This window comes from Pongo pygmaeus, chromosome 12 (genome assembly GCF_028885625.2).
Source record: "Pongo pygmaeus isolate AG05252 chromosome 12, NHGRI_mPonPyg2-v2.0_pri, whole genome shotgun sequence".
Classification (NCBI taxonomy): Eukaryota; Metazoa; Chordata; class Mammalia; order Primates; family Hominidae; genus Pongo; species Pongo pygmaeus.
In genome coordinates, this window is record NC_072385.2 from 133,999,028 (window position 1) to 134,143,206 (window position 144,179).

The 144,179-nt window shown below is 41.7% G+C and overlaps 3 protein-coding genes across 28 annotated transcripts; 2 read left to right on the forward strand and 1 right to left on the reverse strand.

Annotated features, from left to right (window-relative positions):
• Nucleotides 1-21,050: 21,050 nt before the first annotated feature.
• On the forward strand, nt 21,051-32,103 carry ALKAL2 (ALK and LTK ligand 2). Of its 5 annotated transcripts, XM_054474241.2 has the most exons (7): nt 21,662-21,705; nt 21,826-22,135; nt 23,375-23,428; nt 23,515-23,595; nt 26,557-26,621; nt 30,195-30,251; nt 30,919-32,103. In XM_054474241.2, exons 2-6 carry the CDS (start codon nt 21,883-21,885, stop codon nt 30,219-30,221), a joined length of 480 nt encoding a protein of 159 aa, XP_054330216.1. In that variant the 5' UTR covers nt 21,662-21,705; nt 21,826-21,882; the 3' UTR covers nt 30,222-30,251; nt 30,919-32,103. The 5 variants fall into 5 exon arrangements, with proteins under 5 accessions (XP_054330217.1, XP_054330219.1, XP_054330221.1 ...); XM_054474242.2 differs by lacking the exon at nt 21,662-21,705 and adding an exon at nt 21,051-21,165 and having other exon boundaries at nt 29,566-32,103; XM_054474244.2 differs by lacking the exon at nt 21,662-21,705 and adding an exon at nt 21,051-21,165 and having other exon boundaries at nt 29,569-32,103.
• Nucleotides 31,436-44,801, reverse strand: ACP1 (acid phosphatase 1). Of its 5 annotated transcripts, none has more exons than XM_054474236.2 (6): nt 44,671-44,801; nt 37,777-37,850; nt 37,417-37,530; nt 34,517-34,578; nt 32,639-32,744; nt 31,436-32,497 (listed from the first exon to the last, which is right to left on the reverse strand). In XM_054474236.2, exons 1-6 carry the CDS (start codon nt 44,711-44,713, stop codon nt 32,420-32,422), a joined length of 477 nt encoding a protein of 158 aa, XP_054330211.1. In that variant the 5' UTR covers nt 44,714-44,801; the 3' UTR covers nt 31,436-32,419. The 5 variants fall into 5 exon arrangements, with proteins under 5 accessions (XP_054330211.1, XP_054330208.1, XP_054330206.1 ...); XM_054474233.2 differs by lacking the exon at nt 37,417-37,530 and adding an exon at nt 37,572-37,685; XM_054474231.2 differs by lacking the exon at nt 44,671-44,801 and adding an exon at nt 42,184-42,751 and having other exon boundaries at nt 37,777-40,154.
• SH3YL1 (SH3 and SYLF domain containing 1) lies at nt 44,798-90,393 on the forward strand. Of its 18 annotated transcripts, none has more exons than XM_063649015.1 (12): nt 44,853-44,975; nt 46,249-46,408; nt 46,833-46,988; nt 56,437-56,547; nt 59,692-59,805; nt 61,912-61,976; nt 74,199-74,311; nt 75,242-75,370; nt 77,292-77,460; nt 78,424-78,502; nt 83,584-83,640; nt 89,527-90,393. In XM_063649015.1, coding segments are annotated over exons 3-12 (1,029 nt in total). In that variant the 5' UTR covers nt 44,853-44,975; nt 46,249-46,408; nt 46,833-46,987; the 3' UTR covers nt 89,718-90,393. The 18 variants fall into 18 exon arrangements, with proteins under 18 accessions (XP_054330200.1, XP_063505086.1, XP_063505085.1 ...); XM_054474222.2 differs by having other exon boundaries at nt 44,858-45,546; nt 46,869-46,988; XM_063649016.1 differs by lacking the exon at nt 46,249-46,408 and having other exon boundaries at nt 44,850-44,868.
• The last annotated feature ends 53,786 nt before the right edge of the window (nt 90,394-144,179 follow it).

The following is a 144,179-nucleotide window of genomic DNA, read 5'->3' on the forward strand; positions in this document are numbered from 1 at the left end:
TTTGGGTGTGTAGAACTTTGATACAAATGTAAATAACTTTTAAAATCTCTTTTGAGAAGTATACTTTCTTTTGTGGTTATAATACATCTAGGTCATTAACAGCCATGAGACTTCTATTACAATACATAAATGTAAGCAGAGAGGCCGAACAAACGCGTCCAGTCACAGAGTCCTGGGAACTCGAGAAAGCAAGTCACTCTGGAGGGCGGGGGTCATGATTATTTAATTTAAAATATGTAGATGTTAAGTAGAGTCATCTAACTCCCTGTTCAGGTGGAGGTTTTAAATCGCAGGCTTGCGGCTCTAATGTTTGATCTGATGTGGACGGTGTTGACAGGTAACAGCAGATCAATTCTTAAGACTAACATTGACTATTTCTAATCCACTTTAAGGAAAACTTGCCATTCTCTCATCACTTTTACAGGAGTGGGTAGTATTTCTGATGAGAACAAAATGCTTTCTGGTTGGATATCTGAAATGAAATTGGGAAGTAAGCAGTGCCTCAGCCCCAAGCCTCTGACATCATCACCTTTCCAAGGGAATCAATTCATTGTGTAAAACCCACAGAATTACACCACCTCCATTATTAGTGAGAGTAATTAATGCCCTTTTCATTTTATTATTTTGATATTTTTACGAAACTGTTTAAGGAGACGTGTTAGCCTCTAGAGGAGGAAAATCGTGTACATCAGAGGCGTGTTCTTGAATTAAACGGTCAATCTCATTCAACATGGATTTCCAATCAAATTCTGAGTCACAGCCTGACAAGGAGAAATACTGATCTCTGGATAAGTTAGAATGTGCAGAAGAAATGCTTGGGCAAAATAGATGAGTTTTGTTCTGTTAAACTAGATATAAAAGATTCAGGACTTAGTGCTCATGGTTGGGGTCGGGGACACGGCAAGACAGGAGCGGAAGAGAGAGACAGAGAAGACGCAGGGGAACTGCATCTGCCTCTGCTGCTCAGGATGCGTCGAGACCAGTGCAGGGACCATGGGCGGGAGAGTCCTGATGTACTCAATGTAAATACAAACTGTGTTTCTTTTATAGTGAAAACGTATTCTTCATGTTACTGGTGTTATTTACCAACATACAAAAGTAAATACTATATCATGCTGTGTTCTCTTAGGCATATCTCTGTGAAGGCCAGCCACCAACACAGCACAATAAGTAACTGTACACACTGGAAAAAATACTCAGGAGGGGAAGACATGTTACGTTAAGCAGAGCAATAGCTGACTGTAAAATCCCCAGATCGAAGTCTCATGGTCAGCAGAAAAAGTAGAACTTAATGCTAATTAAAGCTTCATTTAACAGAAAGGACAAGTTAACAAGTGATCACCATAGCAACAGAAGGGGCTAAGGGTGTCTGCGTCCCCACGCTGCACACCTGTGCATCACTTTATCTTCACAATCCATTGCACAGACCCTTACCTGACAGCACGTTGCCCTCTCTCAAACGGGTGGGATCATAGTGGAACAAAGCATTTTATAGATTATATTAAGAAATAAACTCAGAAAATACTATGTTCTTAGAAGACAGTTCGATGGACTGCCGATTTCAAACTCATGCGCTTCACGTCCCATTGATGGTGGGCACCGTGGGGTGAATTTACTCCTGTTTGGCAGCCTTGGCTTCTCAGCTGCTCAAGCTCCGGAGCCCCATTCACAGCTTGCAGGGCTCACCTGTGAGTACTCTGGACTTCACCTTTCCTTCTGCAGCTTTTCTGGAAGGCCAGAAACACCACCTGGGCCCCTCCTCCATCTTTACCCAGCTGGTCCCCCAAAAGCATCATTATCCACTCAGCTGTCCCAGCCTCCTTCTTTTATAAAATAAGCCTTTTTACCATCTTGTTTGCATAGTTACCTTTAAAAGCCAGCATAAAAAACAAAAGCCTTGATTCTGCTGCTTAGTAAAAGGTGCCATCTTAAGTAATTTAACTTCTCTGAGAGCATAAGAATAAATCAGTAAATTTTTTTTAGGCAGTGAAACGCTTTTTTTTTCCCTAGGTATAATATTAGGCAGAAACCCAATTTAAAAAGAAAAGCAGAGTTGTTGTAGATTCAGCGAGGGTTGGCGACCTGGTTCCAATGAGCCATCTCCCTGTTCCGACAGGGGCTTCCTGGAGCTCCTGCAACCCCAGGCATTAGTTCCAGTGCAGTTCTAGGATCAGATCAATTCACTCGACAACAAGAGAAACAAATGGAGATTCCTACACAAAGACTTTCAAGCACAAAGAAATCCTGCTGCCTATAAAGCAGAGCTGCCTCAGCTCTTGATGAACGACAGAAAATGTAAGAGTAGTTGTCATTTTCATAAGCAGTAACCTAGATTCATATTCATAGAAAAGATAAGAGTAAGTTGTCATTTTCACAGGCAGTAACCCAGATTCATACTTGCAGCAGCAGCGCTAAGTCACATTAATTGATTGAGTAGTCGGTGGGTTCACTGATGGGTTAAATTCGTGTATATTAGGGTTGAGTTCGGTAATATGTACCAGAAAACCAACTTGCAGTGGCTTGACCAAATCAATAATTATCTTTTGCATAAAACCAGCAGCCCACAGTTAGGCAAGGCAGACTGAAACAGCAGCTCCACAATTCATTCAAGTCCCAACGTTTTTCTGCTTCATACACCCTGGGTTTAGCTTTTTTCTTAATAGTTTTAAAGTGGCTCTTCCTTGTGTGATAAGAGATCATATGTGCAGCTGCCCAAAGACCACCCTCACAATTAGGCTTCGGTGAGTAAGGAGGCAAGGGCTACCTGCAGGCAGGTGTGCCGAACACCTGTGTGACCACAGTCAGGCCCACATCCCGTGTGACCACAGTCAGCCCCACATCCCCTGGGGCCACTCCTGTGGGCTAAACAGGTCCCCAAACCTTGCTGCCTGTTCTCACTGCTCCCTGGAGAGCCACCCCAGCAGACTGTCTCTACACTGGAGATCACCCCTCCTGGCCATTCCCTCCCTCACCCCTTCTGGTCTAGAAGTGGGTGGGGCCCCTGGGTGTTAAAACAGCTCTGTTTCCCTATAGCCTGAACCTCCACTCTGTAGATGATGACATCACTAGCCCCTCCCCTGAGTATTCTGGCAACAAAGGAGCCAGCAGACAAACCGCTTCTCTTCCACAGACCACCTACTGCCAGACCTCTTCGCCTCACAAAACTCTCACCCACCTACTGCTTTTAGCTCAAATTCCAGGAATTCAGATGAAGTGAAGTGCTCTCATGGGGACCAGGCGTGGGTGTGCCAGTCCACTGCCCTGCAAGTCTCAAGGGAAGCCAACTGCCCGTCAGCAAGTCACACCTGCCTTGGTGGAGGCATTGATTGGAAGGGCCACAGGCTACATGTCCAGTCCTGAGTGGGAGAATCGGTGTAGGGATGTTCTGGGGATGCTGGCTGTGGCTAGATCAGGTCCAGCTACAGAAGAATAATGAAGACTTCACCTGAGGGCTGGAAAAACAAAACCTCAAGTGTGAGGCAGCCAACCTATTACCTCGAGGGACTGTCCCGCAGCACAGCGGGGCCATGGGAACAGCAGCAGACACCCTGGCCTCCTCACTACCTGCGTGTGTATTAGACACCCCGGCCTCCTCACTACCTGCGTGTGTATTAACACCCCGGCCTCCTCACTACCTGTGTATTAGACACCCCGGCCTTCTCACTACCTGTGTGTGTATTAGACGCATGTGCTTTATACATGTCTGCTTTAAGCCACCTTTGAATTTCCTGTTACCCGTCACCAAAATCATTGCTAAATCTTTCCATTTCAACTTTCAGATCAACTATGGCCTGAGTATGATACACTTATCCATGGTTTAAACAGAATATATTGTTTTCAACTTTGAAAATTAAAATATGGAAATCCAGATGCAGAAATGTGAGAAGAGTGGAAGGTCAGGTGACCTTGCCTGTCATGAATATGAAGGTCAAGGTTTGTGAATTGTGAAATGTCCAAGAGAACCTCACTGAAGCAAAGAATGGAGAAAGAACGCATTTGGCCCTGGGAGGGTGCAGGGGTGAATGGTGCAGGAGCTAAATCTTTATCATACCCAGAAATCAACAGCCACTATTTGAAATCATCTAAATTCACGCTGCTAACCTTCAGTGTACACACGAGTCACCTGGGGATCTTATTAAAAGCTAGTTTCTGATTCACTAAATCTGTGTGCAGTGGAAGTCGAGGGCAGAGAAGCTCCCAAGGGTGTCAAGCTGGCCCTGAACCAGACTTTGAGGGTTAAGGTCCCAAATGGCATCGCCAGCACCAGGGACAGACACTAAAATTGTAGAAATCGTGTCAAGAAATGAACAGCCTCTAAGTCACATGTTGAATGTGAAAGAAATCAGGGTGTGTACGTGTGTGTGTGTGTGCACGTGTGTGCCTCTGTTTGTCTCTGTGCATGTATGTTTCCATGTGTGCACATGTGTGTATGTGTCTGTGCATGTGTGTTTCTGTGTGTGTGCCTGTGTGTGTATTGGCTTAGATCTGTTCGAGACTTTTTATTTGATGAGATCGATATATGTCACCACTTTTGGAAAGGACAACGTATATAGAAAGACAATGATTACTTATGTAATGTGAACGGAGTCTCTCTTCGACCCTCAAATATTTTGTAGAAAGTAATGTTGATGGTGAGGATTATAATAATGCATGTTTCCTGAATAACAAAAAGGATTTACAGTACACTTTTTTCTTTTTCTCCAAAGCACTAGGTCAAGTTTAGCTAAAGTCTGCTTGGAATTAATGAGGCTTGGAAATGTAAAATCTCAGAGCAGTAAACATCTCTTTGTTCTAATGTTCTTATGTAGCCATGAAAACTTAAATATTAATACTAAAATAACTACTGTAAAATAAAGTAAAAATGTAAGAAAATAATCAAAATAATTCTGAAACACCCACAAATGCTTTTGAAACTCCATTTCTAGACAGTGACATAAAGAAAAAATTTAGATGTACCCAAGAAATAATGAATAGTGATTTTCCTTACGAAGTGCTGATTTGCTTTAAAAATAAATAGACAACAGGTTCTTTAAATAACAAACATCCTAGCACATTTGAGGTTCAATTCAACTTAAATTTCACCTACATTTCTCAGGGACACACATAAGTAATTATGAGCATGTCTTCAGGGTCAACTCTGGAGAAATGCTTTGTAAAGAGTCCAGCCAGTCGCTCAGGAGGGATTTCTCAGGGGCGCCAAACAGTGGGAAGCATCAGGATGATGAATCCCGTCTTTCATTTTACGTCCAAATGCTCTTGCCTCATGTGGCATAGACACTGGTATTGTATATAACAGTTTCTCAGAGCTGACTGCATTTTAAAAGAAGGAGGAAATTATAATTACTAAACCCTTGCATATGGGACTATTTTTCATAAATCTGTTAATCATAAGGGTTCAAATAAAAGCCAAAAATGTAATGAGCTCTTTCCCTTCTTGTACATACAAGTTATACTAATATAGGAAATAAGCTGGGCCCAATGAAAGCTACAACTTTAGAGTTTTATAAATTTGTTTCCACTTTTGTCTATGACTCTGTGATTTCAATCTGCTGACAATAAGAACGGAACTTCTTCCTGTGTTTTTATGCACATGAAACTCACCATTAGAAACATTCATTAAGGTTTGAATAAGGACAAATCACAAGCATTAAGAAGAGCTGTCAACCATTTTAAACAGCCATCAATTAATTTTGGCAAAAACAGTCCCTTATTTTTAATACTTCAACTAGAAATGCCTTTAACATGACACCCTTCAGTGCCAGGTGTCATTTCAGTCTGGACCTTCACTGGATTGGCCACATCTGCGTTAATGTCATGGTTATTGGTGGCATTGAGTAAGGGCCCTACCTAAAGAAATCAGTATCAAAGGTGCTGAATAGTGCAAGCCACATTTACTTCCTGCTATACAAATACTATTTTATAATATAAATGCAATATAAGATCAATTACTAAAATGTGCCAAGCAGTTAAAATATATCTTAATCTTAGTAAAGTTATAGCAATTTAAAGATACAGGCTTTACAATAACATGTCCCTTTTAAAGGTGGAATCTCTTCTCCAACTTAAATGTTCCCACTCTGGGGAAAGCAATAATCACTCACTGCCATCTGTCAACACCACACTCATGCCAGATATTGTTCAAATCTCAATGTAATGGTGCTAGAGCTGACCATTATTATTCGTAGTATGAAAATTTTCTAATATCTATTTTTTAATGTGAAATAATGATTACATATAAAATAAAAGCAATATCCAGGCTCACCTTGGAGATAGTGCAGGCTCAGTTCCAGGTCATCCCAATAAAGAGATATAGCAATAACATAAGTCACCCAAATACTTCGGTTTCCCAATGCATACAAAAGTGATAGTTACACTATAATGTGGTCTATTAAGTACACAATAGTATTATGTCTAAAAAAAGTATAAACATTAATTTTAAAATGTATTGCTAAAAATGCTAACAATGCCTTCAGTGAGTCATAATCTTTTTGCTGGTGGAGGTCTCCTCCATGTAGATGGCTGATGAATGATCTGGGTGGTTGGGGTGGCAGTGGCAATTTCTGAAAATAAGACAAGAATAAAGTCTGTTGCATAGATCGACTCTTTTTTTTTTTATAGACGATTTCTCGGTAGCATGTGATGCTGGTTGATATAATTTTACCCAGAGTAGAACTTATTTCAAAATTGGAGTCCATCCTCTCAAAACCCTGCCACTGCTTTATCAAATAAGGTTATAAAATACTCTAAATCCTTGGTGATCATTTCAACAATGTTCACAGCATCTTCACCAGAAGCAGATTCTACCCCAAGAAACCAGTTTCTTTGCACATCCATAAGAAGCAACTGATCACCTGTTAAAGTTCTATCATGAGATTGAAACAATTCAGTTCCATCTTCAGGCTCCATTTGTAATTCTAGTTCTCTTGCTATTTTCATAACATCTGGTTACTTCTTCCATTGAAGTCTTGAGCCCCTCAAAATCACCCATGAAAGTTAGAACCAACTTCTTCCAAAGCTCTGTTCATGTTGATATTGTGACCTCCTCACATGAATCATAAATGTTCTGAATGGCATCTAGAATGGTGAATTATTTCCAGAAGGTTTTCAATTTACTTTGCCCAGCTCCATCAGGGGAATCACTATCTACCATCACTAGGCCATGGTAGACATGGCCTAGTAAAATGTATTTCTTAAATAATAAGACTTGTAAGTCAAAATTGCTCCTTGATCCATGGACTGCAGAGTGGATGTTGTCTTAGTAGGCATGAAAACAACATCCGTCTTCTTGTACATCCCCATCAGAGCTCATGAGGGACCAGGTGCATTGTCAATGAGCATTAATATTTTGAAAGGAATCTTTCTGTCTCAGCAGTAGATCTCAACAGTAGGCTGAAAATACTCACTAAACCATGCTGTAAGCAGAAGAGCTGTCATCAGGTTTGTCGTTTTATTTATAGAGCACAGGCAGAGCAGACTTAGCATCATTCTTACAGGCCCTGAGATTTTGGGAATGGTAAATCATCACAGGCTTCAACTTAAAGTCACCAACTCTATTAACCCCTAACGAGAGAGGCAATCTTTCCTTTAAGCTTTGAAGCCAGGCATTGACTTCTCCTCCCTAGCTATGAAAGTCCTAGATGGCATCTTCTTCCAATAGAAGATTGTTTTGTCCACATGAAAAATCTGTTGTTTAGCATCACTACCTTCATCAGTGATCTCAGCTGGATCCTCTGGAGAATTTGCTGCAGCTTCTCCATCAGCACTTGCTCCTTCACCTTGCACTTCTATGTTATAGAGATGGCTTCTTTCCTTAAACCTCATGAATAAACCTCTGCTAGTTCCACACTTTCCTTATGCAGCTTCCTCACCTCTCTCAGCCTTCATAGAAATGAAAAGAATTAGAGGCCTTGCTCTGGATGAGGCTTTGGCTGAAGGGAGTGTTGTGGCTGGTTTGATCTTCTGTCCAGGCCACTCAACTTTCCCCATAGCAGTAATCCGGCTGTTTTGCTTTCTTGCTGTTCATGTGTTCACTGGAATAGCACTCTCAATCTCTTTCAGGAACTTTTCCTTGCACTCACAACTTAGCTAACTGGTGCAAGAAGCCCAGCTCTGAACCTATCATGGCTTTTGACCTGCCTTCCTCACTAAGCTTAATCATTTCTAGCTTATGATTTAAAGTGACAGACATGAGACTCTTCCTTCCACCGAAATATTTAGAGGTCATTGCAGGGTTATCAATTGGCCTAATCTTAGGCTGGGTGTGGTAGCTCATGCCTGTAACCCCAGCACTTTGGGAGGCATAGGCGGGTGGATTGCTTGACGTCAGGAGTTCAAAACCAGCCTGGCCAACATAGTGAAACCCTGTCTCTACTAAAAATACAAAAATTAGTTGGGCGGGGTGGTACATGCCTGTAATCCCAGCTACTCGGGAGGCTGATGTAGGAGAATCACTTGAACCTGGGAGTTGGAGGTTGCAGTGAACCAAGATTGTGCCACTGCACTCCATCCTGGATGACAGAGCAAGACTCAGTCAAAAAAAAAAAAAAAAAAAGAAAAAGAAAAGAAAAATGACCTAATCTTAATATTGCTGTGTCTGTGGGAATCAGGAGGCCTGAAGAGAGGGGAGAGAGACAAGGAAATGGTTATTCATTGGAGCAATCAGAACACACACAACATTTATCAGTTAAATTCGCAATCTTATATGGACATAGTTCATGGTGCCCCAAAACAGTTACAATAGTAACATCAAAGATCACTGATCATAGATCACTATAAAACACATAATAAAAATGAAAACGTTTCAAATATTGCAAGAATTCCCAAAATGTGACACAGAGACGTGAAGTGAGCACATGCTGTGGATAAATGGTGCTGATGGACTCACTGGATGCAGGGTGGCCACAAGTCCTTGATTTGTTAAAAGGACACTGTCTGTGAAACACAATAAGGCAACATGCAGGAAACGGCGAGCACCTGTCGTATGTCAGCACGGCAAGGAAGGTTAACGCCTAACGAGGGCATGTCATGTCCCACTCAGGAGCCCAGCATCAATGTGCAGACAGCAGGAACCAGGCGATCCTCAGGCCACTGCACATCTTCTGAAAGGCTTTGAAAAGGATCCAAGGGCATAATAGGTGCCATATTATTGTGGTAATTCGTTCACAGATGGGGAAAAAATGTAGATATAAAATGAATATTTTCTGAGCATCTAAGAGGATATGGGTGGTGACAACGCACACGGTGATGGAAGTTTTATTTATTTATTTATTTATGTCTTTTATGATGTTGACTTTTTTTATTACACTTTAAGTTCTGGGGTACATGTGCACAACGTGCAGGTTTGTTACATAGGTGTACATGTGCCATGTTGGTTTCCTGCACCCATCAACTCATCATTTACATTAGGTATTTCTCCTAATGTTATCCCTCCCCCAGCCTCCCACCACCCCTGACAGGCCCCAGTGTGTGATGTTCCCCTCCCTGTGTCCGTGTGTTCTCATTGTTCAACTCCCACTTATGAGTGAGAACATGCAGTGAGTGAGAACATGAGGTGTGTGGTTTTCTGTCCTTGTGATAGTTTGCTGAGAATGATGGTTTCCAGCTTCATCCATGTTCCTACAAAGGACATGAACTCATCCTTTTTTACGGCTGCATAGTATTCCATGGTGTATATGTGCCACATTTTCTTTATGCAGTCTATTATTGATGGACATTTGGGTTGGTTTCAAGTCTTTGCTATTGTGAATAGTGTCACAATAAACATACATGTGCATGTGTCTTTATAGTAGCATGATTTATAATCCTTTGGGTATATACCCAGTAATGGGATTGCTGGGTCAAATGGTATTTCTAGTTCCAGATCCTTGAGGAATTGCCACACTGTCTTCCATAATGGTTGAATAATTTACACTCCCACCAACAGTGTAAAAGCATTCCTATTTTTTCACATCCTCTCCAGCATCTGTTGCCTCCTGACTTTTTAATGATCACCATTCTAACTGGCATGAGATGGTATTTCATTGTGGTTTTGATTTGCATTTTTCTAATGACCAGTGATGATGAGCATTTTTTCATATGCCTGTTGGCTGCATAAATGTCTTCTTTTGAGAAGTGTCTGTTCATATCGTTTGCCCACTTTTTGATGGGGTTGTTTTTTTCTTGTAAATTTGTTTAAGTTCTTTGTAGATTCTGGATATTAGCCCTTTGTCAGATGAATAGATTGCAAAAATTTTCTCCCATTCTGTAGGTTGCCTGTTCACTCTGCTGATAGTTTCTTTTGCTGTGCAAAAGCTCTTTAGTTTAATTAGATCCCATTTGTCTATTTTGGCTTTTGTTGCCATTGCTTTTGGTGTTTTAGTCATGAAGTCTTTGCCCATGCCTACGAACAGAATGGTATTGCCTAGGTTTTATTCTAAGGTTTTTATGGTTTTAGGTCTTATATTTAAGTCTTTAATCCATCTTGAGTTAACTTTTGTATAAGGTGTAAGGAAGGGGTCCAGTTTCAGCTTTCTACATATGGCTAGCTAGTTTCCCCAGCACCATTTATTAAATAGGGAATCCTTTTCCCTATTTAATAAATCCTTTTCCCATTGCTTGTTTTTGTCAGGTTTGTCAAAGATCAGATGGCTGTAGATGTGTGGTGTTATTTCTGAGGCCTCTGTTCTGTTCCATTGGTCTATATATCTGTTTTGGTACCAGTACCAAACTGTTGGTACCAGTACCATACTGTTTTGGTTACTGTAGCCTTGTAGTATAGTTTGAAGTCAGGTAACATGATGCCTCCAGCTTTGTTCATTTTGCTTAGGATTGTCTTGCCTATGCGGGCTCCTTTTTGGTTCCATATGAAATTTAAATTAGTTTTTTCCAATTCTTTGAAGAAAGTCAATGGTAGCTTGATGGGGATAGCACTGAATCTACAAATTACTTTGGGCAGTATGGCTATTTTCATGATATTGATTCTTTCTAACATAACATGAGCATGGAATGTTCTTCCATTTGTTTGTGTCCTTTTTTTTTTTTGGTTGTTGAGCAATGGTTTGTAGTTCTCCTTGAAGAGGTCCTTCACATCCCTTGTAAGTTGGATTCCTAGGTATTTTAATCTCTTTGTGCCAGTTGTGAATGGGAGTTCACTCATGATTCGGCTCTCTGTTTGTCTGTTATTGGTGTATAGGAATGCTTGTGATTTTTGCACATTGATTTTGTATCCTGAGACTGCTGAAGTTGCTATCAGCTTAAGGAGATTTTGGGCTGAGACTATGGGGTTTTCTAAATATACAATCATGTCAATGATGGAGATTTTAAACCTGCGAGCTGGGGGAGGGACTGCACCACTGAAAGCCAGGCCTGTTGATGGTGTCGGCACAGCAGAAATACTGCCAATGCTCCCTCAAAACTGTAAAGAAAGGTGAATTTCCATTTGAACATATATAGAGAGAAATATATGAAATACATCTGATGTATTGTATTGATTTTTGTCCATTCAGCAGCACAGCCTGGGAGTCACTACTGATGGGGGCCCCAGATTCTGTGAAAGCAGAGATGACAACTAAATGGGACTGAAATTCCTGAGTCAGAACGAGGGTGGCATATGCATTGTGACACTCTGAATGAAGTTGTAATCGCTACTTCACCATGACAGGTTCTAAGACAACAAAAACACAAAATGTTACCACATAAACACAGTCCCCGAAACATAGGATTCTTAAAGGAAAACTAGGAGTGTATTTGGTCAAAGTCAACTGAATTATGAACAGTATGAAAAAAACAACATAGCCAGCTGCTTAGTTTATACAGAACGTTTATATTTACTAATTTATTCAATACTTTAAAAAGACCTACACAATATAAAGAAAGGGAGAGCAGCCCCACTTTGCTCATGACGAGATAAAACCCCAGAGCCTCAGGGACTGGCTGTGGTCACAGTGAGTGTCGGAGTAGGAATCAAAATCAGCTGCCTTGGCTGGTCTCCTCTGACGCAAAGCCTTTCCTTAACTCTTACACACGACTGGTGGGAGTGCAAACTGGTACAGCCACTATAAAGCTAAAACTGAGAACAGAGCCTCCATATGATCCAACAATCCTCCTACTGAATATTTATCAAAGGGGAGGAAAATCGCGATATGGAAGGGATGTCTGCACCCCGCGATTATTGCAGCACTATTCACAATAGCCACGATGCAGATTCAATCCAAGTTGACAGCAACAGCTGGCGAATACAGAGGAAATGTGGCTAAATACACACTGGAATACTACTCAGCCTTAAAAAGAAGAAAATCCTGTCATGTGCAACAACATGGATGAACCTGAAGGACATCGTGCTAAGTGAAATAAGCCAGACACAAAAAGAAAAACACCACATGGTCTCACTTACATGTGGAAGCTAAAGAAGAGCTCACAGACGTGCCGAATACAACAGTGGTTACGGGAGTGGAGTGCTGGCAGAGGGAGCTTGGTTAACACGAACAAACCTACCATTACAAAGGAAGAAGTTCTGGTCTTCTCATAGGGTGAGTAATTCACTGTATATTTTCAAGTAGCAGAAGAGAGGATTTTGAATGCTGTCAACACAAAGAAACGATAACTGAGATGATGGATATGCTTATTAGACTGATTTGATTATTATACATGGTACTCGTGCACCAATATATCACACTGTACCCCATAAATACAATTATTACATGTCAATTTAAAAAATTCATGGAAACAAAAAGTAGAATGGCTTTTGCCAGAGTTTTGGGGAAGAGAGAAATGATGAGCTAGTGTTTAACGGGTCCAGAGATTCTGGTCAGGATGAAAAGTTCTGGAATTGAACAGTGGTGATGATGGTTGTACAAAATTGTGAATTTACCTAATGCCACAGGGCTGTACTCTTAAAATGGTTAAAATGGTGAGTTTTATGTTACATATGTTTTATCACAATTAAAAACAAAAGAGTACCTGCATTCATTTTGAGACAAAACAAAAGTCTCCTCTTTCACTTTGAAGGTGTCAGCTACCGGCACATAAGGACAAAGAGAAAACCTCAGGGTCATGTTTAAACACATCTGATTTATACTGAGGACAAATTAAAGAAAGTAATTTATATAATGAAGAGTAAACTTATGGAACTCATTGCCAAAAGAGGAGGTACAGACATAAAAATATTCAAAGACATCTACGAGAAATTGTTCATTTATTGACAGCAGCCTAAGAGAACGTGGAGCACGATAAGGTTTGGAGTCACCCTGAGGTTCACATCACAGCACACAAAGAGCTTTTTGCCCCACTGCCACTGTGCCCTAGTGCGTTTCTGAGGACAGGAATAGGGAGCTGGATGGACCTGCAGTTCCTCCCCATGGCACAAACGCTGCACCTTGCACACACCTGGGTCCCTGCTGTGTCCAGCCCCAACCTGGGCACAGTGAGGAAAGCACACCTGGTTATCAGGACAGAGTCACCCCTAAGATGCCCAGTGCCTAACTGTGCACAGTGAGGAGAGTACATCTGGTTGTAAACACAAGGTCACCCCGAGATGCCTTTTACATGGTGAGGGCAGCACACCTGGTTGTCAGCACAAGGTCACCTCTGAAATGCCCAGTGCTTGTACATTGTGAGGGTATCACACCTGGTTGTCAGCACTGCATCACCTCTGAGATGCCCTCCCGTTCACATGTGTAGCAACAAAAAAAAGTCTGGCTTAACAACTGTCATTCTCAGCTCCCAGTCAAAGCAGAATAGGATGTTGTGCTCATATTTAAAGCTTTGTTTTGTATTGTATCTGTTTTTAGAAATTGTCTATTTCTTTGTCCATGTAGGCTAAAGTTACATCTTCAATAAGCCAAGTAATAGGAACTTACTTTGCTCACCGCAGTATGTGTGCCTGCTCCTAGAACTATGCTCAGGATGTGGCCGGCACGTGGTCAGTTTTTGCTGAATGGAGGAAAGAATTAAATTTTGGAGCCTACACATGGTCCCAAGCTCAAGGCTATGTTTTCAATGGAACTTTTAAATGCTCTTACAGAAATGTTCATACTGGGAATGCCAGTGTCAGGATGAAACAGGTGATTTCTAAAAAAGATGATTTTCTTAGGAAGCCAAGACTTTCTCTACTCTCCATCCTCATCTCCATGCCCCAGTTCTGAGCCTCCTCCTTTTTTTGCCTGCATCACTACAAATGTGGCTGCGTCCATGCTGAGGTTTCAGTTCAAATACCTTGATACCTTGTCCTCAGAAATGATTCTACAACCACCTTATCAGATCTAGGTCCCCTTCACCCTCACCATCTCATCTCTGTCTCAGCATTTGTCTCTCTTCCTTCTTCCCTCTTTCTTCCATGCTCTTTTTATAACTTCCTACTATTTCATATAGTTATCTGTTTGCCGGTGTTTACCTTCTGCAGCAAGAGAACCATGCAGGAGGGACTGTCACACCTGCAGCACCTGGTGCAGTGCTGGACATGGGGGACACTTCGAATCTCTCTACTTAGTGACAGCATCTCACGGAAGGAGGGAGGGTCAGAAAGCCCCCAGCTCGCCTGTCTGCCCATGGGGGAGGGTGGGTGGAGGGAGGCAGGACTGGTCTGTCTGCCCACAGCCCCAAACCCTTTTGGTCCATCATCCATAGCTACCTCCATAAAACACAGATCTGATCACGTTGGTCCCTGCTCAAGGCTTGTCAATCATTTACCACGGCCTGCAGGATGAACTTCAGAGTACTGAGAGTGGCACTGAGAACAGCCTCTTGTCCCTTTGTCTCTCCTACACTCTGTTCCAGAAGGGCCCCTCACACATTCCAAGCACCCTGTGACCCGGCACCTTGGCTTCTTTACATGTGCCTTCCCAGCCCCCTTCATCCATAAACCAGCCTCAAGGGAGTGGCCCCACACCCTACACTCCGTCTGGTCTCCAGGAGCACACGACACACGGAACACACTACACCAAACAATGCAGGTTTCCTGTGGACAGAATTTCTCCCCTCTGTCCCTGAGCACCTGAGGACTCAAGCAATGGCCATGGGATGTGTGAGCAAATCAAAGCTGCTCAGCACAAATTCTCCCTTCCTTCCTGGAGGTGCAGATTGTTTCTGTTTGATGTCCATTTCCAAGCATGTCCAACCCATGGCCCATGGGCCACATGCAGCCCAGGACAGCTTTGAATGCGCCCAACAAGAATTTGTAAACTTTCTTAAAACATGATATTTCTTTGGTGATTTTTTTTTTAAGCTTATCAGCTATTGTTAGTGTTAGTGTATTTTACATGTGGCCCAAGACAATTCTTCTTCTTCCAGTGTGGCCCAGGGAAGCCAAAAGGTTGGGCACCCCTGCCTCCGGTTTCTCCCGGGACCAGCAACTGGCCTGCCTTACACTGGTGCTGCCTATCTGCTGTGGTATCAGCGTCTGTGTCTCCCCAAAGTGCTTGTGCTGAAACCTAATCCCAAGAGTGATGGTGTCAGGAGGTGGGGCCTTTGGGAGGTAATGGGGTCCTGAGGATGGAGCCTCATGAATGTGATTAGTGTCCTTAGAAAAGGGACCCCAGAGAGTCCGCTTGCACCTTCCACCATGTGAGGACTCAGTGAGAAAGTGCCATCTATGAGGAAGGCGGGCCTCGTGTGAGGACTCAGTAAGAAAGTGCTATCTGTGAGGAAGGGGGACCCCACGTGAGGACTCAGTGAGAAAGCGCCATCTATGAGGAAGGCGGGCCCCACGTGAGGACTCACTGAGAAAGCGCCATCCATGACGAAGGGGGGCCCCATGTGAGGTGAGGACTCAGTGAGAAAGGCTATCTGTGAGGAAGGAGGGTCCCACGTGAGGACTCAGTGAGAAAGGCCATCTGTGAGGAAGGCGGGCCCCACTTGAGGACTCAGTGAGAAAGCGCCATCTATGAGGAAGGGGGGCCTCATGTGAGGACTCAGTGAGAAAGCATCATCTATGAGGAAGAGGGGCCCCACGTGAGGACTCAGTGAGAAAGCATCATCTGTGAGGGAGGCGAGCCCCATGTGAGGACTCAGTGAGAAAGCACCATCTATGAGGAAGGCGGGCCCCAGGTGAGGACTCAGTGAGAAAGCGCCATCTGTGAGGAAGGCAGCCCGTGTGAGGACTCAAGAGAGAAAGCGCCATCTATGAGGAAGGAGGGCTTCACCAAACACCCAGTCTGCCTTGATATTGGACTGCCAGCCTCCAGAACTGTGAGGAATATGTTCCTGTTGTTTATAAGCTATCTGTGTATGATATATTGTTCTAGGAGCACACATGGACTAAGACAGTGTCTCAAGCACTCTTTGCCTAATGGACTACATTATAATAGTGGCAAAAATATCAGAGACTGCAGTCTTGAAATGTCCCCATGGTTTTAAGGAAGGGTCAGGTGAGCAAAATATAGACTGTTCTTATGAATTCATAGCCCTAGCATATCCTAGCCAACGACACTTATATACCATCCTAACAGCACAGGCACTGTGCCTCAGGCAGCAGCAGGGGCCCTCACCCACAGGTCTGAATCCTACTCCACTGGACTGAGCCCTCGCCCACTGTTCTGAGTGCTGGTCACATGGAAACTTACTAATTCAGGATATTTCAGTCCACTTCTAACTATAGATTTTCCATGCAGCTGTGAACAAGTCACCAAATTCTGGTGCCCAAGACATTCTCTAGGATTGGATAATGCTCTCTTTCATGCCATATTGTAAGGGATAAAATACAGGAAAAAAGAGGCCATTATGACAGCAGACACTCTGAAAGGCAGTAATAGCAATAATTGGTCAGTTAAAAGAAATTTAAACTATATTAAAAAGTTAACATACTTTATCTTATTTAATGTTTATAAAACCTCTGAGGTTGTACTTACTCCTGTCATTTCAGACATGAAGAAACTGGGCTCAAAGAAGTTGTCTTGCCCAGGTTCACACAGATGTGAGCAGGAATCAGAACCTGAGCCCATTTCTGTGGCTTTGAAGCCCACATCCTTTGCACTCTGCTATGCTGCATTCTTGAAAGAAAGTGGAGTTCAGGTGAGGTGACTCTCCATCTGTTCCTCCCACCGTCTTCCTACAGCCCAGTCTTCCCAGCAGATCCAAGAGGTTCTGGGGCCTCCTCCTCGGGAGTTTGCATATGCAGTTCCCTCTATCCAGGAGGCATCCCCATCATCATGGTTAGCTTATCCTAGAAACAAACAAAAACCCACTTTGGTAGGTGGTGCCTTTATGACGCTTTGGATTTCTCTGTGATGAACCCAGATCATTGTGTGTGTCACTTCTGATCAGGATATTTGATTTCCTGCAGAAAACAGATGGAATGCAGATATATTGGTGTTGTTACTCAGCATCTATGACTATATTTTGTTGAAATATTGTCATGGATAATATTTTTTTTGATATGTTGATGATTGGTGTGTTCTTTCAAATTTATTCCTACTACTTCCATCAAAAGATGTCAGACTGGTGCCTCCAAATGGCAAGTAAGCATCACAGTGGTTTTAGAATTTATAACTAAAATCCAGTTTGAAGGAACAACGTAAAGTCCATACTTCCTTTAAGCCTTTCCCCATGAAAAGTCCTCTTTATCTTGGCCTTGGAACAATAAATTTTTTTAAAAAGTAAATCAGCCATGCTATCTTATCCCAACCCTTTAAATAAAACTTTCACCTAATTTCTCTCCTGAACATGCATAGCCGTGTGCATCTGCAGATGCAAAAGCGGTGTTGAAGAATGGGAAGCGGGTGGATGACCATGTTTTTGGAATCATATTCTTCCTCCCTAGAAGGGGAGAAGTGTTACATAGAATGCTGTATTTCATTGATCTAGAATAAGCTGCAGATATCATGCATACATTATCACTTATAAAAGTCTATATTTATTACATTTATACTAGGAAAATTAATCCTGTTAGAAAGCTTGTCTTCCTAAATGCTTTAAACACTGTCTAGTACATGCCTAGCATACTAATAGCATTTTCATAGCTTAAAAAAACAGAATTGGTAAATATTAAACAGTAAGCAATTTTTGTTTATAGTACATGATGTTATCCTTTATGAAAGGTGATTTTTTCTACAATACAAACTTCATTAGATTGTTAAATGATTGACATAATGATTGAAAAATATAACAATTCATTTTAAAGCATGTGGTTAATACACAGGTATTTTAGAAGTCTTTGAAGGCAGCTAATATTCATCTAAAATTAAATATGTATCCTCTGGATGAAGAAAAAAATGATTGCAGTCAAAACATCAGAACTTTAACCTGTTTATGAATTGAAAAAAACAACTCACCCATCTCAGGACCTATATATAGTACTGTTAGGGTAGAGTAAATACAGGTTTTTTTCCTCTGCTCGGTTTTCTTCCTATGATCCAACACAGTTTTCTCAAAAAGATAACCAAACTAAAGCAAATCTAAAAAAAATTTTTTCCAGTAATTCTATAATATAGTTTGTTGCTAATTTTATCTCTTTTCTTTTTGGCTTCCTGCTTGAAAAGCACGGGTTTGAAGGGGTCCACTTACAGATTTTTTTTCAAACATGGGTCGAAAACACAGCAGCTGGAGGATGCGAAACGCACGCAGAGGGAGGGCAACTTTCCGTATGTGCGTGTTCCACAGGCCCCACTGTGAGACGTGAATGTGCCTGGATTTCGGTATCTGCTGGAACCAGTCCCACGCTATACCCAGGGATGACTGCACACCTATTTCTGATGACTGGAGAACTCCAAGGGGTTCGTCTTGACAATACCATTAACTTAAAAATTCAATAAAGATTAACAAATCTGTGGTACACTCTAAGTTTGTTAGTCTGTAAAAATTGTTTCTATAATATAAAATGAGCAGCACCTAGATAATTTTAGCACAGAACTTTGTAAAAATAAATGAACACATAAATTGTCTGACTCTTAATTGTAAGATCTCATTAATCCAAAGGCCAACCAAGCATCAGCTCTGTTGCTGTTGATTATCCACCAAACCTCTACTAAGCTGGGCAGAAGTCTTGGCCTACACTTGGATGGTAGAAAGGACTCATTCAAGGAATCCATTTGTCCCATTAACTGCAAAAGAAAAGAGATAATATTGATTACTAGCAAGGCTTCCTCAGTAGGTAGAATTTGTGTGTGTGTTGGGGGGAAATAGATCCTACTGGTATTTTATAGAAGAAATTTAGCTTTTGATTTTATAAAATACTATTCTAATAGAGTCTATGTAAATTTAAAATAATACGTGAAATGTGTTTTCTTCTTTTTACCAAAGATTTTTTTGAAAAACTGTCTTACACCAAGCTATCTTACAACAGTAAAATCTTCTCATGGTTCTATTTTTCTGGGAACTGCGGTGTCCACCAGCTGCGAGGTGGGCCCGGCAAGCAGGACCGAGAGCAGGGCCGGGGAGGGCCGGTTCCATCGCCAGGCGTCGCTCTTGCCAGAGGAACTCAAGTGTCTTCTTGGACATGGGAAGGGGAAGGAGAGAAAGGAAAAATGCCTCCTTTTATGTGCCTAAGGTCTGCTTGACAGAAAATTTTACTTTTTCCTGAGTGTATTTTAGCAGAAATGTTCACATTTCAGTCATGTAGCTTGCAAAAAGAAAAAGAAGAAAAGCCTCGCTGTGAAATCAAACCATCTGTTTCTCAAGGGAGCGGAGAGAACGCACATCCCAAGGGCGTGGGGCGGGGTCCGGAACGGGCACATTTCATATCTTCTCTCTCCACGCTGCCTCCCCGCCCAGCTCTGCCGGACACTTTCTCCTCGTGAGGAAACAGTCCCCGTGCAGGGAGAGAGAAAGGACGCGGGGACGGGCGCGGACGGGCGCACACGGGGCCTCTCCGAGAGCTGGGGGATCGGGGCGCGGAGCCTTCCGCCCGCACCGCCCGCGCTCACGTGCGCCTGGGCCAGCACCTTCCCGCTGCGGTCCTGCGACTGCCCCGATCATGGTGCAGGCCTTTAATTCTCGCCCACTCCGCCTCACTGATTGCACTCAGAACACCTTTCCCAAACAGATCGCGGACTTGGAAGACGTCCAGCTCTTGCCCAGAAAGCACCAATCGAATGGGAAAGTGCGCAACTGATTGATAATACATTTTACAAGAATAAAATAAAAGAGGCAAATTGCTGAACTTTCACAGATGTGCCGGGCTTCGGCCAAAGAGCCAAACTTTCTTAAAGACGAGCCCGGGAGGCAAGTGCCCTCCTGCGGGCGTTCCCTGCCGGGGCGCGAGGGACCCGCGGGCCGAGGGTCCAGCGCAGAGGAGCGCGCAGGTGGCGCGGTCCTTGCCGGGGAGGGACCTTCGCTCGTCCTCTCGCAGGGGGTCTGGGGACGGGGTGCAGGTCCTGCCCCTCCTCGGGTGGTCAGCTGTGCGCACCTCGGGGGCCCTGGAGAGTCCTCACCCGCCCAGCTCGCCCAGCTCCTGCCTCCTGGCCGCCCCGCCTCGGGGACCCGGGCTTGGGGACCCGAACCTGGGGACTGGGCTCGGGCGGGGCAGACCCCTCGAGGTCCCGAGAGCGGATCCCTCCAAAACGGATGGACTCTAATTGACTTATTAAATGTCGAAGCAATCAGGCAGCTCCCTTTTTAATAGCCCAAGATCTACATTTAGACAAAAACAGAACCGAGTTCCTGGTAAAGGCGTTTCTTCTCATCCTGTCACAAGTGACAGGAACGGAGGGAAACAGACTGGGGGAGGGGCGGGGGGAGGAGAACGAGGGGAAGAGGAGGAGACGGGGAGTGGGGGAAGGTGGGGCAGGAGAGGAGGAGACGGGAGATGGGGACGGTGGGGAGGGAAGGGGCGCGGAAGACGGGGCGCGGGCGAGGGGGAGACGCGGTGGAGATGCGGGTGGGGGGACCGGGCGGGGGCGGGGGCGGAGTGGGAGGGGGACGGGAGACGGGGGGAGGCGAGAGCGAGGTGAGGCGGGGGGACTGACGAAGATCCGCATGGGGGTACGAACACTTCAGCGGCTTCTAATTAAAGCCCCGCTCGGAGCCCTCGGGGACCCGCCTGACGTCGGCGGGCGCGGGGATAAGAAGCGCCCCGAGGTCTGAGGCGGGAGTCGGAGCCGGCGCACCCCAGATCGGCCGCGGGTCCAGCGCTCGGAGCGGCCGAGTCCCCGCGTCCCCGCGTCCCGTGCGCTCCGCCCGCCGGGCATGGAGTAGTGGCGCAGCTCGGGGCGCGGGGACAGACGTGCGCACAGACGGCGGCGACTCCAGCGGCTCCAGGTAACCGGCCCGACCACGACGCGCAGGTGGCTCCCGGGTGGCGCCGGGCAGGTGCGGGCGGGCGCCACGGCCGGGAGGCGGAGGGGCTTCCAGCACGTGGCGCGGCCGGGGCCAGCGCGAGGGTCCGCACCCGGCCTCCTCCGTGGGCTTCGGGGACACGGCGCTCGCCGGCGACCACCGCACAAAGGCGACGCTGGAAACTTGAGCGCGGCCGCCGGGCCCTGCGCGCGGCGCCGCGTTCTTGGAGAGCGGTGGGCGCGGGAGCGCGGCCCCTCCGAGGTCCGCCCGCGGCCGGGGAGCTGCCTGGCACCCGCGGCTTCCGAATGGGAAAGAAAGTTGCGCCCGCGCCAGGCGCAGCGCGCTTGGGGGACGCGGCCTTTCGGGCGAAAGTTAGGAGGGGCCGGGCTGGCGGGCGGGCGGGTTCCGGGGGCTCCTTTCCGCACCAGCGGCGGTCGCTCCCCGTGGGCGGGACCTCGGGCGTGATCGTCGAGGAGACCGCGGCCCCCTCACCTGCCGGCTTGTTCCTCGGGGTCCGACGAGGTGAGGGGCCGGGTCCAGCGCCAGCGGCTCCTCCCGCCTCCCCTCCCCTCCCCCGCCCCGCGCTCCGTCCCCCTCCCCCGCTGACTTTCTCTCCGGCCCCCCGCGCCCCTTCTCTCGCAGCGAGCCCAGCTCCCGGCGCGTGTCGGAGTCTCCCAGCCCCGCGGCCCCGAGCGCACGATGCGCGGACCCGGGCGCCCCCTCCTCCTGGGGCTGCTGCTGGTGCTGGGGGCGGCGGGGCGCGGCCGGGGGGTCGCGGAGCCCCGGGAGCCGGCGGACGGACAGGCGCTGCTGCGGCTGGTGGTGGAGCTCGTCCAGGAGCTGCGGAAGCACCACTCGGCGGAGCACAAGGGCCTGCAGCTCCTCGGGCGGGACTGCGCCCTGGGCCGCGCGGAGGCGGCGGGGCTGGGGCCTTCGCCGGAGCAGCGAGTGGGTGAGTGGGGCCGAGCGCGCCCGAGGGCCGGGGCTGCTGGGAAATAGAATTGTCTGAGAAACACGTTTCAAAAAGAGACATCAATTCTGGCCACTGAACAGCAGGATTCCTTTTTTTTTTTTTTTTTTTTTTAAGAAAAAGAAAATAGCAGCAATAGGTCCGCGCATGAGGCCTGGCGGAGAAGCGCCCGGTCTCCTTCTGGCGCGCGTGAGCTGCGGCGCGGGTCGGTGGTTTCCACACGAAACTGTCAACCGTCACTTTGGAAATGGAAGCATTTCCAGCAGAGCTTTCCCAACTGAGAAGGAAGCATCCAGGCTCCTTCATGGCCCTGCCCAGAGTGGTGGCCCACGGGGAATTTCCCAGGAAAGCATGAAAGCTTCTAATGCTTTTGTGACACAATCAGGTCAAACATGATAAGGTCAGTTTTATCCCGGCTGCGTCAAGTTAGGAGTGAATGAAGACTCTCACTAGGGGGTCAGATGTGGATGCGAATGCTCCTCTTCAGAGGGCCTGACTTCACACACAGTCGGGGCTCAGCCAGGAGCCCTGAACGGGGGAGTGAAGATGGAGAGGGCTGTAAATATGCAAAAACAAAGCTGAACTCAAGAAGAACGCCCTTGCAGGGTTCTCCCCACCCACTGTGTGCGGAGAACCCTGGTGGTAGAAGTTTGCTTGGCAGAGTCTTTCCCTGGGATTCTTACCCTACAAACCAGGTTCATGCATATTCCCACTAATTTACACCTCACTGAAACGTGGTCTTTTAATCCTTATTCTAAATATTTATCTAGAGAAAGTAATGTTCTATAACCCATTTTTTTTGCTTGAAGGGTCAGGTTTTCTCTAAAAACTTTGAAATGTTGTGGGATTTGATTCCCAAGGTCCTTAAAACCAAAGTGCCTAAAAGTGACTTATTCACTGGAAGTTAAATGTTTAAAAGAAAAAAAAATCAGTTTTCTTACCTCTGTAACTTCGTGGTCTCTGTCTGCATCCCACGGGGTAGACAGCAGACATAATCCTGGAGCTTCAGGCGTAGTTACTGTTATTTCAAGGAAAGTAAGTGTCCCTGATACTGAGTCTTCTTCACTGTCGTGTGTTGCAATCCAGGGCCCCAGTCTTTTTTATTTTGTGCAAAGCAGCTTGGCTAATATGGAGCTCCAATTTTCTTCAACATTCACTTAAGATCACATTTTTAAAAAATCTTCCTTCAGGTAATATAATACTTTCTTTTCCCTGAAACAGAAATTGTTCCTCGAGATCTGAGGATGAAGGACAAGTTTCTAAAACACCTTACAGGTAAGTTTTCTCCTCGTTCCTCACCTCTCCCAGAGCTCCTTTTCACCTGTGAGTCTTCATGATCTGTTTCTTCTTCCGTGTTCCAGGCCCTCTTTATTTTAGTCCAAAGTGCAGCAAACACTTCCATAGACTTTATCACAACACCAGAGACTGCACCATTCCTGCATGTAAGTAACAGCATTGGATTTTTATAAAATGCAAGAGCAGTGCAGGCAGCGGTTCCCCTCTTTCCATTTCCTCATATAGGCCCCTGCCTTCTTAGCTCAAATTTGCCTATTCCTTCCTCACTATGGAGTTAGGGGCCAAGATCGCCAGACCATTGCAGAAGATAACGAACTTCTGCATCAGCTAACGCCAAACTGGAAATTATTTACAGTCACTGGAATAATAGGCTCTTGGGATGGGCTGAACTCTGATTCTCCTCCTGTTAATTCTCCAATGCCTATGTTTGTGTGTACTCTACTATGGCAGTCAAACAGATGTTAAGAATGAGTTGCTAAACTGACTCCAAGAATAAGATTGACCTGGATCATCTCCACTGCTCTTACCAGAGACTTTTTCTTCCCATCAGTAATTATAACCTCATCACCCAAGAATTTCATTGTGATTTCGAAACTGTTTCTCTGGCTGGCTCCATCACTCCTTCAGAAATGCAGAGCTGCCCTTATCAACAGAGCTCTCAGCAGTAGCTTTCTCTCCTGTTTCTTTTCAGTCTTCCTAACCTGCTTCTGGCTATTTATTCATAACAAAACATTTTATTTCTCCAAAAGTAGCTCCTTGTTCTCTTCACTGAAGCCTTATTAGCTACAGTGATAGGGCCCTAACCCATTTTTTTTTTTTAATTCGGACTCCAACTTTCATTTCATTTAAGGCTCACAGGAGAAAAGTCATGCAGAAACACTAGGCATCCTGCTAACTGCTGTCGTCAGGGCTCTCCACCTGGACCAGGCAGCAGACCGGACTTGCTGTCCTGCCTTCCCTCTCCAAAAACAAACAAACAAAAAGCCAATGTACACAAAGTATAAGTGCTTTTCTTTGTTTAGGCAGCAAAATTACTTCAAATAATAATAACCATCATTTATAGAGCTTCTTCTGTGTGCCGGGTGCATGCCAATGAACCTTAGCCCACTGAAGTAGCATCACCAGCACGTTTTGGACAAGGCTAAGGCACATGCACTTTTAGCATTCACACCACCAGCACAAAGATGCATGGAACGCAGCCTTGGCGCCTCTGACCATACCTTTAGCAACACCATCCTCACACCAAGGCCAGCAGCACACACTTCCTGAAGAGTTTTTATATTCTCGGTGCTGGGCCCCACCCTTCCATGTGGACCTGGCACACTAGTACTCTCCTGTTTTCTTCTTTTGGAATGTAATCACCTGTTTGGGAATCATTAATGTGGCTCTTGGGTCCAGAAAATCTTGTCATTTGTATTGTTTTGATGTACATATATTTTATATTACCTATTTCCTTACAGTAATAGGATCATAGATTCCAAATTTGGAAGTGACCTCTGAGTCATTCAGTCTCATCTTTTCATTTATGGATGAGGAATTGCTTTTGTGCTGTCAGATATCAGCAAAACTAAAGCACAGATCTCATGGTTGACTCTGCAGGCCTTTTTCCAAGGCATCATGCTGTGCCTGCATTCAATACCTCCTTTTGCTCACAGCAGCTCGGCTTTGTGATACTAAGCTCCTGATCACAGCTCACCCTGGGCCATGGAGAGGAAGAAGGCTGAGAGATCTGTGCCTTGAGATAGGTGGCCACTTTGTTGCTTTCTGCCTCTTCTTAGCCCACAAAGAACTGCAGAGCTGAAGTTGGACCACTTTTTTACTGCGTTAGGCTGTATAAAAGAAAATCCTTGGGATCCTGGAATATCAGACCTGAAGGAACTTTAGTGCCTTCTCAAAGTGTGGTCCCATGGGGAGCTTGTTGGGAATGCAGAACTAAGTCCCATCTAGACTTATTGAACAAAATCTGCATTTTAATAAGATCCCCAGATGATTGGTCTGCACATGAAGGTTTGCAAGACATTGCTGAAAACACCTGGGTTGAGCAGGATGTGGTCAGCTGGGACCCTGGACATGGCCCAAGTGGAAGTCTTTACAATTCATTGATTAGATCAGCCATTGAAATCACACATTCCACTGCTTCCATATTGTGGAATCTGTTTAGGAAAACTACATTCTAAAAAGCATGGTGCTGCTTATGAAAGAGAAAGCCAGGCGGTCAGATGACCCAGTGCCACTGTTTGGCACCTTTGAAAAACATTTTCTGTTTGAAAAATCCCTAACAATATATGCCATAAATATTTAGGAGGCATATTTTTGGAAGTAGAGCTGGCTCCTTAACTAACATATCGTACACATTTATCATTGTCAATCTACCCATTCAATTCAGATTTTCAGTTGGGTATAAATTCTTCCACTTTTAGGTAGGATTTTGTTATTGAGAAATAAACTAATAATTTACAAACTATTGCAGCTTTCCATAGATCTTCACCCTGAGGACATATTTTCCCTTACGGCCATGCCTGTTACACCTTCTTAATTTCTATAGGCAGCACGGTCAGAATAGAGGAATGGGAGACTGTGTACGATACCAAGGAGTATCAGCCAGCGCTTAGAAACGGGCACATTGCTTCCGCTCGCCATCCACTCCAGGCCTCTGCTCTGCTGCCTGACTTTTGACCCACTTTCTTTAGAATTTACAGGCAGAAGGCTTTGTCCCATGGTCAACTCAAGTTGGGATTCAGCCTGCACCTGAAAGTAGCACAAGGGTATGGAAGGACTGTCACGTAGGAAGCGAAATGAAGTTATTTCTGAGAGAAGCAATGGGCAGCCAGCTCAGCCATGCAGTCTTGGTGTCTGTCCCTCTTCCCCCTTCGCTGCCCCACTTACATGATCCGACTTCTGCCATTGAAGCTTAAGCCCTTGAAGCACCATAAATTATTAAGTCAACAACTTAGAATGCATGCCTGCAGATTAGACTCCGTATTGCTTCCAGGGAATTCAGATATTTAAAGAAATAAATGGTTTTAGTAGCTGATATACTTGCAAAAAAAATGTGACTTATTTGTTTTTTAAGTAACTGACAAGGGTCTGATATATTTTCACCGTAGACTATAAAAGATGCGCCAGGCTTCTTACCCGGCTGGCTGTCAGTCCAGTGTGCATGGAGGATAAGGTAAGCTTGGACAGACGCACACTGGAGCACATACCAAAGATGGGAATCCCGCTTGGGACATGAAAAATTCATAGAAGTTTAGGAACACTCATTCTTTGGCTGAGGTAGCCATATTCTAAGTAGAGATGGCACAACACTCTTATCTCAGTGCTGAAAGCCACCCTACTGGCTTGTCTACAGTGCCCAGGCAGCTGGTGTTAACTGCTCACTGCATGGCACACGGGCACTAAGTGGGTCCTGCTCTGAAACACAGCAAGTCAGCCAGTTTCAGCATGTGACTGAGTGCATAAGTCAGGAACAGACTAAAATTGTCCCTGTTTACTTCGAGGCATTCATTCATTCACTAACACAAGTGAGTAGATGACCAACATTGTCCATGCAAATTCAAATGATCACATCTGGTAAATGTTTGAGTTGTAGTCATAAGCTCATAAAGAACAGCTATCCTCTTTAAATGTTTCTATCAATGTTTTTTTTTTTTCACAGCCTCTAATAGTAAAAATGTAAATGCATACCACGTTTATGAACTAAACTTTGCATCTTGGCCCCTTGAGGGCTGATATGCAACATATAACACCAACCATCAGCGGATGTTTTGAAGGGTAAGGTTTTATTTTCCTGACACAAATGCCACAGAATCCAGTCACTTTAGACAGCAGGATGCAACTGTAATTTCACCAATTTTATACTTACTACGTGTCTTGTATATGTGGGCACTGCCAGATGCTGGCTACACCAGCACAAGAAGGACAGGCTTCCTGTCCATTGATAGCTGTCCGGAGCACATTGGTGAAAAGGGAGTATTTTTCTAGTGGTTAGTTTCTCTCATGAAAAATTGATGAGGGTAGGGTAGTGCTCTTTCCTATATAGATGTGCTCTCTATGGAGAGGCAGTGCTTATGAATATTAAGGTAGCAGCAGAAGGGTTCGGTGCATGACCCCAACAACGGCAGGAGGCATGGCGGGTCCTGCCCGTGCATCCTCCACTCCGTCTTTCCCAGTAGAAGAAACTGCTGCTAATGAGAGGAATGGCACTGGGGGAGGGAGGCCAGTGGCTAAAGGCCAGTTGAGACTGCATTTTGCACAGTTTCGCTGCACTTTTTCTTTGGAGATAGTGAAGGTGTCAATGCCAGTCAAAGCTGGGAAGTGCTGTGTAGTAATGTCTCCCCGCATCCCTGCTCTTTCCAATTCTCTCGAGCAGCTCATCCACTGCCTATGTGTCGCACGGACTTTCTTCTGTTTAAATCAGTGAACAGATGTACATTCCTGTCACCCAAGGTGATATGCCAGGGGAGATGAGAATTTTTATTTTTTTAGGTATTTCTTTATAATTAAACACAGTGTTCCCAGAGATGGGCCAGGGACATCCTTGGAAATTTTCCACTCACAAGTGAGGAGAGCAAATTCCTCACTGTCTCAGCCACTGGAAGAGCTACTCCGTCCACATGCCCATTAGCCGACCTGCCTCCCCTCTGCTGGCTGCTGCTGGAGGCAGGTGCAGTTACACCGAAGGACGTGGTCATGTCAGTGGGACTCAGGCTCCTTTATGGGTCTCTGCGTGGGCACGTCATGCTTTGCAAACGCCACAGTGATGCCCCGCAGAAAAGCTGTGGCAGAATCCCCTTGATAGTCCCCAGCACCCTTCACATCACTCTCCCCATCACTGGACAACCACATCAGAGCCTGACTGACGATGAGATGCAGGTAAAGGTAACAAGGCCCAGGCTCGCAAGTTTCTGTTCCCAAAAGGCCACCTGCTTGACAGCCACAGGTGTCACAGCTGTAACTGGGTTCATTTTGGCCAAGAGATAGGTAAAGTTTAAAATATTGATACCCTGTTAACTATAATTTCATAACTTCTATTTTTTAAAGATAATTTCTTCAAATTCCAAAAGTTTTAAACAGCAACAGCAAATTGTTACTGGTATTAACAAATTGTTAAACAGCAACAGCAAATTGTTACCGTGGCTGGTCACCACAGTGTAGACACAGTCCGGGGTTTCTCTGTGCTTTGCAGACCTCAGTGACACCAGAGGGTAGGGCAGGCGTCCCAGGGTGCCCACACTCCTGTCACGGTGTGGCATCAGGAAGGCCCTGCAGTCCCGGTTCTGCTGGTTAACCTGCCACATGCACTTCTGTCCTGACACACAAGGACGGCAGGGCAAGACTGTAAACCATGACCTTGTCTTTGTAAAGAAAGGCCCAGAGCCTGAGAAAAGCAGGCCTTTAGCAGGAAGGGCTCTGCCCTCCTCACCTCAGAGCAAATCCATTTGCTGCGTTCTGAAGCTCATTAATAGACCTCCTCAGGCCAAACAGAAGAATGTCCCCACCGAGCCTCCCTAACAGTCACAGATATACTTCATTGTCCGGACTTACAGGTCAGTTAATCAGAAGCCTGAGCTCTGGAATATTGTCAAAGAAATGGAGTTTTGAGTAGTGAGTACCTAGTGTACTCTCCCAAATGCAGCCTAATCTTAGTAATCTTGAAGTTTATCATTCTTTTAAAAATAAATACAATACCAATGGTTTAGATATTCCAACAAAGAATGCTAGAAACAAATGTCTAATCTTGATTATTAGCTTTACCAACCCTGTGAACACTGAGGTTGCAGAACTGCCAGGTAAATCCCTGTGGCCTGGACTACTGAGGATTCTGATGGCACATGTAAGACTAAGCACTCTTCTTCAAGCTTTAATAAAGCATCCACATGTATCTGTGATGATTTTCATTGCCTTAGCATCGCAGCCATGTAGTAACTGCAGAAAGAAGGTATTTTTAAAAACACAATAGACTACACTTTTTGGATCACAGAGAAATACAGATGCACTCTGAGACTGCCTATGTTTATAAACATGTTGTGTCCCCTAACTGAAGTGACAGGTCTTCTAGAATTCACAGTAAGAAGTGTGGATAGTCATATCACACGCAATGTATTTGTTTTCAGCAGTGAGCAGACTGTACAGGAGCAGCACACCAGGAGCCATGAGAAGTGCCTTGGAAACCAACAGGGAAACAGAACTATCTTTATACACATCCCCTCATGGACAAGAGATTTATTTTTGCAGACAGACTCTTCCATAAGTCCTTTGAGTTTTATATGTTGTTGACAGTTTGCAGATATATATTCGATAAATCAGTGTACTTGACAGTCATATCTGTCACTCTTATTTTAAAAAAAACACAAAAGGAATGCTCCACATTTGACGTGTAGTGCTATAAAACACAGAGTATTTCATTGTCTTCATTAGGTGAAATCGCAAAAAATATTTCTTTAGAAACGTAAGCAGAATCTTAAAGTATATTTTCATAAAACATAATTTGATATTCTGTATTACTTTCACTGTTAAATTCTCAGAGTATTATTTGGAATGGCATGAAAAATTAAAATTTCGGTCATGTTTTAGAGATAGTGGAGTGTAAATCTGTGGCTAATTCTGTTGGTTCTTTGTATAATAAATGTAAAATAGTATTCCAGCTATTGTGCAATATGTAAATACTGTAAATAAACACAAGTAATAAATGAAGTGTTTGTTATAATGAATAGTCTTCAAAGTGACTCTACCTCTTTAACAGGTTCACTGTTGGGAATTCGTGACTTGATTTACTGAGAGATCATGACACTGGCAAAAGGTCAGAGAATATGAAAGCCATAAACAAATGAAAACTTGAAGCCTAAGAATTTCTCTAAGGGATAATTAGCATTTTTTTTTAAAGTAAAGGCTACTATATATTGGTGACATAATTTCCTAAGATAGTCCCCGATTTGCTGGGAAATCTTCCAAATAAGGTTGTATCCATTATTTACCAAGCGATTTTGTAATCATGAAAATGCTAAACTAGGAGGAACCTTAAGACTTTTAAGCAGTCTCAGAATTTTACATGTAGATGTATTTTAAACAAATCTAATTGGATCCAATTTAAAAAGCTGAATTCGGCAAAGCAATGAGCTTCTCCATTCATCTGAGCCCTTGTCGGCAGATGGTGTCGTCTGGGTGTAGCCTAAGGACAGAATAGTCAAGAGTCCTAGGATTTGTTTGAGGATCTGTATTTATAGAGATAAATATTAAAGAAAAACTATAGGATTTTATTTCCAAACATAAAGGAATAGAAGAGTAAGAAATTTTGACTTTGAGATTAAAAGCAATTACTGAATGAAGAGAACAGGGTGTAACTTTTGAAGTGCTCTTATTTAATCCTGTTTTCTAATTACAGCTCATTACTTGACCTTTTCTTAATTTTTTATGTTTTAAGGATATCATGTTCAAATATCCAATCTATTAATATTTAATCCCCTCAGTTTTCTGTATGTCTAAGTAATTCCAACAAGAGCAAGACTCACTGAGCAAGACTCACTGGAACTTTCTTCCTATGAAGACAGCCTGGCACTTCCACACGGTACAGTGGGGAAACTACTCACTTTCATCTGGCAACAGCTCATCCTCCAGGCACTAGTGAGTCAAGGATCAAATGTGTCTCCTCCCCCTGGCACTGCCTGGGACCCTCATGATACTGAGGTCAGGAGTGCGGATGTCCTGGCCAGGCAGCTGTGCGTCACTGCACAGGAGGGCGCAGCGTAGAGGCAACAGGTCCAGAGGATGGTATTAGGCAAGGACATTTCCAGCTGTAGAACCTCAAACTTCCTTCAGAAACTAGACATGATGATATGGGGCAGCAATGTGCTTATTTTCATCATTTTACTTCCTTATCCTGAAGATAAAATATGCACACCTAACATCACAGATCATGTAAAAAGGACAATACAATGTTTTCAAATGCTTCCTTACTTGTCAATAAGAAAACAGGCAGACACCAGATTTATATCTCTAGTTGTATTTTTATAACTCCCCAGTTTATTTTGAAATATTCATGATTTTGACATTATCTCAAAATACACAGAAATTACCTTATATCTGCCTATACATTTATTAAATGCTGATGAAGAATACTTATTCAATATTTAAGCATGCCAAATAATAACACTTTTCCCAACTTTTAAAATTATTTTTAAAAATAAGCCAATTTATATTTGGACATTTGGGTTACATGTGCATATAAAAGCAGTCATATTCCTCAACTGACCATAGACTAGCATACAAGTGTCCTTCTTTCTGGATGTAATTAAGTTTCAGAGGCAAAGTGGTTCAGATGGGAGCCAATGAGCTGACCTCCTCGTGAAGTAAACTCGACAAAAATCATGAAGTATTGAAGGTGCCAACGACTGATTCCATAAATGTTTCTCTCTTCCCTATCTTTTCAATATACAAGTGTGCACTACGGGTGTATATAAATTAAAACACTTCTAATCTAGACTGTGAGCTCCTACGGAGAGGGCTACTGTCAATCCATAAAAGGCCCTAGGGAAGAGAGAGGTAGCACTGGGGAGCAGAGGGCACCTGCCCTCCGTCAGGCCATCCACACAAATCTACTGAAGAGGTAGACTCGATTATCTAAGTCCCAACAGGCTTAGATGTTGACCTGGGACTTCAAGTGAGGTTTTCCTTCATTGTTTTATGTTGCTTGTTCTGCTATTTTTGTAACTGGGGCAAAGTGAGATGTTCAACTAGTCTAAGAATGCCTAAAATACCCCATAAACTGTCTGAATCAAAGATTTTTATTGATTCTTCTGTCAAACACAACTGATTTCCATCTACAAGTACTTTTTAAGGTAAGAAACAGTAAGTCAACTGAACAAAGAGCTGGGGCTTTGGGCCCTGGAACTTGATTACACACTGACTGAGAAATGCAGGACCTCAGGGTGGGGTCTAGTCAGGCTGGCCGCAGCAGGGCACGAACCTGCCTCAGTGGGCCTTCTCCAAGAACGCTCTGCAGCACCTGACACACTGCTGGTACACCGTCTCAAAGTCAGAGTCATTCCCCTAAATGGACAGGAAAAAGAAGAAAATGGCAAAACCTGCATAACAAAAACATCCTTAACACAATCTCATCTGTTATTTAATATGGCAGGATACAGATGTGTTGGGTCTTCATATTAGCCCTAAAACGTGAACTGTACTTACATAATAGGGATCTTCAATAATAAGTTGTTTTTGTGGATCATAGCTCCCAAGTAGTTCAATTTTAGCTTTGCAGGTTTTAACTTGATTACTTTTTCTATTCAAATCTCTGTAAAATTGAAATACAAACTTAGTTTTCTGATCTATGGTTTCAAGTTAAACAGGGACATCTACTAGGGTCTTATGAAACATCCATATCAAAATCAAGACAGAATGACCTAATTTGAAATGAAACGGAACACTCAGCAGGCCCGTGTGGCCCCTTCTGCAGCTGTATGCCACTGCCCTCTCTCTAGGCAAGAGAGTTTGCGACAGCAGCTTATTCTCACTGATTCTGTTACACAAAATATACAATAATTATATTTTCTCCCACAAAATACATTTTGAGACAAGTTTCAGAGAGAAAACAAAGGTGATAGAAAGGAACCCAAAACACCATCTGAACCAGTCCCAAAACAGAGGGCTACCAATTCCATCCTCAGGTGTCTTGACACAGCACTTCCCACAGCATGACCCACTCCTTAATTACTCTTCCATCTTATTCCTCAAGCCTCTGCCCAAGCTGAAAACTCAGCTTCACTCTAGACTTCCACCCTTAGCTTTCACATTGCTACAAAAGAAAAAGGCAAACTTAACTAAGCGCCTCCATTTATTTAACACATTTCGACTGAGCACCTGTGACAGATGAGTTGATGAGTCATGTATGTGCTTTATGTGGGAACGGAACAGCCAAGAGCTCCCATGAACGAAGTTTTACAGCTCAGGATTAGGTGCAGGAACGAGAACTGCAGGCAGGCCTACGTCTAATGCACAATCTGGCCTAGTGACAGGGCAGCAGAATACCTCTATCAAGAAATGAATTTAAGCTGACCCACGAGGGGCAAATAGGAGCTGAATGACCCAAGAAGCAAGGAGGAGCTTCCAGGCAGAGGAACAGCCCGTGCGAACGTGAGGCTGCAGGAACTCCACTTGCCTCACACACAGAAACACGGTGCTCAGTGCCAGTCAAAGCAAATGGGGTCTCCTAAAAAGGTGTTTTTACGATGCCTATGGGCTATGGTGTCAGCAAAAACAATGAGAACAGAATAAGGACTGAAAAATAAAAATTAAAAAATGCATGCATTTTAATGAAGGTCCTAATTAAAAAATAATTGAAACTGGTGCATCCCTATCTGTTCATTTGTACAAAAGTAATTAAAAGCACAAATAGTTTATCTTCATCAAAAACATGAGATATTTATGAATAAGTAGTGATGCAAGTCAGAATCCTGGAGTGACATTAAATTATGATTTGTTCCTGATGACGCCCTGAACAGGGGACTGGGGCAGGTCAGGAGGGTGGTGACTGAGGCAGGGGTGCATACAGCAGGGCCCTTCCTCACTGAGCCTAGGCTTAAATCCCACGACATCCACCACACGCTAGCTGTGTGAACTCGGGGACATAACCTAACATTACCGTTTCTCACTTCCTTCTTTCACAAGATGGGATAATAATAGGAACCTATGGTTGCAGAGCTTTGGCCTGAGAATCAATAAAACACTGCCCTGCCCAGGAATCATTACAGCAAAAATATCAAAATCGTTCTCATGCAGAACAATGTGCCTGATACAAAACTATCACAGCCAAGCTAGTTTTCCAATTAAATCATGCTATTAATAACCACACTTTCCCTTTTCTAAGGTGTATTTCCTTGTAAATACCTAAGAGACAATTCTAGATTACTAAGTTTTTTGCTGTTCTAAATAAAATAATTCTACATATGGTGACCATCACTGACTATTAAAACCTTTAAAATAGAAAAAGTAAATCTGGACAACAAATTACTTGGCCCATTGCTGAACTGAGAGTTGAACAGAAATATTCTTCAAAAACAGGATTACCTCAGATTGCTTTCATCCATACATAGTATATAATCAAATGTGGCAAAATCTTCTCTGGTAATCTAAAATTGAATAAGAAGTCAAAATACAGTGTTTATACCATTCAAGCCTAGAGGATGCAAAGCAATACTAAAAGAAAAAAAAACCGCTATATTTGAGCCTGTTACTCACTAATAAACAATTAAATAATTTTTAGGGTACTTTTAAGTTAAAATAGAGTTAACCTATTTCTCAAAATTGTACTGCAAAGAAATTTTGTATTATAAAGTTCCATACAATAATCATAAAATAGTATAATGTGTAGACACAATGTTTATACATCGGCTTTGATTCCTTAGTAACAGTGTATAATACAGTCAACATACTAAAATGTCACATATTTAATCCCCTTCATTATTCTACTCTATTTTTCATTCCACAAGCACTGAACATCCTGGGCCCCAGTGACAAACACCAAGCTAAGCGGACAGAGCCGCGTCCCATGGAGCTGCCCTTCCACACGGGGGCAGGCAACACACAGGAGGCACAGATGCCCTGGAGGAAATAAAGCAGAGAGGAGATACATACAGCTTTGGGGCAGGGAGGAGAGGAGAAGTATTAAGTTGGGTGGTCAGAGGTGGTCACTAAGAAAGAAACACAGGAGTGATAACCGACAGTCCTCCTTTATTTTGATCGACTATCCATAATTTAAACCTCACACAGAAGAGAATGCCACTCAGTATTTCTACTGATTGTAACCTGAAAGCTTATCATTGTTTTCTGATATAATCTATAAATACACCTACTTAAAATATAAATGAAAAGATTATTTTGTGAATTTCGACTACTATAAATAATGGCAGAATAACAAACATAAACATAAGTACTGCGGAACAAAGGTGGAAAGTGCATACTTGTTCTTCTAAAAAATGAGAAACTTTGGCTTTTAGTATGCACTTCCAGTAACTAGAAAAGACTATTTCGTCAACACTCCCATGACATTGACTTATTTCAAAATCGAGAATAAGTACAATACTGAATTTTTTTTTTCTCCTTTTTGTTTTTAGAGAAAAGGTCTCACTCTGTCACCAACACTGGGGTACAGTGGTGTGACCATAGCTCACTGCAGCCTCAACTTCTTGAGTTCAAGCCATCCTCCTACCTCAGCCTCCCAAACAGCTGGGACTACAGGCATATGTGATACCACCCAGCTAATTTTTTAAATTTTTTTGTAGAGATGGGTCTCACTATGTTGCCCAGGTTGGTCATGACCTCCTAGGCTCAAGCAATGTTGAGCCTCCCAAAGTGTTATTAGGATTATAAGTGTAAGCCACCATGCCTGAACAGTATTATATTATTTCTCCAAATTAGTTATGTGAGAAATTCCCTAGGATTTAATACTAAACTTGTTTTAAATTCTGGACTAATTGTAAATTTTTCATAAAAAACAACTTAGTAACTGTTACATAATTTTTAGATGTTACAATAATTGAGAAAGAAACAGCTATAACTTATGTAACAAATGCACAGTAAAGGATTTCCACTTGCAGCTATAAATGAAACAGCTTGTGGCAAATCACCCCTACTATTAAAAACAACTAGAAACCCCATATAAAAAACCAGTGCTCCAGTGACAGTCAGGCTTTGTGGGCCATGAGGCCGCGCTAGCTCTGCTGCTCTAGCACAAAAGCAGCCACACACTACGGGTGAATGAGTAAGTCTGGCTGTGTTCCAATAAACACTGTTCATAAAAAAGGTGCCTCAAAAAAAGGTGCAGGCCCCAATCTGCAGACTCCTGCCACTTGCCACTTCTCTTCCTGCTAAAACTGGTAAGTGATGAGACCTCAGAACAGGGATCTCAAACGGTTCAGTAGCAGAACTCTTTAACTCTGTAAAATTATTTAAATCCTATGTTATGGTTTGGATGTGTCCCCCAAAGTTCCTTTGTTGGAAACTTCATCCCCAATGCAACAATAGTGAGACGTAGGATCTTTATTAATGCCACTATCTTGGGAGTGGGCTCCTGACACTGATGGGTCCTCTCTCTCTCTCCTCTGTTTCCCTCTTCCTGTTTTTCTAGTTCTCGCTCTCACTCACTCTGGGGCACTCTCTTGACTCCTCCACCTTCTACCACAGGATGATGCAGCAAGAAAGACCTCACAGCCCCATGAGCCCCTTGACTTTGGACTTCTCCAAATAAATATATTTTCAACAATGGCCAGTAGAAACTGGCAAAGAATGCAAATCCTGACGAGATTAGGATGGATAAATTGTATAAAAATGTTTAATCACCTGACCAACGAAGATTCCATTTCCGAAAAGGTCAGTCCCAGAGTATTTCATTTAAATAAAGAACTCTTAGAAAAATCAACTTTAGCTTCTAATTTATAATATAAAGACAAGGTTATCTTCAATTGAAATTGCAGTATTTGATTGTGACTTTATTAGACTCCAAACCTAAGTGTGGCACAATAGACTATAATTATGTATCCATAATGTTGTTGGTATTACCCTATATTAAGAAGGCACTTTACAGTTGAAAAAATGTTTTTGTATATATTATATAACTTCATTCTAGCAACAAACTTGCAATATTGGCAGGATAATTACTATGGCCTAAATGTTTAATAAAAATTATGCAGGAAGGAACAGAAGACAGAGCACCGCTCAGCCCCAGCTCGCAGTCAGGCTCTCTCATTATAAATTACCTAGCTTTTATGTGCATTTTAATAAGTAAATTCCAAAGTCACACAAGTCTTTCAACACCGTGCAACCAGAAGTGAAACAAAATGGACACACTGTAGCTGGTTAAGCTCACCCTAAATAAACACATTCATTAATATACAAGTCTGGTTAATCCTTTCACTACTTCTCAAGTTACTGGACTCTACATATTAGAAATTGAACAAGAGCTTGTCTACCTGTCTTGCTTTATGGGCTGTGTGAATGCCATGATTTCTTAGGCAGCTCACAGCTCTTGGGTCTGGGGACCGGCCCACGTTCCAGTCAGAAACAGCACCGCTGTCAATGACCCACTGAAACACAAAACACACATCTTCAAGTCCAAGGACGGTACCTGCCGGGCAACGTGGCTCATGGGAATGCCGTGCCTCTTCATGCAGCTCTGCCCTCGGTAGTCAGGGGGGTTCCCTATCTCATACCCGGAAGTTGCCGCGCTGTCTACCCTCCACTGCAGGGGAAGAAACATGGAATTTTTTTTTGGCAATTTCCTGCCCAGAGGAGTTCAGGTTGGCCTCTTTAAGATAATGAATGGTACTTACATTCTCTGAGATGTTTTGATCGGTTACAAGTTTCCTGAAAACTGCTTCTGCAATGGGTGATCGACAAATGTTACCTTTAAAAAAAGGGGGGGGGTGGGGAAACAGAGGGTTAGGTTGGATGGAAGGGCACATGCCAGCTCCCCCTCTTCACACACCTGACATGCAGGGGCTGTCCTATCCCTCAGGAAAAACAAAGGCCAACACTATCCTTTGACGCCTTTGTCCAACCAGTGAGGGTAAACCCTGCTGGAGAACAGCCCATCAGGCTCAAGTTCAGTGATTCGACACCAACCAGCCAAGTACTGCAAGTATAGATGACAAAGATATCAGAAAAACAATTTCAACAAAAATTACTGTTTAAAGAGTTGTTACTAATGATCCAGAAGTGAATCATGAAAATGAAGTGGGTTGCAACCAGCTTATTTTAAAATGAAATACAACAGAATAAAAATAAAATACAGTGGTCTGTCTCTCAGTAGACTCAGGAGCTGGTTAAGGACACCCTCCCACCCCTACCCAGTATAACAAAACGTGCATACTCAGGTCCTATAGTTGGCCCCTGCGAATGTGGAGCCCAAGTATAGGGAAAGTCGGCCCTCCATATAGATGGGTTTCTCATTCAGAGAACACGGTATTTTCCATCTGTGCTTGATTAAAAAAATTCCTCAAATAAATCCTTCGAAGTTCAAACCCCTGTGGCTGAAGGGTCAACTGTATGTATTTTCAAGTGTGTCACACATTAAGGATGACTACTGTTTCACAAAATAATACACAAACACACAAACATGCATTTAAGCATAAACAGCGATTCAACACCGACATTTACTGAGCGATCACATGCAAAGCCCTGAGCCCAGGGATACAGATCCAGGCATCAGCAGCCCAAGGTCAGGGACACCACTCTCCAGACCACGATGTCGACACCAGGGCCACCCTTACTTCAGACCAGCAAGTGAGAAATCCAGGTTCCCCAGGGCTCCCTCAGGTTTGATAATTCCCTAGAATTACTCCCCAAACTCAGGAAAGCAGAACACTTACCATTACAATTTCATTATAATAACAGCAACAAAAACAAAAACATACAAACAAACAAAAAAACCAGCCAAAGCAAGTGACCTATAGGGCACATTCTGGGAGGTTCCCTAACAGCTCCACTGTCCTCTGGGACACCTTACCCTCCTGTCATCAACCTGAGACAATATTCAAAGAGCACTGCCAACCCAGGAAGTTCCTCAGAGCCATAGTGCTCTGAGGTTTTATTGGGGTTTTCGGAGGGAGACACAATGGGTTGAATCACTGGCCATTCAGCTGAACTCTATCTCCACTTTATTTATTATATTTATTATAATAAAAGTGGGAAAATGAATGCTGATAAGCAATACACTACAGCAGCACAGAAAAAGAACGATGCTACAAAGCAAAAACAAGATATAAGAAAATTTCTTACCAGAAAAAAGAAAGATTAGAGATGATATTAAAAGGATGATCAGGATCTTAATGGACAGAGGAAGGGAAAGGCATTTAACTCAGAGGGATTGTGGCACTAAGCAGGTGAGGCTGCGATGCTTCAGGTACAGAGAGCCAGTGTCTGGAAACTGACGGGCTGGTATACAGGAGCCCAAAAACACTGGGCCAACATTTGGACTTTGCGTAGCCACTATGAGGAGAAATAGAAAGTCCTATGGAAAAGGGTAATATGACTTATTTGACAAACATATTTTGTATGCCCACTCTATGTGCCAAGCACTGTGCCCTAACCTGAAGACAGAAAGTTGTTTAAAACACAGACCCTTCCTACAAGTTACCAAAATTACCAGCACAGCTAAGGAAACGCTAGAAGAGCACATGACTGAATTGGAGAGAACTTGTAAGAGGCTCGTATGAAGGAGCAAATACTCTTGTATTTGCAGTGTCAGAGTGGAAAGGTGTGGCAGCTTTCCTCACCCATCATAAAGGTCATGGAAGATACTCCTGTAACAAAAGACAGCTTAACAAGAGCCTTCAGAAACGAAGACCCAAAGACCCAGGGAAACGGTTTTGATGCTTAGATGACCAATGCACAGCTGTGTAAAAATGGCACTGGACAAAAGGAAATGATCCAATGGTAGCAGACTGAAGGAAACCCAGCAGGGCCACAGCATTTCCTCCCCCAGGAATGAGGCAGGGCCCCTCTGGAACGCTGTCTTCAAGAGAAGGCAAAAGGGAGAGAGTGATCTTTCTAGGTTTTATGGCTTGCTTTGTGGGAGAGGAGTTCTAGTTTCCATGATCTGCGTTGGGGAAGATAAATGATGGTTTCTACGATCTTGCTTCTGGGGCTGCTCTGAGGCCTTCCAGTCTCCTTAATGCCAAAGCACCACACTGAGTCCAGACATTAGGAGCTGAATTTAGGAAACAGATACGAAAAAGAGGAACTGTGAGAATAGGCAGCACTAAATAAGAGTTTACTCTTTATCACTATTAGGGTCTTCTGTTTATGATAAACAAGTACAATGAGGATCTTCTAGTGTTATAAAACACAGCTAATTCCCTAGTTCAGAAAACCAACTCACTGCCTTACTACAGCCTTCAGTTTCTACATTGTAAGACCTAAGCATATTATGTACTTTTTCCCCACAGACACTGTAGTTTCCACAGCAGCAAAAAATCTTACCTACAAACCATAAAGGGAAAGACAACAAATTAGCCTTGAATGCCCTCTATATGCTAATTTGTGTTGTGAAGTTTTTCCTTTCGACATTCTAAATTTTGTTTAGTTTTTTAAACACGTATTGTCATCAGCACTATTTTAATTATTGAAAGGCTTCCCATGGGTGTGTAACTCTTTTACTTGTCACCATATACCCTGGGAATATTTTTAACAGCAAACATTGTATTCCAAATTAAGACAATTATTATTTTGGAACTGTAGAACAACAGATGCCTAATATCTCAGCATCTAAAAATATAATAAAGACTAGCCCCACACGTTTACAAATAATGATCTTTAACTGTAAAATAACAGCTTACTTTCCCCACAACAATATGAAAACTTGCATTATTAACTGTCCTAAAGGCTAGCAGTAGCTTGCCCTGTTGATTTCGAAAGTTGATGCCACCAAATTGTGTTATGAAAAAATGGAGCACCCCGGTCATCAGTGAAACACTGTATGTACTTCAGGTTTCACCTATCACACAAGTTCTAAAAACAGAACATTCCATCTTCAAATGCCTTTAAAAAATGTTTCAATCTGTAAAGTCTCAAGTTTGTCTTTTCCAAATTAGGCAGACTATTTTATACCCTTCTTCAGCATCTTCAATTCAAGGATGGAGACTCATAAAAGGCAACAGATAGGCTCTGGGAGGGTGGGGCTGTGTCTGCTATACCTGGTAAGAGACCCAGCACCCAGTATGGGTGTAGCCCAGAAGTAAAGTGACTCCACCAGCATGTGCTATCTCCACCAACCATGCTGGCTGGGTCATGACTCCTGCATCATCTTCACTAGTAAGTCTCTATCTTACAAAAACATAAAGCACCCTTCCTAATTGTGCTGTAGTAAGGAGCTCAATTATTTTCCATCATTAGCTTCACCAGTGAAAAACCTCTGATGCTTTTCTACACTTCAATCTCAATAGGGTCCAAATAAATGCTTTGAATGAACAAAATTTTTTACATTTCAAAAGCATATAACTCTTACTGTCCTCTATACGGCTACCAAGTAAAATGCCATTTACCACTCAAATTCCCTCAGAATGCAACCAGTAAGGGCATGCTCCACCTCCAGTTTAATCTCAAAACAACAGCTGAAACTCCTCTTTTTAAACTTAAATTTGATCATTTCCCACCTCTGCTCAAAACCCTCCAATGTTTATTCAGAGTAAGCCCAAGTCTTCACATGGCCTCCCAAGATCTGGACCTAAAACAGGGGTCTGAAAATTGGCTCATGGTCCACTGCCTTTATGTACAGCCCACAGCGGTAAGAATAATTTTTACATTGTTGAGTAGTTGGAAAAAATCCAAAAGTAGAATATCTTGTGACATGTGAAAATTATACAGATTTCCATCCAATTCTGACGTCCACAAATGAAGATCCACTAGAATACAGCCAGGTTCATCATATGGATGGCTACTTTGTGCTACACCCTTTCTGTATGTCATGTGAAGCAAATCTAAAATAATTATAATCTGGTTCTTTAAACAAAGAGTTTGCAGACTCCTGCCCTAAAGGACCAGTGTATATAAGCAATTAACTTCTCCCTACACATCTACAATGGAAGCACTGAGAAAACAGGCGCTCAAATTATCTGCTAAATTTTCAGGTATAGATGAGGAATCCTGACTGAGAAAAGCTATCTGGCCACTAGGCCCAGCCACTGCAGCTTCCCTGCAGTTCATGACCATGGCCAGTATTCTCCCTTCAAAGCCTTTACCTGCTTTCCTCTGGGTTCAGGATGCTTCTCCAAAATATCCTAGGCTTGCTTCCTCACCTCCTTCAAGTCTTTACTCAAGGGTCATCTATCAGGTGGGGCCTTCCCTGACCATCCCACTCAAAACTGCACTCCACTCCCATTCCCCTTTTCTGCTCTATTTTTCTTAATCTTCACACCAACCGATTGAGCACGTCAATTAATACTTGCTGGTGACTGAGAGAACGTGAGCTCCAGAGAGGCTGGGATTTTTGTCTGTTGTGTTCACCACTCCATATATCCCTACCACTTAGAGGAGTGCATGCCATATAGTAGATGCTCAACAACAACAACAACAAATCACTGAATTGTATTGAAATACAGTAGTCCCCCCTTTTCCAAGGTTTTGCTTTCCATGGTTACCCCGTGGTCAGCTTCAGTTGGAAAATATTAAATGAAGAATTCCACAAATAATTCCTAAGTTTTAAATTGTGCACTGTTCTGAGTAGCAGGATAAATTCTCATGCCATCCCATTCCATCCTGCCCCAGAAGTGAATCATGCCTTTGTCCAGCATATCCATGCTGTCTATCCACCTATTGCCCTCTGCTTATCAGATCCATTGTGATGCTATCACAGTGCCTGAGTTCGAGTCACCCTTAGTTTACTAATAATGGCCCCAAATCATAAGAGTAGTGAAGCTAGCAATTCAGATATGGCAAAGAGAAGCCATAAGCACTACCCTTAAGTAAAAAGGTGAAAGTTTTTGACTTCTTATGGAAAGAAAAAAAAAACTTATACCGAGGTTACTAAGATCTACAGTACCAACAAATCTTCTATCCATGAAAATGTAAACAAGGAAAAAGAAATTCCTGATTGTCTGCTGTCTTGCCTCAAACTGCAAAAGTTGCGACCACAGTTTTAAGTGCTTAGTTAAGGTGGCAACGTTATTACATTTATGTGTGTAAGAAATGAGCAGACACATGTTCCAACTGACAGCAATTGGGTTTGGTACTACCCACGGTTTCGGGATCCACTGGAGAGTCTTGGAATATATCCCCTACAGCTAAAGTGGGACTACTGTATATGCAAGGATACACTTCCCCATTAACAGCAACCATGATACATTATACCAGCATAATCGACAATACCAACCAAAACTATACAAGGGAATGGAATATTATTTAGTAACCATCCTTAACCAAACTACTGTTTAATAAACTTGTTGATTTCATCATTCAGCCTTCAATGAGTCTTAAAAATCAAATGATGCCCACTACCAATGTGAAACAAGGTAAGCCTTCTAATTCTTATTTCACAGAGGTTAACTTCTACAAAACCTAGTCAGCGTTTATCATATATTGTCCTAAAGCTGGAAACAAAATGAAAAATAAGCCACAGTTATTGCCCTCAACAAAATTAAACTCAGCTGGGATTTCAACAGACTATCAAATAATTATAGTAAAATTTGTGTAATAAAAGACGTCGATAAGGAATCACAAGAAGCAACTCATGATCTGGGAAAGCAAAGGAAGAAATATTTAGGTTTGACTTTATAAAATAAAAAGGCTTTCCGGCAAAATGCATAATGGGCACCCAGCAACGAAGGCTCAGTAAGCATGTGAAGTGCTACCGAACAACGAAAGGTTCTGGAAGGCAGTGTCCCGAGGGTGTGAGCAGGAAAAGGTACAGGAGATAAAGTGAGGAGTCTGTAAAAATAAACAGAAACTTTACTCCGCAGGAAATGCAAACTCACAGAAGGTTTTAAGTAACCGGACTACTGACAATTTAGGCCTTCCTCTCAGGGTGGAGGCACCGAGAAATAGAATCTTGTAGTGCTACACCAAAGGAAGATCCCTGAAGACCAAACGGAAAGTAAATTATGTTTGAAGTAAGGTAAGCTAAGTGTTGAAATTCTAGGAGTGAAAATAATTTAAGCTGGAAAGTTCCTGAAAAGCCATTAATAAAATACACTTTCATTTTTCATGGGCCAAAGTTATATAGGAACCTCCAGGTCTCCTTTGCTTGGCTTTTACAATCAAGAAACCCGAAATCGTAAAACTTCATCTCCCTTTAACTCAGATCCATATCTAAGCATGGGCTAAGGAAACTAGCAAACAAAACAATGTTGTCATAGGACTCAGGAGGCCCCTAAGAGACCACATCAGTCCGACAACCTCCAGGCCTACCTGGGCCCATTGGAGGGGAACGAGAGGGATTCTAGTAGTCGCAAAGAAAGTACCTTGGCTTGTAGGGGCTGTGGCTGCAGATGCCAAGAGCCCCGGATATATGGCAGGCGCGAGGGGACCCAGGTTTAGAGGGCAGGCTGGGCGGGTGCACAGGGTGGATGGGGAACAGGGGCGCTACGGGACACTCCTAGACACCCTAGGCCTCCCAGTCCCTGTCCTCCTCCCCCTCATTGTTCCTAGCCCGGCGGCACAACCTACAGAGCACAAGCCCGATCCAACTCTCCAGGGGACGTCAGAACATGAGTAAGTCGGCGCCCTCTTACCCAGACACACGAACAGCACGGACTTGGTAGACTGTTCCGCCATCTTCCCGCGCGCAGAGGCGCCGAGAGACGGCGACGTTCCGCACGCCGACGCGGCGCAGGCGCACTGCCAGCCTCTTGCCCCGCGCGCCTGCGCAATCCCTCACCAACGCCAGCAGGGTAGCGCGTGCGAGAGCCACGCCTGCGCAATCGGCTCCAGTGCGTCTGTGGAGGCGGTCCTGTGACGGTCTTAGGGCGGGCGGGGAGGGTCCGCGGGTCACCTGCAGGGACTGGGCCGCCGTTCACCTGCAGGGGCGGGGCTGCAGGTTGTCCGGAGGAGGAGGATCCGCGGGGGTGGGGTCACCTGGAGGGAGTAGGGCCGCGGAAGGCGGGTGTGTGTGTGTGTGTGTGTGTGTGTGTGTGTGTGTGTGTGTGTGTGTGTGTGTGTGTGTGTGTGGGTGGTGGGAGGCGGGGAGGGTCACCTGGAGGGGGCGGGGCCGCGGGTCACCTGCAGGGCGGGCTCAGGCCTCGCGGCTCCGCGGGTGGCCTACCTGGGTTGGGGCACAGCGCGAGTCTCGCGCACGTGGCGGGCTGTGGTGCGTGTCGTCCGAGTTCGCATAGAGGGGCTGGGCGGGTCAGGAGGGGGAACCTGCTTTGAGCCCCGCAGGGTCCACGCCGGACCAGGGCGGCCTTGGGCCTGGGCGCCCCGTGAGACCCCACCCCCAACACCGTGCTTGGAGCCGCCCCGGGGCCCTGGGCTTTTCGATCTTAAGGACGGGGCGGTTCCGAAGTCCCTGGGGGCGAAGGCCCGAGCGCGGCCCGGCGGGCGCGTGGTTTTTGTCAGGCGAAACGTACACGGCAGGTGTCCTGCGCCTCCTCCTCCGTAACCTGCCGCAGGTACGCCCTCGCTGGGGCCTCCCTGTCCGCGGGGCGGGGCAGCGCGCCTTCCTCTTCCTGGGCAGCCTCGGGACGGGGCGCCGCGGCCGGGCGGGCAGCAGTGAGTACCCGGGGGCCCACCTCTCCGGCCGCACTCTCCCCTCTCAAGAGCTGGGCGGTGGTGGGAGGAGGAGGACGGGAAAACCTGCGATGCCTCTGGGGTTTCTAGGTCGCGCGTCTGTTAACCGCAAACCGCCCAAAGTTAAGATAGAGCAGCTCCCAGGACTTTCTTGACTACAGCGATTTTGATTGAAGTTTAGCCACCGTCTTTTCCATTTTTAGAAAAGCTATTCCGAAGTTTGGAATGTTGACGATGGTCGTGTTATTTTTAACTTCCTGATATTTGAACGGCCAGGTGTCAGCGACCATCCTTCCGTTCCACAGAAGCGTCTCTGAAGTTTGGGTCGGATGCGCGGGGAACCCGCGGCAGGCGCGGGGAGGAGGCCTTGGCTAGGGCGCCGGCGAGGTTCGAGTTTGCCAGCCCCCCAACCTGGAAGAGAAGGGCCAGCCCCTCACACCCGGAAGGGAAGGGCCAGTCCCCCCAACACCTGGCGCCGAGGTCGCGGGGTTGCAGGGCGAGCGCGGGGTCGCGGCGAGCACGAGTACGGGTCCTCTCTGATCGCTGGGCCTCGGCGCTGGCTGCTGAGTTTTTCCTTCTTTAAGGAAATGTGAAACTGGTCTCAATCGGTTGACCACCGTAAGGAAATGGGATTTACACTGTGGACAGAGATGTGTCCTTTTCACTTCATTTGAACCAATATGCCCGTGCCCCCGTGGAGGCTGAGTTGGAAAGTGACACGAAGCTGCCCCCACAAGAGAGCAGGTGCTCGGTTTCTCTTCTGCTTACAGGAGATGCATGTCCTGATTTCTGGTTCTCCTAGGTGTTTTTATTGAGATGTAGGGAATATCTGAATTCATAACGACGTAGAAAATCTGTACACACAGTTGAGAGAACAGGTCTCGAGGCTAAGGTGCTGTTTATTCCCGTGGGCTGGCCTGTTATTAAAATACTTGTGTAGCGACTGATGTTTACAAATTACTATGTTGGAGGTTAAAATGATCAAAGTGATAGCCTCCATCCTGTCTATCATGTTTGAGGAGAATTGGTTATTTGGTTCACTAATGTTCTATTTAAAGAAAATTTCTGTAAAACTAGTAAATGTTACCCCTCATCTTTTGTAAGTTAAAAAAAAGTTTAAAATAATGTTTGCTCATCAAAAGTGATTTGATACTTTTGTTCTGTTTAGGAAAACTTTATTCTCAAGAGATTTCTCATTCCGCAGAAATAAGGATCTGGCATGTCAACACAAACATAGGAAGTTGATGCAGTCAAAGGGAAATAACTGCTGCCCTGACTCTGCTGAGAGCCTCACAAGTCCCTGTGCACGCCAGCTTATTTGCCAGTGAGTGGCGTCATGATAAGACAAAATTCTCTGCTCTTTGAGACCTAAGCACATGAAATTTTTAAAAAAATTTTCTCTGGGAAGATCCCGTTTTTTACTCTAAAAGATCAGACCAGTGTGGCATGTGTGGACCTGCTCTGTACCAAGATCACACTCTTCAGCTGAAGAAGAGGGAGGACAGGAATAAATAAAGGGCTTTCCTGTCTCCCGAGGGAGCAGAGAAACCTTTCTCTGTCCTCTTCCTTCCCCAGCCACAGCCTGGGGTTGGGGGACTGGAAACAAGCTCAGGCTAGCACTTGATGTTCAAATGGTAGTCTGAAAGTTTGACTAGGGAAGTTAATGATCTGACCAGAGAGACAGGTTTTTATTTTGAGAACTGACAAGCTTTGTCTCCTTAAAACAAAGGAAGTAGTTAAACCAAGGCCACAGAAAGGTAAGAACTGACTTAAGAAACAAAGGCCGTAGTTGTCAAGCAGTGGGGTTCAAAATACAGTTTTGTTAATAAAAGTAGCTTAAAGCAACATTTGAAAGCCTCTCTAAAGATTAGATACATACACTTTCTTTTGGCTAAGATTTCTTTAGTTTATTCTAAATATATCTTTAGCAGCATTCCAGTTCCTTTGATCTTCGATGGAATTTTATCAGTTTAGTGAGTCAACCTCCATTTCACATAAAGTATAAGGTTTAATAATTTGATTAATATGTAATCAGTAAGAACTTGGAAAACCAAATTTACTAAGCTTGCTTTCCTGTAAGTATTCCTTTCATAATTAGAGTCCATTGAAGAAAATAATATAAAGGAAGCAAAAGTTTGGGAATCTGAACTCTGGTAAGGAAAGTGTTGGAGAGGGGCCCTTGGGTCTTCTTGCTTTCATTCCTGACCCTCCGTGTACGACTAGATTGGAAACCGTAGTCAGCTTTCTCACCTCAGGTGGCAATTTACTCCGAGTAGGATTCTCATGTCCCTGTTTGCCCCCAGTGACTCTAGCATTGAGTTTATAGACCTATGATCAATACCTAAAATTATTTCCAGATCTTAAGCTGATTTACGCTTTTGAGGTTTCCAAAGTAAAAATTGTCTTTCCCGTGTTTTATAAGCCCTTCTAATTAAAAAAAAAATGTGTTACTATGAAAATTTCAAACATTTTAACTTTTGTTTTAAAGAAAACTTTATCTGAAAGTTTCTTAGCTTGAGGTTTGGCAGCCACTCTTTTTTTTGGAAAAAACTTAAATATTTATAGAGATTTTTCCTGATTCAAGGGACTTAAGACGTTTATGAGAGTGCAGATGCTAACCATGATGTGAGGTTTAAGAGGCTTCATTAGTAATGACCTGTGTCTTCATCAGTATGATAGAATGGGACATCAGCACTCTGATCAGGTCATGCTCTGTATGCCTTATGGTACAGCAGAGGAAAAATGGGTGAGCCATCATTTGATGCTGAGGATGGGATTTGAGGCTTATGTCTAAATTTTTATTTGCATATTCTTTTTGTTCTGACAGAGAAATTCACTGCATGTAACTATGACCAGGCATGATTTTATCAGAAGTGGATTAGAATCTGTAACATTTTCTGTAGTTCAGCTGACACACTGAAGATGTCCTCACTGTGACCAGCCTTGTCAACAGCTGGATCACAGTGACATAGGCTGTGTCTAGGATGAGTTTTGCAGTCTGCAGCCGTGCAAGGCTGCATCTGATTCCCAAGTCCAATGGCTCTCTTCCCGTGTTTACAGATCAGGCCATGACCTTTCCCTACAGCAGGATGTTTGCAAGATTAACTCTCAACTGAGGAATTTGCTTATTTGACTGCTCTAATACTGCTTGGTTGAGAGAGTTCAAAGTAGAAAGTCTTCTGAGGGGATAAGATTCATGTATTATTTACAGTGCTTCAGTTGCATGTATCAGAAAATCTAGTCTAAATTGCTTTAACAGAAAAAGATGTTGCTGGTCCATTTGACAAAGAAGTCCAGAGCTGCTTGTGACTTCAGTCTGGCTCTGCAGAGCCCAGGTGCTCTCTCCACCTCCTGCCAGATTCCCCTACGAAGGCTTTGCTCTCAGACTCTCCCCTTGTGGAGACAAAAATCCCACAGCAAGTGGAAACAGAAGTGCCTTGGAAAAAGTTCTTCTGGCAGCTCCTATACAGGTCACCCATCAGATGCTGGTATTGGACCAGCTTTGGTTATCAAGCCCTGCTGTGGCACAAAAAGGAATGTTGTCCTGATACAGCAGCCTCGGGTCACCCAATCCACTCCAGATACTATGGCTGCAGCATCAATGTAAGCAGACAAGTTGTGCTGCCTCTGAAATAAAGTAGATGAAATATTCAGCAGCAGAAAGAACAAGTTTCCACTCCAGTGAACTAATTCAAATGTATCCAGCATCTAGATATATGTATAAATGTAATTAAAATGTATTGAGCATCTAGAGCATCTCTCCCAAGATAATTACCACCTGACAGTAATGGCTATAAAAGCTAAAAGTGGAATCAGTCTACATGTTTAGCAATAGGAATCAACTGAAGCATACATCAAAATGCAGACAGTAGTATTGATGAGTATTAATGTTATAGATGCTTTTTATCCTTCATATCTGTACTTTTTCCTGTATTTTACAATGTACTTGTACGTTGTACAAATAATTGCTGATCATGTAAAAATATAGAAATATAGAAATTTTGTTGCCGTACTTGGGTCTTTTCCACTATGAAATTGAAAAAAAATTCTATAATTCCTGGTTCTTTTATAATTTGATATTTGACATTCTAAATCTTCAATGAATTTGGAGTTTATCTTTCTGTAACACAAAGCTGTGAATGAATTTTTGTTTTTCTCCCCAAATGAACATTATCTAGTATGCAATACATCATTTCAACATAGAATTGAGGTGTCATTTTTATTATATACTAAATTTGTAAATATATTTGGGTTAATTTCTGAATTTTCTTCTTTGTAAATTGATTTTTCTCCTATGTTTGCATCTGCTATTATGTATTAATTATTGAGGCTTTGTAATGTGTCACAGGTTCTGTCAAGGCTGGGCTCTCATTGTTCTCCTGTTACGTATTTTTTCCTAGCTCTTCTTGCTTATGTATTTTCCCATTTGAACTTCAAAATTACTGTGTTTTGTTAAAAGACCCTTGTAAGATAGAAGGCAGATTTCATTTCATTAAGAAAAAACAGAAAAAAAAGCAAATTCAAAAGACAAGTAACAGAGAGTCAATGTTTTTAACTCATATTCCAAAAAATATTAATTTTTTAATGTATAAATTAATAAGAAACAGAAACCCCCTGTAAATAACAAGGTGCATGAGAAACCTTTGATAGAAATGTAGTCAGCATTGCTCATCATAAAAGAACAAATGGAAAATGCACTGAGAGCTACTGGCCATGGCAGCGAAATGGCTCCTGTTACACTCATGGTAAACAGCTAGGAAACTGGACAGCTGTGTGTAGAGCACTGTTTGCACATGTTGGACATGTCTGAGATCCACAGGATAAGGGGAACGGGAGGTGAGCTCCATTAGTGACCGTTTTCTGCCTGGAGCACTTCCTAAACTGCAGGACAAGGAGGAGGCACCCAGAGCCCAGGCTCCTGCTGGAAAGAAGAGGCAGAAATTGAGTCTGAAGAGGCTGAGGTAACTGGAATTTGCAGAGCGTGTTACTAGCAATGAGGGACAGCTGAGAGAAAGAGCTCCAGAAATCTGCAAAGGGATCCCCCTGAGCTTTCTGCTGAATATTAAGTGCTAGCTGTGTAGGGTGAAATTTGCAAAGCAGGGCAAGAACAACTGCCATGAAGCTTTGAGGTGAACTATTCACAGTGCATCAGGCTGGGGACAGCCATTCCAAACAGCCACAATGGAGACAGCTTATTAAACAACCAGGACACCCAGGAGAGAGCCCAGAAGGGACACACCTTGATGGTTAAAATAGTTCTAAAGGCTACTCTAGGCACACAAACAGAAAACAACAAGGCAACAAATGATCAAGCTGATCTACAGGTAACTCACTGCCTGCTAACACAAGTGTCAGCACTTTTAAGGGAAGCAATGAAATCTAGGCACTCAACATGGTAATATCTACAATGCTGTTTTACTAGAAAGGAGTAAAAACAGGAAAACATAACCCATAGCTAGAAGAAGAATCAGTCAAAAACAGATCTAGAAATGGCAGATTATACAATTTAAAACACCTATTTTACACAAAAAGAATAAAATACCTAAGAATACAGCTAACCAAGGAGGTGAAAGATCTCTGCAACAAGAATTACAAAGCACTGCTGAAAGAAATCAGAGATGGCACAAACATGGAAAAACATTCCTTGCTCAAAGATAGGAAGAATCAATATTATTAAAATTGCCATACTGCCTAGAGCAATTTATAGATTCAATACTATTCCTATTATACTACCAATACCATTCTTCACAGAATTAGAAAACAAAACTATTTTAAAATTCATATGGAACCAGGAAAGAGCCCAGATAGCCAAGGCAACCCTAAGCAAAAAGAACAGCTGGAGGCATCATGCTAGCTGACTTCAAACTATAGTACAAAGCTACAGTAATGAAAACAGCATGGTAATGGTACAAAAACAGACACATAGAACAATGAACAGAATCGAGAGCCCAGAATTCATGCTACACACCTACAATCATCTGATATTTGACAGTCAACAAAAATAAGCAATGGGGAAAGGACTCCGTATTCAATAAATGGTGCTGGAATACCTGGCCAGCCATACACAGAAGACTGAAACAGGACCCCTTCCTTATACCATTTGCAAAAAATCAATTCAAGATGGATTAAAGACTTGAATGTTGTTAAAAACTTAAGCCAAATTAAATTTTAAGGAGTTTAATTGAGCAATGAATGATTTGCAAGTCGGGCAGCCCCCAGAATCACAGCAGATTCAGAGAGACTCCAGGGATGCCTCATGGTCAGAACAGATTTATAGACTTAGAAAAAGGGAAGTGACGTACAGAAATCAGAAATGAAGTACAGAAACAACTGGATTGGTTACAGCTCATCGTTTTCCTTATTTGAACACTCAGCAGTGTATGAGTGGTTGAAGTATGGCTGCTGGGATTGGCCAAGACTGAGCTATTGTTACAGATGCATACTCCTAAGTTAAGTTCTCAATCTTGTCTACATCTTAAGTTAGGTGGCAGTTCATCTACAAGGACTCAAATATTGAAGTATGGAGTTCTTCTCAGGTCACATTTAGCCTGTTTTAACAATGTAAAACCTAAAGCTGTAAAAACTCTGGAAGATAACCTAGGAAATTCCATTGTGGACATAATCCCTGGCAAAGATTTTATGATAAAGATGCCAAAAGCAATTACAACAAAAACAAAAATTGACAAATGGGACCTACCTAAACTAAAGAGCTTCTGAACAGCAAAAGAAACTATCAACAGAGAAAACAACTGCAGAATAGAAGAAAATATTTGTAAGCTATACATCCAACAAAGGCCTAATATTCAGAATTTATAAGAAATTTAACAAGCAAAAAAACAACTCCTTTAAAAAGTGGTTAAAGGACGTGGACAAAAGATTTAAACAGACACTTTACAAGATACAGAAATAGGAAAAAGTGTTCAACTTCTTTAGTCATCTGAGAAACGAAAATTAAATCCACAATGAAAGGCCACTATGTACCCACTAAAATAACTAAAATTTTGAAAACTGGACATTGCAAGTGTTGGTGAGGATATGGACTAACCAGAACTCTTATAACAGTTTCTGGTGGAAGCCTAAAATGTGTAATCACTTTAGAGAACTCTTAGGTGGCTCCTTACATTGTTAAATACACATTTACCACATGAACTGGCAATTCCTATCCTAGGTAATTACCCAAGAGAAATAAAACATTTTTTCTTTTTCTTTTTTGTGAGATGGAGTTTCGTTCTTGCTGCCCAAGCTGGAATGCAGTGGCGCCATCTTGGCTCACTGCAACCTCCACCTTCCGGGTTCAAGTGATTCTCCTGCCTCAGGCTCCTGAGTAGCTGGGATTACAGGTACACATCATCACGTCCGGCTAATTTTTTGTATTTTTAGTAGAAATGGGGTTTCACCATGTTAGCCAGGCTGGTCTCGAACTCCTGACCTCAGGTGATCCCCCTGCCTCGGCCTCCCAAAGTACTAGGATTACAGGTGTGAGCCACCGTGCCCGGCCATAAAACATTTTTTTACAAAAGGCCTACAAAGGAATATTTATAGCAGTTTTATTTGTAATAGCCAAAAGCTGGAAACAACCCAATTGTCTATCAACAGTGACTGGAAGGACAAATTGTTCTATGTCCACACATTAGAATACCAGTTGGCAGTCAAAAAGGAAGAGCTTCTGATCTATGCAGCAATGTGAGTGAGTCTCAGTAATTTCATGTTGAGTAAAATAAGCTAGACAGAAAACACACACTGATGACTATATGAAGTTCTGGCACAGACAAAATTTATACTTAGTGACAGAAATCAGATTGGCACTAACCTGAGGCAGGGGCTGGGTATAGGAGTGACCACTACAGAGGGCATGGATGGTGTGGTCAGGAGTGGTCTCTACCTCTGTCCATGCACACTGAGCTATACCTGTAGCAGGTAGATTTCATTATGTAAATTGTATCTCATGAAGTTGATTTGAAAAGCCTACACTGACAGGCAGTATTTTAACTATTCTGAGATAACATTGACTAAAAAATAAAACATGCCAAAATACACTAATGCTGTGATGCCACTTGTTTTTAAAAGGAGTAAAGAGCTACACACATGCATCATGCAAACTTAATTTTGCATAAAGTATCTGTGGAAATACCTTCCTCTATCTGACTTAATACCAGTGATGATTTTTGGGATGGATTTTTTTTCCTGGTTTGGGTCTTGTTAATACTCGTGTGTTGAGCCACAAAGAACTGATACTGACATCTTTTAAAGAAATTAAAATAGAACTCCAAAATAACCCTAAATCAGTTTTCACTTTTTAAAATTTTATTTTATTTTGAGGCAGGGCTTTGCCCTGTTGCCCAGGCTGGAGTGCAGTAGCCTAGTCATAGCTCACTGCAGCCTTGATCTCCTGAGTTCAAGTAATCTTCCCGCCTCAGCCTCCTGGGTAGCAAGAACTTCAGCAAAGACCATGACTGGCTAATTTTTTAAATCATTTTATTGGTAGAGATGGGTGTCTCACTATGTTGCCCAGGCTGGTCTCGAACTCCTGGCCTCAAGTGATCCTCCTCCCTTGGCCTCCCAAAGTGCTGGGAGTACCCAGCCAGTTTTCACTTTTAAGATAAATTACATCTTTCAAACATTCCAGGCACCAAAATATATCACATTTTATTGGAGATATTTATATTTTGCTAAATAAAAGAAAGGGATTTTTTCTCTTGTGCTCTTTCAGCATTTGATCTGTCGAAAGAATAAACCGTGAGTTTATACATGAGCTCTGACACAGGTCTTAATCAATTTTAAAAGTTTATTTTGTCAAGGTTAAGGACAGCCCATGACACAGCCTCAGGAGGTCCTGATGACATGTGCTCAAGGCGATTTGAGTATAGTTTGGTTTTATAAATTTTAGGGAGACATGAGACATCAATCAATATATGTAAGATTGATTCGATCCAGAAAGGCGGGACAACTTGAAGTGGGTAGGGGGCTTCCTGATCATAAATAGATAAAAGACAAACAGTTGCATTCTTTTGAGTTTCTGATTAGCCTTTGTGATTTACAGGAATAGTCACTTAGGCTGTAGTCTGGCTTAGTGAAACAACAGGGCAAAGGAAACAATCAGATATGCATTTGTCTCACGTGAGCAGAGGGATGAGTCTGAGTTCCATCTGTTGTCCACAGGGAATTTCCTTGTGGACAAATTGTGAGGAAGGTGTGTAGCTTCTTACCTTTGTAGCTATCTTTTTAGGAATAAAATGGGAGGCAGGTTTGCCTGACAGAGTTCCCAGCTTGACTTTTCCCTTGGCTCAGTGATTTTGGGGTCCTGAGATTTATTTTCCTTTTACAAAAGCAAGCTTCCATTAGTGTACTTCATCTACGTTCTGTAAATTACCGAGGCGAAAAGTGGAAATGAATGCCTTCAACCTTCCAGATCCTGGCGTCCTGCAGTCAGTTACGCATGTGCCTCTTAATTGTAGACAGTGAGACAAGAACTTCTCAGCCTCAGGGCACTCGTGGTCCTACACTGAAGCTATTCAGCTTCTTCACTCTGCTGATCCTTCGTCCAGTGAAAAGAGCTGGAAGAATTCTGTGAGCTTTGTTATGACAAGCCCTCTGATGAGTGTACAAATGTCCACGCGACACTGTAAATGTAAAGTGCCATAGAAATGCAGGCTGGCGTTACTCGTAGACTCAATTCCCAGGTCTCCTAGAGTTTTACTCATCGGAAAGTCTACAGGCAGCCAGTTCCAACATTTTTGACAAGAACAACAAAATATATTAAATTTTATACTATATATTATAGGTAGTTACAAAATATATTTTTAAATTTTAAATTCTTATTTTAAATTAGTATTGAAGTCTGTTAATTGCAGGAAGACGATACATAACAGGGAGGTTTGGCCAGGTTTTGTTTAACATCCTTTGGGGCCCAAGGATTTTATAATTTCTGAGATTTTGAGAGTTTAGAGTTTCCCACTCTCAGCATAGATTTGATTTATTAGGAGAAATAGAGGTGATACTGTCAATGAGGATTTACAGTCATTTCCTTTGATAGGCTATGCTGTGTTAATGCTTCACTGTGTTACCAAAAAGGGTCCCGATCCAGACCCCAAGAAAGGGTTCTTGGACCTGGTGCTAGAAAGAACTCAGGGCAAGTCCATAAAGTGAAAGCAAGTTTATTAAGAAAGTAAAGGAATAAAGAAGGGCTACTCAATAGGCGGAGTAGTGGCATGGGCTGCTTGACTAAGGATACTTACAATTATTTTTCAATTATGTGCTAAACAAGGAGTGGATTATTCATGAGTTTTCTGGAAAAGGGGTGGGCAATTTCTGGAACTGAGAGTTCCTCTCCTTTTTAGACCATATAGGGTGACTTCCTGATGTTGCCATGGCATTTGTAAACTGTCATGGCGCTGGTGGGAGTGTCTTTTGGCAGCTAACGCATTAGAATTACTGTATAATGAGCAGTGAAGATGACCAGAGGTCACGTTCATTGCTGTCTTGGTTTTGGTGGATTTGGCCAGCTCCTTTACTGAATGCTGTTTTATCAGCAAGGTCTTCATGACCTGTATCTTGTGCGGACCTCCTGTCTCATCCTGTGACTCGGAATGCCTAACCTCCTGGGAATGCAACCCAGTAGGTCTCAGCCTTATTTCACCCAGCTCCTATTCAAGATGGAGTCCCTCTGGTTCGAACACCTCTGACAATTGCATATGAGAAGAATGAAATAATAATAAATTTCTCACTTCTATTTAGCAGAATTTTTCATTAAAATATCTTTTTTTATGTTTCAGTGAATAACCCTATACCTTCCAATTTGAAATCAGAAGCAAAAAAGGCTGCCAAAATATTAAGAGAATTCACAGAAATAACTTCCAGAAATGGACCTGATAAGATCATTCCTGGTAGGTAAATAGGATGATTGCTGTGCGTCTCTAAATGTTTTTTTCCTAAGTTGTTTTTTGCATTGTTCGACACTCCATTTCAGGCAGAAGCCTCCATCAATGCCAACAAGTAGTTCCGCCACCTTTTTTCTCATGGCTGATCCAGGGATGCTTTGGAAACCACTACCTGTTCATTACAACTTCTGGTTATTTCCAAAGGGTGTTCACAGCATAACTTGTTTCATGCAAAGGAGATCCAAATGCCAATTAACTTTGGCAATGTTACAGACCAACCTCCCTCTTAATTAATCACAGCACATGACTCTGAGCTCTGTTTTAAAAATTTGTTATTGATAGAGTAATCTTAATAATGATAAAATAATGATATTAATTATTGTTGCATTCCTGCCACTTCTCCCATCGTGAGAAAACAGTCCTCCTGAGGCCTTGCTACTTCAGGTGGAAGGGGTCTGGACAGGGCCGGCTGCAGACCAGGCAAACCAGCAGGGCCTCTTCCCTCCCTGTCTCTCCCTTTTGCATAGGCTTTTTCTCCTGCCTCCCATCCCAGGTGCCAGCGCCCTAAACACCACATGTTCCTGCTCCACTTGAGCTCTCCGCAGCCTCGCCTGTCCTTTGCATCGCGTGCTAAGAACTCTGCAAGCTAACCTCGCAAACTCACCAGCTAATCTCATACATAAATTTTAATTTTGTGTTTCCTCCTTCCACATAAGACATTTACATTCTCTAGTGGTTTAAGACATTAATCAGTAATTCCCAACACAGATGTGCATCAGTATCCCCTAGACCATAAAAGCACAGTTCTTAAACCTCACTCCAAACCTGCTGAATCAGACTTTTAGTGCAGTGTGTCCAGGAATGCATGTTTTAAACATGTTTCTCATGTAATTCTTAAGTAGTCAGTGACACATAAGATCAGTCCAGAGGGGAGCCTTTGAAAACCACTATCTGTTCATCACCACTTCTAGTTATTTCCAAAGGGTGTTCATAGCATACTTGTCTCATGCCAATTAGCCTGGACAGTGTTACAGACCAGCCTCCCTTTTAGTTAATCAGAGTGCATGACTCTGGGTCCTGCATTAAAGAGATAAATTTAATTTTTCTAAGCCAGATATCTAAAGTTATTTAATAGAACTTTAAATAATGTTTTAAAAATTTGTTGTTGTTTTAATAATCTTAATCATGATATTAATTGTTGTTGTATTGGCCCGGTGACTTCTCCTGTCTTGAGGAAACAGTACTTGATAGAGCCTTACTGCTCCAGGTATAGTCTGAATCTGCAGCTTGGCATCCCCTGGGAGCTTGTGAGAAATCTGCTCAGATGTCACAAATCAGTCTGCATTCCTCCCAAGGTCCTAGTGAGGTGCACGCACACACTAGTTTCAGAAGCGCTGCTTTAGAGCTTAAAGAAAACTCAACAAGAAAAACTAGATTTTCAGTATCAGTATTCTGAAGGAGCCCCTCTCAGTGGGTGAAGTTCAGAAAAAGAAATTCTGTTTGCATGTTAGTCTAAGTAAGAGATTGCCCCAAGGCATGGGTGTGACAACGATGGAAGTTCCACAGCCAACAGAGATCCAGGCCCACTTCTCCTGGGAGTCTGGTGGGGGGCATTATGTTTACATTAAAACAAAGATGCTATTTCATAGGATAAACAGTTGCATCTACAAAACATTTAAACAAGACATCTAGATCTTAAAACCTTCCCAGTGGTGTGTTTGGCCTCTTCTAATGTTAGAATTCTAAGAAGAAAGTGAAACTTAATTTAGCAATTAAATTTATAATCGGTACATTCTATGTTATAAATCAAAAGCTAATTGGCAGATTATTCAGGGATTATTAATATTTTAGTGTCCCTGAATTTGAGTGGAAATCTGTAAAAATATAATTGACATGTGGAATATGTCCATTTTAAAATGTGCTTTTGTTAATATCTAATATTCCCAATAGGGGCAATAGCAACTCTAGAAGCATCAAGAACAGAATGTGAGGAAGACATTCTGCCAACAGGTGGCTGTAAAAATAAACCTGCACAACATATAATACAGCTTTCAATCTTGTTACAATATAATTATAACCTTTTAAAATACAAAAATAAAGTACACTTAGTAGATAGCCATCCAGGATGCAACCTTATTTTCTGTAGCTTTCTTATTAAGAACAGCTCCACAAATGTTCTGCATGCAAACTTCATGGTGTTGGATGAATTATTTCCAACAGTTGGTTCTTAATTTAAACTTTGAAGTGGTGGCATAATTACATGAGAATTTTAGTGTTCTCTTGGCTCATCTGCAAAGCTTTTGCTATGTGTACTAGAGCCCCATGTCTGACTTCACTTCCTTGGCAGAATATTTGATAAAAATAATAATAAGTTAAACTATCTTAAAGTTATATGTTAGGCTTCCCTCGTTAGTTCGAATGAGGTGTTATTGTGTCGTAAATTCACAGAATCGTGTGGCACTATATTCAGTGGATACATATACTAATAACCCTCATTTTATGTAATGAACATCTCTGACATGTGAATAAACCAATATTTTTAAATGGAATTATATTATCAGTGTACTAATAGTTATGTGGTACTCAAATGCTATAGCAGATCATTTTATAAAGTTAAAAATGTTTTAACATTGAAAAATTACTTAATTTTTCTGTTTTTGAATCCAAATTTTTATATTAATACAAGGTTAATTTAGCTACGTGGCTTTAAGATCAAAGTTCTAATTCATGCTGCCTTTTTGTAATTCTTAAACTTTCTCCTTAATACTATATGGATCTTAATTTCTTTGAAAATGTAACTTTTATGTTGTGTACTACATCCTAAATTAATTGAAATTGCCAAAATATTTGCCCTGCTAATAGATAGCAATAAAATCTCTTTCAAATATCTAATTTATTTTGTCAGTTACAGGATGTGAGGATATTTATGATGTTGTGTTTAGCACTGCAAAAATAGCAAACACAAAAAACATTCATGGGAATAGAGAGGCCTCGTGCCCATCTGTTGAGTGACTGACTTTTGTTCATTGCTCCTGTGTGCCCCGAATTCCTAGAGATAACCTCTGTGTACACTGACTGTTTAACACTTGCTCCTCTATCCAGGCACATAGATCAAAATGCTTACCTTCCCATTGTTTTCCATGTTAACAGCTCACGTAATTGCAAAGGCTAAAGGCCTTGCAATTCTGTCTGTGATCAAAGCCGGGTTCCTGGTGACTGCCAGAGGAGGCAGCGGGATTGTAGTGGCGCGCCTTCCAGATGGAAGTAAGTTGGCGTCTGTTCACTGGAGTAGAGAATCTTCATTCTTTGTTCTGTCTGTTTTCATGTGAACACATTGCATAGCGAGTAGGACAGGTTTCCTGCATGTCAACTAAAACTTATGTAATAAGGGCTACTCGACTGAACGTGCAGTTTGGTGTCAGTGAACAAGCCACAGGAACCAGCCTTTCTGTCTCTCTCTGTCCTCAAAATATTAGACAAGACATGACAGGTAGATATAACTTTGTTTTGCATGCGTTTTGTAATTCTTCCGTGGAGCAAATATTGAAACATGGCAGTATGTGCATTTCTTTTGTTTAATATGAATTCTTATTCCTCAACTTCATGGTGTAGCTACTTTCTTTTGTTTTATGGAAATTGATATGAAAATAAGGGGCCATGTGTGAATTTCTTTGGTAGATCATAAAAACTATGACATTTGAAGAGTTTTCCCCAAGGCAGAATCATATCAAGAGCAGTATCATCAAGTTTTACTTTCTGGGATGAAATCTACTACTTGATTCTTTAGAAATGAAATCAAAATATTTGCCATGAATCCCAAGTACTAACATTTATAGTAATCTTTAAAATGGACACAGGTATGTCAAAACTAAAATGTTTTTTATACCAATTTAACATTTGCTGTTCAGTGAACATGTTTTTCCATTAGTAGCAGTTTTTTAGCATAATTTTATTTTATTTTGAGAGAGCATGGGACACTTACAGACAATAAATATACAATATATGCATTTGTGAAATATATGGCCTTGAAATAGCAGTCAGCAGATTCACCATTTCTTACCAAGGTATCCCCACAGTCAACAAAAACCTCTTCCTTATTATGTGGATCAGTTTTCATAGCTCAGTGTGTGGCTTTGAAAATGAGAAAAAAACAATTCTCTTTTTCTCAAGCATTATGCAAATTTCCATGAGCAGACTTCTCAGCAGTAAAACCAAACAAAGTAGAGGCACATTCCAAGGGAGCCCATTGTCAGATGGGACTCAGAGTCTGTGAGAAAGTCCCTGCGTGTCTCAGGTCCCCAACTGCTCCATTGATGGGGTGACTTGCTGACCAAGGGTAGGGACAGTCAATACCAAGCCCTGGGCTCCTCTCAGAGCCCCAGTGAACCTTCCTACTGGTTTCAAAACCTACATTTCTCTCCCTTCTTCCTGAGCTGCAGCTGCTGACTCTGCTGAGAGTAATTTAAAAACTGTCCAAATAAGACACAACATGTTCCCCAGGATCCCGGCCAAGACCAGCCGTCTTAACACAGGGACAGTTCCTAACATAGGGAACGAAAAATTATCAGACACTAATTTCTGTAAGCCAAACTTCTCTAAGCCTGGGTAGGGTAGTTCTGGATATATTCCAGCAATGTTCCAGTATCTACCATGCGTGGTAGCAACCATTTTCAAAAAGTGCTTTGGCCAGACCATCCCCCCACCAAATTGAAAATACATTTTTCTAGACTTGTTTAACATGACTGTTTCTATATCAAGAAAAATAAGCATATAGTAACCCTAAAATGTGCCGTATCATGGCAAATGGAATTACTGTACTTAGTTTCTAAATGTGATTTATCTTGTTAGAATTTTAGTAACCTTGAATTTGTAGCCTATTTCTTCTGCTTAAGCACGAGAGGTGTTAAAACAGTTTTTGCCCTCAGAAATTTACAATGGAAACAATTATTATGTTACCGTTAGATAATGAACTCTCTTGAATCCTTCTGATCTCTTAAATCTATGACAAAATTCTAGCTGAAGACTAGAGCTATGTTTTATAAAAATATTGACAGTTGCAGTTACCAAGTGCTCTGTATGGCTGATGGGAACCAATAGTTGGTGGTCTTATGCATGTTGGTAGAGAAAGTTTAGAGGACATGGGCTTGTGAGGCTATGAGACTCATAATGAATATCTAATACTTTTCAAATATTTTTAACTTTTTAAAAAATACATATTCTTTTTGAAGATCACTTTAAAATAGGGGGAAATACGAAGTCTCATTATTTTCAATAGAAGCACTCTTTAGATTTTAGCATTTTTCCTTCCTATATTTACATGTCGAGGGTGTTTTAATGTTAGGATAACGTTCGTTTGTTTTTTTTTATTAGAGTGGTCTGCACCCTCAGCCATTGGGATAGCTGGCCTTGGTGGGGGATTTGAAATAGGAATTGAGGTAAGTAGCTTGTACATGGCCATACAACTGCCATATCCTCTGAAGACACCTAAGATGCAACCCGTGAAAACTGAGAGGTTTCCTAGTGCTCTTATTGTTACCATTGGCACCTATAGGAAAAATTGTTTCCTTTATTTTCTCGATGATTGTCTAAAGCTATCTGATGGTTCTGATTTTCTTTCCTTTTCTTTCATTAGGAGTAGGATTTCTTTCATTCGCCATTTTATCTGCTTCTGTCTCATGCACATTTGTATAACAGGCACATCCCAACACCTGGCCAGCTGTCATTGGCAGTTTATGGACTGCTCATGGCAAAGCCACTGTTCTCCTTCAGTGGGCATTGAAATTACGTGGGCAGTGCATCATCATTTGTGGCAAAATCCAGTTTTGTAACATATGATATTCAAATCCCTCCAAATTCTTTAAGTAAAGAAGAACTTCACGTTATTTCAGTTTATAATGTTGCTCCTGGGATTCTGGCGTCTGTTGGGCAGACATGCACACTCACAGAGGTCTCCTACACAGGGATCCTCTTAGGGCTGATGCTCATCTTCAGTCTGTCGTTTTGCAAGGGACTGGAAATTGAATCTCCTGGTATACTCAACTCATTTTCTTCTCAAATTTCAGTCCATTTCTTCCTAAGCTATCCTTTGTAGATTTGCCCTGTTGACATAGTTTTAAATTCCTTCAGCCTTATTAGGAGGAAGTATTTCTAACTCTTTTTTCATCTTTTATTCAATCTTTCTTACTCACTGCTGTATAAATCTGTAGTATAAAAGGAACATATTTTAGTTTCGCTTATCATGACTGCATTTTTGTACCATATGCAACCAAATCAAAGGTTTCAAAAATATCACCCTCTGATGGAAAGTACATTTTCATCAGGGATTGTGGCTTCCCTCCCCTTCCTCCTCCCTTCCCTCCCTCCCCTCTCCCCCTTTCCCCACCTCCACCCAGTTCCCTGGCCTTCCTTGTAGAAGGGCCTTTTTCTCTCAATAGATCATGCTGCTAAACTGTGCTAAGTCACAACCTGTTCTTCCCACAACCCTCTGGCTCCTTGTGAGGCTTGGGGCATGCTTTGAGCATTTATTTCAAAAATGATGAGAGACCCAGAAATGGTGTCTGTATTAAATTTCAATATATTAGAGACCAAAAATTGAGAGTTTCTGTGGTAATTCTTTGAAAATTTTGGACTTTTAGCCATAGGGCACATTAGTAGCCCTGAAAAACAAGTGCAAGTAAAATGTAGTCCCTTCATCCAGTAAATGAAATAGAAAGACTTCAAATAAGCATTTTATAGACTGATACATAGTATTTTTTTTCTTTTTCTTTTTCTTTTTTTTTTTTTTTTGAGATGGAGTTTCGCTCTTGTTGTCCAGGCTGGAGTGCAATGGCATGGACTCAGCTCACTGCAATCTCCACCTCCCAGTTTCAAGCGATTCTCCTGCCTCAGCCTCCCGAGTAGCTGGGACTACAGGCATGCACCACCACACCCAGCTAATTTTGTATTTTTAGTAGAGATGGGGTTTTACCATGTTGGTCAGGCTGGTCTCAAACTCCTGACCTCAGGTGATCCGCCTGCCTCGGCTTCCTAAAGTGCTGGGATTACAGGCATGAGCCACCGTGCTGGGCCTTAGACTGATACACAGTATTATTTTTAAAAGACAATACGAGATAGTGGTGAGCTATAAGAGAGAAGACTGAGTCAGACCATTCTGGCTCCAATTCTGACCTGGGTGTTTCCACTCTGTGATGTTAGGAAGTAGCTTTTCTTCTCCACACCTTAGCTTCTACATCTGCAAAACACAGTTAAAGATAGCCTTATATGAGTCTCTGGGCTTATATTGATGATTAAATATGGATTTATACAGTAAAAGCACTTGAAATGACACAAAATATAATTTTATTGTTAATATCTTCTTCATCTTTGCAGCTTATTTAGGCTTGCCGTTTACAGAAACTTTTTATTGCAAAGCCTGTCTTCATGACAGTATGGAAATTAACTATGGAATTTCATTTAAATAACATAACTATTAACTTTTAAATGTCAATTTCAAATGGAAATAAGAAGCATCTCCTAGGAATTGGAGACATGAGTTTTAAACTTCTTAACTATGATCTGACTTTGCTTCTCAGAGCCCCACAGATAAGTCTCTGCGTGTAATTGTGAGTGTGCAGTGATGTCACAGCAGTCGGCTATTTTTCGATGTTAACAGAAAGCACTGTTTGCTCTCCATGAAGCCCTCTCAGATTCTGTCTGAGCCTCCATCCTAACAGAGCACTCCCGCCTGCTGTCTGAATGAGGGAGGGAGTCAGAACGGGAGCATGGGGTATCCAGAATGGTTCCCTCAGGCTGTTCTCATCACAGCAGATCTGGTGCCCACTGAGACCACGGCGGGGCTGGAGGGTGGACACGTCCTTCCTGAAGGGACCAACCTCTGAGGGCACTTCTGACTCAGGTCACCGGCTGAGCTGAGCATCCCCTTTGGGCCTGGCTTCTCTTGGAACTTGGTCCTACCATGTCCTAGCAGCCACAAATAGTAAGGACCAGCCCTCAAGTGGACTTCAAGTACCGGAAAGGCAGAGACTTTCTCAAACTTCACACCTGCGTCCACAGAGACTGATGAGACACCCATGAATGCTTCCTTTTCTGTAAATTGGGACAATGACAGGGCCTGTAACCACACAGGGTTTTCCTTTCAAGCACATAGATGGCACACACGTAATCGGTTAGTACTATCCAATATTTGTTGAATAATTTAACTATCTGCCTTTCTTTCTTTTCTTTTCTTTTCTTTTCTTTTCTTTCTTCTCTTTTCTTTTCTTTTCTTTTCTTTTCTTTCATTTTGAGGCAGAGTCTTGCTCTGTCACCCAGGCTGGAGTGCAGTGGAGCAATCTCAGCTCACTGCAACCTCCGCCTCCTGGGTTCAAGTGATTCTCCTGCCTCAGCCTCCTAAGTAGCTGGGACTACAGGCGCCTGCCACCATGCTCAGCTAATTTTTTGTATTTTTAGTAGAGATGGGGTTTTACTGTGTTAGCCAGGATAGTCTCGATCTCCTGACCTTGTGCTCCGCCTCCCAAAGTGCTCCCAAAGTGCTGGGATTACAGGCTTGAGCCACCGCGCCAGGCCATTTTTTTTTTTACAAAACTTGTACACATGCTATTATGGAATCATTTTCATAGCCATGGAAGGTGGTTGTCATCGCTCTCATTTTATCCGTAAAATAACCAAGCCAGGAGAATTCTCCAGTAGGAGGCAGCCAGAGAGGGGCAGATTGGGAAGCGTCTGCTCCCACATCCAGGCAGCATGTTATTCGAAAGACAGAGTTCCCTGTAGTCTGTCTTGTCTGCACATCCCTCAATAGGGAAAAAAGGAAGATTCAGGAAAGTTACTTGTTCTTGGTTTCACAGGTGCTTGGGTGGTAAAGTAAAGCCCACCTCACTGTAACATTCATCTGCATAACAAGCCATTGTTTTTAGGGCACTATACAAGGTAGGCAAAGCACACATTATTTTCAATATACAGAGACATTAGTGTCTTAGCTAAGATCACACAGCTAGTGTGTGGTTGTCAGATTGGGTTCACTAGAAGCGGAGCCTGATACCAGTTCAAGTGCATGTGATATACTGAGCAAATGTTCTTCGGGGGAAGAAACTTAAGGTACTAAGGGAAGCAGGGTAAAGAAGGGGAAAGGTCCAAGCAAGGCTGTTGCTTAAAGTTTAGTTAAACTCTTCTTCGTGCATGTTGATAGGTAGTTCAGGTTACCGACTCGAGGTCTGTTTTTTTTTAATAGACACATTTACAGCTACATATTCCCTCTAGGCATTGCCCTGGCTGCCTTCCATAAGTGTGGGTATGTTATGTCTTCATTTTCCTTAATCTCAAAATATTATCTAATTTCTCATGTGATTTCTTCTTTGACCCATTTGTTATTTAGGAGTGTATTGCTTAATGCCCATATATTTATAAATTTCCCAAATTTATCTTGTCCTTGATTTCAAATTTCATTCCAATGGGGTCAAAGAAAATATTTTGTATAATTTCAGTCCTTTTAAATGGGTTAAGGCTTCTTTTATGGCCTCAAATATAGACTCTTGTCCTGTACCATGTTCCATGTGTGCTGGAGAAGAATGTGTGTTCTGCGTTATTGGGTAAAGTGTTCTCCAGGAGTCCATTGGGTCTAGTTGGTTTACATGGTTGTTTAGTTGTTCCATATCCTGATAATCTTATGACTAATTGTTCTCTTCATTATTAAAAGTGGGTTATTGACACATCGAGCTCTTTTTGTTAAATTGTCTATGTCTTCCTTCTAGATTGTCAGTTTTTGATTCATGTATTTGGGTCTCCAATATTATGTGCTTATATAAATATATGTGTATTACTATGTTTATAATTGTTATATCTTTTTGGTTGATTGACCGTTTTATCATTACAATATGTCCCTGTTTAATCCTAATTACATTTTTTGTTGTTTTAAGGTCCATTTCATCTGATATAAAGGTTGCCACTCCAGCTTTCTTAGGTTGCCATCTGCATGACACATCTTTTTCCATCCTTTTACTGTCAATCTAATGGTAACTTTGAATCTAAAGCATGTCTCCTATGGAGCATATAATTGGATGTTGTTGTTGTTGTTGTTGTTATTGTTGTTTTATCCATGCTAATAATCTCTGCCTTTTTATTTGGTTGTTTAATTCATTCACATTTAATAGATTATTGATATCATGGGATTTATATCAGCCATTTTACTTTTTTCTATATCTCATGCCTTTTTTGTCCCTCTGTTTCCACTTTACTGTTTTCAATTAAGTGAACATTTTGTACTATGGCATTTTGATTCCTTTTATGATTTTTTAACTGTATTTTTGAGTCATTTTCTTAATGGTTGTTCCAGAGCTTACAATATGTCTTAACTATTTCTAATTTATGGGAACTTGATTTAATAAGATACAAAAACATTACTCTCATATGGTTCTAGTCTTTTTTCTCCTTTTTTGTGCTATTACTGTTATACATATTAAATCTATATTTGATACACACTCAGCAATTCATGATTATAGTTAATAATTTATATAATTTTATGTCTTTTAGAGAAACTCAGAGAATAATTGAGAGCAAGTATTTACTCATTGAACTTGCTATATTAACCTTTTTTATTTACCATTTTTGGTTCTATTCCATTGTTTCTGTTCATTCAAGTTACCATCTGGCGTCATTTCCTTACTCCAAGACAACTTTGCTTCCATGTGACTCTTTTGTACAGTTATTGTCTAGTATATAATATTTCTATGTGTTACAGACTTAACATATAGAAAAAATTTATTTTTAAACCAGTTAAAAGAGAAGAACTATGCATTTATACTATTATTTATAGTTAGATAATTATCTTTACTGGTGATTTTTTAAAGTGTGGATTTAAATTACTGTCTAGAGTCACTTGCTTTCAGCCTGAAGGGCTTTGTTTAGAATTTATAATATTTCTTGGAAAGTGCTTCTACTAGCGACAAATTCTCTCAACTTAAAAAAAAATTTAATCTGGGAATGTCTTCATATCCCCTTCATTTTTGAAATATACTTTTGCTGATTATAAGATTCTAAGTTGACCAGTTATTTCTTTCAGCATTTTGTCATCCTACTGTTTTCTGAAGTCTACTGTTTTTGAAGAGAAATCTATCTATTATTCTAATTGGGGTTCCTTTTATGTGATGAGTCATTTTTCTCTTGCTCCTTTCAAGATTTTCTCTTGCATTTTAAGATTTTTTACAATTATCTATCTGGAGTGTATCTTTTTACATTTATTCTACTCAGAATTTGTTGAGCTTCTTGAGTGTAGATCCATGTTTTTCATCAGATTGAGAATTTTCAGCCATTATTTCTTTGAGAAAATTTTCTGCTTCTTTCTCTTTTTCCTTGCCTTCTAGTACTTATATCACACGTATGTTGGTGCACCTAATGGTGTCCCAGGTTTCTTGTGTTTCTGTCAATTTTTCTTCATTCTCTTTATCATAGTTTTTAAGACTTTCTATTATTCAAATTTACCAGTTCTTTATTTTGCGTGCTCAGATCTACCATTAAACTTCTCTAGTAAATTGTTCATGTTGCTTAATGTACATTTTACCTCCAGAATTTCCATTTGATTCTTTTATATAATTTTATGTTTTTATCAATATTCTCTATTCGATAAGATATTCTCATTGTACATTTTTCTACTTCTTAACCATAGTTTTCTTTAATTCTTTGAACATATTTATGACAGCTGTTTTAAAGTCTTTGCTGAATCTGATAGCTGGACCATCTGAACAGCAGTCATTCTCGTCTGCTTCTTTTTTTAATTTTTTTTCTATGTATGGGTCACACTCTCTCACTTCTTTGTTTGTTTTATTATTTTTGGTTGAGAATCAGAAATTTTAGATGTTATATTGTATCAACTCTGGATGCTCAACCTCTCCCCTTAGGAGCCTCTTATTGTTTGCTTGCTGTTTGTTTAGAGATACGGTAGGCTGGACTGTTTGAATGAATTCTGGGCCCACTACTGTGAAGCCTCCAGTGTTGTCTATGGGTACGCAGGTAGTTTTCCTGAGACGACAGGTGTTCTGACTGTCCCTGTCCCTGACGTGTCTGTTAAGCTGTTTGTCTCCATTGGTATTACACACTGTTGTTAGCCTCCACTAATTGCCTGCTGATTGCTCCATTGTTTCCAACAATGCCCTGGGGACATAAATTGCTCCACGGTTTGATCCAGTTAAAATTGTGCTCCTGTGCACGGGTAGTCTTTGAGGCTCATTTCTATTTCAGGAGGGCTCTTCTTAGCTATCTCTGTCCCTGGTTCTCCCTGATAATTTTCTAGACCACCCATGGTTTAGCTTGTTGCTGTCATGGAGCTAAATACCTCATCTTACCTGTTTATCACCAAAAGCATCATTTTTGACAGCACCTTTGAACTTCCCCACTCAGTGTTCCAAAAGCTTTCACTTCCCTTGGGGAGAGCTTTGGAGCTCTCTGCTCTTGCAGCCTGTCTCTCTCTCTGCCCAAGATCTCTGTGCCGTTGCTCCAGAGCTGGAGGCTGGGGCAGTGGCTCCCTTCTCTTGGAGTGACATCCCTGCAGTCTTGGGCAGGGTAGTAGCTTGACTTGCCTCTGTCAGGGTGGAGCTTTTGCCCCACAGGTGAACTGGGACAAGAGTGAGTGGGGTGCTGGTGCTCCTGGACTGTTGTGCTAGGCTGGAGCCTCCACTTACACATGGGTTCTGGGTGGAGGAAGGAAGCTCCAGACCTCTCAGCTGCTCTTGCCTGGAATGGAGCTTCTGTACAAGGAGCTGTGGGAAGAGAAATGCTGACAGAAGCCTCTCCTGTGGAGATACTGCAGCCCTGACCAGGGGCTGGGGGAAGGAAGTCTGTATTCTTGCAAATCCCCTTCCCCAAGAGGAGCTTCCATCAGGCTGACCTGCAGCGGGGCACAGATTATAGCTCAAATGTCACCAACTCTCTCTGCCTTACCAATATTTAATAGTGTTCAGTGAATCAAAGTGTCTTCATTTTCTTTACTTGCCATATGCCCTTAGGACAATTTCCAGAAGTGTTAATTTTTAAAATAATTTTTACCAGTTACATTTATTTCGCTGTGGAGAGGGTCTGTGGCCTCTTTATGCCACCATTGCAGTGGCATTCTGATTTGTAGATACATTCTACAGTGGGATGGAGATTCAACTGTAATTGTTAAGTTTTAGCTCTTCTTTTGTTAGTTATAGAACATTGAACAAAGTACTTAATCTTCCTGAATCAAATCTGTAAAATAAAAAATTTTTAAGTTGAATAAAATGGTCTTTAAGTACCCCCTTTCCCTTCTGATATTTGTGACTGGCAACAAAGCTTGCCTGTTCTGGGCTAAAGTTATGGCGCATTGTTTTGTGCCTGGGTCAGTCTCAGTTTTTCTCTGGACATCTCCTATACCTTCCACATGGTGTATCCAATGCTGCAAAAATGTTACATTTGCTCCAGGTTCTTCATCTGACCTTCCAAACACAGAAAGGGATTGGAGTACCACCTTCTTAATTATTTGTACTATTATTCTAGAATATCTGGGGAGATGCTAACCTATTAGTTGCAATGGATGCCTTAGGACATTCGTGCTTAATTCTCTTAGAGAATCCTGGTGGAAAAAGATTGCAGTCTTAATTGTGTGTTCATTAATGGCCTGTTCTTAAGGTCAGTTCTCTTAACTAACAAGGTCTAGTTGTGCAAAGGATGCTGCTTAACAGCCACTGCTGTCTGAGGCTGCTCCTGGATAGCTCATTGCATCGTGCCGTGGTTTCACTGGAGAGTGAATGTCAGACTCATTCTTCCAGGGGCATAAGTGTAAGTGACCCTAAGCTTAGCCAGAAGGCCGGCATGGGGTTAATTTATGTTTGACAATCTCAACCTTTAGATTCCCAGATTCTACAGGGTGGAGAGTTCCCTGGTTCTTGGAACATCAGAGGTACTGAATAATTATCTAAATTAGTGACTGAATACCTGTATCTGGATTAGGGATTAATTTGGGGGAGGGGGAAGTTTTTGTGGTAAAGAGAGAGACATTAGTAAAGAGAGTTGAGATTGTGAGAAGTGAAGATGTGAAAGTCAGTGGTCTGAGGAAAGATAATGCTACATTTGCTTTAAATACCACTAATGGTTTCTTTTTGGATGAAAGTTGTAGCAAAGCCCAAAGCTCAGAAGGTCCTGCTGCTGGCTTGGCTTTGGACATGTACAGTCCTTTGCTGTGTTTCCAGAGCCAGAGCTCACACTGGGTCATCAAGCCAGAGCAGTCTGGCTTTTACTCGATATTGGAATTTGAAAAAACAAAAATGACTACTTTTTCCAGGAAGAATTTAGATGGGCCCTTTCACTTTACTGAAGAGGAAGGTATTTGGGTTTAAGTTGAGGATAAATTATTGTTAGAGATCAGAGTCCAGTTTCTAAGCCCCCTAAGAATGGGATGTAAGGAAAAGATCTGTTGGTCTGAGGAATGGAGGGTGTTGTTGCTGGAAGGACCCTCCACTTAAGCTTGGTTTACATATTGAGACTGGCCATGCCACACACACGCACACACACACACACACACAAGGAGGGAGGAAAAAGGTTTATTCCCCATGTAGTGAGGCTTTTAGGGAGACTGGGGCAGGCTCCAAGGCCAGCCCAAGAGTGGCGTGAGAGAATGGCAGGGCGGAGGAGGCAGCCCAGCTTTCTTAGCGGGTTGTCCAGATGTGGCTTGAAGGCTGACAGCAGTCAATCATCCACAAGTGGGTGAAGCTCTGACAGGACGACAGCCCGGGACTCAGCTGTGTGGGTGTGAAGCAGGCTGACCACACGAGAGGGAGGGAGATGGGGTGGCACCCTCTCAGGAGCTGCTTTCAGGAAATTCAGTCGCAGAGAAGAGGGACATTTCTCTCCCGCAGCTTCCCCTGCATGGCAGCTGTGGTTTTTCACATTCTTATGTTTAAGAATTTATTTAATTGAAACACTTGCACCTGAGTTATTAAGTTTTATTTTTTAATTTTATTTTTTGATTTATAGTGGACTACATATTTTCCTGGTACTTGTAATAATTTAATACATGCATACAATTTGTAAAGATCAAATCAGTCTGATTGGGATATCTGTCACCTTAAATATTTGTCATTTCTTTAGGCTGGAAGCATTCAAGTTCTCTTCTAGCTATTTTGAAATAGTCAATAGATTTTTGTGAAACATAGTCACCCTACTGATCTTATAAATAAAACACAAGTCTTATTTCTTCGATCAGACTGTTATATAGTTGAGTTTTAATGCAGACTTCTAAAGAAGTCTTATCAAATGCTTACAGGGTTTTCTGAGAGTGCCATCCCAATGTGTTGTTCAGCTCCTCCAGATTCCTGCAGGAAATCTGTCTTGCTCCTTCTTCTAAGCTGTGGAAATAGAAACTGAGGGCCATTGCTGCTCCCAGGCTCGCCAAGCTGTCTGCAGAGCTTTTGACCTGGTTCTCGGGCTAATTGGTAGTGTCACCAAAAAACACAATATTCTCTTATTCTTATTTCAAAAGAACTAAAGAGAGATCAGACCAAAAAAAAAATCAAAAGATTTTTTTTTTCCTTCAGCTGCCTCTCATAGCTTGGCCTTACTTGACTGTACCACGATGTACCAAGCAGAAGCGGAACATAAGAACCAGTGTAGCTACAAGATCATGGGTAGAACTTTGTGTTTTCCAAGTGTGTATATGGCAAGCATTATGCAAGGCAAATTTGTTATCTAAAAATACATATAAGATACAGGTTATACAATCACTGGTGAAAATGCTTAACTTTGCATAAGAAAAGCTAAATAATTATCTGCCATTCAACACCATAATCCTCAGAAATTGTCTATATGTAAAATAAAATGAACAGTTGGCAAGCGTCAAGCTGAAGCATCTTGTGTGGGTCAGCTATCTGGTAGATTTAGTTTGCCCTACAGATCTGAAGTGCATTTTATTTCATAAAATGATTCAAACTGAACATTATTAAGAACATACTTGTATCAGGAACTCTCTTAGGGCCTTTCAAGTATAATCTCATTTGGTTATAACAGGATTTTTCTGTCACTCATATGAAAATGTTGACTTGAGAGCATTGATTTGATTTAAAAACGTGAATAACTGTATAATGAAAGCATATTTTAAATACGAGTCTGCTTGACCTTTGCATGTTTTATTGAACTGATTTCAATTCATCCCTAAACAGCCTTGAATGTGTGCCACTATTATTACACCCATTTTCCAGAGAAGGAAATTGCAGCTTTCAGCAGCTCAGTGATTTGCCCAAGGTTGCACAGCATGCAAAAGGGAGTAGTGGAGTTCCCACCTATTTTTAATTTTGAGCCCAAATTCTTAGCCCCATGCCAGCACTGTTTCAACTTCCCAGGTACACTTGATGCCTATATCTGATTCTCACAGTAGTTCCATGAGGTGTAGGTCCTAGTAAGCAAATTTTAAACACAGAACGGTCAGAGACACAAAGACTGGTTAAAAGACCCCAAAGTCCACAGCTCTCGAGAAGCGGAGCTGGGATGGACATTGGTTCTTCACACCCAGGGGTGCCCTGGCCCATGCTGCCTCCTCTGGCCCGTGCTGCCTCCTCTGGCCCATGCTGCCTCCTCTGGCCCGTGCTGCCTCTCGTTTGATGGGTCATGTTATTTTTCAGTTCTAACTTTGGGCTTCCACACTGCAGTGATGAATTTGAGAAACAAATGCTTTCACTATGTTGACTTGCCTTGAGCATTCAGTTGAATCTCATTGAAGTTTCTTCTTTTATTTAGAGAAAAATTAAGTCAGCTGGGCTCAGTGGCTCACGCCTGTAATCCAGCACTTTGGGAGGCTGAGGCGGGTGGATCACCTGAGGTCAGGACTTCAAAACTAGCCTGGCCAACATGGTGAAACCCCATCTCTACTGAAAATACAAAAAATTAGCCGGACATGGTGACGCGCACCTGTAATCCCAGCTACTCAGGAGGCTGAGACGGGAGAATCACTTGAACCCAGGAGGCAGAGGTTGCAGTGAGCTTAGATCATGCCACTGCACTCTAGCCTAGACAACAAGAGTGAACCTCTTTCTCAAGAGAAAAAAAAAGAAAAATTAAGTCATGGAAATAGGCATTCCTAATGGAAACTACTTTGCTTTCTGATATGTTGAGCTTCTGTGACCTACAGTGAAGTGGCCCAGGTTCAGCTTCCTAGTAAGGAGCACACCCCTGGCCAGGAGGAGAGTGTAGAAAGTCTCTCAGGACCTTCAGCCTCATCGTCCTTGGTGCTGTGCTCTTCGGGCTTGGCTTTTACGAAGTGTTTAGTCTGATGAGATCAGAGAGCATGTTGGATCCCTTCCAACAACCTTTGTTTGACTTGTTAGCACTGACAGTTTACCTAACCCCACTAAACCTTAGGATCACCACCTACATAACCAGGTTGTGTGGAAGATTAAAGGACATGATGCAGGTAAACCTCATAGTATACACATGGTGCACAGTAAATGCTCGCTGAGGTTTGTTGTAATTACCTGTGGCAATATTGGCTTCATAATTTATCAGCTCAAAATAAAAATATGGCTCTTGTCTCACATTCTTTCCTGTCTCTATTGATGTTTTGCTACAATGCATGTGGTGTAGTTGAGTGTTAGTCAAGATGAATTTTAAATGATATTTAGTCTTAACGATTTTTAAATCAATGGGTTTCTACACTTTAGGTATCAGACTTGGTGATAATTCTGAATTATGACCGTGCTGTAGAAGCTTTTGCAAAAGGTGGAAATCTAACCCTTGGAGGGAACTTGACTGTGGCGGTTGGGCCCTTGGGAAGGTGAGTTCTTTAAATAGATGTTAGACAGTAAAGGTTTGACAACTGCATATTTTATTTTGCATTAATAGGAAACTTGAATTAAAATGAACAGATTTGTACATCCCCAGATGTATACGTGCCCAAAAGATTCGAGGTCATCACAAATAGGAAATTCGCAAAATACAGCCAGTGAGATAAGCTAGCAAATCTGAAACCAGAACACACAAGAAATAATGAAATGTTTTGGAAGCCTAGGCCATTGTATCTGTCAGACTTGAACATAAAATCCACCTTAAGCTTTGAGAGAGCCAAACACAAGTCAGATTTTATGATAAAGTTCAGCTTTGATTGGGAAAGAAAGCTTTTTTCAAAGTAAATCATAAAAATGGGATATGGATGTGTTTTTTTTGAGCCGTGTTTACAGTACTTAAAGTGTATTTTTCTTCTCTATTAATGAAATGCTAGTCTTGGATTAATTGTGCAATGTAGAGATATTTTATACCCACACTATTTATAGAAGTTACACAGTAAAATCATCTAAAAATGTTTCTTGGTTCCATGAAAATACCCAATGCAAAAATAATCCAAATTCTTTAGCACTCTTGAGATGTATTTCCAAGTTTTAAGAGAGGAAGATCCAGTTGGAAAATATCAGATTTACAAATTTTTAAAATATATTTACACGTGCTGCACTGTATTCTTTTTCGACACAGTTCTATGTTACCAGAGCCTTCTGTAATAATTTCATGTGTGTTCTTCCCCCTGGCCTGTTTTTCCTCTAGGCCACATTAAAACATCTAATTTAGGCCTACAGTAAGTAAAACATAGAAACAGCTGAAGAAGGTATAGAACAAAATAATTCATTTGAGCTAGAAGGAGTGCTATTTAAATAGTTATCCTTGGGCTTAGAGCTGCTCACAGCTTTGTGATGCAAAATCTTGTGCTTTGCAGGAACTTGGAAGGAAATGTGGCCCTGAGAAACTCCGCTGCCGTCTTCACCTACTGCAAGTCGAGGGGACTCTTTGCAGGCGTGTCTTTAGAAGGGAGCTGTTTGATTGAAAGGAAAGAAACTAATAGAAAGTCAGTTCAAGTTAAAGTGATTTTAATTGAAAGTGTGATGAGAAAATAGTACTTCAAAAGTTGATATAATTTGCAGAGTACATTTGTATATTCTTTTTACAACATGTGGTTTTAAGTGTATATCTTACATTTAAAAATTAAATATACAAAAAATATATGCTCATAGAAAATGCAGAAGACACACGAAAAAGAAATAAAAAAACATTCGATCCCTTTAAAAGACTAACACAATTCACATTTTGTTTTACTGCCTTCCAACATTTTCCTAAGCATGATTTTTTTTGTTTTGCCATATATGATGATAATCACCATATATATTCAACTGTAAATGCTGTTTTTTCCACTTCTCATTTTAAGATAGCTGGAAACCATCATTCTCAGCAAACTATCACAAGGACAGAAAACCAAACACCACATATTCTCATTCATAGGTGGGAATTGAACAATGAGAACACTTGGACACAGGGAGGGGAACATCACACACTGGGGCCTGTCAGGGGTTTGGGGGCTGGGGGAGGGATAATATTAGGAGAAATACCTAATGTAGATGATGAGTCGATGGGTGCAGCACACCAACATGGCATATGTACACCTATGCAACAAACCTGCACATTGTGCACATGTACCCCAGAACTTAAAGTATATTAAAAAAAAAAAAAAAAAGAAACATAAGCATAAGTTAGTAATACTCTTAGTTGGATGCACCGATTTCAGTGATTTTCAGATGTTTGTGGAAGGCACACCAGTTACAACTCATGGGTCAGTCAGTATTCCTTGTTGTGAGGTTTCCTGTTCTACGCTCCACCTTTGTCTTTTCTCATGTCAAATAGAGAGCAATTTAAAATACAGAAATACAGTCTGATTAAAAAAAAAAAGAATCTGGAAGTATCCTAAGAGGTAAAGGGAAACTTCTACTTTAAATTGGCATCTGGCTAATTTTTCCCAAAGATGCAAATTAAGTGGCTCTTACAAATTGCCACTAAAATATGTATAAAGTCCCAGAAAGAGATAAAGAGCTAAGACTGACAGCAGGACTTCTTCCAGAACCTGCAGAAGTTCCATCATTGCCAGCCTGATCGGGCTGGCACCACTGGCATTGGCCGTTCAAATTCGCCATGCGTGGCAGACAGACCTGCCACTATCCAAGACAAAGCATCCAGTATTTACCCCACCGAGTCACTCAGGAATTGAACAGCACTATTTGATAAAGCTATATATAAACCACAAGAGGTAGAAAATAGGAGGGATGGGGATAAATAAGGTTTGCAGAACTATTCATCTTATAAAATCAAAAGTGATGTGTTAACTCCTAGTTTTATTAATTTGAGAACAGTTAACAAAAGAATGCTTTTAGAAACTTCTGGTTTGAGGCTGTTGGCAGGCCTTCCCACTAAAGTTCAACTAAACCCTGGATAAACTAAAACAAATATGTTGCTTAATGAATGGCAGGGCCTCCAAGCATGTAAGGCAAATGTTTATTTAAACTTGATAAAAATAAATATTTTAAGGAAATTACAAAGCCACAGTTATAGGTACCATTTTTTTAAGAAACTTAAAAAGTAAAAACCTATAAAAATGTATGTGCTTGTGTGTATATTTATATGTGTTTATATGTGAATATGTGTATGTATATATGGGTAAGTATAAGTATTTCTATGATATTGTGGATGTGCTTTTTATATTAATAAAGAAAGGATACATATAAGGATATTTATGGTAGTTGGCTGTAGAGGTGAACTTTGGGGTACATTTAGGACTTGAACATGGGATATTGCTTAAAGTTAGTGTTTAAAAAGTCGTGTATATGAAGTGCTATGTATGAATGATTATATATACACACCATGTGTGCGCACATGCTATGTTTAACTCTAGAAAAGATTTGTGTATATTAAAATGTTTTTAATTTTATATTTCCCATTAGATTTTATTGTCAAGATATCCGAGCTTATGACATTTTATTTGGAGATACACCGCGGCCTGCTCAAGCCGAAGATCTTTATGAAATTCTTGATTCCTTTACTGAAAAGTATGAAAATGAAGGACAACGAATCAATGCAAGAAAAGCAGCAAGGGAGCAGAGGAAGTCTTCTGTACTGTTTGGTTTTATGTTTCACTCAGAATTCTCAGAAAATCTCTTTCTGTAGAACATCCTGTCCCTGATATCAGGTTCCTAAGAACCTACTAAGCCTCCTTCGTAGTTTCACTGACTTCACGTTCTTGTGAAAAGGTCATGCTACCTTGACATTTTCTCTGTACAAATTTCAGGGAAAAACAGAATTTGTCTTCTGTGATTGCATTTCTCCAAGGATGGAACTTTGTTGTATCAATAATACAAATAATATGTGGGAGGCCGAGGCAGGTGGATCACTTGAGATCAGGAGTTTCAGACCAGCCTGGCCAACATGGCAAAACCCCCTCTCTACCATAAAAACAGAAACACTAGCTGGGCGTGGTGGCGTGTGCCCATCATCTCAGCCACTCAGGAGGCTGAAACAGGAGGATCGCTTGAGCCCATGAGGTTGCACTGAGCCAGGATCATGCCATTGCACTCAGCCTAGGCAACAGAGCAAGACCTTGTCTCAATGATAATATACGAATAATAGTTGCGGATACTGAGGCCTTGGGGCACCGAGGGATTGGTGTGCATTGTTCATGAGGGTCCACAGCACCTTTCAGAGTTGGTATGATGCCTGTTTCATGGAATAAAAACTGAAGCCTAGAGTTTGTCTGCCACTGCCTCTGCCAGTCGCTTGCTAAACCAATTACTACACCACCATCCCTGCAGCTCCCTAAGACCTTGCACAGGTGGTCAGAGGTGCCTGGGGGAGGTTAGCTTCCAGGCATCAGAAGAGCACACCCTGTCCACATCTGAGTCTTGTCATCCAGTTCAATTACATAGAGTCCAGAGGGGTGCATGTGAGCTTTGAGAGTGCCTCATTAATAAGCACACATGATAAAAGTTTGCTACATACGCTCATTGGAAAAGAGTTATATGTGCCTAAGTGAAAACAAGATTTTAAAATTATGTGTATTTATCTTTTTGTTTCTCCCAGGCTAAAGAATTACCTGCAAAGCCATTGTCAAGACCACTGCAGTCATCTGCACCAGTCCAGCTGAACTCTGGCTCTCAAAGTAAATATTTTTGTTGCAATTCAAATACAATTGTAATTAAGTAATTATTAAATGTTACTAAGAAATCAAGATACATTGTTAAACTTTAGAGTTAAATAGAAGAACTAACATATTTAAGAGAGTAAAATAAGTGCTCAGCCTCTTCTAAATACATGAGACAAATTGTCTTGCTATAATTTATGAAAACTTCTGTTTCTATTCATAAGACACTTTCTTAAATCTACAAAGATATATATCTTTAAAGGTTTTCTCATTTATTTTCTGTGCCATTTCTTCCAAAAACCGTTATCCTCCTGATTTGAAATGAGAACAAAATAAGCCTGTTTTTTTTCTTATCATACTCACATATTTATAATTCTGAATATCAGTGTTGACATATGTTCTTTGGAGCTCAGGATTTCATAAGGTGGTTTTTAAACTAGATGACATTTATAAAGCACCAGGTTTTGGTCTTTATCTTTCTTTCTATCATTCATTTTTGTGAATCACTTGTGTTTCTGTTTTTCGTATATGGAGGTTACCAGTAAATAGGAATATGTTGAAGTAGGGACTTTCATGTGATGATTGACTGTTACGCAAGAGTCATTGTGCTGTGGCTTTGGGTACACAAAGGTGACTTTAACATAGATCTTGCCTTTAGAGAACTTTCAGAACAAGAGGAGAGAGATTACGTGTAGAAGCATAACTGCTATTAGTGGGAGGAGGCATGTGCTAAGTTTTGCGGGGAGTAAATAGTAAAGCTCTGCAGAAGGCGGGAAGCGCATCCTCGGCCTTCTCCTTCATTTTCTATAATCGTTTTCCCCAGTTTTGAGCCCAAGTCCCTCATAGGATTCTTGGCTGTGCCTTTGTCTGGTCTAAATGTAACCCTCCCAGGAAGATGCTCAGGAATCAGGCCTATTCCTCCTTACCCACCTGCCTCCTGCCCCTGCGTCTGTCTCCTGGTCTTTTGGGATGAGGCGTGGTCCGCTGCTGATTCATGTTCAGATGATTGATTTACTGAAACTCATATTTGCAGTGACTAATGAGATATGAGCACTGAATTTATTTTTATTTTAGATCTGAGTGATTATATAAAATTTGACCCATATGTATGTTTTAAAATATATAAAATGTCCTCACTGAGAATGGATACTTGCATATGCATGTATAAAATCCTCTCATTTATAAAAATTCTAGTCCTCTTAGTATCAAGTCCTTATCAGTGCGGATTTAAAAATGACTGTGGACCTTACCTCAAAAAATTCCTTTCAGTTAACAATTGAAAAGCTCTGAAGGTTGTTTCTGCCGTATAACCCCCTTGTGTGAGCTTTCTAAAAACAGGCCCTTTGCCTGTGCCAGCTTCCGGATCTGTTTCCCACGGTGACCATGTGTGTCCCCCGAACCCTTTCTTGGGGAGATGGGCGGTGCCCTCCCCATTTTGCACAGTCACAGCTGTGTCCCTGCCGGTGTACAGGTTAGCCTGGCCACATTTCTGCAGCCTCAGCCTCACTCGACACACTCGTGAACACTCCTCCTCCCTCCACCTTTTCAGCTTCATCCTTTGCGGCTAGGCCACTACAGTTTTTCCACGCGATACCATCATTTCTCATGTGCTGTATCTCTCAAGTTTTGAATATCAGTTTTTAATTCAGTAAACTAAAAATTTAAAACTAGTGACTACTTTTAACCTTTTATGTTAAATCTGACCTTTTCTTAAGTTCTTTATTTAAAAACGAAGTATTTTCAATTTATTTACATATCCTTACATACACACACACACACACATAATTTTATATAAATGCACATATGTTCATATGGATGGTCTGTGAAGGCAGTATTTTTTTTCTTTTCCTTTGTTGTGTTGCTTCCTTTTTCCCATTTCACCTATGTTTTAACTTACAAGATACCTTCCTCTATCCTGATTTCAGGAAACCCACGTTCACAACATAAATTATGAACTTTCACATTTTTTTCTCCATTCTTGTGTAGTCCTACACATGGCATGTACAAACATATACATAAACATGGCCAGAATATTTTTGTCTCATAAAAATGCTATCATCTTATATGTGCTTTACTATATCTTCTTTATATTTATTTATTTATTTATTTGTTATTTGTTGGTTTGTTTTGCTCAACAACTCCACATAGAAATCCCTAAGTCAACTGGTATAGTTCTGTTTGCTTCTTTTTAATAATTATTCAGTATTCCATGGCACAAATGTATATAGTTTACTCATTCACTCTCCTATTGATGTATATTAACTTTATTTCAGATTTTTTTCCATGCCAAACAGTGTCACAATTGATATACTTCTAAATTAATATTTATATATACTGGCACTTTTATTTTTTTGAGATAGTTACCAGGAGTGGACATAATAGGTCAAATAATATATTTTTAAAGTTTTAACAGATTTAGCAGATTACTTTTCAAAAGTTTTTACTACTTAGAGTCTCATCAACCGTTTCCCCACCATAACATTCACCAGCATATGCATTCCCCACCATGTATACCATCCACCATGTACAATCCTAACCATATATACTCCCCACCATATATACACTCCCCCATAACCTTCCCACCATAATAGTCCCCACTATAGTTGCTTCCCACCGTAGGCATTTCCTACCATGCACATTTCCCACTAGACACCATATGCATTCTCCATCATGTGTACCACCCACCACGTGCATTTTTCACCATGGTTACTATCCACCATATGCAGTCTCCACTATATGAATTATCCACCATTTATGCTGCCCACCATATTCTGTACCATGTATACTACTGACCATGTGCAATCCTAACCATATATACTCCCCAGTATATGTATTCTCCCCACCATATATACACTCCCCGCCATATATACACTCCCCGCCATATATACACTCCCCGCCATATATACACTCTCCGCCATATATATACTCCCCAGTATATATACACTCCCCACCATTTATACACTCCCCACCATATATACACTCTCCACCATATATATACTCCCCAGTATATGTATTCTCCCCGCCATATATACACTCCCCGCCATATATACACTCCCCACCATATATACACTCCCCACCATATATACACTCCCCGCCATATATACACTCCCCGCCATATATACACTCCCCGCCATTTATACACTCCCCGCCATATATACACTCCCCGCCATATATACACTCCCCGCCATATATACACTCCCCACCATAAACATCCCCAAGTCTTCATTATATAGGCTTCCCACCAGACATTCCCATTATAAACATTCCCCACTGTCCATTTTCATTCTCAACCATGTATCTTCCCCACCGTATGCATTCCTCACTATATACATTCTCCACCATCTACATTCCCCACCGAGTGCATTTTCAACTATTACATCCATTATGACATTCTTCAGCATATACCTTCCTCACCAATATTAGTGCGGAAGCATCTAGAAGATTTCGCCAGTCAAGGCTTGTCACATCTCCTTGTTAATTGGATTGTATTTATTCCTATTAGTGAATGTAAACATCTCTTCATATAAATTGCTGGTGCTTTGGATTTAATCTTATCTGAAAAGTCTCTTCATTTCATTGGTCTATTTTTCCTATTGGGATATTTGTTGCTTTCTCAATTTATGGAAATGTTATCTATACTACAGGTTTTGTTGGTCATTTGGGTTGCAGCATATTTCTACATTTATTATTTTTCTTTTGATCTTGTTTTTCATAATTTTACTCCATGAAAGTTTTAAATTTTATCTAAAAATATGTCTATCATTTAGTTTTTATAGATTTGGATACTTTGGTCATGGTTAAGGTCTTCCCACCTCCTACACAAGAGTGTATTCATAGTCTCCTAGATTTTCTTGTGATTTTTTGTCTTTGCATTTACTGGATACTTAGTCTTCACATAATTTGAGATCATTTTCCTAATTTTCCCCTCCTCCCCAATATACAATTCTAGTTGAAGTAGTATTATGTACTTGTATCCATTCTATAATTTTTCAATGCTAATTAGAGTAACATTACATGTATACATTTATTACTTTGAGATATAATAATTTTACTATTTCATGCTTTCCGTTTGTTGAGATTTTATGTCTTTCAATAAGATTTCATAATTTCTATGCCTTCTGTGTTAAATTTGTTCCCAAGTACTTTGAGATTTTGATCTGCTAAGGCGAATGGAATGCACTTTTCTATTTCTACTTAAGTACCAATTTTGACATTTAAGGAAATCTTAATTTGCATATATTTTGTTTGTCTTATATCTGGTCACTTGCTCAAAAATATTTCTAATCAGTTTTTAAAAATAGATTCTCATGGGATATTAGTATCCTTTTCCCCATCCCACCAATGTTTATTTCTAAATTCTTACTTTCATAAATTTCTTAGGCCAGTGGCCTTCAAACTGGTGTATGCCTGTCTTTAGGAGTACGCAGAGACTGCAAAACGGGGTGTGGGCACAGGTCACTTAAGAGACACCATCTCCAGATCTCCAGCTCCTAGATAAGTTCTTTTTAAAGCAATCCAGCTACTTAAGAGACACCATCTCCAGATCTCCAGCTCCTGGATAAGTTCTTTTTAAAGCTGAACGTGATGTGCAAGGTGTGCTCTTCGTCTTCTATACTGTTAGAATCAGTTTTTCTGCAGTTGAAGAAGAAAAGCAAACCCCCAGACCGTCCTGCCTCTTTCTACACTACATTGCCCCCAGAGCGTCAGAACAGGAATCCAGTGTGAAATGTGGATGCAGTTAGTGAATGGCTCTTATGCAGAGCAAATCCTTCCATAAATCAGTGAGTTCTGTTTCTTCACCTTCAACGCAATTGAAGAAGAACCTAATAGAATTGTCATCTGAATTTATAATGAGAATAGTGTGTGTACTTCTGTGTCATACAGATATCAGGTATTTATCATCTACCTTATACTTCATGTATCTTCTGGCTTTATTCAGGTATACCTTCTGATTTAAAGCACAATCAAATGATGATGATCCTATTAATTTAGTGATTTAAAATATTTGTTCAGCAAGGGCAGGATCTGGCAATTTTGTGTATTTTGTATAACATATACTAATAAGTTTTCAAAATCACCACTCTCCTCTTTTTTGGCAGGTAACAGAAATGAATATAAGCTGTATCCTGGACTTTCCAGCTATCATGAAAGAGTTGGTAAATCAATAAATCTATATGTTATAAATGATTCATATTCATTTTGTGATCACAAACTTCCTAATTAATCTGACGGGTTATGAAAATCTCTGGGAAGTGTTCAGTCCTTTTCTTTAATTTATAGAATATTCACATTCTTTTGAGAAGTACTTCATTTAGAAAATGCTGTGCTTTTGTTATCTTACTTGCCTTTAAGATAATGAGGGTGATAGGAAGCTGACAGTGTTGTCTGTGTAGGGAGTGTGTGCTGGGGACAGCGCTGCTGAGCCCCGGATAGGAGCTGATGGTCAGTGTTATCTGTGTAGGGAGTGTGTGCTGGGGACAGGGCTGCTGAGCCCCGGGAGCCATGGCATCGTCTGAGGAGCACATGATCTCCTCAACATTTGCTGTCAGAAGCTTTTGAATTTACAATGGAGATAAAATGTGAAAGTTTGCTAATTCTGAATTACAGTTTCATCCTTATTCCATTTTTTCTGTGTTTTAGCACCATAAATTTTATATTTCTAAGAATTTTATTTTTCACGTTCAAATGTTTTGTTATTATTGGAAACTACTTTGTAAAACTTGTTAAGATTTACCATAGTAAAAATGGTCCTTCAACCAGTCTTACTTAAATATTCTTCAGAGGTTTCCCTGGAAAGAATTGAGCGATTATTTGCAAATGTGAGTGGGACACAAATTGAGGGCAAAGTTAAACAATCATAAAATAGCCTGTTTATTTTTTCTCATTGAATACTTTCGTCATTGGAGTCACAAAGCTATATGCTGCTGGATATATAACTGTCAGAGAATTAAACATTTCATGTAAATAAAATACCAAAAAATTAGGTACTCAAGCATATTTTAAAAATTTATATCATGCAGATAAAAATATGTCGAAAAGATCTCTTAAGCAGCATCCCCTGAAGAGAGGTCAGCATGTTCTTGATGGATTTAGGATTGGTGACCTTTCTTTTCACCCTGGCCTCCCCTCCTGGGAGCACATTCCGATGTTTTTCCCAGATGTTTCTCCTCTGAGGGGGATGAGCGTCTGCTCCTAGAGTCCTGTGTAGAGAGCAGGTGCGATGATCGGGGGCTCACCTACAGAAGATGCTGTGCCATGGTCTTAGGTATGCAGAGAAAGCTCTGAGAGGTTTTAAAAATGTGTTTCACCCTTTGTGGTTCACACCCATGTTACAGGCCATGTTAAAGAGACATCAAGTTCACACCCACATTACAGGCTGATTTAAAGAGACATGAAAAGTTTGGCCTTTGGATACACGTCCTTTAGAAGCAAAAGTGGGTAAGGTATAAATGTTGACACAAAGACAGTGTAAACACCTAGATTTTTATCTTACACAGCCTCTTGCTTTTAAAGACTCAAGATTAGACTTAGACTTAGGTATCTGGTTGTTAAAGCGCTTCTAAACTTGACAAGGTCAGCTGACTGGCTGCACTTGCTTGGGAAGGGAGGGGGTCCCTACAGAGAGACAGAGCTGAGGGAAGCTGGCTGAAAAAGAGCTAAGGCCACAGATCCCCCAAAGAATGCCTTGGTAATGTGACATTGGGAACTAGAGTTCTTTTCTCTATTAGAAACTTCCTATAACTAGCACCAAGGAAAAACGTTTCATGATAAGAAACTAAACTCTAAGTGGACTGTGGAGACAGAGATTCCGATTTGAACCCCCGTACTTTCACTTACCAGCTGTGGGACCCAAAGGGAGCATCACTTGCCATGGTTGGTTTCTCCGTTGCTTCTGTGTTTGTATTTGAGGACAGGACAAGGTAAATTGTAACTCAGTTACAACTGAGTTAATATTCCTTTAGCCCATTCTCCAAAGAGGTTCTTGAAGAAAAAACTAAAAGGGAAGATTTACAGTCCACTTTTTAAATAAAACTCACTTTACGTTACTGTATTTTTTTAAAAGCAGCTGTGAAGGCATTAACCTCTTACCAAGGATTTCCTCATGTTTGCTTACCATCGCTGCAGAGAAAAGTCACAGTTACATGGCCCCAGGGCCCGAGCCTTAAATCGAAAAGCTGATGAAGCAGGACACTCAGTCCTCCACGTGCGAGCTCCTAAATCTATCTCAACCCCACAGAGAGGCTGTCGGGTGTGATGATCAGCTACATCACCTTTACTTTCCTCCCACCATCTTTTGGCTTTGCCCTTTGGAAGGTCCAGCTGCATAGTTCTTGGGCCTCTCAGAGAGACAAGGCTTGCAAATGCACAGTCCAATTTTCTGATCTTCCCTCTAGGGATGCTGGAAGGAATGGTTTCCTAATCAAAAGCTTGGACCCTCCAGCATCAGCATTCTTCCCCATCCTCTTACCCATCCCATAGTTGTCTGGGATGGGGTTTCTCAACGTGGGCACTACGCACAATTTAGGCTGGATAACACTTTGTTGTAGGGGCTATCTTGTGCCTCATAGGGTGCTTAGCAAAGGCTGTGTTCTCCTAGTTGTGACCTTCCCAAGGCTGTGATTTTTCTCCTGAAACAGGTCAGGCCAGGGGTGCTGGCTGCATGGGGGCTACCTCATGCAGGCTCCATGAGAAAGTGGACTGGAAGTGAAACAGGGACATCCACAGACCAGCCTTCCTAATCACAGGCCTCAGGGCAGCTGCCAGTCACCAATGCTGACTGTGATCTAATTCTGCTTCCTGTTTGGGAAAAATAACCCCTACTTGAACTAAACTTGAATATTATAAAGGAAATGGCCAATTCCCTCAAAGATCCTTCTGATTTTTTAAGTACATGAGTATAAAGCTTAAAGGCATATGTTGTGCAGAAGGAAAGGCATCTGTGAATGCCTAGCTTTTTAGTAACTCAGTGGGGTTTGCTTCCCGGTAACCAGGAAGGTTTTTCTTCATGGAAGGAATCATTACTTGGCTCACCTTTTTTTAGTGAACTCTTATGGGCATTAAACTTCTCCTTGTGAAAATTGTCTCTGATATTTACATTAAAGAGGAACTTTAAGTCATTTGGAGTTTTTCAAAGAAGAAAACTAACAGGGCACAGCACTAACTGACTTGTGAATTGTTATCTGAGAAAGCAGATAGGCTCTTGAATCTGCTGGCCTCACTCATGTGATTTTCATGTGGATGGAGTTTCTCCAACAACAGCTCAACTCCTGACTCTCCTGTACTCCTCCCCAGGAGGCAGAGGCATTTATGGTGAATTGGGTGAGGAATTTGGCACAAGGAACAGTCAACACACATTTAGCCTCAGTAAAGGAGAAATGTGAGATCCTGGCCCCCTCAGACCTTCAGTGGTGGCCTTCCCTTCAGCTGCACCTGAAAACCACCCACGTTGCTCCTCTACCCTCCTCTCTCACTCTGCTTTATCCTCATTTCATTTGGAATCTGCAATTCAGAGAAAATTAGACAACACCTGATTGTGAGGGCAGGGACCAAACCAGGTCTGTGATCTTTCCTTGTTTCTCTTTCTTAGTTCATAATATATTTATTTTTCTAATTATTCATCATAAAATATATTCCTGAAACTGCTTAGAACCAATTAAGTTATCAGGGATTACCCAGAACCGTAGCATCGGATGCTGTTATTTGTACAATCTGGAAACCCAGTGAGGCAGGTCACCACATTAACCCTCCTTGAACATTTGCCTCATAAAAGTAAAATGCTCCAATAAATGTCAGTTTGGTCTGTTGAGCACAATTTCATATTATGAGGTTGTTGAGGGTCTTGGATGACCTGGAGAGAAGCTTCATTGGATCTTGACCTTGGACAAATTACTTGGCATCTCTGAAGCTCAGTTTCAAATTCTGTGACATGGGATAGGAGTAGCTGGCTCATTGCAGTGGGCGCTGTAAGAGGAGCACGTGTGAGTGCCTGCCACGTGCCTGAGCAGTTGGCGGTGGCTGCTCTTCCCAGATGCACATCGATTGCTGTTGTTATCATTGTCATCGTCCTTATTATGCATTTTTGATTTTATAAGTGAGACTGTGAGTGTATAAATGCATGGTAGCTAAGATGGCTGTGGCTCCCAGAACATTCCCTGATGTTCACAAGCACTCTTTTAATTCACTTCTTCCTATTATCTAACGTGTCTGGGAGACAAGAGGGAGGAGAACAGAGTTCCTGGAGGGTCTTCACTGATTTGTTCTGGTTAATTAAGATTCAACTTTATATGTGGATATCCTAAATATAATCATGAATAAGAGATTTCCAGGGTGGATTTTTCTTTAGCATTAGCTTGCATCCTGATCTGATGACAGGGAAGCACGGCGTGAGCTCCTGCCAGGTACTCCATCCAGGGCAGAGCACAGCTCCTTTCACAGTGCATGGCAGCGACTGCTCATTAACGTGCAGAATTTAATCGTGTACTTAGAACATTTAACTTCTGTTGTTTCTAGACTATGTCAAAATTTTATTTTGGTGACATTCTTTTAACCTTATTCCTTAAAATTGGTAAACTAAAAGTAAATATAGGACAAAATAAAATATACAGAAATTCCTTTTATTATAGAAAAAAGTAGTTATACCAGTATTATCTCTAGTGTAATTATTATTAGTATTATTTCTTTAGAACTCAACTAAATGGCACATACTTTAAAGAAAGAGCTGTAGCACCATCTTGTGTGAGCTACAAATTCAGTGTTTTAGTCAGAGTAGTTTAAAGTGTTGACTATTTTTATTTCTTATCGATGGACCAAATTCACTTCATCATTATTATTATTATTATTATTATTATTATTGTATTATGGGTTCAAATAGGACCTGGCTCTAGAGTCTGGTTATTGATGTTTTCTGTATGTCTGTACATCTAGCTGCCTAATTTATGCACAGAATTATATGAAGCATAGAAGCATCAGACTCCATGTAGCTGAGTGCTCAAAAACTGTTTCATTATATTTTTATGATGTTATATGGTTTATAATATTTAATGTCCTTTATTCATGTTAACTGCTCAGTTCTCAAAATATTTTCTTCCTCCTGCAATACATGGATATACACATTGCATTGAAGTACTTGTGAAACATGTAGAAATGCTCCTACCTGTGCTAATTCCAACTTATCTCTGATATTGAGAGGATGGATCAATTAAGCACAGAAATGTAAACAGCCACAAAGCTCAGGGAGAAGAAATGTCTGCTGAGGAAACAGCAAAATATAACTGGGCTGCAATCTTCAAGCCCAGTGAGTAAAGAGCCAGGTTTTAAAGTTGAATCTCCTAGGGTTTGATATAAGCTCACAGATCTGCCTTTCTCCAGCATCTGCCATCCATGAAACTGTCACAACTATCTTGGCCCCTTCTAGCTGCTGTAACAAAACACCATAGCCTGGGCAGCTCATAGACAATGGAATTTTATTTCTCATGCTTCTGGAGGCTGGATTCCAAGATCCAGGTTCCAGGAGACTCAGTGTCTGGCAAGGTCTCGGTTTCTGCTTCAGAGATGGTGCCATCTTGCTGTGTCCTCACAAGGAGGAAGGTGCAAAAAGCTCCCCTCAGGCTCTGTCTGTAAGACACTGATCCCATTCATGAGGGGGGAACGTAATGACCTAATCAGCCCCCAGAGACCCCACTTCTGACACCATCACCTTGGGGTTGAGGATTTCAACACTTGAATCTCAGGGAGACACAGACATTCAGACCACAGCAATGACTATACTAAAATAGAAAAAATGTAAGTTGTATTATCTCATAGATTATTCAAAATTTAGACAATTATAACCAGAAGCATGTGCTAAATCCTTAGGTATATAATGTGCAGAGAAAAATAAGTTTAATAATGTGATGAAAATTACACAGACTGTTGTGGTTTCTGCCAGCCTCCAAGACATCAGCATGCCAAGCTCTAAGTGGTTAATTTTTATCTTACCAGCAGATACCCCCAATTTCTCCCTTGAAGAACATAAATATGCGAATACTTTTTTCTTGTTTCAGGCAATTTGAATCAACCCATAGAAGTGACAGCGCTGTATTCCTTTGAAGGACAGCAGCCTGGGGATTTGAATTTTCAAGCTGGAGACAGAATCACAGTTATATCAAAAACAGATTCACATTTTGATTGGTGGGAAGGAAAACTTCGAGGTCAAACTGGCATTTTTCCAGCCAACTACGTAACCATGAATTAAAGCATATACTATTTTCTTCTTTGAGAATTACAAAAAAATTATTTCTACACTGACAGGATTTACTAGTTAAGCAATGTTTAATATAAATTTTTAAAAACTTCTGTTCTACAAAATTTCCATTCAGTATGTAAAAGATTTTGTTTTTCTATATAGAAAGAGCTGACTGACATATCTTTAAATACTTTGTACTAACTTTATCACACTTGCTGTGTCATAGAATATCATACAATTTATGTGCTCATAGTTCTTTTGTGAACACTTTCGAACATCGCTAAGCATTTGATCTGGCCATGTATATGGTAGCTATATTTTAATTTGAGAATCTTGAGGGTAGAGCCATGAATTTCAGTTCTTACATTTCCATTTGCAAAGTGACTAGAGAAAAAGAAATCAGCTTAAATGAGGTATTAAGTAATGTTTAGAGTTGTAGGTATTAACTAGAATATAAATCCTTAGAAATCATCTTTGTACCTTCAAAAATTGTACTATGCATTTATCATAGAAATATGATTACAAAGAAGTCTGACTACCATGTCTTTAAACATATGGCATCTCTCAACTTTTCTTCCTTATGGGGCTACATTTGTTCATTTCCAGCAGTAGCATAAACTTACGGTGACATGGTAGACTTTTCTCTAAATAAAATTTTTAAATATTTACTAAGTTAATATTTCAATTTTGTTTTTCTTATTTTTTTTTGTAAGGTAGGCAAAGTCCTATGTCTCATATGCAGGGTGAAATCCACCTCCGTTTTGGGCTGCCTGAGCTCCTTCCTGAACTCTAGACTCCCCTCTCCAGCTATGCACTTGACAGCTCCGTTTGGACAAGGAACAACACCTCAGCCCTCATGGGCTCAAATCCAAGCTCTTCTTTCTCCTCACTTAGCCTGCCTCTCCCACAGTGTTCCTCTTCAGTAAATGGAAATTCCATCCTTGGATTTCCTTGGTCCTCAGGGTGACTTCAGAGCCAACTTTCGTTCTTCTATCTCATGCCCTCTATCAAATCCACCAGAGATTCTGTTGCCTTTCAGACACTCGCTGACCCAATGTTTGCACTCCCCATGCCCACCCTGAAGCCAGCTGCCTGCTCAGCCCCAGCTCCCGCGTAGATGCCTTGCTTCAGCCCTGGCTTCACCCAGCGAACCCTCCTGAGAGGAGCAGGTGCACATTGCACTGTTTGTCCTGCTATTTGCTCCTCACTGCTTTACGTCACACACACACCTGTGCATTTGCCTTTTTATTGATTATACCTTCTTAAGACATGGAAAAGGAGAATGAAGGCCCATGTTATCTTCACCCAGCGAGAAGTAAAATGAGTTACTTCCTACTTTCTAAGCCCTTTCCAATCACTGCTGTCTCAAAGGGAATCATCACCCTGAGTCTGCTGTTTTTAATTCCGTAATCTTCTTTACATTTTTACTACATATGTTTGTGTCCTTAAGCACTATATGGTATTTCCTTCCATGTATTTAAACTTACAAAATTTAAAGTTTTAAACTTATAGAAGATACAATAAATTCACTCATTTACAATGGACTTATTGTAAAGAAACTATGCTTTATATGTTCAAGGAATGAAAAGAAAAGGTGGAGAACTTCAGCAGAAATTTGACACTATAAGAGGGAACTAAATGAAAAACATGAGACTGAAAAGTAAAATAAACTTAAGAGGACAATAAATGGATGTAACAGTCATTTAGACACAGCAGAAAAAAAGAATCATTGACCTGAAATCAGATCAGAAACATACATCCAGACTGAGAGTTGAAAGGACTGAAAATACTAGAAAAACCAAAAGAAACCATGGGATAAGGCAAGAAGGTATAGAAAATGAGTAGCGAAGGTTCTAGTCAAAAAGTGGAGATGCCAGAGCATATTCCAAAACTTTAAAAAGACGTTGAGCTACAGACTTCAGAATTACTATGAACAAACAGAATAAACACATGAACAAGCAGAATACTGTGAACAAACAGAATAAACACAAGGAGAGTCACATGTGTGCACATCATTATAAAACTGCCAAAAACCGCAAAGATAAATCTAAGAAGTAGATGAGAGGTTGATTAATGGGTAAAAATGCACACTTAGAAAAAATAAGACCAGATGTCTTAGAGATCATTAGGGTGACTACAGTTAACATTAATGGATTATACATTTCAAAACAGCTAAAAGAGAATAATTTGAATGTTCTTAGTATAAAGAAAAGATAAATATTCAAGGTGTTGAATATCCCAGTGACCCTGATTTGATTATACAAATGCATCAGATTATCACATGTATATCAAAAACATATACATCTATTAAATATCAATTTTTAAATGTAGATGAGAACTGTTATAAATCACTAAAATGATAACAATCAAAAAATGGATGAAAGATTTCATTGATTTCACCAATGAAAATATATGGATACCAAGTAAGGACAGGAAAAGATGCCCAATTATCTTTAACAATTAAGGAAAGCAAACGGGAACTGAGAGTGAGATGTTGCCACCAACCTCTAAATGGCTAAAATGAAAACAACTGACGCTATCAAGTGTGAATGAGGATATGGAGCCCTGGAAACTCCCACGCACTGTGGCTGGAAATGCAAAATTGCATGGTTACTTTGGAAAACAATGTGGCAGTTTAACTTCTAGCCCAGAGATTTCATTCCTGGGTATTTGTCCAGGAGAAATAACAATACATGTCCACATAAAGGATTATATGATGTTCATAAGAGCTTGATTCATAATAACCCCAGACTTGAAACACTCCAAATGTCCATCATCTGTTTAGTGGATGAAAAGCATCATGCTCTATCTACACCGTGGAACACTACTCAGCAGTAAGGAATGGATCTTGATACATCAACAACGTGGTGCATCTTCAAAGCATTTTGCTTCGTGTCGGAAGTCAGACACTGAAGACGACATAAATCCACTTACATAAAATTGCTCAAAAGGCAAAATTATAATAATGAAAAGCAGATAAATATTTGCCAGGCGCCAGAGGTTGAAGGAAGAGCTTGACTGCCAAGGTTGACAAGGGCACATCTTATGATGTTAAATGTAATAAATCTAAAACAAATACATAATGCATGTGGCTGTCAGTGGGCCTGTTAATATTTAGCAAAAGCTAAAGTATATTAGACAAACATAGAAATATTTAAAAAACAGATTAACCCACCCCTCAGCATACTGCAGATCAAGCATATAAAAAAATATACTATATAAAAATAAAAGGTATCCAATGATTTGAGACTGTACCCTGAAATTAGACTGCCTATTTATATCAAGTATCCACAGGACATTCCCAAAAGTTGACCATAATGCCACAAAGAAAACTTATTTTATGCCACTATAAGAAATAGTATAGATAACATTTCCTGGCTCTGTACTTCAAATAAGAAAATCAATGCTAGCTTGAAAATTTCAAACTCTTAATAACAGGGTATACGTGTGTGTGTGTGTGTGTGTGTGTAGAGTGAGTTTGTGTGTATACACCCACAACACACAAAAAAATCCTAATCAAATAAAATAGAAATGACTATGTTGCTTAATCCTTTTCAATTAAATTCAAAAATATAAAAAGTCAGCTTCATAATATTAAAATTGTTTCAGAGGATAGCAAAATAATTTTCAAATACTTCAATGATCTGAGCCTACTACTAATAACAAAACACATCTCAGATTAAATCTTTTAAAAAACAAAAGTCCAATCTCATTCATAAACATTGTTACACAAATCCTAGCAACACAATGACGTGATAAAGACCAGGTGTAAACCCTAGGCTTGTTCAATATTAGGACATCTATTATCATTCATCCTCTTAAATGGTCTGACAATAAAAATAAGATCATCCCCATATATCCTGAAGAGGCATCTGACAAAATTCGAACTCCATTTTTTTTATTTTTTTTTTCGAGATGGAGTCTCGGTCTGTGGCCCAGGCTGGAGTGCAGTGGGGCAAAGCCACGGACGTTCACAAAGATGCCGATTAAATTTTAACAACGACTCCCCAAATGTTTCTGATATCACCAAACCACTTCCTTCCACAGATGTCTTAATTTTGTTTAAATGTGGTATTTCCTAACTGCTTCCAAGAAAGTTAAAATGAGGCCACAGGGATTTTTTGACATCTCCAACAAAGGAAACCTGTTGTTAGCAGGAGCAGCCCGGTGTCTGTTAGCAGGAGCAGCCCGGTGTCCCTTAGCAGGAGCAGCCCGGTGTCTGTTAGCAGGAGCAGCCCGGTGTCCCTTAGCAGGAGCAGCCCGGTGTCCCTTAGCAGGAGCAGCCCGGTGTCTCTTAGCAGGAGCAGCCCGGTGTCTGTTAGGGCAGCCCGGTGTCTCTTAGCAGGAGCAGCCCGGTGTCCCTTAGCAGGAGCAGCCCGGTGTCCCTTAGCAGGAGCAGCCCGGTGTCCCTTAGCAGGAGCAGCCCGGTGTCCCTTAGCAGGAGCAGCCTGGTGTCCCTTAGCAGGAGCAGCCCGGTGTCCCTTAGCAGGAGCAGCCCGGTGTCTCTTAGCAGGAGCAGCCCGGTGTCTGTTAGGGCAGCCCGGTGTCCCTTAGCAGGGGCAGCCCGGTGTCTCTTAGCAGGGGCAGCCCGGTGTCCCTTAGCAGGAGCAGCCCGGTGTCTCTTAGCAGGAGCAGCCCGGTGTCTCTTAGCAGGGGCAGCCCGGTGTCCCTTAGCAGGAGCAGCCCGGTGTCCGTTAGCAGGAGCAGCCCGGTGTCCCTTAGCAGGAGCAGCCCGGTGTCTCTTAGCAGGAGCAGCCCGGTGTCCCTTAGCAGGGGCAGCCCGGTGTCTCTTAGCAGGGGCAGCCCGGTGTCCCTTAGCAGGAGCAGCCCGGTGTCTCTTAGCAGGAGCAGCCCGGTGTCTCTTAGCAGGAGCAGCCCGGTGTCTCTTAGCAGGGGCAGCCCGGTGTCCCTTAGCAGGAGCAGCCCGGTGTCCGTTAGCCGGGACAGCCCGGTGTCTCTTAGCAGGAGCAGCCCGGTGTCCCTTAGCAGGAGCAGCCCGGTGTCTGTTAGGGCAGCCCGGTGTCTCTTAGCAGGAGCAGCCCGGTGTCTCTTAGCAGGAGCAGCCCGGTGTCTCTTCTTAGCAGGAGCAGCCCGGTGTCCCTTAGCAGGAGCAGCCCGGTGTCTGTTAGGGCAGCCCGGTGTCCCTTAGCAGGAGCAGCCCGGTGTCCCTTAGCAGGAGCAGCCCGGTGTCTCTTAGCAGGAGCAGCCCGGTGTCTGTTAGGGCAGCCCGGTGTCCCTTAGCAGGAGCAGCCCGGTGTCTCTTAGCAGGAGCAGCCCGGTGTCCCTTAGCAGGGGCAGCCCGGTGTCTCTTAGCAGGGGCAGCCCGGTGTCCCTTAGCAGGAGCAGCCCGGTGTCCCTTAGCAGGAGCAGCCCGGTGTCTCTTAGCAGGAGCAGCCCGGTGTCCCTTAGCAGGGGCAGCCCGGTGTCCCTTAGCAGGAGCAGCCCGGTGTCCGTTAGCCGGGACAGCCCGGTGTCTCTTAGCAGGAGCAGCCCGGTGTCCCTTAGCAGGAGCAGCCCGGTGTCTCTTAGCAGGAGCAGCCCGGTGTCCCTTAGCAGGAGCAGCCCGGTGTCTCTTAGCAGGAGCAGCCCGGTGTCCCTTAGCAGGAGCAGCCCGGTGTCCCTTAGCAGGAGCAGCCCGGTGTCCCTTAGCAGGAGCAGCCCGGTGTCCCTTAGCAGGGGCAGCCCGGTGTCTGTTAGGGCAGCCCGGTGTCCCTTAGCAGGAGCAGCCCGGTGTCCCTTAGCAGGAGCAGCCCGGTGTCTCTTAGCAGGAGCAGCCCGGTGTCTGTTAGGGCAGCCCGGTGTCCCTTAGCAGGGGCAGCCCGGTGTCTCTTAGCAGGGGCAGCCCGGTGTCTGTTAGCAGGAGCAGCCCGGTGTCCCTTAGCAGGAGCAGCCCGGTGTCTGTTAGCAGGAGCAGCCCGGTGTCCGTTAGCAGGGGCAGCCCGGTGTCTCTTAGCAGGGGCAGCCCGGTGTCTCTTAGCAGGAGCAGCCCGGTGTCAGTTAGCAGGAGCAGCCCGGTGTCCCTTAGCAGGAGCAGCCCGGTGTCCCTTAGCAGGAGCAGCCCGGTGTCCCTTAGCAGGAGCAGCCCGGTGTCTCTTAGCAGGAGCAGCCCGGTGTCTCTTAGCAGGGGCAGCCCGGTGTCTGTTAGCAGGGGCAGCCCGGTGTCTGTTAGCAGGGGCAGCCCGGTGTCTCTTAGCAGGAGCAGCCCGGTGTCCCTTAGCAGGAGCAGCCCGGTGTCCCTTAGCAGGAGCAGCCCGGTGTCCCTTAGCAGGAGCAGCCCGGTGTCCTCTTAGCAGGAGCAGCCCGGTGTCCCTTAGCAGGAGCAGCCCGGTGTCCCTTAGCAGGAGCAGCCCGGTGTCCCTTAGCAGGAGCAGCCCGGTGTCCGTTAGCAGGAGCAGCCCGGTGTCTCTTAGCAGGAGCAGCCCGGTGTCCGTTAGCAGGAGCAGCCCGGTGTCTCTTAGCAGGGGCAGCCCGGTGTCTCTTAGCAGGAGCAGCCCGGTGTCTCTTAGCAGGAGCAGCCCGGTGTCCGTTAGCCGGGACAGCCCGGTGCCTCTTAGCAGGAACAGCCCAGCGCAGACCGAGCAGCTGCACTACGCGCTCTCCGAAGAGCCACTGACTTTGCACAGTAAACGTCAGATACGCTGCCTGGAAATGGGGCAGTTTTAAATCCAGTGCCACAGAGAGTGTGTTGGGCGGTCCACGCTTCTGAAAAGTCTGAGATGTGAATCCCGGCCTTGAGTCCGCTTCCCGCTTACTTTCGGCGTGGCGTTGTGGGCGGACCACGGGATCTGGAGTGGTCAGTCCGAGGTCCGTTCGGCTCCCGCTGCACAGACGGGGAGATTCACGCTGCCTCAACCCCCAGCCTCGTCTGTAAAGCACCCACATGCTGGGATTCCCAGGGGCCTCGGGAGGAAGGAGGCCAAGCGTCCCTGCTTTGTTCGTGCTCCTAATTCTTCCCTGGGTAACACGAACGTTTCCACGCGAGCTTGATGCTCACTGGTGCATACCAATTTCCATGAAAAGGTAACCTGGACATTTTTTTTAGCTAAATTAGAAACTGGCTAAATAATTCTCACGTTACATAAGGAAAAGGCTAACATTTACCGACGGAAGGTTGTCCCTTAATAAAAGCAGCCCTCACACTGCAGAACCTCCCTACACTCAGAGTGATCCCAAATGAAATAACTGTGGTGCCTTTTACTGTGGATATAACAACTCATTTCCTGGTTAGAAAATAAAAATAAACGAATTTTACAGCACTACGGAGAAAATCCAGTCTATTCACAGCCATAAAATAAAATTGTTAACAAATATGTCACCACTAATGTGAAATGTTAAAAATAAGGGAAATTTGAGATGATGACGGAGGATATCGGGATTCCTTGTACTTGCAGCTCAGTTCTTTCTGTAAACCTGCAACTATTCAAAAAATGAAGTCTATTAATTAAAAAATATTAGCTGAAACCACCATTTGATCTTATAATTTAATCCACTTATAAATAAAATGTTTATCATTAAAGAAAACATATAGTTTCCACTTCCATATGACAGCAGTGGCCTCTGTTTTCAAGATTCAAACTCTCATATTTATGTCATGTAATGTAAACTTCTCAAGAAAATTACAAGTAACAGGCTGAGAATGCTCTAACGATGACTTGCAGAGCTACCTATAGTTAGCTATTCTCTGGGGTAGAAAGTTTTAGTGGCTGGATAGAAGCTCAAACCAGCCATAACATTCCCTTAAGCCAAAACCTAATCCAGAGCAAGATCCTAATTTTCTTCCATTCTATGAAGTGGGCATGGGGAAGCTGAAGAAGAAGTTTGAAGCTGGCAGAAGTTGATTCATGAGGTTTAAGGAAAGAAACCAGCTCCATAGGATAAAAGTGAAAGAAGAAGCAGCAAGTGCTGATGGAGAAGCTGCAGCAAGTTCTGCAGAAGATCCAGCTAAGATCATTGATGAAGGTGGCTACAGTAAACAAAGAATATCCATGTAGATGAAACAGGCTTCTGCTGGAAAGAAGATGCCATCTAGGACTTTCATAGCTGGAGAAGAGGAGTCAATGCTTGGCTTCAAAGCTTCAAAGGACAGGCTGACTCTCTTATTAGGGGCTAGTGCAGCTGGTGACATTTTGTTAAAGTCAATACCCATTTACTATTACCCAAATCCCAGAGTCCTTAAGAATTGTGCTAAATGCACTCTGCCTGTGCTCTGTAAATGGAACAACAAAGCCTGGATAACAGCACATCTGTTTATGGCATGGTTTATTGAATATTTTAAGCCTAATGTTGAGATCTACTGCTTGGGGAAAAAAATCCATCCAAAATATTGCTCATTAACAACACTGATGGTGATGTACAAGAAGATAAATGTTGTTCTCATGTCTGCTAACACAACATCCACTCTGCAGCCCATGGATCAAGGAGTAATTATGACTTTTTAGTCTTATTATTTATGAAATGTATTTTATTAGGCTACATCTGCCATAGATAGTGATTCCTCTGATGGATCTGGGCAAGTCAATTGAAAACCTTCTGGAAAGGATTCACTGTTCTAGATGCCATTCAGAACATTCATGACTCATGGGAAGAGGTCACAATATCAACATGAACAGAAGTTTGGGAGCAGTTTTGGGAATAGTTGCTGTGCAGGTTGTTTGTGGTCAAACATGAAGAGAGGGGAGGGGAAGCTCTGATGTGAGGGTGGAGCAGCACCTCCTGACCTTGAGAAGAGTCTGCCTGAAAGTCAGGGGAAGAGCTGGAAGGAGCCTCTTGGTGCCAAGAGGAGTGACCCAAGAGAGAGGAAGCAGTTTCCCATGTCAAAAAAGACATCAGAAATAGCACCAAGTGTAGGCACCAAAGTCCCAAGAGGATGGAAAACAGGCGGCACTGATGGAGGTGAATCTGGAGGAAGATGTGGGAATTCCATGAATTTAGAAGTGGGGTCCTTGGCTGAGCCTGAGATGGAGGCGGCTGGGAGAAAACCCTCTGTAGAAGTGTGTGGAGCAGGTCAGAGTCTCTGTACCACCTCTATGTTTACATTCAGATTAGTTCCTTAAAAGAAATCTTAGTGGGAAGTCAGCAGGTGAAACCACACAATTTTTAAAGCTTTCACTATCATCTCAAGAAAGCTTGTTTCATTTTATGTTCAGCAATTGAAAACATGTAGGACTTTGAAAGGTATAAGACTGGTTAGAAATCATATTGATTACCTATTTTAGTGCCCCTTGTATATAACAATAAATTATAAAAATAACCCAAGTTACTATGGAAAACTGTTTGCTGTAGACCAGGTAGTCTAGACGTAAACTCTGCTTGTGCCAAGGATCAGTTGGGTGACTTCAGCCAACATAACATGTCTGAGCTCACCTTCCTCCATTTAAAAACAGGGGCCCTAAGAGGTGCCTCCGGGTACTGTGGTGATGATTAAATATGATCGAATATGTGCAATGCTTGACACAGGAAAGTTTACATATTAAGATGAAGAAAAATAATATTTTGGAAAGATGGTATTATATGTTACAGAATTTTAAAAATCAGAATTCCAAATATGTCAAAATGATTTATTTTTAAAATGTACATATAACAGAAAGAATGGAAAGCATGAACTCAAACTGCTAAAAGGGTTAGAGCTAGTTAATCTGTATGGTATTAATCAACTATAACTGAATATTTATTAATAAAAATAGTTATTAAAAATAGAAATCTGTTTGACAAGTCACCCACGAACAAACAGGGGACCAGGTCTCCTATCCAGCATCCTATGAAGGAGGGAAGAAAACAGATTTGCTGGTCACAGAAGTGCCCGAGGGGCTGATGGCCGTGAGGCTGGCATATCCCTGCTGTCTTACTTCTGCACAGGTGGCCCTGGGAGATGGACCACACAGCTGGGGAGGGCACAGCAGCAGCCCTGACCCAAATCTGTCAAATGCTCTGCCCCACTGGCAGCTCAGATGGATTCCTTTAGCATCTCTTCAGGCTTCCAGGTCTAATGCTCAAAACAGTCTTGAAGTTCCACAGGAAGGGAGACACCTTGTCCTCTGAGTCAGAGGCTGCCTCACTCACAAGGCATCTGATGAGTTAGTTAGCAGATGAAGGGGAAGGTGGAGCAGGAGGGAGCGGAGACCTGGCTGACTTGGAGTGCAGAGCTGCCTCCAGAGCACTCTCACCTGTCACCTGGGACATCATCAATTACAAGTCCTGCTGCCTGCATTCCTCTTGCCCAGTGTGCACGTGTGCAGGGATCCAGCTCCACCACGGAGGCCTGTCTAAACAGAGCTGCCTCCAGCTCAGAACGTAAACACCTGCTGGTGGTCCCTGCTCTGTGGGCTGTCACTACTGTCCCATGTAGACTGGGAGGGCTGGATGGGGGGAGATAAAGCCTCATCTTTAGGGGCAGAGCTCTGGGAGTGGGGTGCTCAATTGGCTTTTGAGGAAATGACCCTGCTCTCAGGACAGAAGATCTAGAAACTTGGAATGCTTCCAGATTTGCCCATTAGAAGAGCCAGTACAAAATGTCAGCTGTGTATCTCAGAGGGAAATTGAGGAAACAAATGCATGTTAGTGAAATGAGAACAAGTTAGGGACAAATAGAAGACACTATGAGATTATGCTCTGTCCTCACACCCTAAAGGCTAATGCCAGATTTGCACGCTGGGAGGTGAGTGGATGTGAGAAATGAGGGCACAGTCATGCACTGAGTGTGGGGAGGGCCCTGGCCTGGTCACTCCCTACTCCTGGGCTGTTCTGACCTGCTGCACTCCTCCCAGGCACATGGGCACAGATAACCCTCGTGAAATGAGAGGGAAGTGTACTTTAATAAGTCTGCCATTGCAAATAGTAGTAAGTAATAGAAGACATGAAAATATTGAACTAAACATATCAGAAATCTCTTTTTCTTGTATAACAAGAAGTAGGGAGATACAAAACCCAAAGCTGGGAGGCTGGCACTGATGGAGCAGAAACCCAGGCACATTCCAACTCTCTGCCCTACCTTTTGGAATTTGTCCTTATTCATCCACCCATCTCTCAGCAGATATCCCATTAGTATCAACTATGCGTCAAGCCCTGTTTTGGGTGCTGGGAATACAGAAGTGAACAAAGGAGACAACAACATTTTGTCGCAGAGCTTAATACACAACAAACAAAAGTCTGATCACAGCATATCAAGATCTGAGAAGTGCTCTGGAGAAACATAAATTGGAGGGGGGAGGAAGATGTGTGGAGGGAGGCTTGCTGTTTAAAATGGGGTCCTCAGGAGACATCTCAAGCAGCAGGAGCTCACCGTCGGGCCGCTCTGCAGTGCAGGGATCAGCTGAGCCTTCCTTGCCCTGTGCCTGGGGCAGGGAGGGGCAGAGAGGTAAGAGAGGAGAGGAAGGGAGGGTATGTGAGGCAGCTGGAGGGCTCTGAGCGTTGCTCCAAATGAGCTACAACTGTTGAGGTTTTGAGCTGAGAAGTGTTGCCGTCTGATTTATCTTTCAGGAGGCTCTTCCTGGCTGCAGTGATGAAAATCAGCTGCAAGAAGAAAGGACAGAGATGGAGAGAATTGACTGGATTCTATGCATCTTCCTACTTTCTCTCTTTTATTCCTTTTAAACTCTGATTAAACATTTATGATGCCCTCTCACTTTGACCATCATATTCTTTACACTCTTTTATATCTTCTATCTTTTTGTCTCATGGGACTATATTCTGGATACTTTATTTAGACATATCTTCCAGTTTTCTGATTCACCTTCAAGTGTCTCTAATTTGCTTTTTAATATTCATTGGGTTTTAAATGTCAGTTATTACAGCTTTTATTCGTGAAAGTTCTAGTGTCTTTTTCAAATATTATCCCTTTATCGTCTCTTGTTCTTGCTTATATTTTCAGTTATTTTCTGTTATTTCTGTAGCCATATCAAACACAATCATTTTGTATTTCATGTCTTGTAACCCCATCCTGTGCCCTTGAGAGCCTGAATGTTTTTTTGCTGTTTCTCTCTCCTGGTGCCTTGCTTCTTTATTTGTTGTCATTTTTATAGGAAACTGATCAATTTCCTCAGTACTATAATTATGTCTGGGCTTAATGTTGCAGATTTCCAGATGAAACTTGTTTCTGCCAGTTGCTTTGGGGCTCAAGTAACCCAGAACTGCTTCACGTTGGGGCATCTAATTGGGTTTTAGACCATGAGCCTGTGTGTGTGACCTATACCAGCACTGATGTAGGGCCATTTCCAATTTTTTCTTTTGTGTGTAGAGTTTATTTCATTTTATTCTTACACAGAGTGCATGGCCTTTGGAGTCTCAGATTATTTGGGGATCTCTGATTCATCTTCCCACCTTACACAGCCCTTGACTTTTTCTCCTGGATTTCGTATCCAGTGCAGCCTTCAGAGTCCAGTCTGCAATCTGCACCCAATCTGGGTTAGGCATTATCTTACAGGATTCCTGCCTTCACTTTGTTTTTGCTCTCTGCATTCCTATTTTTTGTGCCAGCTCAGCATTGCTTTTAAAAATATCTATTTCCTCCTGTACTTTAATGGACATGGTTACTAAAAGTATAAAATCTGGCTTACTGTTGGAAACAGAGTCTTTTTAACCCTTAGTTCAAGCTGCTACAGCAAAGTGCCATAGACTAGGTGGCTTGTAAACAATAGATACTCATTTCTCACAGTTGTGGAGGCTGGAGGTCCAAGATCAAGGTGCCAACATGGTCGTGTTCTGATGAGCACCTTTTCTGGGTCACAGGTGGTGCCTTCCTGCTGTTCCCTCACGTGGTGTAAGGAGTGAGGTATCTCTGGGGCTTCTTTTATAAGGGCTCTAATCTCATCCATGGGGATCCCCTCCAGACCTCGTCACCTCCCCAACACCCCTCCTAACACCGTCAAACTGGGGAGTAGATTTCAACTTAGGAGTTTGGGGGAAGACAAACATTCAGCTCACAACAGACCCTTTATTTAAGTTTTGTTTTGTTAGTTTGCTTCGTTTTCATTTTCTGTTTTCTAAGGGGTTTCCTGCAATGGCTCTTCATGGGGCTGCATCTGTGTTTGCTACCCTTTTGGAGATAAGTCAGCTTTTCTATTTATTTTCTGACTTCTATCAGTTCATGCTTCATTGTCTTCTGGTGTCTCATCATCTCTCCCTTGAAATGTTGAGTTCTGGATTTGTGATCTTCCTTTATAGTAGTAATGGCTGCATTAATTTTTGTGGTTGATGAAATATTTAATTGCACTATTAATTTATTTTGTGGAAACAATTTTGGATGTTACTTAGTTCTACAACTTTCCTTCGTTTCTTCCTTCCTTCCTTCCTCCCTCCCTTCCTTCCTTCCTCCCTTTCTTCCTTCCTCCCTTTCTTCCTTCCTTCCTCCCTTTCTTCCTTCCTTCCTCCCTTTCTTCCTTCCTTCCTCCCTTTCTTTCTCCCTTTCTTCCTTCCTTCCTTCCTCCCTTCCTTCCTTCCTTCCTTCCTCCCTTCCTTCCTTCCTCCCTTTCTTCCTTCCTTGCTTCCTCCCTCCCTTTCTTCCTTCCTTCCTTCCTCCCTTTCTTCCTTCCTTCTTTCCTCTGTTGCTTCCTCCCTTTCTTCCTTCCTTCCTCCCTTTCTTCCTTCCTTCCTTCCTCCCTATCTTCCTTCCTTCCTTCCTTCCTCCCTTCCTTCCTTCCTTCCTTGCTTCCTCCCTTTCTTCCTTCCTTCCTTGCTTCCTCCCTTTCTTTCTTCCTTCCTTTCTTCCTTCCTTCCTTCCTCCCTTTCTTCCTTCCTTCCTTCCTACCTCCCTTTCATCCTTCCTTCTTTCCTAGTTTCCTTCCTTCCTCCCTTTCTTTCTTCCTTCCTTCTTTCCTTTCTTCCTCCCTTTCTTCCTTCCTCCCTTCCTTCCTTCCTTCCTTTCTTCTTTTTTTTGTCTTTCTTATGAATTTTCTATTTCCTTTTATGGTCTTAATCATTGGATGAGTTTAGGTTTCTCATGTCAATATTTTCCAGTTTCCTATGAACTTGGAGAAGTCCAGATTGTTCCTTATATAGTTTTCACAACACAAAGATTCTCTCTCCTTCTGTCGCAGACACTGCTTTATGCAAATATGGCTTATCTTTGATCCTTTGTATCAACTAGTATTTCCCCCCCACCCCAGTTTCCCTCTCTTTCCCACACAAGGGATGTGGTTTTGCCCTCAGCATGCGGCACCCTCACAGCCGTGGGCCTCTGGTCACTGGGGTTTCTCTGGTTTCTGATTCTTCCCACACAGCTCATGCCTGACCTCAGCTGGGTCTGACAGTCCTTAGAATTCATGTGGAGTCTGAGGGTTATATTAACACCTGCTCCTTGTTTTGCTGATAATGGAGTTTTTAAGTTTTACACTTAAATGTATTATCATGGTGGCTTTTCAGTGATTTCTGGGAATAGCGAAGAGAATGCCAACTTCTTCAGCAACGTTCATTCTGCAAGTCTGCACTGACCCGTTCAAATCTTAATGTGGTGACATTTTTGTGTGACTTAGAAAACATATTCAACTGTCACATCAAACCCATTGTTTCCTGAATAGAGTTAGTTGGAGTAAGATAAAACATAGTAATTTTAATTGTACTTTACGTACATTATACAAACTATAAGCAAGTACATTTAAGAATACATGTAAATATTTCAAAACTTCAGCAATTGAATTGGCTGCTACATATGTTTTGAATTTGGGGTAACATGAATAAAATAAATTAAAAATGTATATTTTCCAAGATTCAGTTCCATGCCCACAATTGAGATCTATACCATAATATGTGGAACATCAAATCTGGATGTGGATGGTTTTTATTATAAACATTCAAGTTGTTTCACAATAAAAATCTCCTTACTGTTGCTACATAGAGATACCTTTGCCATTGAAATTATGCTGAATTTTTCATATGACAGTGAAAATTGTCAATTATGTTTAAGGACAGAGTACTGCATTCTCAGTTTTATAGAAAGTCACATGAAACATTTAAAATTAGGACTCTGTAAATTTTTTTTCAGAACAGGTGGTGGAGTGGCGAAAAACAAACCTAGTCGTGCTCTTTCTGTACATGGTGAAATAACAGCACCCAACAAGAGAACAGTATATTGCTTATGAAGCCTTTTGGAAACAAAAGTATCTTGAAAAAAATAGTTACTTTCTTAATTTTGTTAAGAAATTAGCATGAGAAAATAGTGAAATAATTGTGATTTTTCAAATATAGGAGGGATATTTGGAGAAGGGTTTAGCATAAAAAACCAAAACACTAACTTGTCTTCTGAAATGGAAACAAATTTATCCTCATCCTAGCCTAAATGACATCTACTCAAATACCCATTTGTTGCTAACTCATTATAAATCTCCATTTTTTTTATCATTCCGAAACTATCGTTAAAGTTTCGTTTTGTAAAATCCAACATGTATATTAAGGTATGTTCAATTCTGCTGTCAGTGAAAAGAGTCAAACTCTAAAATATTTTAAGAGATTTATTCTGAGCCAAGTAAGTGACCATGGCCTATAACACAGCCCACAGGAGATCCTGAGAACTTGCACCCATGGTGGTCAGGCTACAACTTGGTTTTATACATTTTAGGGAGACATGAGATGTCAGTCGATACATGTGAGATGTACATTGGTTCCGTCCAGAAGGGTGGGATAACTGGAAGCAGGGGCTTCCAGGTTACAGGTAGATTAAAAGATTTTCTGATTGGCAATTCATTGAAATAATTAAGTTACTATCTAAAGACTTAGAATCAATAGAAAGGAATGTCTGGGTTAAGATAACGGGTTGTGGAGACCAAGGTTTTATATGCAGATGATAAAACCAGTAGCAGGCTTCACAGAGAATAGATTGTAAAGGTTTTTAATCAGACTTAAGATCTGTGCTGATGTTAATGCTGGTCAGCTTTTCCTGAATTCCAAAAGGGAGGAGAGCATAATGAAGCATGTCTGACCCCCACCTTCCCATGATGGCCTGAACTAGTTTTCCAGGTTAACTTTGGAATGCTTTTTACCAAGAGAAAGGGTTCCTTCAGATGGTTGGGGGGCCTTATAATTTTATTTTTGGTTTACACTTCTATTTATTTTTTTAAAATGACACATGTAAGCCCCCAGTTACATGTAAATATTTTAGTTAGTTTTTATTTACTTCAAATTATACCAATATTTAATTTAAATTACCAATATAAGATTTCCTTTTGAAAAAGATGAAGAGAATGTGATTCTCTCATATGGAAAAAATGTGAAATTATACATGAATGACTGATGTTTGAAAAGCAGTACTATAAGAGAGCTTGGCACCTGCTTTTAAGAAAATATGCCAAATATCTGTGATTCATGAGATTCTTAAAGCCGGCATTATGGAAGAGAAACGCTAATACAGGCAGTAGAATTGTTTTAGACAATTCTGTAAAAATTGACATAGAACAATTTGAAAGTCAAGTTCTGTGGTTTGAGCTTTTATAAGCTATAAAATAAATGATGCTATGTCTGAGATCAATTAGACATGTTATTGATTGAATTTCACTTATATTAAATTTGGGGGGCTTATAAAATAAGCATGATCTGAGAAATGCATTGCTACTGATTCTATTCTAATGTATATTAGTTTGTTCTTGCACTGCTATAAAGAAACATCTGAAACTGGTAATTTATAAAGAAAACAGAGTTAATTGGCTCACAGTTCCACAGGCTGTACAGGAAGCATAGCTGGGGAGGCCTCAGGAAACTTACAATCATGGTGGAAGGCAAAGGGGAAGCAGGCACGTCCTCACATGGCCAGAACAGGAGGAGGAGATAGAAGGGGAAAGTGCTACATGCTTTTAAGCAACCAGATCTCGTGATAACTCACTCACTATCATGAGACAGCAAGGGAGAAATCCGTGCCCATGAGCCAGTCACCTCCCACCAGGTCCCTCCTCTAGCACTGGGGATAACAACTGGACATGAGATTTGGGTGGGGACACAGATTCCAACATATCAAATGCTATAAAAGGTTAGAATAATATTTGGTCCTTCAGGGATTACTCTTGCTCTAGATTTTCATTAGCATGTTGGGTTTCAACATTAAAGTCCTGATTATCATATTGTTAGATTAGGCAAATTTGTCAGGGATTATAGTTATGTAAAATGGCAGTTCTAAATGTCTCTATAAATTAAAACAAGGCACAGATCTAATATAATTCAATCAGAATAGACAAGTCAGCATTTCCCCTCCCCACAACCCACTGCCCAAATTGAATACATGCAAGTGAGAAAGGAATTGTTTAAAATAGCAAAATGTAGGGATTTGAGGATTTCCGTGCCCTAACTCATGGCGAATCTTCAGTGAAATGTCCATCTTAGGTCGGGGAAAAGTCACTGTGCTGTCTGGGGATTCCCAAAATGGCAGAGTAAGAAGTTTGGCCAATCCCTGCTTCAGAAAGCAATGGAAAAGCTTGACAGAACTGCCAAAAACAACCATTTCAGAACTCCGACAATTAACCGAAGGCATGAGGCAAGCTGACAGGAGGCTGCACAGAAAAGCCCATGCCTGGTGCATGGCAGGGTCACAGCTGCTGAGCCTGAGATGCTGGGTAGCCTGACAATAGACAAGATGAAAATTTGGAAGTGAACTCTGGGGAGTGAAACAGAACCTTGATAACCTTCCACATGTCCCTGGCTCTCTGGGAGGCTCTCGTGTGCACGGAGCTGAGCAGGAGGAAACTCAAATTCACAAAACACGAGAAGCTGGCTCACCTGGCACGCCTGACCCTGGACCCAGAATTTTATCCTTCATGTCTCCCTACGAATGTGAAGCTACTGCACACTGTTCACAGAGATCCTCAATTGTGAAATTACTAATGAAACATCCAGGGAATAGTAAGAAAAAAAAGACCAATACAAGTGAATTTCTTTATATAGCAGTAATGACCAAACGTAGTGGGTGTGTTAGGCATTTCTGGAAACAGCTGGGGGGCTATGATGGTGTCTGGCTGTGTGTCTCGAGTGACACAGGGCTGTCTGCTACAGTCTGGTCTTGGCTGCAGTGTTTGGGAAGTGCCTCCACATCACACCAGGACCCCATGCACATCTAAGGTGCTGTGAGTGTGACATTCAGCTGCAAAGAATGGTTTGCCTCTACACTCACCTGCAGTCTTTGGAGAGCCACTGTATCAGTCCATTCTCACCCTGCCATGAAGAACTACCTGATACTGGGTAGTCTATGAAGAAACAGGTTGTACAGGAAGCATGGTAGGGGAGGCCTCAGGGAACTTATAATCATTGCAGAAGGAAGGGGAAGTTGCACCTTCTTCACATGGTGAAGAGGGAGAGAGAGAGAGAGCAACGGGGAAGGTGCTGCGTACTTTCAAACAACCGCATTTCGTGAGAGCTCTATCACGAGAACAGCGACGGGGAAATTCACCCCATGGTTCAGTCACTTCCCACCAGGACCCTCCTCCAACACTAGGGATTACAATTTGACATGAGATTTGAGCAGGAACACAGAATCAAACCGTGTCAGCCCTCTTGTAAATAAAACATAGGTTTAACCATATCAAAGAACATAAAAGCAACACAATGAGAGCAAAAACCATGCCAGACACTTGTTTTACAGAATGCCTATCACAGACACACAGCAGGCCGGAGGAAAAGGACTGGCCTGGTGACTCTGACAGCGATTTGATGGGATAACAAAAGTCTAAAGCAAAACAAATTTGTAAAATGTACATGAGCCCTATATTCTAGATAGTAAAAATAACAAAAAGTACACCATCGCATTTGAATTTTGTGTATAAGTCCCTTTTTGAAATGCATATACTTAAAGTGTTGCTTGAAAATTCCTTTATCCTCTTTTATTTCATTCAGCAGTGGTTTATAGTTCTCCTTGAAGAGGTCCTTCATGTCCCTTGTAAGTTGGATTCCTAAGTATTTTATTCTCTTTGAAGCAATTGTGAATGGGAGTTCACTCATGATTTGGCTCTCTGTTTGTCTGTTATTGGTGTATAAGAATTCTTGTGATTTTTGTACATTGATTTTGTATCCTGAGACTTTGCCAAAGTGGCTTATCAGCTTAAGGAGACTTTGGGCTGAGACAATGGGGTTTTCTAGATATACAATCATGTCATCTGCAAACAGGGGACTGTAAACTAGTTCAACCATTGTGGAAGTCAGTGTGGCAATTCCTCAGGGATCTAGAACTAGAAATACCATTTGACCCAGCCATCCCATTACTGGGTATATACCCAAAGGACTATAAATCATGCTGCTATAAAGACACATGCACACATATGTTTATTGCGGCACTATTCACAATAGCAAAGACTTGGAACCAACCCAAATGTCCAACAACAATAGACTGGATTAAGAAAATGTGGCACATATACACCATGGAATACTATGCAGCCATAAAAAATGATGAGTTCATGTCCTTTGTAGGGACATGGATGAAATTGGAAATCATCATTCTCAGTAAACTATCCCAAGGACAAAAAACCAAACACCGCATGTTCTCACTCATAGATGGGAATTGAACAATGAGAACACATGGACACAGGAAGGGGAACATCACACTCTGGGGACTGTTGTGGGGTGGGGGGAGGGGGAGGGATAGCATTAGGAGATATACCAAATGCTAAATGGCGAGTTAATGGGTGCAGCACACCAGCATGGCATATGTATACATATGTAACTAACCTGCACATTGTGCACATGTACCCTAAAACTTAAAGTATAATAATAATAATAATAATAAAAAAGAAAATTCCTTTAAGGCCTGAGTTCATGGCACTTGGCATCCGGAGGGGCCCAGGGCATTTACAGCACGTAGGACTAAGCTTGCAGAGCTTGGCTGGGCCACTGTTGTGTTTGGCTTTTCTGTGTGTTTTTGCATGTGCGTTTACATTATTTCATAATTGTGTTTTTGTTACCATAGCAGTGAAAACAACGCTGTCTTCAGACTCAAGTTCTTGTGGGACTAAATCAGCAAAGGACAGAAGGTGGAAACTGAGGAAGATGTTGCCGGAGGCGGGGCCCTTCCAGTGGAGTTAGCCAGGGTCACCTGCGGAGCCCTGCAGGTCCCAGGCTGCTGTGCTCATGTACTGAATAGTATTTCTGGGAAGGCTACCCAGACTTTGATGCAGCTTTCAAACAAAAAGTTAACAGTCTTGAGTGGATTCTCTGTTTTCTCAGTGCACCTGTCCCTCAATCAGGTAGTGTTGCTGGCTCAGGCCCCGACTCCCTCTGGTTCTACACAGGAAAGCTGGCATTCCTCTTGAGTGAAGTCCCAAGTGCAGACAAATTTAGTAGCCAATAGACTGATCTCAAAAATTCCTACTGGTCACAGAATAATGACTTGTTTGAATTAAGAAGAAAATGATTCAAGAACTCAGTTAAAAGCAATAATAATTTTATATAATGATTTTACATGAGTTTAAAATGGTGAACCTTTCTCTTTAACCTTTAAAAATATCCATGCTTTCATTTAAGTCAAATAAAAATATTACATGTGTGCTTCAGGCCTCCTGGTTTGCCTGGTACTTTCCACACCATTCTCTCACTTAATCCTCACAGCAAAATGAGGATGGTGTTATTGTGCAAATATTACTGGTGAAGAAACTTGGTTAATTCCCAACATCACACCCCTAGGAAGTGACAGAATCACAGCTCTAAACAGGTGGGTGTTCTGCTTCCAAACCGAGGGGTCTCAGATCAGCCACGAGAACATGAGGAGCTCAGCTCTTCCCAGGCATGACTCTCAGTCCCCTATCCGCAGGGGCCTTTGATAATAATCCTCCAAGTCCTGAGCATTAAGTAATTTCTATATTTGCATGTGAATTTTAGGTCAAGTCGTTTAATAAGATTCGCAGGGTGGTCAAATGTCAGAGCTGGAGCTCGGCTATTGGGGCTGGACCCTGGATCTGCTGCTACCAGCTCCCTGACCTTGTCTGAGTGGCTGCCGTCTTTGAATCTCAGGTTTCTCAACTGTCTAATGGCATAAAACAAGATAATGCATAGAGGTGGTCTTGTGGGGTGCTGGGCCCATGGTGAATTATTATTCACCTAAGCATTATTGAAGGTGATTCTTACTACTCTTGTCATATAACACTTCAAACTTGCACTGGTGGTTCGCATGCAATTGACATGTAAAAGCACATCTGATTGCTTGGATTCTAGCCGAAGTCAAGTCCTGGTGCTCTTTTTGGCCTTTGCCGCTGTCTAGCATGGTCCTCAGTAGATGTTTGCGTTATGGAATATGAAACCAGGAGCCCACTGAGTGTCCTACAGGCTGTTAGTTCAGGAGTTGCTGTACCAGGTGATTTCTTGGATACTTTTTGGTTCTAACTTTAGTTTCATGTTTATTGAAGACTGGCCACACACTTAGTCCTTTAAAGCTGCTCCACTCCATCTGAACCTACCTTTAACGCACTGTATTTCCTATGCCTGCCTCCACTCTGTATCTCCCACCAGACAGCAATCAACTCCCCGAAAAGACAGAAACTGTGTCACAGTGTCTTCAGAGCTGAGCCTGCTAACTGGTGTGCCGTAAGCACTAAAATACACTTTTATTGAATTAATGCCATTGACAAATTGAAGTTAGGTAAGCCTTCTAATTCCCATTTTAATTGTTACACCTATGTATATATTAAGACCACTGTATATTAAAAGTTTAATACAAAAATCTACTATGTTAAATGACAATACAATAATCTATTCAATCAATATAAGTACCATATTTATTGAATACCCACTGTGTGCCAGTCAAGGCTATGCCAATGAAGCAGAGAATTAAAAAGATAAACCGCTGCCTTGTGCAGTGGTGTGCAGACTGTTGAGGAGATGGACAGAAGCAGTGGCTACCATGCTGGCGTAAGCCAGAAGTTTCCTGCCCTCTTGTCACTTCTGGGGTCTAGAAAAGTAGCACAAAAATGCATTATGCAAATGCAACATTTGGTGAAACTCACTAGGTGACATCATACTAAGAAATAAAACCAAAGCTCATCCAGGTTTCAGTTAGGCCTCAGCCCCGCTGAAGTCTCGCTGGTATTTTTCTGCCCTGGACACAGAGACAGGCTTCAGCCACCTCACAAGCTTGCTGGACAATGGGCTTTTCTTCCTCTGTCTTCTTCAGGACTGTGAGTGCCTGACGGGCAGGAGCTGCACCCATCACCTTGCCGTCCTCGCTGTTACCACAGGGCCACATCAGTGAACACAGGCTCTACTGAGGAGCCAGCCTCCCTGTAGCTTGTATTCTTGCAAAGAAGTTGAAAACCAAATCAATGCAGTAACAAGACACAGATACATATGGGTGCATATTTGCTGAACTCAGGAACGACCACCAGATTGGCAGGGCTAATTCACCCTCAGTGTTTTGTATTTTTCCCCTAATTATTCTAAAATGATCGTGTTGCTTTATTCCCACAGAACAAGCACTGGCAGACGAGGAACACTACCCCCAGCAGGCCTCGGCTGCCAGCAACGCACCCCTGCCCTCAGAAAGACAGCCTTGCTCTGAATTTATTTTCATAATTACATGAACGTTATCTAAAAGAAACAAAGGACGTGGGAAAGAATAAAGCTTAAAATAAACTTTAAGCTGTGGGAATGCAGGGGGCCAGGCTGGAGAACAGAGAAAGCCAGAGTGAGCTTGGTATCTCTGTGCTGATCTACTTGGCTGCATACAACAGAGATCTGTGTCCACCAGCCAGAAATTCAGGACTCAGACACACAATATGCTGACTTTATTCTAGAGCTAATTCATTCCAAAGTATGAGAAACATAGAGAAAAGCCAGCAACTGTTGGCCACACAGGTAGTAACGTTTCTTTCCTAAAGACTAGAGTTATATTTCTTCCATTGTGGTACAATCTCATTGTTTTTATGGCCATATTATCATTTTATTCAGGAATGTTGAAATGCTCTGAAATATCACTTAGTCATTAAAATGTTGATTACTACAACTAAATGACAACATAGAAAAGTGCTTATGATATATCATTTAGAGAAAATTCAGGATACACAACCTTACAAGAACTATGACAGGAGCTGAGTAAAAGTGGGCTACGTCAAGAGGCTGGAAAGGAAGACAGAAGGGAAAACGCTCCGCGTGTTACTATGTCAAGGGGCTGGAAAGGAAGACAGAAGGGAAAACGCTCCGCGTGTTACTATGTCAAGGGGCTGGAAAGGAAGACAGAAGGGAAAACGCTCCGCATGTTGCGGGGCTGGGGTGTGCAGTCAGGGTTTTCCTTTCCAACACTTTATATCATGTCTTATTTTAATATTAGTAATAACACATTAAAAATGAGTTCAAGTAGAAATTAATAGAGTAGGAACACATAACCTGGATGTTCATTTGCTCTCACTTTATCCTTGCAAAACCATCTGGAATTTCTCACCTGGTGCTTCCAAGGAGATCATAATTATAATGTAGATCCCGGAAAAGACACCTCCCAACGAGGTGACATTTGTGACCCCTTGGATCAAGGTCAGTGCTTACAGTATGCTATTTAAGTACTGAAACACAGTTTCCTGCAAAACCTTCCAAGTCAATATACACATACAATATACAATATACACATACAATATACACATACAATATACAATATACACATACAATATACACATTAAATGATTCAAATCATTTAAACCACCCTGTAAATGTAGCCAAATGTCCTGTTTTAGTGGGCTCTGGCTTGCCCCCAGCAGGGGTGGCTGCAGTAGTTAGTTGGGGTCCACTTGGTCCAGGTTTTTAATTTGCAACAGTATTGGAAGGGTTATTTAATATAGGAGTTTTAAATGCTATAAAATATATAGCCAAGAAAGACTGAGTTTTGATGTATGCATACAATCCCAAACTCCTTAATACTAAAAATCAAGAGACTAAAACCCTTAAGCTTCTGTTCCCATGAGATCATAATGGTTTCACAAAAGCTCCCATGTTTCTGTTTAGACCCTGAGAAGGGCTCTTTCCACCAGAGAAGACAGAGGTCCTTGGCCCCACCTCTGAGGTGGGCACAGCCTAACCCAGCCCAGATGGCTCTCACGGCCAGGGCCAAGACACGTCCTGGCTGAAGGCCGCTGTAGGCAGCAGCAGGGCCCCAGAAATATGAACTCAACAAAATTGTAGCATAGAGAACTCCACAACAATTAAACTCTGGACACCAAATGAAATCCACCAGGGACAAAAATCTGTTTCAGTAACTACTGCCGACATCGGACTTTCCCCTGCCCTGTGATGGGGAGAAGAGGGCAAGTTAAGAGCCACCCTCCCCCAACTTTGTGCTCCAGCAGCCCCCGAAAAGAACCACCTCCCCACATGACACAGACAAGACTCACCAGTGACAGGGCCAGAATCAGACCCTCTGCATTCCCATTTTTGTCCCACAGATGTGTAGCTGAACTGCTTTGACTCCACTGATCTATCTTAAAAAAATACTTGTTAGCCGAACTTCGACTCAGCTTCTCCTCTCGGCCAAGCCCACCCATGAACACTGCGATGAGGACCCCACCCTCCCCTCCATCTCTTCCCAGTGGGCTGACCCATTCCTGTCCACTGTCCACTGCACCACGGGCCCCTCCATGCCTCACCCAGGTGTTCTAGGCTTGGTTACTCCCTCCTCCTAAAACAAAAGTGCTTTTCTGCCTGAGATGCTTGAAGGTCTTGGGGTCAGAGCATTCACCCTGTGTCATGAAGTCCCCTCCCTCTCTCGAAATGAGAACTTCAGGTTAACTCTCTGCTTACCTGAGTCTGGATTTGTGTTTCACTGAAACACAGAGAAGACAGAGAGGACACTACACTGGCTGAGAACTACCATAAGTCCTTAATAACAATGAAAAATGAACGAGAGAGGGCCCCACGTTCTGGCAACATGGCAAAACTGTGAACCAGGGAAGCCCTCCCAGCATAGAAAATGCCAGGAAAATAAAAACAAACAGAACATTTTAAAATTTATGACTATGTCAGTAGAAAAATAAGGTGAGTCTTGGAGGTATGAATCTGTAAGAACAGGCAGCCTTGATTGGCTGAGGCTGTGATTTTCCTAGAAGGAAAATGTGGCCGAGGCATGGGGGTTCATAGGTTTCACCTGAGGGCGGTGGAAATGGCCTTTGTAAGTTTGAGTCCTGCCAAGGGGACAATTACAGCATGAGAAAAGGGGACAGGCCCTCAGGATAATCACTCTGAATTCTGGTGGAGGGGGAAATGAGACCAAAAATATCACCCCAGAGTCTTTCTCAACTCAGTGCTTTGATTTGGGGTTCAATTCATGCTGCCTCTGTGGGCCCACAGCCCTAATTCTAGAATGGAAAGATCAGCACCAGGCAGAAGCAAACACACTCCTCTCTGGGGAAAAACACTTTAAAGACAGGCCTGGGCCATGTTCCAGGCCTTCAGGAGACTCTCCTAGGAAAGTGGGATCTGATTTGCTCCAGTCGTGGAGCCTGGGAAGGTGGTTCTGGGGGAAGGTCGTGCCTTTCTGAGCAGCCTCTGAGAGCTAAGTCAAGAAGTTACAGGAGAGCTGGTGCCTGGTTGGGCCTGGCCAGTAACTCCTGTAGCAACTGCAGTGAGGGCCGACCCTGAGCCCAGAAAGGTTCCCGATGATTAACAGGAGGCTCTGAAAAATGCATCGTTTATTCTTAGCATTGTCAAATTGCTTGACCCAAGTCAGAGGTGATTTTTTGGTTTATTATTTGCAAGGCATCATGGCTTTACCCTGCAGGGGCCATTTCCCCTCACAAGGAATGCAGCAAGGAGCTTGGAAGTAGACGGCTGTGGGGAAGGACCAGCATGGGTGGGGGTGCTTTGAGAGGAGAGACAGAGGGCCTTTGCCCTTGCACCAGAGACACATGGTGCCACTAAGAGTTGCGAAGGGGAAAGAATGTGTGAAGACATAGATACCTTGAGGAACAGTTATTCCTCTAACTCAGGAATGAGGATGGTTCAAGTCACACTATTTCAAGCCTTCCAAGTAAACAGTAGTTAGTAAAAACACAACACCTGTCTCTAATATTACTTGCTTAAATATATGGACATATGAAAATGTATCTCAAAAAAATAATCTAAAGAAAAGGAGAAAACTATAATAAAAGGTGTTTATTGCAGTGATAAAAATAACCAAAAACAGTAGTAAATGTAAGAGTCTTGCAGTCAAGCTTTAGGGTATTTTTCAATAATCATAATAAAATGTTGATTATGTAGCAACACATTAACATGCTTATAATAGAAAGTGAAATAAATTACATACCAGAATATTTTCCTAAACTATGATCAGAATGAAGGAAAGCATGTCACACATATGATCACAAACTGAACGTGTGTGTGGGAAAATACAGATAAATGGTCTTAGTGTAGAAAGAATGTTAACATCGATTTTTTTTGAAAAGAATTCTGAGGTTTGGGTTCAGTTTTACCTTATTGTTTCTGCACTAGATGATTTGTAAAGTTCTAAACATGTAGCCTCTAGATTGATTAAAGGAGCGTGTGGCATGCAGTGCAATATCACAGACACAGGCAATAACAAACAATAACAATACACGCTTCTGGGACATTTACAGTCACACATTTGCCCGTGTCGACAACAGAAGGTTCTTCCTTTTCAGGCTCCCTAACCTGGGAAGACGTTGCTCCTGTTGTAGTGTGATGGGGACACGTTTGGCAGACGTGGTCTCCAGTGTGCTTGGTTTGGTGGTCCAGGAACCGCCGGCTCCGTCTTTACCCAGCTCTCCCTTCCCTGTGTATCCAGAGCCAAACAAAACACCCACAGGGGCAGTGGTTAAGAATTAATTTCTATGTGTTTTGTTATCCGTTAAACACAGGTTGTGAGCTAGCAAGAAACAAGATACTTTTGGAGGCTTAGTGACTTTTTTTTTTTTTTTATAAAAAGCGACCTTCTCCTCAGGCTTATGATATGTTCTTAGTTATGGGAAAATGTCTATACAGGCCACAGAAGGGCCAAGACCATGTAAAATTGGAAAGTTACAAAAATTTTCTAAAATAACCCTCTCTTTCTTTGCCTCCCTCAAAGCTAGAAAACGTTGGGAGCCAGATGTTTTCAGAAGGGAAATAGTGTCCCAGGGAGGAGCTGTAATTTTGAGCAGCAGAACTTTGCCTCTGTGGCCTATTTATAGTTGCCTTGGGCTCTGGGTGAGACGCAGCTAGACGGGGCTTCTGGAAGCCTCCAGGCATTAGTATGCACGGTTAAGGATTTAAATTCTTCACAGGCCTCTGCTGGCCCACAGACGGCTGGCCAAAAATGCAGGGATGACTAACGGGTTTCAGGGCAGAAAACAGACTGGAGGGTGCCCCACACAGCACTGCCGGATGAGGTGCAAGTTGGTTTCTGCGTCTGGCTGACAAGTCGGACGTGGCCTGCGGCTGCCTCCACAAGCAAGAAAACCTTTACAGCTAATTTTCCAGGACCGAGAACTGGAAAACCCCAAGCTTCACCACGGAATGAACAGACGTCGGCTGCAACATATTCTGTGATAAAAGTGTTAACATCACAGCATCCTCCCTGGTCTTGCACGATTGGGTTAAAATGGAGAACTTGCTAAGGCGTTCAAAGGGCTAAAGACCCTTGGTGTGGTAATATGTAAAAAGCGCAGTTTTCAGATTTGGGAAGACTTGACTGCCCCATTGACAGCAGCCAGGTGGCCTCCAGCAAATCTCTTTCTATAATAGATCACCGGGTTTCTTCACAGGGCAGGAAGGCGTATTAAAAAATTTAAAGGCAGGTGTTACATATGTGTTCTTCTTTCTGTGTTAGTCTCTGGTCAAGAAAACATGCTGAATTTTCTTTATTTTTCTTCCATCATAGTTACAACCACACAAATTCTCTCCAGTTTAGTTCTCTAATATCTTCACCAATCGCAGATCTGGCCGCTATGCTCCATCCTCAAGCCCACCCAACTTTCTCCTGGGTGGGAGAGTACACAGCTGGCAGAGTACACAGCTGTCTGCCCTCATCGAGTGACTTTGGCTCTATCAGTTATGGCAGCATAGCAGTGGCTGATCGGGGTATGGGATGGGGATTGGGGAGGAGGCCAATAGAAATTGGTGCAGTAGGCCAGGCACGGTGTCTCATACCTATAATCCCAGCACTTTGGGAGGCCAAGGGGGGTGGATCACGAGGTCAGGAGTTTGAGACCAGCCTGACCAACATGGTGAAACACTGTCTCTACTAAAAATACAAAAATTAGCCAGGCTTGGTCGTGTGTGCCTGTAGTCCCAGCTACTTGGGAGGCTGAGGCAGGAGAATTGCTTGAACCCAGGAGACTCTGTCTTAAAAAAAAAGAAAGAAAGAAAGAAAAAGAAACAAGTGCAGTGGAACAGAAAGACGAGTGGCTGTCACCGGGCAACGCAGGTAGCAACTTGAAACTGATGAGGGCAGTCCTAGGACGGAAACCAGACGACCCTCAGTTTCGCTATTATTTTTTTAACCTGATGTCATAAAGCTTCTACTATTCTGGGTAATTATGTCCCAAAGTTGGCAAGCACACATGTGCTTTTAAAGTTTTTATTTTATTTTTAATGGTAGTCACAATCATATAACATGAACTTTACCATTTTAAACTTTTCAAGTGAACAGTCTGGCACTGTCGAGTATATTTACACTGTTGTGCAACAGGTATCTAGACTTTTTCATTTTTGCAGAACTGAAACTTTATGCCCACTAAGCACTAATTCCTTTTCTTCTCCCAACCCCCAAGCCCTTGGCAATCACCTCTCTATTTTCTGTTTCTAAAACTTTGACTACTTGAGATACCTCATATTAGTGGAATCATACAGCACCTTCTGTTATTTTGATAATGGCCATACTGAGAGGTGACAACATGCTAGCAGCCCTTGCTGGCTCTCGGCGCCTCCTCACCTCGGCCTGGGCCTCCACTCTGGTCGCCATTGAGGAGCCCTTCAGCCCGCCGCTGCACTGTGGGAGCCCCTCTCTGGGCTGGGAGAGGCCAGAGGCGGCTCCCTCCACTTGCCCTGAGGTGTAGAGGGAGAGGCACAGGTGGGAACCAGGGCTGTGCACGGCGCTGGCAAGAGGTGGGCACGGGCTCGGCAGGCCCCTCACTGGGAGCGACCGGCCAGCACCGCCAGCCCGGGCAGTGAGGGGCTTAGCATCTGTGCCTGCAGCTGCAGAGGGTGCACTGGGTCCCCCAGCACTGCTGGCCTGCTGGAGCCGCGCTCAAATTCTTGCCGGTCTCAGCCACCTCCCTGTAGGGCAGGGCTCTAGGCCTGTGGCCTGCCATGTCGGACACCCCTGCCCCACTGTGGGCTCCCGCGCTGCCCGAGCCTCCCCGACGGGTGCTGGCCCCTGCTCTCTGGCGCCTGCTCCCATCAACTGCCCAAAAGCTGAGGAGTGCTGGGCGCATGGCTGGGAACTGGCAGGCACCTCTGCCCGCGGCCCAGGCACGGGATCCACCAGGGGAAACCAGCTGGCTCCGGAGTCGGGTGGGGACTTGGAGAACTTTTCTGTCTAGTTAGAGGATTGTAAATGCACCAATCAGCACTCTGTGTTTAGCTCCGGGTTTGTGGATGCACCAATTAGCACTCTGTATCTAGCTAATCTGGTGAGGACTTGGAGAACTTTTATGTCTAGCTAGAGGATCATAAATGCATCAATTAGCACTCTGTATCTAGCTAATCTGGTGAGGACTTGGAGAACTTTTATGTCTAGGTAGAGAATTGTAAATGCACCAATCAGCACTCTGAGTCTAGCTCAAGGTTTGTAAATGCACCAATCAGCACCCTGTCAAAATGGACCAATTAGCTCTCTGTAAAATGGACCAATCAGCAGGATGTGGGTGGGGCCAGATAAGGGAATAAAAGCAGGCTGCTCCCCCTAGCAGAGGCAACCTGCTGCGGTCCACCTGTGGAAGTTTTGTTCTTTGAAATAAATCTTGTTGGTGTTCACTTTTTGGGTCTGCTTTACCTTTATGAGCTGTAACAGTCACCATGAAGGTCTGCAGCTTCAAACCACGAACCCACCTCCACTGGGAGGAGTGAACAACTTCAGACGGGTGGAGCAAACAACTCTAGACGCACCACCTTAAGAGCTGTAACACTCACTGGGAAGGTCTGCAGCCTCACTCCTGAAGCTAGCGAGACCACAAACCCACCAGAAGGAAGAACCTCCGAACAGGTCCCAACAACACAAGGAACAAACCCTGGATACACTGTCTTTAAGAACTGTAACACTCACGGCGAGGGTCCGCAGCTTCATTCTTGAAGTCAGTGAGACCAAGAACCCACCATTTCCAGACACAGTAGTAATGAGTGTGGAGTAGTATCTCATTGTGGTTTTGATTTGCATTTCTCTAATATAGTGATATTGAGCATCTTTTAATGTGGTTTGTTGGCCATTTTTAGATCTTTTTGGGCAAACGGCTTGAATAGACAATTTTCCAATTTTGTAATCAGGTTGCTATTTTGTGTTTGTTGACGCATGTGTGCTTTGAAATGACACAAATAACATAAGTTAATGGAGAAGTCTGGTGATCTTTTTTCCTGTTAAGTGATTGATACATATGCCTAAAATCTGGGGGCTGAAGTTAGGGAGTATGTACAAGTAGAAAAGAATAAAATAGATATTTTGAAGTTTTATTTAAAACGGGATTTCGGCCAGATGCGGTGGCTCACGCCTGTAATCCCAGCACTTTGGGAGGCCGAGGCAGTGGGATCACAAGGTCAGGAGATCGAGACCATCCTGGCTAACACGGTGAAACCCCGTCTCTATTAAAAAATACAAAAAATTAGCTGGGTGTGGTGGTGGGTGCCTGTAGTCCCAGCTACTCGGGAGGCTGAGGCAGGAGAATGGCGTGAACCTGGGAGGCGGAGCTTGCAGTGAGCCGAGATCGCGCCAATGCACTCCAGCCTGGGCGACAGACCGAGACTCTGTCTCAAAAAAAAAAAAAACGGGATTTCTCAATGTCAGTACAACCAACATTTGGAAGAGAACAGTTCTTTGTGGTGGGGGCTTTTCTGTGTGCTGTGAGGTGTCTGTGAGATTACAAATGGTAGTTCATCCACCAGATGCCCCAGCTCTGGTCATTGCTGCATGTTCTAAGATGGGAGGCAGAATTGCCCATGGTGGAAAACCACTGACTTTGTGGTTTTGTGCAAGGACCAGGAGTAGTTGTGTCACCAAAGTCTCGGACTTGTTATTCTAGACATTATCCAGCACTGTCAGGCTTCTCCTTTCCCACCCAAACAGTACTGCACAACGGAGTGAAGGTGATCTTGTGTGCTAAATCTCCTTCTGAAGATTTGCTGTTGGTTAAACTTCTGGGATACAAATGCCTTTAGGGGAAGATGTTGATATTTTAGATAACTTTAAATGTCATTTCTGCTGTAACATATCTTATCAAGACGTTATTTGAAGCCCACCCACATGCACATACAATTTTTTTCACAAAACAACTAGCTTGATATTATTTTGATTCTATTTCACATGTGTGCTGTACTCTAAGAATATAAAAATAAAATATCTCTCTCTAGACCATTTATAAATACCCTTTAAAAAACAAACACTAGGTAATTGCTTTAGAATTTTGGCATGAACACATATTCTTTAAAAATGACAACAAAAACTTTCTTTTCAATTTTTCTCTGGTGCTTACTTTAGCAAATTAAGTCTATAGTTTACCAAATACTTTTTAACACAACTTCTTCTTAATTGCCTTAATTATTAAAGAAAATATCAGATAAGTCATTGTCATTTTTCCTACTAGACAGTGGAGTGTTATGTATTATTATATATTCTTAGTATATATATATGTCTATCATTCTTTCACAGGCTGATTTGGAAATATATAATAGTATAAAGAAAAACATGATGTTTCCTACAAGTCTTTTTACAAATTAAAGTGATTAAGATTATATTGTGCAATACATTTTATATATTACTTTTAAAATTTTATCTTTTTCCTGTTTAAAAAATTATCCATAAACATAATTTTAATTATTGCATGATTTTCGTTTTCCTCTGTTTGCTAAACCATTTCTTGGTTTTGTATATATGGATGATTCGAAATTTTCACCCATATAAACATGTTTGTGCTTCAGTTTTCTTGTAGCACCTAAGGTATCCAGAGAGATTTGTAAAATAATAAATCAAAAGCTATATTTTAAAGCTTTTTGTATATATTACCAAATTGTTTCTCTAACAAGTTATACGAATTTGTTCACCAGTAGAAATAAATATTCCCAATGTGACATGTTTCCAAAACATCACAAAAAGGAATGCTGTTTTTGGAATTCTATAGATACGGGTAAAAAGATGAACACATCGTGGCTCATAACAATGGTCTGTTCAACAAAGAAGCCATTGAACCAGGACTATTTTAGATTTTCCAAACTAAAACTAATAATTCAGTTTATAACATAATACTGCCTAATGCTTATGTCTTGTACGATTTTTCTTTATTTATGTCAATTGGGTTTCTTTCTCTTTCTTTTTGTTTCACATGTTGCCCAGGCTAGTCTCAAACTCATGGGCTCAAGCAATCTGCCTGCCTCTGCCTCTCTCAAAATGCTGGGATTACAGACGTGAGCCACCACGCCTGGCCAGGCTTCTTTTTAGTAGATATTGTTACCCTGGATGAGATGATGGCAGTGTTTTCAACATCCTGTAACTTTGATAAGTTGACCAACATGATTCCATGCACACGTCTAAAGAGGAAATAAAAGCTTGTAGGAGTTGGGTCAGGGTGGTAGGATAAATTTATAAGAAGAAATTATAGGAAAAGATGCAAACCTTCTTGGAAGGCCGGGAGGTTTTGCAAAAGCTTTGAAAGAAAATTTGGCTGAAGGCAGCCAAATTCTCTTATCCAGAGGCTGAGAACAAAACGTAGATAATAAGTAAGTGTAAGAGAATTAATCTAGATAAGTTAGTTTACTTAAGCCTCAGAACCTGGCCTTTAATCATCTGCACCCAGGACTGCTCTCTCTGGGGGCATTGAGGGTGGGGGGTGGCGATCACATTAATTACCCACAAGTTGTGTTGACTCAAAGCCTTTGTCATTAAATCTGTACTAAATAAATGCCCACAGGGCCAGCTTGTCGGCTTTGCAGGTGCTGTGACTCCTTATGGCACCCCCTTGGTGTCTGTGAGTGGCCCGGTCCCCCAGCCATGTGACCAGACTAAAAAACCTGTGTCTGTGGACAGTTTTTCATCTGTCACTCTGCCAGGGTCTGCGGGTCAGACCTGGCAAAAGCTACTTGTTTTTGTAGTTTTGTTTGTTCATACATATTTTCTGATCTCCATTTTTGCCATTTTTAACTCATTCCCTCTTAAACTGACCTTTTTCCTCAGCCTTATGGGTAATTTTTCATTTTGAGGTAGGTTGAAGTGTTGTAAGAATAGTGTGAATGTCTCCCACTGCCCTTCACCTTTGCGCAGCAGTTGTTTACATTTTGACCTGTTTGCCTCCTCAGTCCATCTCTCTTCGTGTCTTTTTGTACATGTGCATATTATTTTTTCTGACTATTTGAGAGTCAGTTGGAGCCATCAGGTCACTTTACCCTTAGGTACTTAACTGGATGTTTCTTAAAAGTTCAGGATGGAGAAATGTTTTTGTTTTTGTTTTTGTTTTTGTCAAATACTGTATAACAAATTATCCTAAACTTAGTGAATTAAAACAACAAACATCTCTGTGCTTTAGGAATCTGGCCATGACATGTAGCTGGGTCCTTCTGCCTCAAGATTTTGTGCAAATCTACAATCAAATTGTCTGCTAGGACTGTGGCCTCATCAAAAGACTGAGGAAGGAACTGCTTTCGGGTTCACTCACATGGCTGTTGGCAGGATTCAGCCACACATAGACCATCACCCTGAGGCCTGTCCTCTCGGCTGTTCACAGAGACCCTTCTCAGCTCCTGGCCATGCAGGAGCCCCCAGCAGGGCAGCTCACAACACATAGCTGCCTCCATTTCAATGGGCAAGGAAGAGAACCACAGAGCACAAGATGGAACCCAGAGACATTTGTAACCTCACCTTGGAAGAAACATAATCACTTTGTCACATTGTATTTATTAGAAGTAAGTCACTAGCTCAACCTACCCTCAGGGGAGAAGTTTCCATGAGGGCATGGTTACCTACCATAAGAAAGATTGAATCAACTCTGCTCCCGATCTCTGCAAAGCTTCCAATAAAAGTTAAACAACTAGTTTTGGCTAGTGCATATCCTCCCAAACTGTTTTTATTATGTGAGCTTTCTGTTACAAAAAGCAACCAGAACAAAAACTAATAATAATTTTAAATATTTATGATAGAGACACATCTCTATCAATGAATTATTTAACTGTAACATTAATCTCAGAATAGCCCACATTCGGGTTCATGGAGGAAGGGGAATACAAATCATACTCATCACAGTTTCTCTTTGTAACTGAACCCAGGTTTGGCTGCTTGCCGCTGAAAAACCAAACTCAAGAGATGAGAGTTAATGGGAGAAAAAGCAGGTTTATTCAAAAGCTGGCAACCTGAGAACATTGTCAACAAGTGTTGCAGAGACCATCTTGAGTTTTTCAGGCTGGCTGGAGGGTTTTTATGGGAGGCGGATATGGAGAAGCTAAACACAGGGGTTGACTATGTGTGTCAATATGTTTGGTCTCAGTGACTGTCTTGAGTGATGGCCATCTGGTGGTCTGGTGGGCATCAGCCTGATTCCAACAGGAATACAGATTAACTGCTCAGAATTCTTCCCAGGGCAGGATGTTCTGCAACCTTGATTCTATGCTTAGTTTTTCAAGGACAGTTCCTGGAGTTCTTTAGGCAAAGCACATGAGTTAAGCATTATCAAAAGCCCAGCATGGAAAGAAGGGTGAAAAAAAGAAAAACAAAAGAGAATAATTTTTCAAGATAGACTGGCAGTTTCTGCTACAAATTCCCTACTGTTGATTTTCAATTCAATTTCTATGGAAAATTGGTTGTCAATTACAATCTGGGTACTTCCTGCTGGATGCGGCTGTTGATTGGGAACTTGGGAATGAAACCATTTGACCTGGCTGTGAGCTGACTTTTTTTTTAGTCTTTAGGAGGACCTGAACTCCCAATTGCAAAGGATGTAGGGACACATCTGTGGGATAAGTGGTCTTTTTAGAAGCAAACTCATGAACAGAAATTAGTATAGTGCCTAGAGTCTTAACATATTTGGCAATTGGTGAATTTCTTAAAGTATCAGTTGGTTTTCCCAACAGTGCAGAAACGTGGAATGGCCTACCATATAATATTTTAAAGGGACCCAATTTCTTCCTATTTTGAGAACCTATTTTAATCTATAACAGGGCAACAAGCAACACCTTATCTCAAGTCAAATTAGCTTCTTGACAGATTTTGGTAATGCTTTTTTTTTTGAGTATGGTTTATCTTTTAGTTTCTTTCTGTCAATTGTAGTCTCCAAGATGCCAATTTAAAGGCTGCAGGAAGAGGCAAGTCAAAGCTTCCCTGAACATTCCTGCAACCTTCAGAGTCTTTTTAAAATCAGGGGCTAGATGAGTATTAACTATAAACTATATGGCCCCTATATCAATAAAAAAGGCAATAAGTTAATTACCCACTGTCAGTTGTAATGGGGCCCCTGTGATATATGATGACAGGTTGGCTAAACATATGTTTTTAATGAGTTATAGGAGGAGCTATGAATATTCATGAAGGTGGTCCTGACTCATGTATTGAACAAGCGTGCAGGTAACATATGACTCATGTTCACTTTTGGCATGGAGACTTCACATTTCAGTGTACTATAATTAGGCTGTATGTGCTAAAAGGGGTTTTCAGGACAAAGAGGCATGCAAGTACACAATCTGTAAACTGACCAGAACCAGTCCATGGTCAGTGGTCTCTTATCAGGAGAAAGTTACTAAAATCAGCTCTTGTCCAATCAAAGTTTTAGTTACAGCTGGTGGAACAGGGTCTGGAAATCAGTAAATCAGCATCTGGTGGAGCTGAAAATTGTTTTAATACTGCTTATCTCAAGACAGGTACTTGTTTAGCTGCTGAAGAAAAAGAAATATATAGTGGCAGTTTAGGGTGACTGTATTAGTCCATTCTCGTGCTGCTAATAAAGACATACCTGAGACTGAGTAATTTATAAAAGAAAAAGTTTTAATTGACTCACAGTGTAGCATGGCTGGGGATGCCTCAGGAAACTTACAATCATGGCAGAAAGAGAAGCAAGCACATCCTTCTTCATATGGTGGCAGGAAGGAGAAGTGCTGAGCAAAGCAGGGAACGTCCCTTATAAAACCATCAGATCTCATGAGAACTCACTATCACAAGAACAGCATGGAAGAAACCGCCCCCATCATGTGATTACCTCCACCAGGTCCCTCCCACGACATGTGGGGATTATGGGAACTATAATAGAAGATAAGATTTGAGTGCAGACATAGCCAAACTGAATCAGTGACTTAATCCTTGCCTGGAATGGCCATAAGTCCCATTTACAATTTGGTATCTTATTGCCACAAAGAATTGATTCTGTCAGTCTTATGATCTATATTTTAACATTAATGTTGTTCAGTTGTGTCTAAACCATAAAAGGAAGAGGATATAATGAGACATGTCTGACCTTTTGTCCCATCACGGCTGGGAACTAAGTTTTTAAGATTCTTTCTCTGGAGTTCTCTTGGCCAAGAGGGGGTTTATTCACTCAGTGAGGGAGGGCTTAGCATTTTGTTTTTTCGTTTACATTTCCCCTTTTCTGTTAAGATATGCCAGAGGTAGTATAGATAGCCAAACTTTTATTTTGTCCCATATTGATATGAGGGTGATATGCTACCTGCCCCAGGTCCATCAAGTCCCTCAGTGGGACCCCTTTGGCCAAGGGTCTTAGAGTCAAAAGACTTATAGCCAATGAAACATTCCAGCCCAGATGAGAATAAAAAAAAAAACTCTCAAATCGCTCAAAAAGAAAACAATAAGTTTTCTTGCCTCTGGAAAAACCAAACATAAAGAATGGCAACATTTCAAATAAAAAAGTTCATAAGCCCTAGTTTTGATAAAGACAGAAGAAAGCTCATAGGTAGCTAAACATTTAAATTATCTAGTATCAAGCATTCAGATAGAGGCAAAATTATTAAATGAGTCTTAATATCTTTGAATACAGGCCACTCTCTGCATCTCATAAAAGCAGTTTACTTTTCCCAGGTCTGGAGAAAAAGCTTTGGTTAATGAGTCTGGTGTCAGACACTGGTGTCAACATTTAAGATTTAGCAATAGTTGGTACGTTTTTAGATGAGATAGCTATGCCCAAGAATCAAAACCCTGTTACTTAACAGGACAAGGATTAGTCAATAGCACCTGGTAGGGACCATTTCAAGGGGCTAGAGGTAATGATACTGGAGTCCATGACCTGACTGGAAGGTGTAAAAAGATTCTACAGTGTTGTGGTGATTAATTTTTGTAGCTTTGGTAAGTCCTAAGTAATAAGTCTAGGTCAAATAATTAGTTTAGAATTTTTATTTTGAGGACATTTATCAGAGATGTTAAAAGGCTCAAAACATTTTGTCAAAACAGAATAATAGTTATTCTTTTAGCCAAGAGTGATAATCAAAATATTTTAAAAACAAGACAAAGTTTCATGGATGTAAAAACTTTAATCCTTTTAAATCTCAATTTTCTTTAGAAATAAAAAAACCTTCAAATATAATATAGAAATTATTTTGATAAAATGTAAAATCTTTATCATTTAGGCCAGTTACTAAAAAGGCAAAGAAAAACCTGCAGTGTGATTGCTTCCCTTTATGGGAAGCCCATTTAGATAACCTGGAAGTCAAATGAGATGAAAAGAGTACTTAAATTTAATAAGACACAGGAAGAGAGTGTTCACAGTTATGAGTATAGCAGAGAAGTACATGATTCTTAGTAACTGTAGGAGGAGTTTTCTGGTTACATGGAACAATTCAGACATATCAAGAAATGCCAAAAGTATAAAAGCAAGTTATACTGCAGTAAAACATTGCTTTCTTAGACATTTAAGATAAAGTATTTCAGCATTAGGCCACAACAACAGTTAGAACTGGAGGAAAAGTTACTGGTGCTGATGAAAAAGTTTTAGGAAAGAGTTATCATGTTAGGGCTTCTCAAAGGGAGAAAAAGCTGAAAGCAGCAAGACATGATAACAGTTGAACTTCTGAGATATGAATCTGAGAAGTTTTCAAAAGGAAACAGGTTATATAATTAAAATCAAAACCTCTTGTAATTTTATTCAGAGTAAGTTAATAACTTAAGAAAACTATGTTTTAAAATTAGGGGACCAGTCTTAGAAAGACTATTATAAATAATTTTCTTTTTGTTGTAGCCAACTTAATTACATATGAAATTTGTTGGTAAATTTTCTTTTACAAACCTCGTTATGACTTATGGAGACCGTTGACAACATGCTTGGACTTCTTGATGTGTTCTATGTCCCTCTTTTAAAAAAATCAGTTATTTTACTTCAGAACAAAAATTTGCCATATAAGATTCTTTTTCACACAAAATTTTTCTCTTTTTAATAACCTTCCTTACCAAAAATATATCTTCATATCTATAATTTTTTCACAACTCTCTCTTCTACCTACTGGTTTCTTTTTATCTTTTTTATAAATAATTCTTAACCTCCAAATTGCATAAAATTATTATTTGTAATAAGAACACAACTTACATAATTATATATTAACTATAATTCTTATTTTAGTAACTTTAAATTTTAGTGCAAACCAGGAAGCAAGAAATCCTGAACTGTCTATAAGATGTCAGGATTTTATAGATGAAACCACTCTACAATTTTTAGAAGTGTGTTTCTCTATATTGTAACACTTTCTTAACTGACCATGACCCAGACATCCAATGAGCATCCATTATTTAATTTAAAATAATTTTAAGATTTTAAGTTATGCAAAAAGTTTACCCACAAGCATTTATCTCATTTATGTGTACTCAATTCTTTCATTTTTAACAGCCTATCTAGATTACTTCTGAAAATTAAGATATTAGAAAAAAATCTAGTCATTATTTAAAGTTATTTCTGTTAGCCATTTTTAAAACCTGTGAACATCAAGTTTTTACCAAAGGAAGAATTCTGAAGTTAAAGACATAGGTATTTTGCTGATAACTCAGAAGATTCAGCTGTTTTTATTGAGCCAACAATTTTAAATCAATCTTATTTGTCAAAAAACAATCACAGAAACAAAGATTATTCTGTTTTTGGCTGGATTTACAGTCCTATAACTCACATGCCAAACACTGACACCCTCAAGTATCCAGCAGAGGCAAATACAAAATAATCATTAAACCCAAGCAAAAACATATGCTGACAATTCTAAATACAGTTCTATTTTTACTTTACCAATAATTTAAAAAGCATTTTATTTATTAAAGATTTTATTTTATTATTATTATTATACTTTAAGTTTTAGGGTACATGTGCACAATGTGCAGGTCAGTTACATATGTATACATATGCCATGCTGGTGTGCTGCACCCATTAACTCGCCATTTAGCATTAGGTATATCTCCTAATGCTATCCCTCCCCCTCCCCCCACCCCACAACAGTCCCCAGAGTGTGATGTTCCCCTTCCTGTGTCCATGTGTTCTCATTGTTCAATTCCCATCTATGAGGGAGAACATGCGGTGTTTGGTTTTTTGTTCTTGCGATAGTTTACTGAGAATGATGATTTCCAGTTTCATCCATGTCCCTACAAAGGACATGAACTCATCATTTTTTATGGCTGCATAGTATTCCATGGTGTATATATGCCACATTTTCTTAATCCAGTCTATCATTGTTGGACATTTGGGTTGGTTCCAAGTCTCTGCTATTGTGAATAGTGCCGCAATAAACATATGTGTGCATGTGTCTTTATAGCAGCATGATTTATAATCCTTTGGGTATATACCCAGTAATGGGATGGCTGGGTCAAATGGTATTTCTAGTTCTAGATCCCTGAGGAATCACCACACTGACTTCCACAATGGTTGAACTAGTTTACAATCCCACTAACAGTGTAAAAGTGTTCCTATTTCTCCACATCCTCTCCAGCACCTGTTGTTTCCTGACTTTTTAATGATTGCCATTCTAACTGGTGTGAGATGGTATCTCATTGTGGTTTTGATTTGCATTTCTCTGATGGCCAGTAATGATGAGCATTTTTTCATGTGTCTTTTGGCTGCATAATAGATCAATGGAACAGAACAGAGCCCTCAGAAATAATGCTGCATATCTACAACTATCTGATCTTTGACAAACCTGAGAAAAACAAGCAATGGGGAAAGGATTCCCTATTTAATAAATGGTGCTGGGAAAACTCCCTAGCCATATGTAGAAAGCTGAAACTGGATCCCTTCCTTACACCTTATACAAAAATTAATTCAAGATGGATTAAAGACTTAAACATTAGACCTAAAACCATAAAAACCCTAGAAGAAAACCTAGGCATTACCATTCAGGACATTGGCATGGGCAAGGACTTCATGTCTAAAACACCGAAAGCAATGGCAACAAAAGCCAAAATTGACAAATGGGGTCTAATTAAACTAAAGAGCTTCTGCACAGCAAAAGAAACTACCATCAGAGTGAACAGGCAACCTACAAAATAGGAGAAAATTTTCGCAACCTACTCATCTGACAAAGAGCTAATATCCAGAATCTACAATGAACTCCAACAAATTTACAAGAAAAAAACAAACAACCCCATCAAAAAGTGGGCAAAGGATATGAACAGGCACTTCTCAAAAGATTTTCTTAAGTCATATGAACTTGAAAAGCATTTGAACTTATTCATTTGATTTATGAGCATTTCTTTATAATCTAACTTGGTAGCATGCTAGACACAACACACAACATAATACACATACATATACATCAACACATTAAACATGTATACACACACTAGCAAAGATCCAATAGCTTTTACCTTGAAGCTCTAGCCATGAGATAGCATCACAAACTCACGAACATAAAAAAGATATAGGAACCCAAATTATTTTTGACAAAATTGGGACCTGTCCAAATGGCTAAATTTTGTTTGCCCCAATGGGTAAGTCCACTAAAAGCTGTGGACCACAATTTTGGGTAAAGCAGTTTTCATGGCAGTTCAATTTTTTAAAATCTTTTTAACTCTTCTGTTTTAAATGAGCTTTTAATGCTTACATTTTAGCTTGAACTGGATAACTGTATTTAAAAAATCCAAATAACCTTGAATTAGTAGTACTGTAGTGAGCTTTATCTCAACACCAGTAGCTTAATAACTATATCGCATATTCAAAGCAGGCAGAAAAGAAAATGAAGAAATAGACATAGAGAGCTTCAGAGGACTCTATTTAACTCTATAGTTGCAGGTTAATCATTTCAGGTCTAAATTTTTCTTACTGTAATTTCCCCATTCGTTTTAAAACATGTGCAAAAAGAAAAAACCTGGCATGCCTTTGAATTTGCCTGTGTTTTTAAACCATTAAATAACAAACAAATAGAAACTGACACAAATGGAGGACTCCCAAACTAATTCTCAAAAAGGGAGACAGGAGAGGTTTTTTTTCTATTATTATACTTTAAGTTTTAGGGTACATGTGCACAATGTGCAGGTTAGTTACATAGGTATACATGTGCCATGTTGGTGTGCTGCACCCGGTAACTCATCATTTAACATTAGGTCTTTGTTTTTAGAATATTATCTCACACAATCTGGTACCACAAACGACCTGTGCTGGTCCAAATGGCACTAAAGCCCAAATGTCAGAGAGAGAGAATGCCATCGTGCACATTAGCTTGACTTACCCAGTCTTGAAGCCATCAACTCAGATACCACTTTTTCTTGCACCAGCTGAGAGTTGCAGTCAGCTGATGCCACGTAAGGGTGAGAAGGGAAAATCTCCAAGAAAAAGAGTTGTTGGTAGCTGCTGGGATGTTCCTGGAATCCTGGCCCCAGCCGCAGGGTCAGATAGCCATGATCAGATAGCCAAGGCACTCTTGAGCAAGTTGTTGCTCTGCCCAGTAGCGTGAATGGGTAAGTTCTGACATGCTGCTGAGGACGACTTCTCCACCCACTGGAAACTAGGCAGGCTAGATCACCTGAGGTGCACAGCGCCACGCTGGGTGCCATAAATTGTAATTGAACCCAGGTTTGGCTGCTTGCTGCTTGAAAACCAAACTCAAGAGACAAGAGTTGATGGGAACAAAAGTGGGTTTACCCAAAATCTGACAATCTGAGAAGATGGCAGACCAGTGTTGCAAAGAACATCTCAAGTTTCTCAGGCTGGCTGGAAGGTTTTTGTGGGGGGAGGATGTGGAGAAATTATGTGCAGGGCTTGACTATGTGTGGGTCAGTGTGTGTGGTCTCAATGACTGTCTTGAGCAATGGCCACCTGATGGTCTGCCTGGCATCAGCTTGACTGCAACAGGAATACAGACTCACTGCTCAGAATTCTTCCCAGGGTGGGGTTATCTGCAACCTTCATTCTATGCTTAGTTTTTTAAGGCCAGTTCCTGGAGTTCTGTAAGTAAATCATATGAGTTAAGCATTATTAAAAGCCCAGAATAGAAAAAAGGGAAAATGAAAAGGAAATAAAAGGAGAACAATTGTTTCTCAAGATGGGGTGGTAATTTAGGTTACATCTTCTCTAATGGGAAGCAATGAGTATTCAGAAATAGTGGAATAATTTGCACTTTTTAAAAAAAAGTCTATTATCTATTTTCCTTTAAATATGCAGCAGTTTACTATTATACAACTAAATTGTGTGGGTTCTCTAATTGCCCACCTAGATTAATATGTGGTTTATTTCACCTTGATGTTTTTAAAGACAAGCCTGTGCTGTGTGAGGGTTAGAACATGCACCATAAACAAGGAGGCTTGAGACGGCAGTGCCTCCCCAAAAATGCCATACCCCAGGACCTACACAGGGACCACTGCTCTGTACCTTCACACTTCTGAAATGGCTGGGTGTCTCTGCGTGAGCTGTGCTTACCCAGTTGTTCCATTTATTCTTATATTTTACAAGCATTTAGTAAATTCTTGAGCTAGGCCCTGGGGACTACCAAAGGAATAAGATATCTGTTATTTTTATTTTATTTTATTTCAATAGTTCTGGGGAACAGGTGGTTTTTGTTACTTGTGTAAGTTCTTCAGTGATGGTTTCTGAGATTTTGGTGCACCCATCACCCAAACAGTGTACACTGTACCCAATGTGTAGTCTCTTATCCCTCACCCCCTCTCACCTTTCCCCCTAAGTCTCCAAAGTCCATTTTATCATTTTTATGCCTTCGAATCCTCATAGCTTAGGTCCCACCTATAAGTGAGAACATACAGTATTTACTTTTCCATTTCTGAGTTACTTCACTTAGAATAATGGTCTGCAACTCCATCCAGGTTGCTGTGAATGCCATTTTTTTTTACTTTTTATGGCTGAGTAGTATTCCACGGTGTGTGTGTGTGTGTGTGTGTGTGTGTATATATATATAATATATATAATATTTTATTTGTTCACTCGTTTGATGGGCATTTAGTCTGGTTCCATATTTTTGTAATTGTGAATTTTGCTGCTATAAACATGTGTGTGCAAGAAATCTGTTCTTAAATTGCTCTCAATTTAGTTAGGAATACTTAAAATGGCTGCACTGCCAGATAGAAAGTGTGCACAAATGATCACCTTTCAAATAGATGCATGAGAATAAAGAACTCTGAAACGCAGTGATAAGTATGGTTCAGTGGAGCCCTCAGGACCTATCTCAGTGTGCTCCTATAGCATCTCTTCTAGTTTCCTCATGCACTCTGCTTTCTAGCTGCACCTGCATTATGCTTAGCACCTGTCCTATTCCCTCCTTTACTCTGAACCCCAGGTTCCCCTGTGTTTTCATTAGCACCTGTCCTATTCCCTCCTGCGCTCTGCTCTCTAGCTGTCCCTGTATTCTCCTTAGCCCCTGACCTACTCCCTTCTTCACTCTGCTCTCCAGCTGCCCCTGCATGTTCCTTAGCACCTATCCTATTTCCTCCTTCACTCTGCTTTCCAGCAGCACCTGTGAACCCACAGGTGGCTTTCCAGCTGTGCCTCCTGCCTATGCCCTGAGGAGCTCAGCACCCAAGAATGAATGGATCAAAGTACTTTCTCCTTTTTGGTGTTGATCATCATTCTAGGCTCTTCATACACAACGTACAAGGCAACACATCAGGTAGATATTGTTACCTTTATTCAACTAGAAGGAAATTAAACTTCATAAAAGTTATACCCAGAGACCTAGTGCATGGAAAAGGGGTTTGTGCAATTCTTTCCACTGCTGCTTTTTATACTCAGCGCCCTATTCCTCCCTGAAAGAAATTCTGTTCCTAAACGCTGCAGTCACTGAGATTCTTCACTTTCTTTTCTCTCTCTTATTTATTTGGCTTATTTATTTTTTATTTTTTATTTTTTGAGACAGAGTCTCACTCTGTCACCCAGGCTGGAATGTGGTGGCTCAATCTTGGCTCACTGCAACCTCCACCTTCCAGGTTCAAGCAATTCTGCCTGAGCCTCCCAAGTAGCTGGTACTGCAGGCAAGCACCACTACACCCAGCTAATTTTTATATTTTTAGTAGAGACAGTTTCACTGTGTTTCCCAAGCTGCTCTCAAACTCCTGACATCAAGTGATCCACCTGCCTTGACCTCCCAAAGTGCTGGGATTACAGGCATGGGCCACCCGGGCCCAGCCTTCACTTTCTTCTCTGAGTCAGAGATCACTAGCAAGATAGCCTTTTCACATTTTTTATTGCAATAGAAGAATTTGAGACCTTTGTCAGGTTAAACTGTTGTGAGTTAAAGGTATGTCTGTTTTTCTGTGATACACTGAGTTTAGGAATGTATGACTCAGTAATGAAAACTTGATCTGGCATCACCCTAGGCATTTGAGCTCCCAGACAGAGAAGGATCTGTTTTTCCAATCACTGACAAAGCCTGGCATGATCATGGTTAGCAGGAATGCAGCACCCCAAGAGGACCCTAGCAATTGGGAGAATTTTGTTTATATGACACTAAGCCCCAGATGACCTTAAACTCTAAATAAAAGTTCCATGGGCAATTTGTATAAGGGCCTTGTTTTTAAAGAAAATAAATTATATGACAGGTTTGTTATATATATATTACAAACTATACTGGTGAACATTTTACTCAACATTTAAAAATCTTTAATTAAGACCTTTCAGTACATAAAGCTTACATAACAAAGTCTAGCAAAAGTCTATAAAATCTAAACACATTTCTAAAAGAAAGGGTGGTGCCATGAAAGTTTACATGCTGAGGCTTTCAGGGTGGCTATGCTGTGTTGGATATGGGTGGTGTTCTCTCTCTCGTGGTTTTGCTTCTTATATGACAGTTCCGGCTCACGAGAGCTCTGGAGCCCATCTGTTGGTCTGCGTCCTGTGGCATTTGGCAAGTGAGATCTGTTTAATACAAGGTGTCAATAAAGCCAACGTTATAACAGCTAAAAATAATTGACACTAATTCCCTAGAAATTTTGTCTTTTTTGACCAAGCCACTGGTGCAATGTGGAGTCACTGCATTGTATGCATGAAGAATAACACCCTCACTCCAGCATCTGAACCAGAACTGACACTCGGTGGTGATTCCCCCTTTATTCTAGGAGGTGTTAACATTAGCTATGGCAATGTAAAACCGATGTTTTTGGAAGCAGTAGGGACAGAGAATGGAAAATCCTCTGCAGCTGTCAACATGGGGAGTGAGACAATGCTGGTGTTGACTTGTGGAACTGGACGAGAATCTACTGCTCCTTCTCTAGTGAGAGTTTCTGTCATTTGCATAGAAGGTTAAATGCAGGGAGGGCTTGGGGATTCCATGTAAACTTCAGTAAGTTGCATAAACAGAGGCGGTGATGTTTTATGTCTCTGATCTTTTCCAAGGGCATCTGGACTCTGGGTTGCAGTGCAATGCTCGCTAACAGAAGCTGACTCCATTGTGTTATGTCTCTGATCTTTTCCGAGGACAGCTGGCCCCTGGGTTGCAGCGTGATGCTCACTAACAGAAGCTGACTCAATTGTGTTTTCTGGTTTTGGGGAATATCTTTAATCACCACATGAATGTTTATAAACTGTTGGGGCTAAACATGAAAGTCGCTCTTCAGATGCCATTTCCACCTAGCCACTGTGTACATTTTCTTTCTCTGTCTTGCAGCTGTTCTCTTCCTATGGACTGAATGAAAATGAAAAGGAAGTCATTTCTGCATGTGTCACAGAGGCATCCTTTGGTTCTAAAGGAAGCTAAGTTGGATTCCACAAGCCCATGGTGCTTGTAGCATGTGAATAGGATTCAGTCACGGACGAGAAGGAAGGGGTTCGGGGGAGACTGTAATCACCCTGTCCAGGCTAACCCTCCAGCTGCGCAGGTGACAGGCTTGCCTGTGTTTGTGTTGTGTAAGTGTGTGCGGCACAGCTGCTAGTGTAGTGTCCGGAAACATCTTACAAAGTAAGCCTTTCCCCACATGTAGTTTTATGTGGGTATAAATTCATTTCAGTTCTTGACATGAACATTTGTACAGTGCTTCCAAGTGAGGGTTTGACTGCCTCACATAAGGAATCCTTCAAGTTTATCCTTCTTGGAGTCAGTGTCATGAACGTTTTCCCCCCAGGTCAAGAGCCTGCTGTCAACATGATGTTCTCTAATTACACGGCTTCGTACAACTCCCAGCTCTGTGGACATATGTTTTTGTATTTAACGCGTTCCTTCTTTTACCTCTGTTTATAGATCATCCTTGACTCTGCTCTTTTCCCGCTGCCTTTATCTCAGATCCTTCCCAAGGTTTTGTCCTGACTGACTTCTTTTAAGTAATGGAAGAAGAGGATGTGGGGTCAGTCAGCCCAGCTTCCGATCCCTTCTCCACCCGTTACTTGGCAAATTAAAGCTGTGTTTAGGCTTCATTTGTTTCGTCCTGGATTTCTCAAGAGTTACAATTTTTAGATATATTAATTACAATTATAGAGTTGTTTAAAGAGCAAACAAGGCAATGTATATTGATGTGTTTTGTAATCTTTAAAGCTCAATAGAAATGTAACATCTTGCTATTACTATATAATTGTAAAATCTTCCATTTCTTGCTTTTTCTTTGGTTGCTGGCCTAGAAATTGAATCAATTCTGTTCTCTTTTTATTTTTTAAAAAATAATGTTGAGCATATGAAATTGCTGATGTTTTAATATATTGCTGATGTTTGATCTATTCAAATGGTAGCTTCCTGTGGTTTCTTCTAATAGTTAAAACTATGTCAGGTCAGGCACGGTGGCTCATGCCTATAATCCCAGCACTTTGGAAGATCAAGGCGGGCAGATCACCTGAGGTCAGGATTTCAAGACATGCCTGGCCAACATGGTGAAACCCTGTCTTTACTTAAAATACAAAAGTTGGCAGGAGAATTGCTTGAACCCAGGAGACAGATGTTGATATATATATATCAAAGCGATATATTTGTATGGTGAAACCCCAGACACTACCACAAAGTGAATGATGATATCAAACTCTTATTTCTTATTTTGCTACAATGTTAGGTTCTCAACAATCATTCTGCCTGCCAGTTTACCTTGGTCTTTTTTCCTGTTGGGATTGGTTTCCCTGAAATGTCTGGTGATTCTTCGTTGTTCACATTTAATAGTGACACATGAAGAAGGAGAATGAGTCTGTGTTATCATTAGTGAAAGGCTCGTCTATATGGTGATTCTTCACTGCTCACATTTAATTGTGACACATGAAGGAGAATGAGTCTGTGTTATCATTAGTGAAAGGCTCGTCTAGAGGTTTTGCTTCAGGGAGTCAATAGGGTTTCCACATGTTAGTCAGTGATGCGTTTGGTCTGGATGGTTTCCTTTCTCTGGAGAAAACCTTCTCCTCTCCTCTCTGGAAGGCAGGTGCTTGCTTGTTGGTTGTTGGTGTTCTACTCACTGGCTACCCGAGGGTGGGGTGCGGGCATCGGTGAGGGAGGAGAATGAGGGTTGACTGTCAATGTACAGATTTTAATCGACCCTCCTGTTTTCTGACACCTGCCTCACTTCTCCGCCCCTCACCCCCAGGAAGGTCCCCAGATGATGCTCCTTCTCGTGGATGCGAGGCCATCAAATCACTTTTTGTCTCTGCTGTTCTCTCTCCATGATGGGTAACCATCATAGTTTCTTGGGAGGGAAAGGAAACAACTGGTTCAGTATTTCATCTACCATCTTTAACTCGGAAGCGTCTTCTTCCAACTAAAGCTAGAATAGCAAAGCTTGAGAAAGGGTTTTGAAAATATTTCGTAACTCAACTTTTTGGGATGATTTGAACATCTTAAGGCACTAAGTTACTGGGTTTTCTGAAAATGGTGATGCGGGAATCATTAATTAATTAATTAATCTCTGCTTTATTTTAAATATATTGCACCAGGTTTGTGTGTTATAATTCCCACTCAAAAAGTACAGTTTTTTTATATAATTTTTTTTTTAAGAAATAGCTTAACTACTCTTCAATGCCACACTTAGGATGTGGGCAAATCTTTATTTAAGACAAAATGTATTATTTCTCTTTATGTAAATTAAGATATTGTGCTTTGAAAAATCATTCATTTGGGAATTTTTAAATCTTTCTCAGTTTTCTTGAACGTTTTGTGTAAGAGAAATGACCTTATATTTGTCAATTATTTCTATTAAACACTTAGCAGTGAGCACGAAAGAAACGGGCACTTCTGTTACAAGAAAAAGTGGAGAAGGTAATATCACTACTACTCTGCCATGGACGGGCAAACAGTTCAGGAATTTCCCAGAACCGAGGTTTTCTATCGTATAACTGGGTGTTCTTTGTCTCACAACGTGTGCTTCATCCTTCTGTATGAATTTCTTTGCTCAGACTGACTATGAATGTCGGCTCTCACATGCTATGCACACATTAATTTCTCTTATCCTTTATTCCCACCTAGTGTGCGGGTGGTTTTGAGAGGATCCTGTATGGCATGGTCCTCAGGTGCTTGGCAAAATGGGTCCACCCCCTCCTGGGTAACCCTGGCTCTATGCCCTCTTCCATGTCCTGGCCTTCCCCAGCAGTCCCCTGGAGCCCTCTGGTGACCAAAACTCCACAGTGAAGCGCCGCCTGGAGTGGTGGCCGGTGAAGGGTTCCCAGTTCGGGACACGTTATTCCTCTTCTATAAAAACCGCACCATTTTCAGATAGACTCTCAGGCAAAGGCACAGAAAATTATCTGATTAGATTCACGATCTTTTAGAGGTTTCCTATCGATGAGGTCATCTGAGCCAGTAGTTTTCAAAATGAGTTGAGGGCTTCATATCCTAAAATGTTGCATTTAAATTCCAGTTAAAAATAGTTTAACTACTGTATTTTTCCATTCTAAGACACATTTTTTTTCATGTTTTGCTTTTTCTGGAGTTAGCATGCATCTTATAATTGATACACTTTATTTAATATGATGAGATCTCTTCTGTTCTTCTAAAAAATTATCAATACATTCATGATGAATATTGATTTAATAGCATCTCAGAATGTAAAACATCCAGGTTGCAATCATTAATTCTTCTACAATATTTAGATGCAAGAAGGTCATATTTCTTTCTTTCTTTTTTTTTTTTTTTTTTTTTTGAGACGGAGTCTCGCTCTGTCGCCCAGGCGGGAGTGCAGTGGCGCGATCTTGGCTCACTGCAAGCTCCGCCTCCCGGGTTCTCGCCATTCTCCTGCCTCAGCCTCCTGAGTAGCTGGGACTACAGGCGCCGCCACCACGCCCGGCTAATTTTTTGTATTTTTAGTAGAGACGGGGTTTCCCCGTGTTAGCCAGGATGGTCTCAATCTCCTGACCTCGTGATCCGCCCCCCTAGGCCTCCCAAAGTGCTGGGATTACAGGCGTGAGCCACCGCGCCCGGCCGGCTTTCTTTCTTTTTATAAGTCAGATTATATCTAACAGAAACTCCCATGTATCGAGATGTGGAAGATTCCAATTCACGGAGGTTCCTCGTCAGATTCTGTGCCACACACTGGAGGCTGGTATGGTGGGACTTCATGCTCCTCACCTTCCTGTCTCACTGCTTTTCCTGTGACTGCCAATTGCTGGCCCTTTACTGGAAGGGGGTGAGAGGGCCACTGCTCCCAGCACGGGGGATGGATGCTCCTCACAGCACAAGAAGTGCCAAGAAGGCAGCCGTCAAATGCTGGAACCTTGGCCACACCAACCACATCTGGGGAATTGCATGTGACCAGGGCCTAGCCCATTAGGAATGCTCCTCTTCTGGGAACATCTCCCCAGTATCTTCATTTTGTTTTCCCATTGGCTAGTCCAGCTTAACCCCGTAGATGATTCTAGATCTCCCCAGAAAATACCTAGGTGAGAGTTACCCAGGCAAATTCTCTTTCCCTCCTTTAAACCCCTAAAGGCTATAGTGTGTGTGTGTGTGTGTGTGTGTGTGTTACAGAGAGGTCTAATCTGCAGAAGCACAGCTTGGCCTTCAGGAAATAGATGGGAAAAGGGAAAAGGGCCGCTTTATTATTTCCTCGTGCCTTCAAAGCACACACAAAGAAGGTATCAATTAGTAATTTCTCTAATAATTCCATCTGTAACATTGAGCATTTAAAAGTTGTTATAATACATTTAAATACCTTGCCCATACAAGTGCATTATAAAATGTAGCAGTAATGAAACAATTAGATGTCCCAACTTAACCTGTCTTCTGGTAAGCCATGAAATAAATGTCTCCCACGACCTCTATGTATATGTTTACCATTTGTGCAAATCTACCACCGAATAGTGATTGCAGACAATTTTTATTTTGTCAACAGTCCACTCGTGTAAAATTACACACAAAAATACTACTATAACCCATGTTCATTGCCAATCCAATTCAATGTAAACCAAGGCCCATTTGTTCATGCATGTGTTTTTATTATTTTGTCTGTTCCTTTTCTGACTTAAATATTTACAACACAGAATGTGAGAACAGTTAGTTCTTTGTAGTTATTTAGCTTTAAGACATAGAAAACTGTTCTAGAACCTTTAAAGAGGAATTGCAGGAATTTTTTTAAAGTCCCTTGAAATTACAAGTCAAGATTTTTTTAATTATTATTCTTTGAAACTACTTTTCTGTGTACATCAAGATTTATCAATAGCATGTGAACAAAATAAAACAGGAAAGTATGGTAATGGCCACCTCATGTTGCTTATTTCTTTTGTAATAACTAAGTCATATAAATTGAGCTCACAAATATTTATATTAATAAAATTATAATTTATCACTTGTAATGTTTGGGTTTTTCTTGTACATTTTTATGTAACAAGAAAAAAGTCTTTACTGTTAAAAATGGTTTTAAAAAAATCGGAGCAAACCTAAGCCCCTTCATTTTATGAATACAATAACCTGAGGCTCATCAGGGCTCGTGACTCACACAGGCACACATTCAGCATTGCTGGATGTCGGCTCAGGATCCAGAATGCATTTGAACAATTCATGCTAAATTAATAAATGCACTTTAAAATAGGCCCATATTAATCCCAAAGTAACTAAACCTGTGGAATTTGTAAAATAAGATGTTTATGAATGAGGACATGGCATTTTGACATTAGATCTGATTCTCCCCTTTCTAAAAGCAGAATTGACAGTCTCTATTTTCCCATTGCGAGATTTCAGAGGAGAGCCTGATGGCACTTACAGCAGACATCACAGATGTCTCAGCATTTTGGATGAGAATGGTAAAGACCTTCTTTGTTTCATAAAACCTTCTTTTTCCAGGGGAGAAAACACAGGTTGAGTCTAAAATCAATCCTCCTACTGAAATATTTTAATGACATTGAAAGAGGTTGTTGAGTTTGGCAGGTGCACGTGGAGCTGTGCAGTCCTGCACTGAAGCCCTGCAGTCCTGACTTCTGAGTGGAGCTAGAAGAGAATTATGTTAATGTGTTTGCACTACTCGCTCAGTTGTAAAAAATTAGAAATATATTTAAGCAATGTTTTTTAATGAGGATAAAAGAGTTTAACAATGTTTACACACCTATTTTAGTTATTACATTATCTAAGCTATTTTTATCCTCATAACCATGTAAGCACCCCACCGTCTCCATTTCAGAAAGTAGACAGTAACTGAACAAAACTGTCTACTTTTTAAAACATGATTTATTTCATTATGAAAGTTCATAGTTTATGTAATTAATACCTTTTTGTGGTCTGCATTCAATGGGTTGGCATCTGCACACTGTCGTGGGTCCACCGTTGTGGTGAAATCGCACACAATGGTCTCACTGCCCTAAACATCCAGAACTCTCTGACCATCTATCCTTCCCTCTCCTCAACCCCTACCAACCACTGATCAGTTTACTATCTATGTAATTTTCCCTTTTCCAAAATGTCACATAATTGGAATCATACAGTATGCAGCCTTTTTGGCTTCTTTCCTTAGTAATGTGCATTGTGGTTCCCTGTATGCCTTTTCATGACTTGATAGATCTTTTCTCACTGAATGATATTCCATTGTCTGTAGATATCAGAATTTATTTCTCCATCCACCTACTGAAGGAAATGTTGATCACCTCCAGTTTCTGGTAATCCTGAATAAAGCTTTTATAAACATTTGTGTGCAAGTTTGTGTGTGGACATAACTCTTCAACTCCGTTGGGTAAATAATGAAGAGCACAATTGCTAAATCTTACGATAAGACTATGTGAGCTTTGTAAAAAACTGCCAAACTGTCTTCCAAAGTGGCTGTGCCATTTTGCATTCCCACAGCAATGAATGAGAGTTCTTGTTGCTTCACATCCTCACCAGCATTTGGTGTTTTCAGTCTTGTGGATTTTGGCCATTCTAATAGGTGTGTAGTGGTGTCTTATTGTTGTCTTAATTGGCAATTCCTAATAACATACAGAGCATCTTTTCATATATTTAGTTTCCATCTGCATATCTGTTCAGCTTTTGCCCATTTTTAATTGGGTTGTTCGTTTTCCTATTGTTGAGTTTTAAGAGTTCTTTGCATATTTCAGATATGAATCCTTAGATATATTTTGCAAATATTTTCTCACAGTTTGGGGTTTGTCTTTTTATTCTCTTAACAGTATCTTTTGCAAAACAAAAGTTTTTCATGTTAATGAAATTCAACTTCCCAATTTTTTCTTTGTGGATCATGCTTTTGGTGTTGTATCTTTAATAAATCATCCAATCCAAGGTTATCTAGATTTTTTCCTTATGTTATCTTCTAGAAGTTTGAAAATTTTACATTTTATATATTGGTCTAATATCTACTTTGCATTAACTTTTGTAAGAAGTATAAGGTCTGTTTATAGATTCTTTTTTTTTTTTTTTTTTGCATATGGATGCCCACTTGTTCCAGCACCGTTTGTTAAAAAGACTCTCCTTTCTCCATTGAATTGTTTTTGCTCCTTTGTCAGAGATTAGTTGGCTGTATTTCAGTCTGTTTCCGGGCTCTCTGTTGTGTTCCACTGATGTGTGTGTATGTGTCTTCTGTTTTGTCTTCAATTTTAAAAAATATCTAATTGCTACCTAAATTTGCTTATGAATTCTCATTTGTAAACAGAAAAGCATAAATTAATGCCTGAGTATCTTTTAACGCAGATGTTGCATTGAATATAATGAGCAGAATGAGTTAAAATCTTAGAGTGAATATAAAAATTTGACCATAGTGGTAACAAATTTGCAAAGTAGTGATGTCAAAGACAGAGTCCATTGCAATATTGCTTCCTCCTTTGGCTCAGCTCTGCTTCACACCAGGCAACAACCAATCCCTTTTGTGCTTCATTCAAGGATTTCTGTGGGGTGGAAAGCAGAAATATCATGAGATCAGTGGAGGGAAAGAAGACAGTTTTCCAGGCTGGGAGCAGTCAGATCTCCGGTGGGTCCCAACACTGCTCTGTAGCAATGCCTAGAGGGTGATAGAAACAGAGACAGGGTGAAAATGAGGTGGGTGCTGGCCTCAGGGTTCCCAGTGTTACCAGATTCCCATGGTTTATAAGACGCCCAAAATGAGAACTTCTGGGCTTTGGGGGCCCCTGTGGAACTGGAAAATGGGGAAGTGAGCAGTGATAATCCAGACCGATTAATAGAGGTGTGTCTCCCACTTTTCAGAAACCGAGGAGCCTTTGATCAGTAGTGAAATTGTGGCACCCCAACAATGGTGGAGTGCAATGTCCTGCCATTCTTGAGGGGTGATGGCTCAGGGTCAAGACTGAACTGATTAGAAAAAAAAAAGAAAAGGTTTTTCTTTTTTTGCATATCTGATTTTGTGAATGAACAGCTACACCGCTGTGAAATGTGCAAATCATTGGCTGTTGTTTCTCGTGTGCATGCCAGGAGTATCAAGTCCAAAAAGAAGCTCTTCAAACCATCTGGGAAGAGAAAACAGCATGACAAAGAAAGGTGTATTTGTCTGATCCTAGGAATCAATATAAACATCCATGATAACCCCACCTATTTTTTAAATGTATGATTTGGATGAAACAAGAGAAGACACTGTTCCTGAGTCCCTGCTGTAGTCCTGACACAGCTGGAGACGCCCTGCTCTCCTTATTTTCTTGATGCTCATGAGGACCCTGATGTCTGAGGAAGAAGGTTCTCGTCCAT

Excerpts from the sequence above, each read along its gene's own strand:
- ALKAL2 (XM_054474241.2), top strand. The coding sequence starts at position 21,883 with ATGCGCGGACCCGGGCGCCCCCTCCTCCTGGGGCTGCTGCTGGTGCTG. Across the intron at positions 22,136-23,374 it reads TTCGCCGGAGCAGCGAGTGG|AAATTGTTCCTCGAGATCTG; the intron begins GTGAGTGGGGCC and ends TCCCTGAAACAG. Across the intron at positions 23,596-26,556 it reads AGACTGCACCATTCCTGCAT|ACTATAAAAGATGCGCCAGG; the intron begins GTAAGTAACAGC and ends TTTTCACCGTAG.
- ACP1 (XM_054474231.2), bottom strand. The coding sequence starts at position 37,908 with ATGTGCCCTTCCATCCAACCTAACCCTCTGTTTCCCCACCCCCCCCCT. Across the intron at positions 32,745-34,516 it reads ATGGATGAAAGCAATCTGAG|AGATTTGAATAGAAAAAGTA; the intron begins GTAATCCTGTTT and ends TCAATTTTACAG. Across the intron at positions 32,498-32,638 it reads TTATTGAAGATCCCTATTAT|GGGAATGACTCTGACTTTGA; the intron begins GTAAGTACAGTT and ends CTGTCCATTTAG.
- SH3YL1 (XM_054474225.2), top strand. Across the intron at positions 77,461-78,423 it reads GGGAGCAGAGGAAGTCTTCT|GCTAAAGAATTACCTGCAAA; the intron begins GTACTGTTTGGT and ends TGTTTCTCCCAG. Across the intron at positions 83,641-89,526 it reads CAGCTATCATGAAAGAGTTG|GCAATTTGAATCAACCCATA; the intron begins GTAAATCAATAA and ends TTCTTGTTTCAG.